This window comes from Pinus tabuliformis, chromosome 5_1 (assembly GCF_031772625.1).
Source record: "Pinus tabuliformis cultivar Carrire ecotype Pingquan chromosome 5_1, CPIR1, whole genome shotgun sequence".
Classification (NCBI taxonomy): domain Eukaryota; kingdom Viridiplantae; phylum Streptophyta; class Pinopsida; order Pinales; family Pinaceae; genus Pinus; species Pinus tabuliformis.
The window spans coordinates 51,844,639-51,988,817 of record NC_142305.1 but is presented as its reverse complement, the minus strand read 5'-3'; the positions used below and the strand labels follow the sequence as shown (position 1 = coordinate 51,988,817).

Here is a 144,179-nt window from a genome sequence, read left to right as displayed (position 1 = left end):
TTACAAAATGAGGGGCTTCGACCCACCCCAAATCCCCTAGACACTGTGTGGTAAATAGAACTTTGTGGAATTCACGCACTCCACTCCTCAAAATGCGGAGTCTTTGACCAAAACTGGACCAAGTTGGGTCGCGCCCAACATAAATTGTGAATTGAATTCAGTAGATCAGTAGAGTAGAATTGTGTCTCTTAATTTAGATTAAAATTTCTTGAGAAGTTGCAATTCTATCACCAAATTTCTACAGTGAACCCATGTACCAAGATATTATTAAAATATTCCAATATTCCATTAGCTTAAGGGTGATATGGACTACTCTTAGGGTGTTAAATCAAAATTTCCAAGGTCAAGACTTCAATTGTAAATTTTAAGAAGTGATTATCTTAATCACTCGTTAAGATCTTGTTGTCACTCACTGCCAAATGAATTTTCAGTTATCCAAAGTGAAAAATAGCAGTGAAGTTTGAATCCATCTTTCAAGCCACAGAAGCTCGCAAATCTAATTCAGTCCCTCTCCATTGGATAGTTATCGAAATAATCTTTCCAACGGTATATGGAAGTCAAAAAATGGACTTCTGGATTAGAAGATATGGCCTGTTGAATTTCAGGGGTTCTGTTGCCTTTGAAATGAAGGAGAAGAGCATATCGGAGGTCCGAGAGTGCATCACAAATCACAATCGGAGTTTTCTAAAATAAGAAGTAGTGGAGGTCAAAGAAAACTTACGATCAGCGATTTTCGATATCGAAAATCGGCGATCGAAGGCCCATGGAGCATAGTAAATCGGTGTTTCATGAAGCAGAGCTCCGATAACGGCATATCGACATATCAGCAATCAACGATCGCCGATATCGTATATCAGCGATCGGGGATTTCAAGGTCTAGGCACATCGGTGATCGGCAGGTTGGCACGCCGGCAGGGTTACAACTCCAAAAAGTTGGGATATCACGAGTTGCAATATATTAGTTGTAAAGCGCCAGGAGGGCCGAAAATAATTTTACAAAGGATTGCAGTTAAAAACCAAGGGTAGGCGGGCCCTTTCTCTCTTCTCTAGGGGGCCACATGGCAAAGCACTATTGGTCCCGATAAATCCACATGGCGTTGATGTCATCATGACATGGTAGTACGAAGGACATGTGGCACGTTGATCTGGCATTTTCAGGGACCTATGGGGGAATATCTGGGTGACACATGTCACCACTCAGGAAGTGACACATGGTAGTGATGACATCATCAATCGGCCATCGGCAATCGACGAAACAACACACCACTCCATAGTGAAACATATGATCGTGATCCATCGATTGAGGGGCTCCGAAAAGGGGGATAGCCCACGATCACAAAAAGAATCGAAGAACCAACGGCTAAGCGCAGAAGGTGGTCTGTGATTGACAATTGGCAAAACCTGAAGATCTCATCACTCCAAGTTACACTGCCGATATAAAGGTTGAGCCCTAAGTCACAACCCTCAGTCCTATGATACAAAAACAGTGAAAGGGGCTAAACCGTAGGGGGCCAAAGGAGATCAACGTTTGCAGTTTATAAATCATTTTCAGTTTTAAAGCCCCCGGATCTCTGAACACTGATACATTTATATTAATTGTTTCATAGGGCAGGATGGCTCCGATAGTGTTCCATGGGAAGTTAGGGAGACGGATGAGTTGGCAGCAGTATTCAAATCGATTGTAATAGGTGACCTTCATGGGTGACCGCTCCCCCTTCCTGTAAGAAAAGAAACAAAATTGTTAAGATCGAAAGTGACAGGGAACTGGACGAGAGAGCATGAGGCCTAATATTACAGAAACGCGGTTGGACCAGAGGCCAGCAAAGAGACTGGCGTGGAGATATTTCTGCAGGACCATCATTTCAATTCACTTATTAATTTTGTTTTTGTTGTTTTTTATTGATATTGTTATTCTATTTTATTTTCCAAGAAAGGTATCTTTATATTGAAATAATTGGAGGCGCAGAGCCAACACTTTGAGACAACTAGTCATGTAGACAGCTGGAAGCTCTAGCCTGAGATATTTTGTAATGTTCATGTTATCCCTTTCAGACCAGGAGGTAACTCCTCAAATAAAATTATGTTATTCATTTAGGTTGTTCATTATTATATACAAGAGGGAGTGATTGTTTAGTTCATCTCTCGATGACTCTCCATTTACTCTATTATTTATTTACACTAATTACAGTTCTTCACCCAATCCCTATGATTAGGTGTCAACATTCCCTCCCTTAATCTGAAGGGATGTTGGTGATTCCAAGCGTCATTCTAAATCTTTCAATATTTTCTCTTCCAAGCGCTTTGGTGAAGATGTCTGTAATTTGCTCATTAGTGGAACAATGGAGGAGATGGATTGTTTTGGCCTCAACATGATGTCGAATCAGATGATATTTAGTATTGATGTGCTTCGTTCAATCATGGAACTTTGGGTTCTTGGCCAACTTTATTGTTGAGGTATTGTCAATCATGAGTGGAGTCGATTGTACTTGTTTTACCTGCAAATCTTCAAGAATTTTCCTGAGCCACACAATTTCTTTTGTTGCCTCAGCTGCTGCCACATATTCTGCCTCTGTTGTGGAATCTGTTGAAACTAATTGTTTGTGTGATCTCCAGGAGATCGATCCTGATCCAAGACTCATAGCATAACCCGAAGTAGATACCCCAGTTTCTTTGTCTCCATCGAAGTCTGAATCAGAGTATCCAATCAAGATGAAGTCGCCCACTTGTGTATACTTGATTCCAAAGTCTTGAGTTCCCTTAAAGTACTTTAGAACTCTTTTTGCAGTAGACCAATGTCCCTCACAAGGCTTTTGCATAAACCTGGAGAGGATTCCAACAGCAAACGAAATGTCTGGTCTGGTAGTAGTTAGGTAGTTGAGACTTCCTACAAGTTGTCTATACTTTGTTGCATCCTCAAATTCTTTTCCCTCAATGGATGTGAGCTTTAAGTTTTGTTCCATTGGAGTCGTCAGAGGATTACATTCAGTCATGCCAAATCTGTTCAACAAATCTCCAATGTACTTCTTTTGAGAAAGGAATATGGACTTTGGATGTTGAGTTACTTCAATACCAAGATAGTAATGAACATAGCCCAAATCAGTCATTTCAAAACCTTTCCTCAATTCCTTCTTTATGGATGCAATGTAGCTTTCATTATTCCCTGTCATCAAAAGATCATCTACATATACCACAAGATATACAATTGTTTTTCCAACCTTCTTGATAAAAAAAGTTGCATCATCAAGATCATAATGTTTGAAATTGAGTTTCAGAGGGTACTCAGTTAGTTTTTCATACCAGGCTCGCGGTGCTTGTTTGAGGCCATACAAGGGTTTCACAAGTTTGCATACTTTATGTTCATGTCCTTTCACAGCAAATCCTTCAGGCTAGGACATAAAAACATTCTCTTTTAGATCTCCATTCAAGAAAGTAGTTTTTACATACATTTGATGGACTTTCCAACCGTTCTGGGCTGCTAGGACAAAGAGTGTCCGGATGGTAGTCCATTTTGTTGTGGGGGCAAAAGTCTCCTCATAATTGACCCCTTCCTTCTATGCAAAACCTTTTGTCACAAGCCCGGCTTTGTTCTTGTCAAGTGAGCCATCAGCTTTATACTTGTTCTTGTAGACCCACTTGCAGCCAATTGGTTTGGTTCCCAGTGGAGGATCAACCAGCTTCCATTCTTTATTAAGGCATCATACTACTTTTGCATTGCTTCTTTCCATTCATCATGAGAAGCAGCTTCTTTGAAGGAAGTTGGTTCAAAATCTGTAGACAAATTCAATTCACAATCATAAGAAACATCCATATCAACAGGTGAATCAGAGTCATCTACATCACCTCCATTTTTCCGGTTTGAATTTCTAGTTCCTGTCTTTCCAACCTCATCAGGATGAACACTTTCAAGTGTCTTTGTCAGCCACTTTGGGGGACCTTTCTTAGATGGTCCAGGCTGCTCTATTGGTTGAGTTGGGACTAAATCATGATTGAGTCTCCCAATTTTGTCAATCAGATCACTCAAAGTATCATCCGTTGTTGGAGTTTCATACGGGGGAGAGAGTGCTTCAGAAGAAGCTTCCACAAGTTGATCTAGTATAGGAATACCCCCTTTAAGATGTGGAATCTGATTATGAAATTCTTGAAATGATTTTGCATTTGCGAATCTATCCAAGCGATCAAGTTGCCGCTCAACAACATTGTCAGTTTTGGATGATTCAAGAAAGATTACATCTCTAGATACAACAAACTTTTTATTGACTTCATCATAGAGATGGCATGCTTTGGAGGTGTTTGAATACCCTAGGAAGATACACTTACGACTTCTTGCACCAAGTTTGTTCCTATGTACCTTTGGTATCAAGGCATAACATGTGGAACCAAAGACCCTTAGATGCTTTACCAAATGAATGTGCCAATACCACATTTCATAAGGAGTCTTGTTTCTAATATAATTAGATGGACATCTATTCTTTACATAAACAATACATAGAACTGCATCAGCCCAAAACATTAATTTTACATTTTTTTAAAACATCATGGAGCGTACCATATTTAAGATTGTCCTATTCATTCTTTCAGCTACTCTGGTCTGTTGGGGGTTATAAGGCACAGTTGTTTGATGTTTGATCCCATGTCGGTGAAGATAGTTTTCAAATTCATTTGAAGTGTATTCTTTTCCATTATCAGTGCAAATAGAGGCAATATGAGATTGTGCATCATTTTCAATCCATGTATGAAAGTTCTTGAATGTTTGAAAAGCATCAGATTTGTTCTTCAAAAAATAAACCCAACACATTCTGGTGTACTCATCAATAAATGTCATCATATATTTATTTCCATTTGCAGAAGAAACATGCATTGGACCACATAAATCTGAATGAATGAGTTCAAGTTTTCTATGTGCTCTTGAATGTGAATCATGAAAATATTGTTTGCTATTCTTTCCTAGAATGCAAGCATCACATTGTTTAAGTTTCCTAGGAATTGTAGGCAAACCAGTAACACCATTTCTCTTTAACAAGCGGAGGTTGTCATAGTTCAAGTGTCCAAATCTAGCATGCCATAATAAACTTGATGGAAATGTACCTTCTTCATAATGAGAATTGTATGAGAGATTTTGTGTACGAGCAGAGGTACCCTGCAACTTGAGAAGCCTTTCTTCTTCTATACCCGTCATGACAAGTGAGTGGTCTGATGCTTTTCTTACCTCAAGCTTGCCATCAAACATATGAATGGAGGTACCTTACTGGCGGATGTGGACCAAGGACAACAAGTTTCTCCTCAGTTGTGGGAGATATAGAACATGAAGTAGAAGAAAGTTTGGAAGACCAGGCAATTTAAGCCTGATTGTGCCAAGCCCTGATGGCTTGAGGTTTGATTTGTCTGCAAAGTATACTGCTCCATCAACATTGTCAGTAAATTCTTCAAAAAAATCTCTTCTAAAAGTCATGTGGCAAGTTGCTCTTGAATCAAGCAACCAATCATTTTTCCAAGAAGCAAGTGAAGCATTAAATAAGCCTTCATTTACTCCAATATTACAGTGTGACACAACATAGTGAGCGGATTTAGGTGCTTTACCTTTCTCTTTGTCATTAGTTTTACCTTTGGGTTGGTTTCTTTCCTGCTCAATTCTATCCCAAGGCAACTTGCATGTGGATGCATCATGTGATCCATCTCTTTTGCAGCGTATGCAGTGCAAATCTGACTTTTCTCCTTGAGAGTGTCTGCCCCCCCTACCTCTAAAATTTCTTCCTCTTCCTCTTCGACCACCTCTTCCTCTAGAAGAATCTTGAGCAAGATTCTTTTCTCTATGAGCAAGGTGTTAGAGCCTAGATTGACCTCGGGCTGAAGGAAGGAAATTCTAGGATAACCACTAACCAGGCTTAACTTGGTAGCTAGCCCTACCAAGTCGGGAGAGGGCTCTCTCCTTGTGAATCTCAGTCAAGATGACTGGATCAAATATGGATCTTAGGCTAGGTATAGTAGCTCTAGGGTTTTTGATTGATTTTGTTGGTTTTGTTTCTGGATCAAATGGAGCCACGCAATTTTGGGTCCGGGAAATCAAATCAGGATGCAGGGTGTTCTATGGGGCAGGGTAGGTAGGTGCTTTGGCACTTGAAATTGAGTGAGATGAGAGATCTAAGACTGGTGAAGAGCTAAGGAGGGCATGCAAAGATCATGTATCCTTCTCAAACAATAGAAAACATCAAAACTAAATGGTTTCCCAAGGCAGAGCACTGTAAACAATGAATTCTACCTATCTATCTTGATATCATTCAGCTAGAAGAAATGAATTAGATTGTGGCACACATAACACATGAGAAAAACTAATAACAGAAGAAGAAACTATGCAAAAACACTTTACCACAAGTATCCCATAAAAATAGCTGCAAATCCTGGTTTATTTCCTTGCCAAATTGCTGATAAAGGTGTACAATGTAGCTCAGAGCATCCAAGAGAGTCCAACCTCTGCTAATGACAGAAAAAATACATAATATAGACATCAAACCACCTATGCTAGCCATCAGGGGTCAAAACCAAGAGAAAAGGAGTTTTTACAACCATTTCCAAATAGGGACTAGGAATATAGGCAGTGGCACACCTTGCCTCTATAAGCATGGAAACTGATTCATTGACCCCCAAACCACCTCTAACTAATGAATCTACCCCCTAAGATCATTTCACTATTACATTTACATTCTAAATCATGAATCACATCATCAAAATCATCCATGAGGAGAGTGAAAGTGAATTTTCAGAGAAGACAGGCGAAATTTGGTTTTTCTGGCAAACTGGCCAAAAGTGCAGTGCCACTGGCCAGATGCGCAGTGCTGCTTTCCACCCACTTTTTGAGGCCTTCCCCTTAGCCAAATTTAGCCCAAGATAGCTCATTTGAAAGGTCTTCCTATCTAGTTTCTGGAACATCTTGAATTTTTTCATTTGGAGGTCATTTGCCCCCTCAAAACTTGAATCTCCCAAGGCAGCTTTTGTGTGTCCAAAAAGAGGCAGAGAGGTCAATTTTTGATAGTTTTTGGACCTTTTGGTGGGCCAGTTTTGCTCCAAATTTTCTGAAATTTTCAGGCATGGATGCTATCATCATGCTGAATCCAAAAATGTAAACTTTTTCCTCGTTGGATGTCCTAGGGAAAAGTGTAGCGCCACCGGGCCAATTTTCTATGTTTGAAAATTAAAATTTGAAAAATGCAAAATTTTCCCAAATTTGCCCAAATTTGGCACAAGGAACCATCATCAACTACTTTGATGGGCTAGGGAGGCTTCAGCCAAGATTTTCAACTTATCTTTTTTCTCTTTAAGGCCTTCCTCAACCTAGCTTTAAGCTTCCTAATCCTCATGTTGCAGATTTTGTTTCGAGTCATATAATGATATGACATGTGCCGGAGCATCTTCTTGTCCCTGTTGGCCTTCTTAAGCACCCCCTCAAGATGTATGTTGACCCTCTCAAGCCAAGTTTCCCGGTCATGTTCAATCTCTTGCTCAATGGGAGTCAAAGTGACATGAGCCTCTTTGTCACCTTGCCTCTTCAGTTTCAACATTTCAAGCTCCATTAGGCCCTGCTTATCCTCCAACTGTTTGTTCTCTTGCTCTAGATATGTGACAATAAATCTGGCCCTTGCCAAGCTATCCATCAACATCCGAATGTGGGCATCCTTCTCCTTCAAAATCATGTTTTGAGCTGAAGTTTCAGTTTGACTTTCAAGATCAATGACCTCTACTCCATGATGAGTCTGGTGCTGTGGCTCATCATCATGCTCTTCTAGCTGAAATTCTCTTTCTTGTTCATCATCTATATCATCCTCGTGCATCTTCTCTTTGCCTTTGCTTTTTGTGGCTGTGAACACTTGTGGTTATATATGGACAATAGTGAATAATATAGTGAAAATGGGGTGGAGGAATGGAGTGGTCAGAGTGTAGGGAAGAGTATGTGAGAGTATGATGTGTAAATAGGGTTTAGGGAGTGTGAATGGGAGTTTAGGAGAGTGGGTAGGGTTTAGTGATGTGAATAAGGTTTGTAGGGTTTGGGGAGAGTGTAAGTAGGAATGGGGAAAATGTATGAGGGGAATGGGATTTAGGAAACATGTAAATGGGAATAGGGTTTAGTTTCGGGAATAATGGCAAGTAGATAGGGTTTGCATAATACTTGTGAAATGAGGAAAACTAGGGTTTCACCCTAGAAGCTAGGGTTTGATACTAAGAATGCACAACACCAAAATTTGGTAAACAAAACCTTGATTCACAAGCTATGACAAGTATACTTACTTGAAAGAGAGAGAATTTGAAGATTTTGAGGTGAATTTGAGAGTTTGGGAAAGTTTTAGTTGATTTAGAACTTGGCTGGGCAGATGCACAGTGCCTCCCTAGATGCGCAGCGCCTGTGCAAATTTACAAAGGAAAACACTACCAGGTGCGCAACGCCAACTCAGATGCGCAACGCCTTTTTGTAGACCACTTTTGAAGGCCTTCCCGATGTCCAAATTTGACGTGTGATAGCTCGTTGGAAAGCTTGGCGAGTCTACTTTCCAGAAAATCTTGAATTTTTCAATTTGGAGTTCATTTGCCCTGTCAAAAGTCCAATCTCCCAAGACTGGTCAAAATGTGCAGAATGAGGCTGCCTAAATGCAGAGTGTTGTTGCAGTAAACTTTTTAAGGTCTTCCTCAACTCCAAATTGAGCTCATGATAGCTCATTGGAAAGCTCTTTGTGTATAATTATCAGTTGACTCATCAAGAAAGTCATTTGGTCATTCCATCTAGGATAAAAAAATGATTTTACCAAGGTCACTCCAGAGGTGCAACAACCCTCCTGAGGCAAATGATGTTTTCGACATTTCTCCCAAACCATGAAACCTGTGTAAAAACGGAAAGAGGTTTTTCTTCTTGGGTCAATTATGGACAAAAACCTCTCTCACTTTTGTCAAATTCATCTTCTATTTCTCAGAAACATCATTTGAATAAAACCTATCCCGATATGTGGAACAAGGGATTTGTAGAAATGAAGGGAAATGAAGGGGATAAGGGGCTTCTAAATTCTTGAGAAAATTTTGGGAAGTAAGGAGGGATGTTCGGAAGTAGGGGAAAGTGGAATTTCAAAGATTGAGTGAGGGGAAGGGGCCCAAAAGGGCAAAACATAGGCCTAGCCTAGAAAAATGTCAAATTGTAGCAATAAGCTAGGGTTTGTGGGAAAATGATGAATTTGAGGGATATCAGTGATGGGAAGTGCTTAAGAAGGTATATTAAGGATAGGGGAAGGTGTATGAGCATCAGGATACAAGTTTTGTTGATGATTTGACCATCCAAGAAAAATTACCTTAAAAACCCTAGGAGAGGGAAATGAGCCTTACCCAAGTACAACTAAACCACGAACAAGGTGTAAAATGACCCATTGGAACCTGAAATGATGATGAAAATTTTTTGAATGATGGTACACTCAGCCGAATGGTGACATTGACCAACACTTGGAAAACATTGAAAAGGAGTGAAAACAAATCCTAGACCTAATACCTAGTGACCAAATTTTACTTGAAGACTCACTGAAATCACAAAATTTGAATTTGACACCCTAAGACCACTTTGTAAGAGCATGTTTGATCGTTGTTGGAAGGCTTCAAAGACTAACACTAACACAAGGCACACAGCTTCTTCAGAAGACTCAGGAGTTGTCTTCTTCCCAAAAGCTTTCTCTCTTTCAACAAATTTTTTCACAAGGGAGTCAAAGGTAATATCTTTGAGGTTTCCATTTGCTTGTAATGACTCAAGATAATTTGAGTAAGTGGGATAAAGTGCCTTGAGAAAAGCTAATAGAGGAATATCCATTTCAACATTAGTGACTTTGATATCATGCATTATAGATTTTACTTCTGATGCAAGAGCAAGAGGATCATTATTTTGTAATTCAAGGGTGAATAGTTTAATCATGAGTTGAACAACTTCAAGTTCAGAGTGTGATTCATAGAGTTCCTTCAGTTTTTGTAAGGCTTCAAAATCATTTGAAAATGGTGAAATATGGCAACTCACCTCTTCATTTACTGATGTTGCAATCAATGCATAAGCCTTGCTGTTCTTATTTTCCCAAATGACAAATTCTTTGTCTGAGGTAGGTTGTTCTGGCTCTTTGTCTCCGTCTCCAACACACACTCCTTTCCACAACTCATTAAAAATGAGAGTGTGTTTTATTTTCCATGACCATTCAGGATAATTCTCCTTCCCATTAAGAACCACTCCCACAATAGATATTAATGAATGCATTGTAAAATCTGTGTACTGTGGGAAAAAAAAATACTTATGCTGCAAAATTTTACTCCTAAAAAAATTTGATTATGATATATGAAGATAGAGGTATTATGTGGGGAAGGTGTTATTGGAGATGCACACGCACTATGGAAGGTGGTATGTGGGGACGGTGTGCTTGATCTCGCTGGTGAAACTGCAGCTGCAATGGCAGCAGCCTCTATTGCCTTCACAATATCGAATGCAACGTATTCCTCTACCTTGTTACAACATGCAAAGCAGTTATTTGCATTCGCGGACCAATATCGTGGGCTATATGATGAGAGTATCAACGTAGCAAAGAAGTACTATGCATCGAGTGGATATTCGGACGAGTTGTTATGGGCAGCATCATGGCTATTTCAGGCAACAGGAGAAGATATTTACCTCAACTATGTGGTGAAATGATGAATATGCCTGCCATTCAGAACCTTATGAACAACCCCGATTTGATGCGAAACTTGATTATGAGTAATCCGCAGATGCCAGAAATTATTGACAGGAACCCAGACCTTGCGCACATACTCAATGATCCTGGCACTCTTAGACAGACTTTGGATGCAGCAAGGAATCCTGAACTCATGCGAGAGATGATGAGAAATACTGAAGGCTTTAACATGCTCCGTCGTATGTATGAAACAGTTCAAGAGCCATTTCTCAATGCGACAACAATGGGAGGTGATAGTGGGAATGACTTGGGCTCTGTTTGGACAGCGTTATACTGGAGTGGATTCACATATGCCAAGGGAAGGCGGAGGGCCAAGCCAAGTGGGTTGGTGCCAACATATAGCCAGTGGAGTGGTATGCGGGTGGAGGGGAGGTGGTTTCAGAGGGATTTGATAGAGATGTCAGTCTGCAAAGGATGCAGGAAAAATTTCTGAAAAAAAAATAATAATAATAATAAAAAATTAAAAAAAATAAATAAATAAATAAATAATAAATAATAAATAAATAAATAAATAAATAAATAAAAAAAAAATAAAAATAAAAATAAAAATAAAAATAAAAATAAAAATAAAAATAAAATAAAATAAAAATAAATAAATAAAAATAAAAAATAAAAAATAAAAAAAAAAAAAAAATAATAAAATAAAATATATAAAATAAAATAAAATAAATGATGATGATGGTTAACGTCCGCTGAGACCAAATAATGATCTATCGGACCTAAAAAGACAAATTATTTATTTTGATTTAAGATTTTATTCCTATGCTCAAAAAGCTTGGAGAGTAGCCTCCCGAGTTCACTATAATTTTGGCATTGTAAAAGGCTAGGAAGGTCAGTATTGTAACAAAGGTTGTGAAATTGAGATCTAATGTGGTTGTATGCAGGGCACTCTAAGAGGAAGTGGTTTTCATCCTCAATGCTCCTATTCTCACAAATATGGCAGATCCTTTCCATCCATGGCGTTTTAGGAACTGCCCAACGGCCAGTTTCACTATGGAGCTCATGAGAATTCGTTCTAATCTTTGCAATATTAATTTTCTTCTTTGAGCTAGTTAAAATAGAGAGATACTTTTGATCTTCAAGGGTGGGGTTGATGACCTTCTTATAATAACTTAATTTTCTTTTAGACGCTAAATCTTTCTCACACCACAATTTTTCTTTGAACTTAGAAGTAACAATATTTTTATTTTTATATAAAATAAAAATAAAATTAAAAATTAAAAATTAAAAATTAAAATTAAAATTAAAAAATTAAAAATTAAAAATAAAAAATTAAAATTAAAATAAAAATTAAAATAAAAAAAAATAAAAAAATAAAAAATAAAAAATAAAAATAAAATAAAATAAAATAAATAAATAAATAAAATAAAATAAAATAATAAATAAATAAATGGCAGAAGGGAGTTACAATGGCAGAAAGGGATGCCAAAAATGGAGTTGGCTCTGATACCATGTCAGACCAGGAGGTAACTCCTCAAATGAAATTATGTTATTCATTTAGGTTGTTCATTATTATATACAAGAGGGAGTGACTGTTCAGTTCATCTCCCGATGACTCTCCATTTACTCTATTATTTATTTACACTAATTACAGTTGTTCACCCAATCCCTATGATTAGGTGTCAACACTCCCTCTCCTTATAAAGGGGAGGAAGAAACACTTAGAACAGGTTCTGAATTCTAAAGAAAAACTACATGTTATTTCTGAAACTGTATGACTTCCAGATTTGCATCTTTCAAGATATAAATGAAATAGTGGCGATTCCAACCTTTGAGTACTACAATATGTTACCTCTCTGTTAAATTCCATTATGTTCACATTTCCTCTCCAATTTCATGTAATTGCAGCTGTAAGAAATAGTTCATATGTTCTTACAAATTCATTTGTATTGATTTGTTAATGCACATGCATGTATGTATCTTTGAGATTATATCTTTAGAAGTGCGCTCCATGAATCAAAACATCCAATCCTATTTCATCCATTATGTCTATCTTTAACTCAAACAAGTATAGCATTCTTGATGTTTCAAGCTCTATGTGATGAGTTAGTCTATTTCCTTCTCTTCTTTCATTACTCTGCAAAATATGATTAAACTGTAGGTCCTCGAATTACTCGGCCTCCACTAGTTTATAACTATATTCTTGTGAGTTGTATATGTGAAAGGATACCAAAAATACATGGCTTGTGTCCTTGGATGAAGGAACCAACCCATGTTTTTAATTGTATATTTGTATTTACATATGTGTATAAAATGTATATGATGTCTCTGATTTCCTGAAGATCGTATAAGACACATAAAATGTAGATGTTACCAAGCACTGGTCTTGTAAGCAATCTGAGGATGTCTCTGGAAGCGACAACATCTTTTGACGCCGTTGCCGGGAAACGTATTGAAGGATTTTTCCCCTGGGATACAACAAGTTAAGCACTCTTTGTTTAGGTGAGCAAAGACGTTCTAATTGCATCCTCATCACCTTGGCGACACAACAAATATTATTATCATTTATCATCCTGGCTTTTAGAAAGCGTCACACTCACTCAGATACCTCTCAGCTAAAAACCCCTTCTGTATCTGACCCAGAGAAATTAATTTTTAGGAGTGTCTGGAAGGAGAAAACTCCCACTACATATGTTACTGCCTCATCATTCTTTGAAGCTTCCTCATCCATCTCCCAACATATTATCAGCCATTGCTCATATCTAACTCCTAAGGTCCTTACATACCCTGTAGAAGATGATCCATAGCATCGTGCCCCCAAATCAGAGATCAAACAGGAAGAAATCTCAATTACAACTCCTATTGTTTCATTTCCTCCTCCTCCTGAGATTGAAAAAGGTAAATATGTCCTAAATAATAGCCATATCCACTATACACTCAGTCATACTGCTCTCATTCTATTTACTCCAACCATTGTGGTTTTGGCCCAAGTTCCTCTGGCAAATCTCAATCCCCCTCCATTAATCCAGATGGTTGTTCCAAGTTTCTTACTGATTAAATATGCCCCTCTTGATTTACCTCAACCCCTAACTGTTATGCCTCAGGACTACCAAAAGATTTTGCCTAGGTTCAATGGGGAAGACGAAAACACTGCACATAGACATATTGAAACTTTCTATGCGAGAATCTAAATGTAGAACAACTGGATGTGGTCCTGAGTCTCTTTGTGCAATCCCTCGATGGAGAAGCCAAAAAATGGTTTAAAGCCCTACCCAATGCATCCATCACCACCTGGGAAGAACTCGAAAAATCTTTCACACAAAAGTGGCGTGAACAGAGAGATCATGATTATGTATTCACAGAGTTCAATGCTATAAAGAAGAATCTAGAAGAGGATATTTCAGAATTCATAAAAAGGTTCAATAAGTAGTATAATAACCTATCGATTGAGATAAATCCCCCTCAAGCTGCTGCTCGGGTAGTATTTGTGGGAGCCCTTGAGTCCGAATTTGGTGTTACCATGAGGGAGAGGAAGTCTTGTACTTTGGATCAACTCCAAGTTGATGCTCTTGAGGTGGAAGCAAATTTCACCTCGACAGAGAAGTCAAGAGGAAAGAATAATCCTCATGAGAAGAAATGGGGGAAAGATGAAGCATCCTCCTTTGGTCAAGGTAAATAATTTCTAGATCTGAAGTGGGAAGAAATGGATAAGCTCATTAAGAGTTTATCGCACAAGGTGGTGAAGCTTGAGCTTGAGAACAAGAATCTATTTAAACAAAAGTCTCAAGGTAACAACCAAGGTTATAACCCATCGTATAGAAGGCCACCATTGGAGACACTTCAAAGGGAAAGAAAATATCAACTCAATCAGATCCCTCCTCCTCTATATTTAGAAGATGATCCCGATGAACAATCACCAGATACACATGAGATGCAGGGAAACTTGTATTCCTCCTTCTCTGAAGAGGAACAAGAAAACATGGCTCACCATGAGATGTTCCATGATAGAGAAGCAACAGTAAATGAGGAGGTCATAGGGGATTATTGTAAACAATTTACAGATTTCATGTAAGAAAAGCTACATCGAAATTATGATCTCAGATCTTCAAAAAAGAGGTCGAGGGAACCTGAACAGCAAGAGGAAACTGCTCCCCAAAATATTCCCCCAATGTTAAATAAAGGAAAAGGGAAGCTGAATCCTGACTCATCCAAAGTAAAAACCTCCTTAAATAAGGAATGCAATAGCTATGAGAAACATATAATTGAGAAGGCGCCCGTTCTGATAAAAAATATCGACGATAAATAAAGAGAGGTAGAGCTAGGAGGTTTAGAAAAGGGCCATTTTGCATTTAATCTTCAGAAGGAACTCGAGAAGGTAAAGATCCTTGTTCCCCTAACTGACCTTCTAAAGCAACCTACTTATAAATATCAAGTCTCCCAGTTCCCCTAACTGAACTTCTAAAACAACCCACTTATAAATCTCAAGTCTCCCAATTCATGCTTCCATCCACCTCAGTTTAGACCCATGATTGTTTAAAGCTTCAAGAAGAAAGACCAAAGGTTGTTTTTGGGCCTCATGTTGAAGAACTTGATTCTTCCACTACAGTCTTCTATGTGACTCTGGTAATTCATGACCTATTATTGCATAATTGTATGTTGGACTTTGGAGCCTCTCATAAACTCATGCCCTTAGCCGTGATGGAACAACTTGGCTTGCAGATCACCAGACCCTACAAGGACCTATACTCCTTTGACTCTAATAGAGTCAAATTCTTGGGAATCATAAAAGATCTGGTGGTAAACCTGGCTCAGATCCCTGTGAAGAGTGTAGTGATGGACATAGTAGTGGAAAATATTCCCCCTAGATTCGGCATGCTCCTATCTAGGTCTTAGGGTTCCAAGATGGGGGGCTCTATCAAATTAGATCTAACTTATGCCACTATTCCCACTTTTGGAAGTGAAGAAAGGATGTTGTACAGAGAGTCCACATTTGTAAAAAATTTGACCCCAACTGAAGGTTCTAGGAATTCTCATGTGTATGGAAAAGAAAGTGACCTCTCTTGCCTGTTTCTAGAAGAAGAGGAGACCATCTTAGAAGAAACACAAGTACATCTAACGATGCAGTTAGATGACCAACACACAGATAAAAACAAAGTATGGAAAGTATACTTTGATGGTGCAAATTCAAAAGAGGAAAATGGAGCAGGAGTATTGTCGGTAAGTCCTGAGGGCAACTTGATACCCCTCTCATTCAAGCTGGATTTTGAGGCAACCAACAATGTGGCAGAGTATGAAGCATTGCTCATTGGGATATAAACAACGAGGAATATGAATATTGAATGCTTAATTGTGCAAGGAGACTTCGAACTGATTGTAAAGCAGATCTGAAATCAGTGCCAAGCTAAACACCACAGATTGAGGACTTACCAGAATGAAGTATGGGATTTAATTGATAACTTCTTCCTGGCCTTTAATATCCAATTTCTTCCTAGAGAAGAAAACAGAATGGCTGATTCCCTTGCCGTAGTAGCAAGCAATTTCAGATCTCCTCAAAATTCGCTTCTCAAGTACGAGGTGGAGGTCAGACATAGATCCTCTATACCTTATAATGTCAAGCACTGGTAGGTATTCGAGGACGATGAGTAGATCAAACTATTTATAGAAGTAGTTAGGGAGTTCACTAGCTCAACTATTGATCAAGAAGAGAAAAAAGAGGTTGATCAAGAACCAACTTCGTGGGAAAACACGGTGACTGGACAGAAAATTCTACCACTGGAAGGGAATACTATTCCTCGTGAGCTAGTTCCACTGGAAATACTATATAACCATAATGATGTAGCCTCCAAAACAATGGCTCCAAATATGGATGAGTAAGTAGAAGATTGCAATATCGGCTCAAAAGATGAACCCCGGATGGTCAGGCTATCAAAAGGAATCCCCTCACAATACAAACAAAGGTATTTAAATCTCTTCAAAATCTATAAGGTTGTTTTTTCTTGGTCTTATGAGGATTTAAAAACATTTGATACTAGCATCATACAGCATAAGATACCTTTAAAGAGTGGAAAAAAACCATGCAAGCAGAAGCTCAGGCAGATTAATCCACTCTTACTCCCCTCTATTGAAAAATAATTGAGGAAAATTCTATAGGTTAAAATCATAGTGCCTTTAAGGTACTCAGAGTGGGTGGCCAACCTAGTCCCAGTTCGAAAAAATAATGGATAAATAAGGTTATGTGTAGATTTCTGTAACCTTAACCGGGCATATTTGAAAGACAATTACCCACTGCCCAAGATGGATTATATATTATAGAAGGTGGTTGGATCAGTTAGAATATCCATGATGGATGGATTCTCTGGCTACAACCAACTGGCAGTCCACCCTGATGATTAGAAGAAGACTGCTTTCACCACCCCTTGGGGAACTTTCATGTATGCTCGCATGTCTTTCAGTCTTGTGAATGCAGGGTCCACGTTTCAAAGAGTTATGAATATAGCTTTTGTAGGGGAGCAAGACAAGTTTGTAGTGGTATATTTGGATGATATCACAGTCTTCTCTAAGACTGATGAAGAGCACATCCTCCACTTGAAACTCACCTTTTAGAAATGCAGGAGGTATGGACTATCTCTGAATCCAAAGAAATCGCAATTTTCCCTGAGTGAGGGGAAGCTGCTAGGACACATAGTAGCGCAAGAGGGAGTGAAAATTGATCCTAAGTGAGTCAAAGCTATCAACCACATTCCTATACCTAGAAATAAGAAAGAGGTCCAAGTCTTTTAGGGGAGAATCAATTTCTTGAGAAGGTTCATACCCAAATATGCTCAAATAGTGAAGGGTATTATATATATGCTCAAAAAGGAAAATGAAATCAAATGGAGCCCTACCTCTCAATATTCTTTTACTAGAATTAAAGAAGCTTTTGCTGAAGCATTGGTACCAGTTAGCCCTTACTAGTTAGCCCTAACTACTCAATGCCTTTCTATATCTTTTCTTTTTCTTCTCTACATACTATTGTTGCAGTTTTGCTACAGAAGAATAAAGATGGTTATGAGCAGCCCATCGCCTTCTTCAGCCAAGTCCTGAGGGATGCTGAGTTGAAATATAACATCTTGGAGAAACAAGCATATGCACTAGTCAAAGCTTTGAAGGCATTTCGAGTGTATGTGCTACAGTCAGAAATCACAACATTTGTCCCAACAACAGTAGTCAAGGACATCCTTGTGCAAGGAGACAGTGAAGGAAAAAGGGGTAGGTGGATAGCAAAGATACAGGAATATGAGTTAGACATAAATCCCACTAAGCTCATAAAAGGCCAGGGGTTGGCTAAGATTTTATCAAAATCTAACTACCAAGCTTTGGGAATAAACCTGATAACAAAGGAAGACAGAACATAAGTTCAGCAGAGTGGGATTAAAACAGCAGAGCAAAAGATCTATGCTAAATATGAGGGATCACCCTGGTATAAGAATATCATCCATTATCTCTTATTCCTGAGGTGCCCACTAGGGCTGGACAAATCCAAATATAGGACGTTGAGACTGCAAGCTCAAAATTATATCATATCCAATGGTCAACTCTACTGGAAAGACCCGGTGGGAGTTGTGTTATTATGCTTGTTAGAAGGTGAAATTCATTAAGTGATTGAATAATTTCATGGGGGATTTTGTGGAGGTCATTACAGCTGGAAATCCACAGCTCACAAAATCCTGAAAGTTGGATTCTACTAGCCTACGCTATTTGGAAATGTGCACTTACAAGTTAGGTCATGTCAGAAGTGCCAAGTCTTTGCTGAGAGACAAAAAATTTCTCCTCTTCCCCTGATCCCAGTGCATGTGGACGAACCCTTCAAACAATGGGGACTAGACTTCATAAGAGAGATAAACCCACCTTCCAGTGGCCAACATAAGTGGATATTAACAGCCACAGATTATTTCACCAAGTGGGTAGAGGTCATCCCAACCAGAAATGCTACAGACTCAGTGGTAATTAAGTTTATGGAGGAGAACATATTATCGCGTTTTGGTTGCCCTATCAAAATCATCACTGACAATGCCCAAGTCTTCAAATTGGAAAAATTCAATAGCTTCTGTCAGAAATTCAATATCATCATAGGGCACTCCACTACCTATTATCCTCAAGGAAACGGTTTAGCTGAGTCCTCAAATAAAATTGTGGTGAGAGTGCTGAAGAAGACCATCACCGAAAATCAGAGGAATTGGGACACCCAATTGAAGTTTGCACTCTGGGCTAACCAAGTGACTCCTAAACGTTCCATTGGAAAATCGCCTTTTGAGCTAGTGTATGGTAAGGCTGCAGTCTTCCCAATCCAATTAGCAATTCCAGTGGCGAAGTTACTACAAGAATTTGAGGAGGAGCCAAGTGCTTTGACATGAAGGATAAACCAACTGGTTGAGCTTCATGAAAAAAAGGAAAAGGTGGGGGTTAAATTGGCAAATTACCAACAAAATATGAAATCCCTGTTTGACAAAAAGGCCAAGGGTCAATCTCTTTAGCTGGGAGATTTAGTTCTCTGATGGGACGTTCGATGGGAAGAAAAAGGTAAACACGGAGTTTGATTCCCTTTGGTTCATCCCTTTCAAAATTTCAAAAGAAAAAGGAAATAATACATACCTACTCGAAAATATGGAAGGGGATTTTTTGGAGCTTATAGTAAATGGTCAGTTCCTCAAACTCTATTTCCAGAGTTAAACGTACCCATCTTACACTCACTGTAAATATTGGTGTGTATATTGTAATTATCATATGAAATTTCTAGTTTTCAGTTTAAAATTTCTCTTTCACAAAATTTTCACTTGTTTAAAAAGACTCCATGCCCAAAAAGAGAAGTTCACAAACTGTAGGTTCTCGACGCATTGCAATCTAATGCCTCGTCCCTAGGTGGAGCCAATGTTGTCACTCACTGCCAAATGAATTTTCAATTATCCAAAGTGAAAAATAGCAGTAAAGTTTGAGGCCATCTTTCAAGCCACAAAATATTTCAAAGCTAAATTAGTCCCTCTCCATTGGATAGTGCTCGGAATAAGATTTCTAACGGCATATGGAAGTCCAAAAATGGACTTATGGATCAGAAGATATGGCTTGTTGAAGTTTAGGGGTTCTATTGGCTTTGAAATGAAGGAGAAGAGCATATCGGAGGTTCGAGAGTGCATCACAAATCACAATTAGAGTTTTCTAAAAGAAGAAGCAGGGGAAGAATTCAGAGCAAACTTAAGATCAGCAATTATCGATATCGGAAATCAGCAGTCAGAGGCCCATGGAGCATAGTATACCAGTGTTTCATGAAGCAGAGCTCCGATATCGACATATCGGCATATCAACGATCAACAATCGCCGATATTGCATATCGACAATCGAGGATTTCAAGGTCCAGGCACATTGGCGATCAACGGGTCGACGCGCCAACAAGGTTGCAACTCCAAAAAGTTGGGATATCACGAGTTGTGATATGTTAGTGGTAAAGTGCAGGGAGGGCCGAAAACAATTTTACAAAGGATTGTAGCGAAAAACCAAGGGTAGGCAGGCCCTTTCTCTCTCCTCCAAAGGGCCACGTGGAAGAGCACTATTGGTCCCGATAAAGCCATGTGGCATTGATGTGATCATGACATGGCAGTATGAAGGACACGTGGCATCCTGATCTGGCATTTTCAAGGACCTATGGGGGCATATCTGGGTGACATGTGTCACCACTCATGAAGTGACACGTGGCAATGATGATGCCATCAATTGGCCATCGATGAAACAACACACCACTCTGTAATGAAACCTCCGATTGCGATCCACCAATTGAGGGGCTCCGATAAGGGGGCTAGCCCACGGTCACAAAAAGAACCGAAGAACCAACGACTATGCGTAGAAGGTGGTCGACGATCGGCAAAACCTGAAGATCGCATCACTCCAAGTTACGTTACCGATAAGAAACCATCGATATAAAGGCTGAGCCCCAGGTCACAGCCCTCGGTCATATGATACGTAAACACTGAAAGGGGTTAAATGGTAGGGGGCCAAAGGAGATCAACGTTCGCAGTTTATAAAGCTTTTTCAGTTTTAAAGCCCTTCGATCTCTGAGCTCTGATACATTTATATAAATTGTTTCACAGGGCACGTATGGCTCCGATAGTGTTGCGCAGGAAGTTAGGGAGACGGATGATGATGGGGCCAGCCCATGTGGTCCCCCGCTGACTCAGATTACGTGGACTCACACTAACCTTACTTGAGTATTAAGTGATTGTATATGATTTAAATTCGGTGGTTGATTGATATTATTTCGTGGTACCTTACCCGGCTCCTCCTTATGACACCTGCCCTCCTCGTGATCGATGAACCCTAATCCCCTTATTGCGCTTTACCTCCGCCATTTCACGCCTGTTCGGTCATTTTGCTCTTTGGAACCTGCTCTGTGGTCTTTTTGGTCTCGACCCGCCTCTGGTTGCTCTGCCTATGGGAAGAACCTGTCGAACCCCTGCTAGTTTCTTATGGTGAAATAATGTTTTTCAACACTGTCAATACGTTGCCGTGGGCCTTTGTGTATTTGCTTCAGGGTTTGTTGGTAAGTTTCGGTCCTTCTCTGTACATTGAACTGGATTCTATGTCTGTGTGAGCATTTTGGTTCTGTGCTGGGTTATGTTATTCGTTATGGTCTTTCTGTTGACTCTGTTGGTGAATGCTGGTGTTGAAATGGCTATCGCTCCGCTCAGTGATCGAATTTACAGTTCGAATGCTCCTCAGTTCGGCTTTCCTCTGGTGCTCGGCTCTATGGGATGGGTATGGCCTCATTCCATGATTTATGACTTCATTCTCTGTTCATTCCGGAACTAACGTTCCGCAGCTCCTTGGTATTCAGGGTTAATGCATCGATTTTGCTGGCCTCGGTCTCGGCTCACCACAGGTATGACTCCTCTGTCATTACCTTACACGGGTTCGTTGATTTGGTTACAATTTCGTGCTACAGCTTTCTGTACAGGGTTGTTATTGTTTTACAAACCCTAACCATCCACCTTGCTCTGTGTTTGCAGGTGTGGCCGTTATCCGTGGGTGCGCAAGGACTACAATCTCGCCTCCTTCGGGTAGCTCTGTCTCTGCTTTATTGCCTCACTGTGAATATCAGTCTTGGTTGCGTTTACTTTTGTTTGCTGTGTGCATTCTGTATATTTGTCGATTCTGTGTATGCGTCGGGTTATCTCCAACCCGTGACCGTGGCTTGGGGTTCCTGTGAACTTTTGGACAGTTCAGGTCTTCGAACCCTCGTGGCACAGTTTTGTATGTGATAATTTACACAGGCATACAATGTAATAGCTTTTAAGGTATACAAACTTATGGTAATGAATTTGGTTGCTTACCCGGTTTAGACCGTGGCCTGTTACTTCTTGCTTGTTGATTTGCGCTCTCTCGTCTGGTGCTCACTCTCGGCCTTAGCCAATCGACGGCCTTTTGGAAATGTAAAGAACTCTGTTATTTGGTTGATCTGCAATGAATTGAAAACACAGTATGCATGTATATATTTTTTTTACAGAGGACTTAAATTATAGAACTAAATGTCTATTTGTGCACAGTATTGATGAAGGAATAATAATGTCTGTATTTCTGATATTCTTTCTTTTACATATGCTGCTCCTGAACTGAACCCCTCTGGGTTGTTTCGTTTGCCCTTTTGTACAATAGTTTGGGCAGTTGGTTAACTGCCTGGTAGTTATGCTCTTTCAGTTTGTACAGTTGCTCAGGCACACGTTTCCTTTACTGTTTGTTTGTGTACATACTTATTAACACTATTCTATCTTTAACACTTCTAACTAAAACCTGTTACAATAATTAAGACTAAATAAACATAAATTAAGACAACAGAGTTTGATGCTGTTTGATGCTGAAAAAAAAATTAAAACAAAAACAATAAATCTAACAGGCTTTGCTGTTCAGTTTAAAGAAATATTCATCAACCCCAATCTTCTTCAGAAACTTTCTCTGTCCCTTCTCGGTCTTCGCCCTGTCGACCAGATGCTCCTGCATCAGGCTGCCGGGGTAAAAGAGAGTTCTCATGGCTCCGTTCCATGAGTTCCTCCACCGAGTAGCCCGCCTTCCAAATCTGTATCTCGTCGAGCCAGGAGCTGTCCTCCATTGGACGGTCCTTCCACTTAACGAGATAACGCAGATACTCCTTTCTGCGTGTCTTCTTGGCCACCTGTGTGCTGATGATTCCTTTTATTTCATGGGTCTTGACCGACGGCAACTGTTTCTTCCAAAGACTGTCCTCGAACTGGGTGTCCCGTTGTGGCTGTACCATCCTTTCATCCTCGGTCTGGGCATGATATGGGAACAGGTCTGCCACGTTGAATATGGGTGATATACCTATATCAGGTGGCAGCTGTATTTCATACGCATTTGCTGAGAATTTGCGCAGAATTTTGCACGGGCCGATTTTTTTAAACTTCAGTTTGTTATACGTACCCTTAGGAAACCGTTCCCGGCGCAAATGTGCAAGGACTTCGTCCCCAATCTCAAAATTTACCTCTCGCCGCTTTGTGTCTGCATGTTGCTTATATTTCTGCGTGCTGTCCTGTAATCTTAACTTGACTTTTTCATGCAGCTCACTCATCGCTTCTGCAAAATCTTCTCCGTCTGCACTTCTCCTTTCTAGCTGTCCCAAATCTCGTAATTCATGTACTCCTCGCGGATGCATACCATACAAGATTTGAAATGGGCTAAGACCGGTGCTCCTATTAGGCGAATCGTTATAAGTGAATTCTGCCTGGGCAAGAGCTCGATCCCACAATCGCGAGTTTTCTCCCGTCAAGCTCCGTAACAAGTTGCCCAAACTCCTGTTCACCACCTCTGTCTGTCCGTCAGTCTGCGGATGATACGCAGAACTGAAATTTAATTGTGTGCCCAGCTTTTTCCACAGGGTGCGCCAAAAATGTCCTGTAAATTTCACATCCCTGTCTGAGACGATAGTTTTTGGTAAGCCATGTAATCGAACTACTTCCGTAAAGAAAAGATGTGCCACGTTCGTGGCGTCGCTTGTCTTCCGGCAAGGAATGAAATGAGCCATCTTTGAGAACCTATCCACCACCACCATCACTGAATCATACCCCCGCTGCGTTCTAGGCAATCCTAGGACAAAATCAATGCTGACTGAATCCCACGGCCTGCTTGGAACAGGTAGGGGTGTGTACAGCCCCGTGTTCTGGCTGTGTCCTTTCGCCAGTTGGCAGATTTTACACCTGGTTACATACCTCTGTACATCCCGGCTCATCCTTGGCCAGTAATAAAAATGCCCGAGCTGCTCCAATGTCTTATCGATGCCAAAATGTCCCGCCAGTCCGCCACTGTGTTTCTCTCTCACCAGATTTTCCCTCATCGAACAATCTGGAACACATAGCTGTCCTCCTCGAAACAATAATCCTTCTTGTAAATTGAAATCTAGCCATGGGCTTGTATTCCTCAATACGGGATTCTGGCATGCTTCAAAAGCTTCTTTGAAATCCGCGTCCATCTGGTATAAGTCTTTCAAATACTCAAATCCCATCACCTGTATGCCACTTTCTTGTAAGAGCAGGGCTCTTCTGCTTAAAGCGTCTGCCACTTTGTTGGCTTGCCCACTTATGTGTTTCAACACAAAAGTGAAACTTTGCAGGTACTCCACCCACTTGGCATGTTTATGGTTCAGTTTGTGCTGCTGTGTTATATACTGCAATGCAGAATTATCAGAGAACAAAACGAACTCATTTCCCAGTAAGTAGTGCCTCCAATGCTTTAGGGCTTGAACCACTGCATAAAATTCTTTGTCATATGACGAGTATTTCTGCCGACTTTCATTTAGCTTCTCACTAAAGAACGCCACTGGTCTGTCCTCTTGACTGAGTACAGCGCCAATAGCTGTCCCGCTTGCATCACACCGAACCTGAAAAGGTTTGCTGAAATCAGGCAGTCTCAAGATTGGCCTTTCTGTTATTTTACGCTTCAGGAGTTGGAAACTGTTTTCTGCCGCCTTAGTCCAGCAAAAAGGTTGGTTGGCCTTTTTGATGGTCTCTAGCATGGGCGCGCAGATTTCACTAAAATTCCTAATGAACTTCCGATAAAAACTTGCTAAACCGTGAAAGCTACGTACCTCGAATAAACTCTTGGGTGACGGCCAACTCATGATCGCTTCAATCTTCTCCGGGTCCATCTTCAACTCATTCTCTGCCACTACAAATCCCAGATAAATCAACTCCTTCTGCAAGAAAGTGCATTTTTTTAAATTTATCAGCAGTTTATTCTGCTGCAGCTTCTCGAACACCCTTCGAATATGCTGAAGGTGTTCTCTTTTTGTCCTGCTAAAAATTAAAATGTCATCCAGATAGACTATCACGAACTTTCCAATAAACTCCTTTAGCATCTCGTTCATTAATCTCATAAAAGTACTCGGAGCATTACTCAATCCAAATGGCATGACCAGCCATTCGTACAGTCCTTCGTTGGTCTTGAAGGCTGTCTTCCACTCATTTCCCTCTCTAATCCTGATCTGATGGTATCCACTTTTCAGATCTATTTTTGTAAAATATGTTGCCCCACTAAGACAGTCCATCATGTCATCCATTCTAGGCAAGGGAAACCTGTATCGAATGGTGATCTTGTTTATAGCCCACGAATCTGTGCACATTCGCCACTCTCCACCCTTCTTGGGCGCAAGGACTGTAGGTACCGCACAGGGGCTTAAACTCTCTCTGATCAGTCCCTTATCTAACAATTCCTGCACTTGTTTGCATACCTCTTCATTGTCCTTGGGACTCATTCTGTACGTTGCCTTGTTCGGTAAACTTGATCCTGGTATAAAATCAATATGGTGGCTGATGCTCCTCTTGGGAGGCAACTTATCAGGTAATTCATCAGCCGCAATATCTTGAAATTCTTCTAACAGATCTTGTACTTCTTTGGGCAATTCTGATTTCTCCAAGCTCAGTAATACTGGCTTCATCCTCCTCACCACTGCAAAATTTATCTCATTTTCTTCAACCTGCTTTATGAACGGTTTTCCTCCAAGTAATAGCACCTTTGTTCCGCTTGATTCTGCTGAATCTTCCTCCTTTATGGGTACAAGTGTATGCTTGACCCCATCCTTCGTAAACTTGTAACAATTTGTTTTTCCATCGTGTGTCACCTTCCTGTCATACTGCCATGGTCTTCCGAGCAGTATGTGGCACACGTCCATTGGCATAATATCGCAGACCACTGTATCGTGGTACTTGCCAATGCGAAACTCCACCTCGCATTGTTCATCAACCAACAGCTGGTGGCCTTTCTGCAGCCACGACACCTTGTAAGGTGTGGGGTGTTTCCGCCGCTTCAACCCCAATTTTTCCACCATCTCTGTGGCAACCAGGTTATCTGTACTCCCGCTGTCTATTATCACTTTACAGCACTTTCCATGCGATTTGCAGACTGTCCGGAACAGTGCCTTCCGCTGTGTTGTTTCAGCCACTTCCTTGGTTGGCTTTAATAACACTTTGTTCAAAATCAAAGCTTCCCCTGTCTCCGCCATGTCTTCCACCTCCCGGGGTTGTGCTTCAGCTTCTTCAGGCTGTGCCATCAGCGTTCCCCTCTGACCGGCCTGTTCAACTTCTGGACACTCAAAGGCTCTGTGCCCCCATTTGTGGCACCTGTAGCACTGGACATTAGTCCCTCTTCCGCGGCCATTCCCTCGTCCTCTCTGGTATGACCGACCTCCTCTGGTGCTATCTCCTTTTTCTGCTGTCCCTGAAGCTTTTGAACTGCTGCCTTCTTCGCTGTTCGCAGCACTCTTTCCTCTACCGTAGGATTGTCCCCGTCCTCTGCTATTTCCTCTCCCTCTTCTGCTGTTCTGTTTTCTGTTAATCTTTTCCTCAGCCTTTACAGCGCTCTGAAAGGCTTCTTCAATATTCCGGGGAGAAAGAATACTGATTTCATCTAATATCTCCATCCTCAATCCATTTACGTACCTTGCTGTCTTTTCTGGGTTATCATCAGTATAACCAGCACGTAAATTTACTCTGTAAAATTCTTCTGTGTACTCCCTAACTGTCATTCCTCTTTGCTTTAAACTCTGCACTCGCCGATATAATTCCACCTGGTAATCTTTTGGCAGAAATCTGCCTTTCAATTTCGCTATCATCCTGGACCATTGTCGTATTGGCGACTTGTTCATTCTCTTTCTGTCCGCTTGGACACCGTCCCACCATAGTAGCGCGTGTCCCTTCAGCTTAGTGGCAGCGAACTTAACCCTTTTATCCTCACTGACTTCTTCATTTTCAAAATATTTGTCAAGTTCGCTTATCCAGTCCAATAGGACTTCCGCGGACAGACTGCCATCATAATTTGAGATTTCTGTTTTTGGTTTGCTGCTGGCCATTAAAACCTGTCGCAGCAGCCTCAATTCCGGAGCTTCCTCATCAGACCCTTCTGCAGCAGCCATCACTTCCTCCTCACTGGTATCTCCCAGTTCTGGGTCTCTTCGTCTACCCGCTTCTACTGCTTCCAAGCGAGCTGTAAGAACTCTAATTTGTTCCCTCAATCCTTCATCTGCTCCTCTACGTGCACCTCTTCCACGTCCTCGTCTTGGCACTTGCCCTTCTGCCATCTTCCTCTAGATATATATAAAAAAAAACCTGGCTCTGATACCAATTGATGGGGCCAGCCCACGTGGTCCCCCGCTGACTCAGATTACGTGGACTCACACTAACCTTACTTGAGTATTAAGTGATTGTATATGATTTAAATTCGGTGGTTGATTGATATTATTTCGTGGTACCTTACCCGGCTCCTCCTTATGACACCTGCCCTCCTCGTGATCGATGAACCCTAATCCCCTTATTGCGCTTTACCTCCGCCATTTCGCGCCTGTTCGGTCATTTTGCTCTTTGGAACCTGCTCTGTGGTCTTTTTGGTCTCGACCCGCCTCTGGTTGCTCTGCCTGTGGGAAGAACCTGTTGAACCCCTGCTAGTTTCTTATGGTGAAACAATGTTTTTCAACACTGTCAATACGTTGCCGTGGGCCTTTGTGTATTTGCTTCAGGGTTTGTTGGTAAGTTTCGGTCCTTCTCTGTACATTGAACTGGATTCTATGTCTGTGTGAGCATTTTGGTTCTGTGCTGGGTTATGTTATTCGTTATGGTCTTTCTGTTGACTCTGTTGGTGAATGCTGGTGTTGAAATGGCTATCGCTCCGCTCAGTGGTCGAATTTACAGTTCGAATGCTCCTCAGTTCGGCTTTCCTCCGGTGCTCGGCTCTATGGGACAGGTATGGCCTCATTCCATGATTTATGACTTCATTCTCTGTTCATTCCGGAACTAACGTTCCGCAGCTCCTTGGTATTCAGGGTTAATGCATCGATTTTGCTGGCCTCGGTCTCGGCTCACCATAGGTATGACTCCTCTGTCATTACCTTACACGGGTTCGTTGATTTGGTTACAATTTCGTGCTACAGCTTTCTGTACAGGGTTGTTATTGTTTTACAAACCCTAACCATCCACCTTGCTCTGTGTTTGCAGGTGTGGCCGTTATCCGTGGGTGCGCAAGGACTACAATCTTGCCTCCTTCGGGTAGCTCTGTCTCTGCTTTATTGCCTCACTGTGAATATCAGTCTTGGTTGCGTTTACTTTTGTTTGCTGTGTGCATTCTGTATATTTGTCGATTCTGTGTATGCGTCGGGTTACCTCCAACCCGTGACCGTGGCTTGGGGTTCCTGTGAACTTTTGGACAGTTCAGGTCTTCGAACCCTCGTGGCACAGTTTTGTATGTGATAATTTACACAGGCATACAATGTAATAGCTTTTAAGGTATACAAACTTATGGTAATGAATTTGGTTGCTTACCCGGTTTAGACCGTGGCCTGTTACTTCTTGCTTGTTGATTTGCGCTCTCCCGTCTGGTGCTCACTCTCGGCCTTAGCCAATCGACGACCTTTTGGAAATGTAAAGAACTCTGTTATTTGGTTGATCTGCAATGAATTGAAAACACAATATGCATGTATATATTTTTTTTACAGAGGACTTAAATTATAGAACTAAATGTCTATTTGTGCACAGTATTGATGAAGGAATAATAATGTCTGTATTTCTGATATTCTTTCTTTTACATATGCTGCTCCTGAACTGAACCCCTCTGGGTTGTTTCGTTTGCCCTTTTGTACAATAGTTTGGGCAGTTGGTTAACTGCCTGGTAGTTATGCTCTTTCAGTTTGTACAGTTGCTCAGGCACACGTTTCCTTTACTGTTTGTTTGTGTACATACTTATTAACACTATTCTATCTTTAACACTTCTAACTAAAACCTGTTACAATAATTAAGACTAAATAAACATAAATTAAGACAACAGAGTTTGATGTTGTTTGATGCTGAAAAAAAAATTAAAACAAAAACAATAAATCTAACAGGCTTTGCTGTTCAGTTTAAAGAAATATTGATCAACCCCAATCTTCTTCAGAAACTTTCTCTGTCCCTTCTCGGTCTTCGCCCTGTCGACCAGATGCTCCTGCATCAGATGAGTTGGCAGCAGTATTTAGAATTGGTTGTGACCTTCATGGGTGACCGCTCCCGCTTCCTGTAAGAAAAGAAACAAAATTGTTAAGATCGAAAGCGACGGGGAACTAACCGAGAGAGAATGATGTCTAATATAATAAAAACTCGGTTGGACGAGAGGCTAGCAAAGAGAGTGGCGTGGATATGTTTCTACAGGACCATCATTTCTGTTCACTTATTAATTATGTTTTTGTTTTGTTTTTTATTGATATTGTTATTCTGTTTTGTTTTCCAAGAAAGGTATATTTCTGTTGAAATAATTGGAGGTGACAGAGCCAACACTCCAAGACAGCTAATCATGTAGACAACTGGAAGCTCTAGCCTGAGATATTTTGTAATGTTCATGTTCTCCCTCTCCTTATAAAAGGGAGGAAGAAACACTTAGAACAGGTTTTGAATTCTAAAGAAAAACTACATGTTATTTCTGAAACTGTATGACTTCTAGATTTGCATCTTTCAAGATATAAATGAAATAGTGGTGATTCCAACCTTCGAGTACTACAATATGTTACCTCTCTGTTAAATTCCATTATGTTCACATTTCCTCTCTGATTTCATGTAATTGTAGCTGCCAAAAATATTTCATATGTTCTTACAGATTCATTTGTATTGATTTGTTAATGCACATGTCTGTAATTATCTTTGAGATTATATCTTTAAAAGTGCGCTCCATGAATCACAAAATCCAATCCTATTTCATCCATTATGTCTATCTTTAACTCAGACAAGTATAGAATGCTTGGTGTTTCAAGATCTATGTGATGAGTTAGTCTATCTCCTTCTCTTCTTTCATTACTATGCAAAAGTCGATTAAACTGTAGGTCCTCAAATTACTCGGCCTCCACTAGTTTATACCTATATTCCTGTGAGTTGTATATGTGAAAGGATACCAGAAATACATGGCTTATGTCCTTGGATGAAAGAACCAACCCATGTTGTTTATTGTATATTTGTATTTACATATGCCTATAAAATGTATATGATGTCTCCAGTTTCTTGAAGATCATATAAGACACATAAAATCTAGATGTTACCAGGCACTGGTCTTGTAAGCAATCTGAGGTTGTCTCTGGAAGCAACAATAGATCCTAAGCAAGACAAACCTTGTGATGCTCTTATCAAACATAAACTTTCAACTGTATAAGAAGAATAATCCCTAGTGATGTTGTCTCTTCCCACCATTAGATAATAAGTAGTAATGATAATATATATCACACTCTCTTAAGTTGCCACATATTGTGTAGATTATCACCTTATTAGCCATAGGATGATCATGTTTTGTTTGACATGGAGGTGTTTATTTCAAGTATTGAAGTTCTCAAAATTTGATTTGGATCTCTTACAGCTAGTCGTGTGGGCTTCATCTTGTTGGCCAATATATGGTAGGTATTGTGTGTGTATTGCAGGGGGTGGTTATAGGTAATAGGGGTATAAAAATAGGTGTTTAGTAAAAATAGGGGATATATTTTAGAAATAGGGATTATTTTTACTAGAAAGATGTATTTGGAGGGGGATCAACAAAAGGAATTTGGGATATTTTTATCAATATCTAGGTGATATTGGAGGTATTATTTACTATACCACGAATGCACATGCTATGACATGGGTTGACTATGTGGAGACTCAATGTAGATAATTTATACCTTTACACATTACCAATAGTGGTTAATAGTATTATTGGGCTTCATGAACATCATTTGTAGCATTCCCATGTGCTTTCACATAAAAAAAATTGGCATTTAGGTAAATGCAAACATAATGCTTTATGCTTTTATTTTTTTGGTATTTACTTTCTTAGCCTACTCACTAGAACATATCTTCCATATTTATTATCATGCTTTAGCCTCTATTTTTATTTTTTGCGTTTACGTTCACAATCTAGTTGATGCTTTCATGACCATGTGATACTTAGATTTTGCTTTTGCCTTTTCCCTCCTCACATATTTGGCTTTTTATGCATTAATGCATAAGGTTAACTTCTATGTGTCAAGGATTTCCCACCAAGTCTTGGTTTCCCTATTCCAAATTCATAGATGACATGTGCCCATAATATAGGAGGCCAATGAAAATTAAGCATTTATTTTAGAACCTTTTTTTTTAGAGCTTCATTAGAAGTATTTTCGTGACATGTTTAGTATGCTTCTATATGCATTTGTCTATTAAGGAGTCATTTATCTCAAAGATTGGAATATATTGGTTTTAAGTTGTTACATTGGTCTCCAATACTATGTTAGGAGCACAATTATATATGCTTTGTAGTTTATTCACTGTAGAGGAACCTTTGAGTGTGTGATTTTAAATTCTTATTCATTTAAATTGGGTGTGTTTGATTTTTAATAAATTGATTATTTTTCAAAACAATATGTTAAATCTTAGCCTAATTGTCCTTGAATGAGGTTGTAGGGGGGAGTACGAGGGGACCATAGAATGTCAATTAGAGGGACATGTGGATGGGATACATGGCATGATTGTGCATGTGGAGGAGATAGTTAAGGCGGTTGAAGAGGTTTTGAGTCATCATGGCTCAATGCCTCCACTCAGATCTTGTTTCCAACTGTTCCAATGAAGGATGAGCCTTAAACATGGATATAGTGTCTTAAATGGAATTTAGCATGAATGCATCAATAAATTTTTTTAAAGGGATAATGGACATTCAAAAGAGAAGGTGGGACTAGTCAAATCCATAGAGTGAGGATTATATGATAAGAAGGGTTGCTTGGCTAGTTATTATATATGGTGGAGAGGGTGAAACTACGGATCTACTATGTTGGAATTTTTGTCATGTCTTGATAATCTCTAGTGTTTTCTAGAGTCCTTTGAATTTGGCTCTCATTTTTCTAATAAGCCAAGTCGAGGCTCAACTTGTGTGGGCCTGTGGGTGGTGAAATATTTTTTTGATTTAGGAGTCAAAGATGGAAAGAGATGAGGATCAGTATGGGCTTGGGGATTTAAGATTGGTTGAACATAGGGGAAGCACAAGGAAACACAATGCATCTATCAACTTGGGCTTGGGGATTTAAGATTGGTTTAACATAGGGATTTAAGATTGGTTGAACATAGGGGAAGCTCAAGGATAGGCAATGCGTTTATCAACTTGGGCTTGAGGCATTTAAAGAATAGGGCAGCAATGATAGAATACAATAATAAAATTCTATTAGTGGTTAAAAAAGAAGCGGAGGATATAGAAAAAAAGATAAGGGAAAAATGTGGCTGGACATTTAGTGACAAGTGGTTTAGGAATTAATGTCATAGTTCTAGACATAACATTTTCAAGAAATAGAGGAACACAATATCTCAAGCTAGTGTGCATGCACTGGCATATGAAAACCTTCATAACCATCTCTATTGAAATAAGTTACATTTAGCATAAGGAAATCCTTGACAAATTGGAGCAATTAGACCAAAAATATGAGCGTTTAGTCAATGCTATGTGGGGTTACGAGGTAGAAAGTGAGAACCCATAGAGAATGGATGAATTAATATGACTAAAGAAGAAGTGCAAAGCAAAACAAGAATGGTGATAGCCCAATATGAAAAAGTTATTGGAACTAATAAAAAAAGATATCCCACACAACCACCTTTATCAACATTACTTCAAACTTAGAATGTGATAATTAACATGCACCATTTTAAATTAAATTACATATATTTTATTAATATAATTGATAAATCTGTTAATTTATCTTAAACTTATAAACCTATTACCATTTTAAAAATTCCTATATAAAAATAAATAAATTTATTTTATTTTTATATAAATTTAAAAATATATTTTTAATCATCACAACCTTGTTTTATTTGAAAACATATTACAAGATAGACTATTTATCACACCCTCGGTCTCTGAAGCATCATGCTTGTTTTATTCGAAAACAAATTACAAAATAAACTATTTTATAACACCTTCCATATATTATTGATAGACAGTACAACTATTTAAAATAATAAATAAAAAACACTTCATTATTAGGAGAATATTATGGAAATAGTTAAAGTATATATTAAAATAATTTTAAATCCACGAGAATATTATGGAAATAGTTAAAGTATATATTAAAATAATTTTAAAGCCACGAGAATATTATGGAAATAGTTAAAGTATATATTAAAATAATTTTAAAGTCTATGGATAAATGTGTTAATACCTTTGGTTCACTTCTTATTTAAGAAAACCAAAAAAAGCAATATGATACAACTAAAAAGGAATTTGAAGTTTTTCATTTATTTGTTTATATTACGATATCAAATATTAATAATGATAATGAATGGATATGACAAAGTATTATACTTTGCAATTTTTTTTTCTCAAACTTGAGAGGTTGTAAGACATAAAATAATTTTGTTAGGTTTGTTCTTACAATATTCTAATCTTACTACTGACTTTTATAAACAGAAAGACTTTGGACGTGTTGTCCGCCAAATATAACCGAAAGTGTATAATATTCACATGTTTCTCTAAACTGTTGTGTATACTTTTTCATTTCTCTCACTTACAATGGAGTTATCTGCATCTTCCATTTGTATAGGCAAAGACAGTACACACTTTTAACTATCATTCTCATCGTACATGTTTTGGTAGGGAAAAAAGATCAAACACATTTTTGTTTGTAACTTCTATTTCAAATGTTTTAAAAGTATATAAATAAATTATATAGATGGGGTTGTTTTAATTGCAGTGATCAAAGATTATATAAATAAAGTTGTATATATATATATATATATATATATAACCACTAATATCATTGTTGAAATCAATATACTATTATATATTAATATTACAATAGCAAAATAACAAAAACATGATGAATTAATGCTTTAATTTTTATATATTTATAAAAGATAAAATCACATTTTACTTTATAATATTGATGATGATGATGATGGTGGTGGTTAATGTTCGCTGAGACTAAACAATGGTCTATCGGACCTAAAGAAACAAATTATTTATTTTGATTTAAGATTTTATTCTTATGCTCAAAAAATTTGGAGAGAAGCCTCCCGAGCTCACTATAATTTTGACATTGTAAAAGGCTAGGACGGTTAGTATTGTAACAAAGATTGTGAAACTGAGATCTAATGTGGTTGTACGCGGGGCACTCTAAGAGGAAGTGGTTTTCATCCTCGATGTTCCTATTCTCACATATATGGCAGATCCTTTCCATCCATGGTGTTTTAGGAACTGCCCAACGACCTGTTTCACTATGGAGCTCATGAGAATTCATTCTAATCTTTGCTATATTAATTTTTTTCTTTGAGCTAGTTAAAATAGAGAGATAATTTTGATCTTCTAGGGTGGGGTTGTGACCTTCTTATAATAACTTAATTTTCTTTTAACCGCTAAATCTTTCTGACACCACATTTTTTCTTTGTATTTAGAAGTAACAATATCTTTAATGTTATTTATGCTTTGCAATGCATCATTTTCATTGATCTCCCAATAGTTTAACCAGGCCCTTGTGTCTTTATGCCACCCTCGATTGAGCCTTAGGTGGTTTTGGCTGGAATTTAAAGCTAGCTTAGGAAGTCTATGATCGTCTATGTTATTGAGTTTGTGCTTGTACAACAGAAACCTAAGCATAGCTAGGCTCTCAATAGGGGAAAGACCTGCTTCTATAAGGAGAATAGGATAGGGTGTATTACTTTTAATTTTCAGGTTATAAGTTATAAAACGCTTCTGGATTTGCTCAATCTTTCTCCATGATTCTCTAGAGATGCTGCAACCCCAAACCTCACAGCCAAATAAGATAACATGAGTGACTAAAGTTTCAAAGAGGAACTTCTTTTTATCCCACATTACGAGGTTTGTTGTTTTACAATTATTTTCAAGACCAAAATAAGCTTTCCACCCTCCATTAATCCTTTTCTCAGTGCTATGGTTCCAGTTGAGCTTGTGATGAATATCAATTCCTAGGTACTTGTAAGAATACACTTCCTCCAAGTTATTATTGTCATACATAAAATTAGCGTAAGTGTCCTTCTTGGATTTGATAATCATAACTTTTGTTTTGTCAGTGTTAACAGTCATACCCATGGTAGAGAAGAAATCCTTAAGAAGCCTAAGTTGCTTATCAAGATCAGATGGGCACCTTGCCAAAAGAACAATATCGTCAGCATAGAGATGAAGGATGACGACTATCCCAGCTAAGATTGTGCCATCACATCCTGCTTCCTCTAAATAGCCTTCGAGCTTATCGATGTAAATGCCAAATAGGGTAGGGGAGAGGGGGCAACCTTGTTTAACTCCGATGTTACACTTAATATCTTTCGACCACCCCTCATTGCTCTTTAGCTTGGCAATTACATTCTCGTATAACCTTATAGCAGCAGCTCTCAACTCGAGAGGAACCTTTAGCTCTTCTAATCTATTCTAAAGGTTGTATCTAGGAACCGTATCGAAAGCCTTTCTAAAGTCCACAAAGCAACAAAATAAATTGGATTTATCATTACGACATTCCTCCGCAATGATCCTAAGCGTAACAAGGTGGTATGTTGTTGAGAGATGCCTTCTCAAACCTGCTTGGCCTTTAGCCCGCTTACCTTCACGTTTAATTGCTATTGATTACTATCCGGAGCATGTTTAATTGCTATTGATTACTATATCAGAAGATATGGCTTGTTGAAGTTTATGGGTTCTATTGCCTTTGAAATGAAGGAGAAGAGCATATCGGAGGTCCGGGAGTGCATCAGAAATCGCAATCGGAGTTTTCTAAAAGAAGAAGCAGGGGAAGAATTCAGAGCAAACTTAAGATCAGCAATTGTCGATATCGGAAATCAGCAAGCAGAGGCCCATGGAGCATAGTATACCAGTGTTTCATGAAGCAGAGCTCCGATATCGACATATCGGCATATCAACAATCAACAATCGCCGATATTGCATATCGACGATTGAGGATTTCAAGGTCTAGGCACATCGGCAATCAACGGGTCGGCGCGCCAACAAGGTTGCAACTCCAAAAATTTGGGATATCGCGAGTTGTGATATGTTAGTGGTAAAGTGCAGGGAGGGCCGAAAACAATTTTACAAAGGATTGTAGCGAAAAAACAAGGGCAGGCAGGCCCTTTCTCTCTCCTCCAGAGAGCCACGTGGAAGAGCACTATTGGTCCCGATAAAGCCATGTGGCACTGATGTGATCATGACATGGCAGTACGAAGGACACGTGGCACCCTAATCTGGCATTTTTAAGGACCTATGGGGGCATATCGGGTGACATGTGTCACCACTCATGAAGTGACACATGGCAATGATGACGCCATCAATTGGCCATCGATGAAACAACACACCACTCTGTAGTGAAACCTCCGATTGCGATCCACCAATTGAGGGGCTCCGATAAGGGGGCTAGCCCACGGTCACAAAAAGAACCGAAGAACCAACGACTAAGCGTAGAAGGTGTTCAACGATCGGCAAAACCTGAAGATCGCATCACTCCAAGTTACGTTGCCGATAAGAAACCATCGATATAAAGGTTGAGCCCCAAGTCACAGCGCTCGGTCCTATGATATGTAAACACTGAAAGGGGTTAAATGGTAGGGGGCCAAAGGAGATCAACGTTCGCAGTTTATAAAGCATTTTCAGTTTTAAATCCCTTCGATCTCTGAGCTCCGATACATTTATATAAATTGTTTCACAGGGCACGTATGGCTCTGATAGTGTTGCGCAAGAAGTTAGGGAGACGGATGAGTTGGCAGCAGTATTTAGAATTGGTCGTGACCTTCATGGGCGACCGCTCCTGCTTCCTGTAAGAAAAGAAACAAAATTGTTAAGATCGAAAGCGACGGGGAACTAACCGAGAGAGAATGATGTCTAATATAATAAAAACTCGGTTGGACCAGAGGCTAGCAAAGAGAGTGGCGTGGATATGTTTCTGCAGGACCATCATTTCTGTTCACTTATTAATTATGTTTTTGTTTTTTTTATTGATATTGTTATTCTGTTTTGTTTTCCAAGAAAGGTATATTTTTGTTGAAATAATTGGAGGTGACAGATCCAACACTCCAAGACAGCTAATCATGTAGACAACTGGAAGCTCTAGCCTGAGATATTTTGTAATGTTCATGTTCTCCCTCTCCTTATAAAAGGGAGGAAGAAACACTTAGAACAGGTTTTGAATTCTAAAGAAAAACTACATGTTATTTCTGAAACTGTATGACTTCTAGATTTGCATCTTTCAAGATATAAATGAAACAGTGGTGATTCCAACCTTCGAGTACTACAATATGTTACCTCTCTGTTAAATTCCATTATGTTCACATTTCCTCTCTGATTTCATGTAATTGTAGCTGCCAGAAATATTTCATATGTTCTTACAGATTCATTTGTATTGATTTGTTAATGCACATTTCTGTATGTATCTTTGAGATTATATCTTTAAAAGTGTGTTCCATGAATCACAACATCCAATCCTATTTCATCCATTATGTCTATTTTTAACTCAGACAAGTATAGAATGCTTGATGTTTCAAGATCTATGTGATGAGTTAGTCTATCTCCTTCTCTTCTTTCATTACTATGCAAAAGTTGATTAAACTGTAGGTCCTCAAATTACTCGGCCTCCACTAGTTTATACCTATATTCTTGTGAGTTGTATATGTGAAAGGATAGAAATACATGGCTTATGTCCTTGGATGAAAGAACCAACCCATGTTGTTTATTGTATATTTGTATTTACATATGCCTATAAAATGTATATGATGTCTCCAGTTTCCTGAAGATCATATAAGACACATAAAATCTAGATGTTACCAGGCACTGGTCTTGTAAGCAATATGAGGTTGTCTCTGGAAGCGACAACAGATCCTAAGCAAGACAAACCTTGTGATGCTCTTATCAAACATAAACTTTCAACTGTATAAGAAGAATAATCCCTAGTGATGTTGTCTCTTCCCACCATTAGATAATAAGTAGTAATGATAATATATATCACACTCTCTTAAGTTGCCACATATTGTGTAGATTATCACCTTATTAGCCATAGGATGATCATGTTTTGTTTGACATGGAGGTATTTATTTCAAGTATTGAAGTTCTCAAACGCTGATTTGGATCTCTTACAGCTAGTCGTGTGGGATTCATCTTGTTGGCCAATATATGGTAGGTATTGTGTGTGTATTGCAGGGGGTGGTTATAGGTAATAGGGGTATAAAAAGAGGTTTTTAGTAAAAATAGGGGATATATTTTAGAAATAGGGATTATTTTTACTAGAAAGATGTATTTGGAGGGGGATCAACAAAAGGAATTTGGGATATTTTTATCAATATCTAGTTGATATTGGAGGTATTATTTACTATACCACGAATGCACATGCTATGACATGGGTTGACTATGTGGAGACTCAATGTAGATAATTTATACCTTTACACATTACCAATAGTGGTTAATAGTATTATTGGGCTTCATGAACATCATTTGTAGCATTCCCATGCGCTTTCACATAAAAAAAATTGGCATTTAGGTAAATGCAAACATAATGCTTTATGCTTTTATTTTTTTGGTATTTACTTTCTTAGCCTACTCACTAGAACATATCTTCCATATTTATTATCATGCTTTAGCCTCTATTTTTATTTTTGGGGTTTATGTTCACAATCTAGTTGATGCTTTCATGACCATGTGATAATTAGATTTTGCTTTTTCCTTTTCCCTCCTCACATATTTTTCTTTTTATGCATTAATGCATAAGGTTAACTTCTATGTGTCAAGGATTTCCCACCAAGTCTTGGTTTCCCTATTCCAAATTCATAGATGACATGTGCCCATAATATAGGAGGCCAATGAAAATTAAGCATTTATTTTAGAACCTTTTTTTTAGAGTTTCATTAGAAGTATTTTCGTGACATGTTTAGTATGCTTCTATATGCATTTGTCTATTAAGGAGTCATTTTTCTCAAAGATTGGAATATATTGGTTTTAAGTTGTTACATTGGTCTCCAATACTGTGTTAGGAGCACAATTATATATGCTTTGTAGTTTATTCACTGTAGAGGAACCTTTGAGTGTGTGATTTTAAATTCTTATTCATTTAAATTGGATGTGTTTGATTTTTAATAAATTGATTCTTTTTCAAAACAATATGTTAAATCTTAGCCTAATTGTCCTTGAATGAGGTTGTAGGGGGGAGTACGAGGGGACCATAGAATGTCAATTAGAGGGACATGTGGATGGGATACATGGCATGATTGTGCATGTGGAGGAGATAGTTAAGGCGGTTGAAGAGGTTTTGAGTCATCATGGCTCAATGCCTCCACTCAGATCTTGTTTCCAACTGTTCCAATGAAGGATGAGCCTTAAACATGGATATAGTGTCTTAAATGGAATTTAGCATGAATGCATCAATAAAAAATTTTAAAGGGATAATGGACATTCAAAAAAGAAGGTGGGACTAGTCAAATCCATAGAGTGAGGATTATATGATAAGAAGGGTTGCTTGGCTAGTTATTCTATATGGTGGAGAGGGTGAAACTAGGGATCTACTATGTTGGAATTTTTGTCATGTCTTGATAATCTCTAGTGTTTTCTAGAGTCCTTTGAATTTGGCTCTCATTTTTCTAATAAGCCAAGTCCAGGCTCAACTTGTGTGGGCCTGTGGGTGGTGAAAATATTTTTTTGATTCAGGAGTCAAAGATGGAAAGAGATAAGGATCAGTATGAGCTTGGGGATTTAAGATTGGTTGAACATAGGGGAAGCACAAGGAAACACAATGCATCTATCAACTTGGGCTTGGGGATTTAAGATTGGTTTAACATAGGGATTTAAGATTGGTTGAACATAGGGGAAGCTCAAGGATAGGCAATGTGTTTATCAGCTTGGGCTTGAGGCATTTCAAGAATAGGGTAGCAATGATAGAATACAATAATAAAATTCTATTAGTGGTTAAAAAAGAAGCGGAGGATATAGAAAACAAGATAAGGGAAAAATGTGGCTGGACATTTAGTGACAAAGTGGTTTACGAATTAATGCCATAGTTCTAGACATAACGTTTTCAAGAAATAGAGGAACACAATATCTCAAGCTAGTGTTCATGCACTGGCATATGAAAACCTTCATAACCATCTCTATTGAAATAAGATACATTTAGCATAAGGAAATCCTTGACAAATTGGAGCAATTAGACCAAAAATATGAGCGTTTAGTCAATGCTATGTGGGGTTATGAGGTAGAAAGTGAGAACCCATAGAGAATGGATAAATTAATATGACTAAAGAAGAAGTGCAAAGCAAAACAAGAATGGTGATAGCCCAATATGAAAAAATTATTGGAACTAATAAAAAAAAATATTCCACACAACCACCTTTATCAACATTACTTCAAACTTAGAATGTGATAATTAACATGCACCATTTTAAATTAAATTATATATATTTTATTAATATAATTGATAAATCTCTTAATTTATCTTAAACTTATAAACATATTACCATTTTAAAAATTCCTATATAAAAATAAATAAATTTATTTTACTTTTATATAAATTTGAAAATATATTTTTAATCATCACAACCTTGTTTTATTTGAAAACATATTACAAGATAGACTATTTATCACACCCTCGATCTCTGCTTGTTTTATTCGAAAACAAATTACAAAATAAACTATTTTATAATGGCTGGAGCTAACGGGCATACTATAGGGCATTAAATGCCCCTCTACATGCGCCCTCGTTAACTATTTAACACGCGCGCGGGGGGTGATGGATAAATAAAAAATAAGCCACACGCATGTTAAATAGCTAACTGAGGCGCATGTAGCGGGGCATTTAATGCCCTATAATATACCCGTTAGCTCTTGCCGTTTTATAACACCTTCCATATATTATTGATAGACAGTACAACTATTTAAAATAATAAATAAAAAACACTTCATTATTACGAGAATATTATGGAAATAGTTAAACTGTATATTAAAATAATTTTAAATCCACGAGAATATTATGGAAATAGTTAAAGTATATATTAAAATAATTTTAAAGCCACGAGAATATTATGGAAATAGTTACAGTATATATTAAAATAATTTTAAAGCCACGAGAATATTATGGAAATAGTTAAAGTATATATTAAAATAATTTTAAAGTCTATGGATAAATGTGTAAATACCTTTGGTTCACTTCTTATTTAAGAAAACCAAAAAAAAGCAATATGATACAACTAAAAAGGAATTTGAAGTTTTTCATTTATTTGTTTATATTACGATATCAAATATTAATAATAATAATGAATGGATATGACAAAGTATTATACTTTGCAATTTTTTTTTCTCAAACTTGAGAGGTTGTAAGACATAAAATAATTTTGTTAGGTTTGTTCTTACAATATTCTAATCTTACTACTGACTTTTATAAACAGAATGACTTTGGACGTGTTGTCCACCAAATATAACCGAAAGTGTATAATATTCACATGTTTCTCTAAACTGTTGTGTATACTTTTTCATTTCTTTTGCAAGTATAATATTCAAATATTTCTCAAAGATATTATGTACACTTTTTCATTTCTCTAGACTCTCACTTACAATGGAGTTATCTGCATCTTCCATTTGTATAGGCAAAGATCAGTGCACACTTTTAACTATCATTCTCATCGTACATGTTTTGGTAGGGAAAAAAGATCTCACACATTTTTGTTTGTAACTTCTATTTCAAATGTTTTAAAAGTATATAAATAAATTATATAGATGGGGTTGTTTTAATTGTAGTGATCAAAGATTATATAAATAAAGTTGTTATATATATATAACAACTAATATCTTGAATCCAAATTCAAATCATTGTTGAAATCAATATACTATTATATATTAACATTACAATAGCAAAATAGCAAAAACATGATGAATTAATGTTTTAATTTTTATATATTTATAAAAGATAAAATCACATTTTACTTTATAATATTGATGATGATGATGATGGTGGTGGTTAACATCCGCTGAGACCAAACAATGGTCTATCGGACCTAAAGAAACAAATTATTTATTTTGATTTAAGATTTTATTCCTATGCTCAAAAAGCTTGGAGAGAAGCCTCCCGAGCTCACTATAATTTTGACATTGTAAAAGGCTAGGAAGGCCAGTATTGTAACAAAGATTGTGAAACTAAGATCTAATGTGGTTGTACGCGGGGCACTCTAAGAGGAAGTGGTTTTCATCCTCGATGTTCCTATTCTCACATATATGGCAGATCCTTTCCATCCATGGTGTTTTAGGAACTGCCCAACGACCCGTTTCACTATGGAGCTCATGAGAATTCGTTCTAATCTTTGCTATATTAATTTTTTTCTTTGAGCTAGTTAAAATAGAGAGATAATTTTGATCTTCTAAGGTGGGGTTGATGACCTTCTTATAATAACTTAATTTTCTTTTAGCCGCTAAATCTTTTTCACACCACATTTTTTCTTTGTACTTAGAAGTAACAATATCTTTAATGTTATTTATGTTTTGCAATGCATCATTTTCGTTGATCTCCCAATAGTTTAACCAGGCCCTTGTGTCTTTATGCCACCCTCGATTGAGCCTTAGGTGGTTTTGGCTGGAATTTAAAGCTAGCTTAGGAAGTCTATGATCGTCTATGTTATTGAGTTTGTGCTTGTACAACAGAAACCTAAGCATAGCTAGGCTCTCAATAGGGGAAAGACCTGCTTCTATAAGGAGAATAGGATAGGGTGTATTACTTTTAATTTTCAGGTTATAAGTTATAAAACGCTTCTGGATTTGCTCAATATTTCTCCATGATTCTCTGGAGATGCTGCAACCCCAAACCTCACATCCATATAAGATAACAAGAGTGACTAAAGTTTCAAAGAGGAGCTTCTTTTTATCCCACATTACGAGGTTTGTTGTTTTACAATTATTTTCAAGACCAAAATAAGCTTTCCACCCCCCATTAATCCTTTTCTCATTGCTATGGTTCCAGTTGAGCTTGTGATGAATATCAATTCCTAGGTACTTGTAAGAATACACTTCCTCCAAGTTATTATTGTCATACATAAAATTAGCGTAAGTGTCCTTCTTGGATTTGATAATCATAACTTTTGTTTTGTCAGTGTTAACAGTCATACCCATGGTAGAGAAGAAATCCTTAAGAAGCCTGAGTTGCTTATCAAGATCAGATGGGCACCTTGCCAAAAGAACAATATCGTCAGCATAGAGACGAAGGATGATGACTATCCCAGCTAAGATTGTGCCATCACATCCTGCTTCCTCTAAATAGCCTTCGAGCTTATCGATGTAAATGCCAAATAGGGTAGGGGAGAGGGGGCAACCTTGTTTAACTCCAATGTTACACTTAATATCTTTCGACCACCCCTCATTGCTCTTTAGCTTGGCAATTACATTCTCGTATAACCTTATAGTGGCAGCTCTCAACTCAAGAGGAACCTTTAGCTCTTCTAATCTATTCCAAAGGTTGTATCTAGGAACAGTATCGAAAGCCTTTCTAAAGTCCACAAAGCAACAAAATAAATTGGATTTATCATTACGACATTCCTCCGCAATGATCCTAAGCTTAACAAGGTGGTCTATTGTTGAGTGATGCCTTCTGAAACCTGCTTGGCCTTTAGCTCGCTTACCTTCACTTTCAAGCCATATGCTTAGCTTCTTTTCCAAAATACTACCATATAACTTGGCTAAGAGAGGGCTGATCATAATTGTCTGATAATTAGAGGGGTTATTTGTATCCCCACTTTTAAAAATAGGGATAATGAGGCTCTCAGTCCAAGGTTTAGGGAACCCTTGCTTGACTGCTTGATTGAAAAGCTTGTGGATGTGGGGGATGAGGACAGGACCTCCAATTTTTAAGATTTCCGCCTGGTAACCTTTAATATCCTTAGCTTTCCCATTAGCAAGGCGATTAACCCCAAACTTAATGTCTTCTAAAGAGAAAACTTCTTTTGTTGTGAGAAGGGTTTCCAAATTATCCATGACATTTGGAGATTCATAAAGCTTTTTAAGATAGGAATTCCAATCGTGAAGAGCAATTTTATTATTATCCTTAGTCTTCCTAGTCAGAATTTGCCTCCAAAATTTCTTAGGAGCTACCTTAGAGAGGTGTAAGAGATTCTCCTGTCTTTGACGAATGTACTGCCTCTTTTTCCTTTTAGTTAGGGCTTTGTGTATTTTTATCTTGTCCATTTTAAGAGATTCATCAACAACTTCCTTAATTGCTCTCCTCACACTTTCACAATCTTTGTCATACCATGGATTGGTTTTGCTATTTATTTTATTATTTGAAACTTCAATTAAGAACTTGTTAATAGAATATGAGAGGGTTGTAGTAAAATTATGATAGAGGTCTTCTATGTTGTCTATACTAGATAAAGGAAGCAAATTAGTTTTTAATTCATTTAGAAAGAGATCATTTTTATTTCTATCAAATATTAAGTTCTTTTGGCTGTAAGTATTATTTTCTGTGGGAACTCTATGCATGACAAAATTGAGAGTTATAAGTAAAGGCCTATGATCAGAGTCAGGTTCGTGGTCGTTTAAGATGTCAAAATTTATTATTTTGTTGTATAATGGGAGATCGGAAATAACGTAGTCTACCACGCTGCTACCAAGTCCATGGATGCAGGTCATCTTGATGGAATTGGCCCACTTCTTTAGACCGTTGCAAATTATGAGATCCTGAGCACTACAGAGCTTGACTAGCTCCGACCCAAACAAATTTTCCCCGAGGTCTTCAAAGCTTCTTTTGTACCTGCTAGCCATAGTAGGGTCTTCGTCTAACCAAAGAGGATTAGGGTTGGAATGATTGCTTAGAATAATAGCTTGGTTGTTTGAAGTTCGAGCATTAAAGTCACCTATTAAAAGGATATTACCATCATTCCTTAGGCTAGAAATATCATTCTCTAAACCATTGTAAGGGTTAGTTTTATCTAGATTCTTCTTCTTATAGAAGTTAGAATTGATGGGGGGAAATAACATATTGCTATGTAGGATTTTTTATTATTAATGTCTTTGATCTCTATCCAACTATATTAGTTGTGAGGGTAGTTTTTATAAATCCTAACATGGGGGGAGATGTTCTTCTTAATGTAACAAGCTATTCCCCCAATGCCTCTACGGGAGGATCGCTTGTTCCAGGTAGACCATAGCGTAAAGCCATCTATGTTAGGGACCTTAGATTCTTCGTGTTCCCAAGTTTCAACAATCAAAATAATATCAACATCATTTGAAATCCAACTTAGCTTGGGGCCTTTGTTCCATGGGAAGCCCCGACAATTCCAAGAAAGTATCCGGAGCATGTTTAATTGCTACTGATTACTATCTTTGTGGTTTCTATCTCGAATAAAGGCTTTTCTATTTCTGATTATTGCCCATTTTCCTTCCTTTCTAGCTTCTTTTACCCTTTGAACCTCCTTTCTTAATTCTGCTTGATCTTTTGGAATGAGATCTTCATTTATGAATATTCCCGTTCCTTTTAGACTTGAGGTTTTACTAAGTATGTCGTGCTTATAATCAGTGGAGCTCACCTTTATGAGGATTAGTCTTCCTTTATTCTCGGTTAATTTCCCCAACCTTGTTGCTTTTGTGAGACACACTGTCTCAATTTGTAATCTATTATGTAGTTTTGTTTGGGCTAAGGCTAAAGTATCCTCATCTACTTCCTCTTTTAAACCGAAGATTATAAGGTTCAAGGCCCTTTTGTTACTTTCATGGTCTAATTCTATTAATTTTATCATTTCATCTTTAATTGGTTTGATATCTAACTTATCTACCACATTATTTAGGGTGAGGCGGCTATTAACTTTTTCTTCTAGTTCTTTAATTATGTCTTTCATTTTAAGACTCTCTAAAGTATCAACATCTCCTTGCTGGGATGGTTGGTTAGTATCTTGGTTTTGTTTTTCTATAACCTGCAATCTAGTCTCCATTGCCTCCATTTTATTCTCTAGTAGTTCTATTTTATTTTCTATTTGTTTTTGGATCGTGTCTTCAAGAGATGCAAATTTATTTTCCAACATGGCTTCTAACTCTTTTTGTAGCTTGGCTTCTCTTTCTTCTCTACATTTCTCTAAAGACTCTATATACTCATAAAGGCCTTGTAGAGTAACTGTGCTAGGTCTGCCCTTGGTAATCTTTGGTAACTGTGGTGAAATATTCATACTTGAAATTATATGAGCAAATATGTATTAGAAAAAGAAAAAGATAAGGAATGTGTGCACCTGATATCAGCAAACCTGACTGCAGATCGCCCGTGCCCACCGCAGCCCGCAGACTGAAGAATATATGCGAAGAATATATAGAGTACGTTTTTAATTCTTTCACCGAGCCTCAGAACTCTTTCACTAAAGAATATATGAGAAGAATATATAAAGTATGTGTTTAACTCTTTCACCGAGCCTCAGAACTCTTTCACCGAAGTATATATAGAGTACGTGTTTAACTTTTTCACTAAGCCTCAGAACTCTTTCACTCAAGAATATATGCGAAGAATATATAGAGTACGTTTTTAACTCTTTCACCGAGCGTCATAACTCTTTCACCAAAGAATATATGCGAAGAATATATAAAGTACGTGTTTAACTCTTTCACCAAGCCTCAGAGCTCTTTCACCGAAGAATATATGCGAAGAAGATATAGAGTATGTTTTAACTTTTTCACCGAAGTATATATAAAGTACGTGGTTACTTTATATATATATATATATATATATATATATATATATATATATAACCAACTTTATAATATATATATATATATATATATATATATATATATAAAGTAACCAACTTTATATATATATATATATATATTATAAAGTTGGTTACTTTATATATATATATATTTCATCTTATACTAAACAACCTCTTTCAGGACATTATAATATATAATTACTAAGGAAAAATATATTTTAAACTTTGTTTACCCTATATAATTGCTCATATCAAATTGTTTGCATTATATCATTATTGTAATCAATGCACAATATCAATTTGCATTATATTATTGTTAAAAACAATACATTGAATTAGTTTGCATTTTATTATTGCTAAAATTAATGCACTATATCATTTTGTGTTGAATCGTTATTGAAATTAATGCAACTAACAACATGTGTAACTTGCTCTCCAAGCTTTTTGAGCATAGGACTAAAATCTTACATCAAAATAAATAATTTGTTTCTTTAGGTCCGATAGACCAAAGTTTGGTCTTAGCGGACGTTAACCATCATTATCATCATCATCATCAATTATTAAAATTAATGCAGTAGAGTATTTTTCATTATATTATTCTTGAAATTAATAAGCTTGAAAATTTTGCATAATATCATTACTCAAATCAATGCATTATAATTAAAAAATGTTATAATAACAAAGCATAGTAAATTAATAAATGAACAAGTTCATGGTTACTAGCAAGGTAATGTGATTTTTTATATTTTTTTTGAAATTTTAGTGATTTGAGTTGTTTTAAAATAAATTCAACCATTAAAGGTAAAGTTCTAAAGTCAGAGCTCTCATCAATTAAGTGGAATTATAATTTCCAACAAATTCCTATTAAATAAGAAAAAAATGTCAACTCTTAACAATACAATACCTTGTTTACACTGTGTTATTGTTGAAATTAATATATCAAATTATTTAAATTATTTTGCATTATATTTATAGTCAAAATAACTTTATTTTTATGTCATTAAGTTGTCTATTCATAAACATAAAACTCAAATTTCAAATTATCTACATTATAATATTCATAATACAACATTAAAAAAAAAAAAAGATAAAAAAGAGGAACATTGCTTTTTGCAGAGGTGCGCATGATTTATAAAATAATAAAATTTATTTTTATTTTTTTTATTTCTATAAAAAATTTATAAAATAATAAAATTGACACGCATAATTTTATTTTTATTTTTTTATTTGTATAAAAAAACCCAAATAGATGAGTATGAATACGACTTTTATGATGAAGATAAGGTTTCTAAGCTTAATGATAAATTTTTGAAGATCTAAGAGGCCTAAACTTTGACAGTGAAGTAAGCTAGGCTTTTTAATTTCCCTTTCCTTTAAGTAGATTAAGCTTCTGAATTTCCCTTATACTTTTAGATCTTAAATCATTGGCTTCCGCTATAAAAAAAATAAAAATTCCATTATACTTTTAAATTTTAAATCATATGCTTTCATTAGATATTAGAAATGTTAGGGTAAGTTCCATATTCTACTCTAATAAATTAATAGTTAGGTTATCACATCTTATGCCAAGTTGGTTGTAGAAGTTGATATTTTTAATAACATGTATAAGGACATATTGATTGAGATTGTAAGCAAGCTTGAAGAGTGGTTAAATTCGCAAGGGGGTGATGGTATCTATTTGGGAAATTTTGTTATAAGGCTTCTTTTGTATGCAGATAACCTTATTCTGATTGCCAAATCGACTCTTGGTTTACAAGAGCACTTACTATCCGTTGAGCATTTTTGTAGAAGTGTGAGGATGCAAGTCAATATCAACAAAACGAAAGTAGTGGTTTTCTCTAAAAAAAAAACATAACCAACATAAGTTCTACATTGAAGGCAACATTCTGGAAGAAGTTGCGGATTGCAAATACCTCGGAATTGACTCCAACAAAAATCTAAGATGGTATGGTTGTAGAAAGAAAATAACTTTGGGGGGTTGGAAAGCATTTTATGCTTTTCAAAATAGGTGTAGAGAGGCAGAGTTATGGGGCTGGAAAACCACTCAAACTCTTTTTGGGTTTCTAGTGATTCAGGTGATTCTCTATGGTTGTGAACTATGGGCTAGCAGTACATCTGACATGTAGTGGAACAAATTGAGAAAATTCATAACTGTTTGATTACAAACAAATTCAAGATTAAAAATGTAGCTCCTTATGCTATCTTGTTAAGTGAAACAGGGGTTGCTCCTATTGAAGTAATTGCTATGGTGCGAGTCATAAGGTATTTAAAAAAAATTGAACAAATGGAAGAGGGTAGATGGCCTAAGGTTATCTTTAATGACATATTATGCAACAACAAAAATGACTTGGATGCATCAAAATAACAAATCGTTTAGTAAATTGGGTATTTGCTTGAACACGTGTCCCATAAACAACAGAGAGATAAAAGTTTTTGTTATGGATAAGTTCCACAACCGTACTTGGGATAAGGAGCTAGGAAGAAAGAAAAAGTACTATATTGAAGTGTTTAATCTCACTCATAGTCATCAACCAAAAGCATACATAGAGGCCAATATCTCTTAGAGAGCCAAAATTCTTATTGCTCAGTTAAGGACTAATTTTCATCAACTCTGTTGTGAAACAGGGCACTGGAAAATGCCAAAAGAAGTGTGGGAGGAAAGAGTATGCATTTTTTGTTCTTTTGGAAAAGTGGAAACAGAAAAGCATTTCATTTTAGAATGTGAGGCCTTCAAATACAACAGGGAAAGTTATGCAGATATGTTGGCAGCTAGCTCTTGGGATAATCTATTTAACGAGGGGTTTGTCAAGAAGCTGGAAGCATTTATTGTGAGGCTTCACAGAAAAATGGTTAAATACATCAAGCAGATGAAGAAACAATCTGTCCCATAGGCTATCTTTAGCCTTGTGGACGTTAAAATAATTTTCTTTCTTTCTTTCTTTATATCTTGATTGAGATTGTAAGTAAAGATTGGAAACAAAAGTAGGTCATAGAAGTGGATATTTTTAATAACATGTATAAGGGCATTTTGAATGAGATTGTAATCAAAGTTCAGAAACAAAAATATGTTGTATTATGAGTGGATATTTTATTAGATTTATTGCATGTTTTAAGTATGGTCATTGACTTAATGTCCAAAGTAAAAATGGGATTAAACAAACTTTCTAATCTTTTGGAAAGAAAAACAATTGTAGACCTCCATAATGGAAGGATTTAAAGAAGCACCACCACTCAACAAAAGTGATAAATGTCTCTATGATAGAAGCACGCTATTTAGAACTAAATAATATGATAATCGTTGAAAAATCTAGATAAATAATATTAAAAAAAAAAAACATCACAACATGCAAATGATTACAATTTTTTTCTCTCTTAATTTATCTATATTTTTTTTCATGTGGTTCACGGACATCGGAGATCAATGATTGCTAAGTTTATGGAATATTTGTACTAGGCGAAACGAAAGGGATCGCTTCCTACCGACTCAACCATAGAGTCCAAATATTTGACCCAAAGGGATCACTTCCTACCGACTCAACCACAGAGTCAGAATATTTGTACCAGACAGAACCACCCAAAGAGATCACTTCCTACACTCAACCAGAGAGTCTAACGCCAAAGATGTCGAAAAAATTGAACCCATAACTTTTCAATAACAAAAACACTTTAACAATAAAAACTCAAACAACTCAACTAACCCTTAAAACTAATTTATCTATTTATTATAATATAGATATAAAACCTACATTATACTTATTTTAATATTACATTAAAAAATGCCCATTGGGCTTTAGATTGACAGTGAATAGGTGCACTGTTAAAGCACTCCTTATGATAAGTCACTGGTTCAAATCCTATAAATACTTACCTACCAAAAAAAATACATTAAAAAATACACTTTACTTTTTTACCTTTAATAATATCCTAAATACCATTTTTAAACTTAAAAAATAAAAATAAAAATAAAAAAAAAATTAGTCAATAAAAAATAAAAAATATCAATACACTATTTTAAAATATTATACGGACCATTCGGGGAAAATGCATATTTTTATATTGCACGTGTCTCCGTGTATCCTTTGTCCTTCCCAATACATCAAATTTACAAGTTTCTTTTTAAAAAGGTGGCGCTCCATTATTCCTCACGGTCCATATTTATATGTTTCGAAAGACAAAAACGAATAAAGTAAAAATCAAAATGTATAAAGAATATATTTGCTAAAGGACGATACCTAACGCTCAGAACCAATGGTTCCGGTTTATTTCTAAAAGAAAACATCAAGGGATTCCCATCTTTTCTCACTAATATTTGGATGGAGGGTGGTTTAGTTGTCAACTACCATAACAACACATTGTGAGGGACTTGACTAGATTTGAACTTATGACTTATGGTTTCTCCATTGAAATTATCCATTCGGCAAATGATTTAATTTATTGAGTTGACCCTTAGAATTATATTAATTTTTGTATCTAAGTTTTTTTAATGAAAAATTATGAACAAATTCCAAATGAATATTGGTTGAAACTCATGAAAAGTGAAATCATTTCATTTGACCAACTGCGATTTCTTTTTCATTTCAAATTTTAAAATGTTATAAATTTTCAACAAATCTTTATAATTATCATTTTCTAAAGGATCATAGTGATGACTATTGTTTTTCTAAAGGATCATAATGATGATGATTGTTATTCTCCATTGACAATGATTGTGTTTTATTGGAATTTAAAAAAATGGTAAGGAATTAATTTATTTGTTTTAACATTTTATTCATATGCTTTAAAAGATTGGAGATAAGTTTTCCTAAAAGTCTATAACATTGTTATGAAGATTGGTAATGTTCCAAACATTTTGAATTGATTTAATGTGTACATACATAACAATTTAAAAATAAAAATGTTTTTCATTGTCTAGCATAAAAAAATTGAAAAATTATTTTCACCCATTAAATTTTAGAACTTTTCCAATATGTTATTTCATTATATATTTATATGTAAAGGATAACTCTTTATGTGATTGTTGTTAAACAATAAACCTTTAATATGGACATATTTTAAAAAAAGAAGCTACGAGGAACTTGGTTGATGCTATTTCTACAAAGTTGACTTAAAAACAAACTCTCACCTTATTATGCTTGTGCTTATGCTCTTGAAGTCCGTCAGGAAATAGATCATTGGACTAGTTTAAACAAAGCTTGGAAAGAGAATTGAAAAAAACCACAAGTAAAAATCTCTCCCTTTAACCTTAGCATGGGGAATCTCCCTGGCTTGAAATTCTAAGCTTTTTAATGATAAGGACACCATCCTTGTGAAATGTGCTATTCAAAATTTGAGCATCCTTTTTGTATTTTCCCAATGGATGCATCTCCCAAGGATCTCCCTTTATAGGTGGGGTGGGAGAATTCTACGTCTCTCCCCCACTCACAACATCTCTTTCTCTTTTAATGCTAGACTAGGCAATGACACAAATAACTTCTTTGAACTCACAACTCTAAAACTGGTCTTAATGCTAGCTAAAAAATAAGGCATTTCTGTAATATTCCTAAATAGCCATGGCTAATTGGAATATTCAATTTTGCTCAATTTTGCCTTCTATAGTTATTTATAAATAAAAAGGTGAGGAAAGGGGGACACAGCGCACTTTTTGAATAAAGTCACTCCCTAGTAGCACAACGTTGTAACTTAAAAGGGGAGCCAAGGGGGCCAAAGGACCACGTAGAGAAGGGGGCCCACGTAGACACTTGGAGGGACTGCGCAGATGGAGAAGGAGCACGTGGCAAGAGAGAGGCTACGTTGGAGGAGGTGGGCCTTATGGTTTTGAGAGAGGCCAACTCTATAAAGGAGAGAGGAGCCTCCTCATTTTGATCATTCGATTATGTTGCATTTGAACTAGTCACTTCGACTTAGAGCACGCTGGTTGTTTAGTTTGTTTGCAGCGCTATTTAGTGCATTGAGTGTCTCCGTTCAGAGATCTCACCCTTAGCCTCGGGGGACTTCGAGTGCCTGCTCGGGCAAGGTAGTTTCATCAGTATTTTGTAGGAGGAGCGATTTCTGGAGTTGAGGAGGAGCTGAGTATTTTGATGACTGTGCAGTATTGAGAGGGGAGGACGCAGTTCTTTTGGTAGGAGCTCCGGATTGGGTTTTTGTGGAGGATTTGAGCTTGGAGATTGAGCAAGGGATCAACCCTTGCATATTGGAGGATTTTGGCAGAGTTTCAGGTAGATTTTTGGAGTATTCTCTTCAGGAGCAGCGCAGAGCCTTGAGGGATAGCGTAGATCCTCAAGGGGGTGATTTTCAGGGGTCAGCTATTTTAGAAAAGCTTTCTGGGCTTTTCTGGGTTTATTGAGCAGAGGCTGATTCCAGAGTTTTAGCATTTTCTGAGGAGGGGAACAACCCCAAATCCTCATTTGATTCCAGCAGTAACAACAGCACAACAGTTCTCCGGCAGTTTGGACGCAGTTCAGAGAGAGGCCATTTCCTTACCATTCTGAGTGTATTTCTTCACTTGCCTTGGGCAAGTCGAGGTGCTATCTTTCTGATCACCTCTTGTACTCTTTCCATTACTGAGTATAATAAAATGGCTTAGCATTTCTCTCTGCATTTCTCGAGTTTCTGCTTATATTCCATGTATAAATTATTGTATGTTGCATTAGTGTTATTTCTCTGGTTGGAGTTTGCTTGTGTTTGAGGGATATCTCTGATAAGGGATATTACAGTGGTATCAGAGCATAGATCTTGCTCAGCATGTGGAGCTAGTAGTCTATGACATCGAGGGAGAAGCCCTACATCTGTTACAGAGGTAGGAAATACAGAGATATTGAGCGTAGGTTGGTGAACACCTACACAGAGGGAGACTGTGTTTGGGTGCTAGACACAGAACAGGAGGAGCCTGTGGTGAACACAAAACAGGAGGAGCCTGTGGTGGAGGCAGAGCAGGAGGATCTGATGGCAGATGAGGACGGGAAGAGATTTGCGGACATGCTCCTCAAACCAGTGTAGGATCTGTCGAGGCAGATCGAGGTGATGGGGCAGAGATTCACAGCGGTGGAGGCTAGACAGCATGAGAACCCACGGGTTTTCCAGGTTGGCGAGGGATCGGGTACATCCCACCATTTGCTAGAGCAGGGTGCCACTCAGTGTGATACTACTCAGCAGATGGCCTCACATGGCCCTACACGTTCTACCATGCCCACTTTCCTAGGAGCAGACACGGGGGCCGGAGCCCAGTAGGAGGCAGAGCCCGGTCATATGGGCGATTATTTTGCAGAGTACCAAGCCTATGGGTAGGAGTTTAGGGATGCTCTCTCATTCAGAGACTTTGTTCAGCTCCAGCAGGATAGTAGACCCCGCAACATCATAGAGGGTACTGGCATTATCATGATGGAGACACCCACCACACAGCTAGTAGATTCCACTTGCCTACCTTTGATGGCTCATCAAACAGTTCGGCAAAGTCTTGGGTGGAGAAGCTGGACATCTATTTCCAGCTTAACCAGATGTCGGAGACAGAGGCCATCAAAGTGGCGACATTACATTTGGATGGTGAGGCCCAGGACTGGTGGTTCCATGGGTTGGTTACACTCGGACGCTCCACAGTGACGACATATGCCGAGTTCACCAGGAGACTGATAGAGAAGTTTGACCGGAGGGATCTGGAACAACACTTTGTTGAGCTGACGAGGCTCAAACAGACCAGGAACCCAGAGACCTACATTGCAGACTTCTTGAGAGTTTCAATGATGGTGCCAGATCTATCCGCAGCATGGAGGATCTACATGTTTGTTGAGGGGCTAGCAGAGCCACTTAGGGGTCTATTCAGATCCAGTAGACCAGCCACACTCCAGGATGCTATTAGCAGGACCCGGGACTTACAGGATGCCTTACCCAGGACTCAGACACCTTACCCCCAGAGACAGGATTTCTAGCCTAAGGGGAAGGATGTGAGGATTCTGCCTCCAAAGGGGAATCCAAGACGAGCACAGATTGATGATGATGCCGGGAGAGAACTGAAGAAGAAGCGGTTGTGCTTTACCTGTCAGGAGCTGTGGGCACCGGGACATAGATGTGCTGCTGGCAAAGCATATTTTATTGAGGTCTTCTCCAAGAGTAGCGGGGAAGAGGATGAGGAGGATGATGTGGAGGCAGGAGATAGTCATGCTGTGTAGGATCCTTTGCCACTTCCACCACCACCAGCAGGTGGTGCAACTTTTGCACCTACTAGAGGAGCACTTGTAGCATTGCGAGGAGTTCCCAAGTATTTGACGTTGTGCGTACGGGGGATAGTACGTGGCCAATGAGTATCAGTTTTGGTTTACAGTGGGGCAACCCACAACTTCATCGATGCACAGATGGTTGAGCGGAGAGGTATACAGACAAAGAGCTTCGATGGCTCTTCAGTTTTGGTCCCAGGAGATCAGACCATGGTGTGTGCTCGTTATGTTCCAGAGTTATCAGTGACGATGGGCACCTACACACTGACTGGCCACTTTTTCATGGTCGATATTCCGAACACCAACATGATACTAAGTGTTTAGTGGCTTATCACTCTAGGGAAGGTCACGACAGATTGGAAGGCCCTAGAGATGGAGTGGGATGATGAGAATATAGGGAGGCATGAAAAGATATGGGGACAACACACATATCCGCCTCAGACTGTTTCGGCTCATTGGATGGAGGTAGTCTTCCGGAAGGGAGACGTAGAGTGGGCAGTGGAGCTGTGTGCATCAAAGGCAGGGACTACAGGGCAGACGGTGCACCCAAAGATACTGTCCATCCTTGAACAATATGCCACAGTGTTTGGGGAGATTCCGTCGGGACAACCACTGGACCAAGGGTTTGAGCACACCATTGAGCTTGAGCAGGGCATACAAGCAGTGATTACTACCCCCTATAGGCATCCCAAGGCCTATCTGGATGAGATTGAGCGGGCCATTCAGGAGTTGCTGGCTCTTGGGCACATTCGGCCGAGCACGAGTCCTTTTGCTTCTTCCGTGGTGTTAGTGAAGAAGAAGGACGACACATTGAGGATGTGCATTGACTACAAGGCCCTGAACAAGAAGACCCAGAAGAACAGGTACCCCATACCCAGGATCGATGAGTTGATGGATGAATTGAGAGGAGCACGGTTGTTCTCAAAGATTGATTTGAGATCTGGGTACCATCAGATTCACGTGAGGGAGTAGGACATTCCCAAGACAACCTTCAAGTGTCACTATGGGCACTTTGAGTTTTTGGTGATGCCCTTCAGGCTAACCAACGCCCCAGCTACATTCTAGACTTGCATGAATCACATCTTCCGCAGTCACTTAAGGAAGTTTGTGTTGGTGTTCTTTGATGATATTCTCATTTACAGCAGGACTTGGGAGGAGCATCTCCAGCACACTGAGACAGTGTTGCACATCTTGGAGGAGCAGCAGTTCTATGCCAACCTCTCTAAGTGTGAGTTTGGGTTGACGGAGATGTTGTACTTGGGACACATCATAGGGGTGGACGGAGTGAGAGTCCACGAGGAGAAAATCAGGGTCATCAGAGATTGGCCAAAGCCGAGGAACGTGATAGAACTCCGAGGATTCATTGGCATTTGTACTTACTACCGGAAGTTCGTCAAGAGTTTCTCATAGCTTGCAGCACCCCTGACAGATCTGACGAGGAAGGGGGCATTCAGTTGGTCGGATACAATGCAGCGAGCCTTTGATAGGCTCAAGGAGGTTATGAGTAGCTGCCCAATGCTTGTATTGCCGGATTTTTTGCAGCCATTTGTTTTGGAGTGTGATGCGTCGGGAGAGGGGATCGACGCAGTGTTGATGTAGGGAGGTCACCCTATAGCCTTTGAGAGCCGGAAGCTCCTTTCACATGAGAGGTTGTATTCTATATACGACAAGGAGATGCTGGCCATTATGCTTGCAGTGGCCAAATTTCAGTAGTATTTAGTGGGTAACAGGTTCAGGGTGAGGGCTGATCACAATAGCCTCAGGTTCTTCTTGGAGCAGAAACAGCTACAGGAGAGGCAACAGAAGTGGATCAATAAGATCCAAGCGTATGACTTTGACATTGAGCATGTCAAGGGTAAGAACAATGTGGTAGCAGATGCCCTTTCATGTAGACCAGCCATGTTGTCTCTTATGAGCTTGGACACAGACTGGAGGGCTTGACTCTTAGTAGAGTACTTCAAGGGCAGATTTGCATGTGAGGTTCTGGATGGGCAGGTAGCAGATGACAGGTACAGGATAGACGATGAGATCATCTACTATAGGGACCAAATCTTTATGACTAAGGGATCTCAGCTCAAGAAGAAGATACTTTAGGCATCACATGATTCACCATTGGTCGGCCATTAGGGGTTTACCAAAACCTACAGGGGCATTAGAGAGAGGTTCTCATGGAAGGGTCTCAAGGAATACGTACTACAGTATATCCGGGAATGCGATGTTTGCCAGAGGAACAAGGGGGAGATGAGCCATCCCACAGGATTATTGCAGCCTCTTCCCATTCCGGAGGGGAAATGGGAGTGTATTTCGATGGACTTCATCACAGGGTTGCCCATGGTGCAGGGCAAAGATGGTATCTTTGTCGTCGTTGATCGACTGACAAAGTACAGAAACTTTTTTTCCATATCCGCACACTACACAACAATGTAGGTGGCTGAGTTGTTCTTCAGAGAGGTCTTCAGGCTACATGGTCTTCCTAAGACCATCATCAGTGACAGGGACAGCCGTTTCATGGGCGGGTTTTGGCAGGATCTTTTCCGGTTGGTGGGGACGGAGTTGACACCGAGTACTAGTTATCACCCATAGACGGACGGGCAGACAGAGATAGTTAACAAGTGGCTAGAGGGCTACTTGCGTAACTATGTCAGTGGGCAGCAACGAGCATGGCTGAAGTGGCTGCATTTGGGGGAGTACTGCTACAACACTACACATCACATGTCCATTGGTATGTCACCATTCTATGCTTTGTATGGATATCATCCTTTATCTTTTGCTGACGTGATGTTTGGTGCTAGCAAGGCTCCGTGAGCCAAGATTTGGATCCAAGAGAGTCAGGATATTCTTTGAGCTCTCAAGGATAATATGGCTACAATGCAGAACTAGCAGAAGCTATATGCTGACAGGGGTCGGGTGGAGAGACAGTTTGAAGTAGGGGACTTGGTCTACCTACGATTACATCCATACCGATAGTCGTCACTGAAGCAGAAGGGAGCTGAGTAGCTCAAGCCCCGCTTTTATGGGCCATACAGGGTGATACACAAGATTGGACAGGTTGCGTATAAGTTGGAGTTGCCCCAAGGCAGCAAGATTCATAACGTTTTTCATGTATCATGCCTAAAGAAGGCATTGGGGCAGCAGGTGACAGTGACAGATGAGCTACCACCCACAGATGATGAGGGGCATTTGGTGTTGCAGCCAGAGGCTATTATTGATACCAGGGAGAGGCAGCTGCAGAATAGGACGGTCCGAGAATTCTTGGTGAGGTGGAAGAATTTACCGGATGAGGATGCCACTTGGGAGAGTGAGAAAATTTTGCAGCATCCATCACTTTAGTTGCTTGAGGACAAGCAACATTTTCCCTGGGGAGATTGTAATATTCCTAATTAGCCATGGCTAATTGGAATATTCAATTTTGCTCAATTTTGCCTTCTATAGTTATTTATAAATAAAAAGGTGAGGAAAGGGGGACATAGCGCACTTTTTGAATAAAGTCACTCCCTAGTAGCACAACGTTGTAACTTAAAAGGGGAGCCAAGGGGGCCAAAGGACCACGTAGAGAAGGGGGCCCACGTAGACACTTGAAGGGACTGCGCAGATGGAGAAGGAGCAAGTGGCAAGAGAGAGGCTACGTTGGAGGAGGTGGGCCTTAGGGTTTTGAGAGAGGCCAACGCTATAAAGGAGAGAGGAGCCTCCTCATTTTGATCATTCGATTATGTTGCATTTGAGCTAGTCACTTCGACTTAGAGCACACTGGCTGTTTAGCCTGTCTGCAACACTGTTTAGTGCATTGAGTGTCTCTGTTCGGAGATCTCACCCTTAGCCCCGGGGGACTTCGAGTGCCTGCTCGGGCAAGGTAGTTTCATCAGTATTTTGCAGGAGGAGTGATTTCTAGAGTTGAGGAGGAGCTGAGTATTTTGATGACTGTGCAGTATTGAGAGGGGAGGACACAATTCTTTTGGTAGGAGCTCCGGATTGGGTTTTTGTGGAGGATTTGAGCTTGGAGATTGAGCAAGGGATCAACCCTTGCATATTGGAGGATTTTGGCAGAGTTTCGGGTAGAGTTTTGGAGTATTCTCTTCAGGAGCAGCGCAGAGCCTTGAGGGATAGCGTAGATCCTCAAGCGGGTGATTTTCGAGGGTCGGCGATTTTAGAAAAGATTTATGGGCTTTTCTGGGTTTATTGAGCAGAGGCTGATTCCAGAGTTGCAACATTTTTTGAGGAGGGGAACAACCCCAAATCCTCATTTGATTCCAGCAGTAGCAGTAGCACAACAGTTCTCCGACAATTTGGACGCAGTTCAGAGAGAGGCCATTTCCTTACCATTCTGAGTGTATTTCTTCACTTGCCTTGGGCAAGTCGAGGTGCTATCTTTCTGATAACCTCTTGTACTCTTTCCATTACTTAGTATAATAAAATGGCTTAGCATTTCTCTCTGCATTTCTCGAGTTTCTGCTTATATTCCATGTATACATTATTGTATGTTGCATTATTGTTATTTCTCTGGTTGGAGTTTGCTTGTGTTTGAGGGATATCTCTGATAAGGGATATTACAATTTCTCAAATTCAAATCTATGGAAACTCTATGCTTGTGATTCAACGGATAAAAAGTGTATAGTATTTAATTGCGCAACTTCACTCTGCAACTTCTTTTTCATGACATTTAACTACTGAAATCAACCTTCTCTCACCTCACTTTTTCACAGATTTATAGGGATAAGAACAATGAAACAAATAGATTATCTAATAATAGAGTGACATTGAAAAATTAGATTTGGAGATCAAAGATAGCACCATGTGCACTCCTTTGAATATGATCATATTCTTTGATTCTAATTTTTCTTTATTAATTTTTAAACTATGTGATTGATATGATGTCTTTATAAAAAGACAAAATAACTCTTTAGGAATAACTAGCTAAACACACCCATCGAAATAACTAGCTAAACACACCCATCGAAATAATTGAATTCTTTTAAAAACTAATTAAACACTTAAATTCTTTTAAAGACTAGTTAAACACTAGTTGAATTCTCTTAGTGTATTATTTTATTTTATTTCATAAATAAAACTACTTTTTTAAAATCAAAATCCCCAAAACTACAATGCCTCATTATCATTTACTTACGAACTACTCGAGACTCCCCAAGTCATGAACAAAACTGTAAATGATACAAATATAAACGATACGGTTTTAAATTCTTGAAATTGAGATGGTCCGGCAAGGTTTCTGTCGCGCGAATGCAAAATTGGGTTTCTGCAGTATAGCACGTTTCAAATTATAAAATAATTCGAAGCTTCCAATCCTTTTCTTAGACTTCAATTCTTCCATTTAAATTATAGAATGCTACATCTTTTATTTTTCAATTTACCACATGACATGACATGCATTGGATCTCACCGCCTTGTGCCATTCCTACCATTTGAAGACTAGTGGTTTTCTCAAACTTCATCTGTGTGTCCGAACGCACGTCTAACGGTTATAATAAAGTGGGAAACTTTCTTTCCCTCCTTGCATTGATTAACAACGAGTGAGCTGCGAGGTTCGAAAGCAGTGATTGCTTTCTTCTCTCTCTATTGTATTCCTTTGGAATATCTTCCTTGCCTTTTCCAGTCATCTGTCTTCCTTTTTATGAGAGCAGCACAGTAGCGAAGGAGGTATTTGGGTGGTTGTGGTATGGATGCAATTAGGCAATAGAAATGGCAGCGGCAGCTAATATAGGGATGATGGATGGTGCCTACTTTGTAGGCAGGAACGAGCTTCTAGCATGGATCAATTCTGCCCTGCAGCTCAATCTCTCCAAAATAGAGGAGGTACTCAATAGTCAATACATACCCAATTCATTGTTATTGCCAGTATTTGAATGTTGAGATGTTAAAACATGATAGTAGCAGGATGCCATCATTGAATGATCATTTGTAAGGGATTCTGTATGTATCATTTGAGGGCCCAACACATTTTCATGTCTTGATTTCTGAAATGAGGATGATGGTTATGTGTATATATACAGGCTGCATCAGGAGCTGTTCAATGCCAAATGATAGACATGGTTCACCCAGGAGTTGTCTCCATGCACAAGGTTTAAATTAAATAAAACTCACAATGGCTTTTGAGCACAATTGCCATGTAATTCTATTTGAATCCATGCTCAGGTTGTTGGTCTGAATCGCTGCTCGTCTTTTGATGATTCACTCTGCCTATAATGTTTGAAATCTATGGAGAATCTATGATACTATATTTACTAGCACATACCCTCATAAACGCGCGTCTGATATGCACCTAGAGGTTGCTCAGATGAGGATAAATATCTCGAGTTTACACAAGTGACCTTGGTATTTGAGATTTTTCAACCTGCAGGTGCATATTAGACTGGAGTTTAGAGGGTCTGTGCTGGTGTTCATAGTCAATGGACCTAATGCACCGTCTGGATTCGATGCACAATTAAACACATCACTTTACATACAAAGAGTTGATGGATCACTCCTACCCACCTCACCAGGGCTGAAAAGTGCATGCATTTCAAGTTTGATGAATAAACCTGCTCTTCGAGTAGTTAAGATATGGAGCACTTAATGATGAATAGTTTGAATAAAAAATTTCAAGCCTGATGATTCATTGAATGAAGTATTTGATGACCCTTTGGAATTTGCTACATTGCAGGTAAATTTCGATGCAAAAACAGAGCATGACATGATCTAGAATTATAAAATTCTGCAAGACGTGTTTACTAAATTGAAGATAGACTATTTCCAGACGCATGTTATGCAGACTTGTTTTGTATTATACATTAGAAGCACAAGAGATCTGATAAAACCTATTCCAGCTAAGAAAAATGTTTGTGATCAAGTTGAAAGTTGAAACAGAATAGACCAAATATATGTTTGAGGTGTGACATTCATTTAAGGGAAATGACATTTTGTTGAACAAACAACCTTCTTTATCTATACATTGAGATGGCATTTTGTTGAACAAACTATCTTCATTTTCTGTACTTTGAGTGTAATCCAAGATGTAAATGAATAACATAGAATGTTCAACAAGGAACCATAAATGTTGTTTCCAACTTTTAATATTTTGTGGCTGGGTCAATTCTTCAGCTTGACAATTTTAATAGTCATAAATTACGTTCCACCTTCAAGATTACACAGTTTGATCACAATTTGACATGAAACATTGTCTGACCGTGATAGAGGGTGGTGCATAAATGCACGATTACCATAATCGGTCGTGGCTATTGTCTTGTCCCACATTGTTCCTTTCAGCTATTGTTGGGAATGTTTCTACTGACTTGGATGTTTCCCATTTTTATTGCTTCTGCATGATGATTTGAATTAGGCTAGATTGGATTGGTCTTGCGGCCATGAGCATCAAATCCTGGTGACCAACTTAGATAGCAATATAACAACTAAGCAGAAAGAATTCCCTTATACCGTGGTCTATAAATTGCATCCAGATGTTGATCGGCTCCCATTGACTCCTACCCGCACCAATCTGACCAACTGAATCTCATACCAGACTCAGAACTATACTTGAATCCCATGGAATTTACATATTAATCTTCATAAATTGATGCCATACTTGATTGCATTTCTAGTAATTACTGTATCAGATCTGTAGAAATGCCATGAAGGATGGTTCATTGACCCAATATCCCCTGGTGACTTCTCTAATGTAGGACCTCTTCATGGTGTCTTGGTGTCCCTTATTGCTAGTCAAGGAAACCCCAATGTCCTCTATCTTGTGGCCTACTTGAGCATATCATAGATGATGGTATTCTCAATTTTCAATAATCTTCACCTATCTTTTGGGGCCCTTTTGCTTCTACCTGTAATTTGGTATACGTGGCTGGCTATTGGCTGTGTGAATCATTTGCAGATTATCCGCAAATAATGGCCCATGTGTCTGTAAGGTTTCTAAATCATAGCCTTCTTACTAGTTTTCCTCGAGTTTTAATGCCGACTCAAAGGAAGGATACACATGTGAAACAATGGAGAAGATCTTGAATATACACACAATTTATTGTCTTGCTGCGTCTTATTACTAACATTAACCTATATAGCAACTGGAAAAGGATATGGGATAAACAACACTGGTAATTTACCCAGAAAGCAATTTAGACATCAGATCCCTCCAAGCTTTAGGGTCTTATAGGCTTTTTCTAATGTATTAACTGTAATAAATTCAGTATCAAGAAGACAATATAGCCTATACTTTTTTGGTCTTGCCTTAAAGTGCAGGAAGATAGTATTTTGCCTTTATAAGTATATAATTTTGGTTTTATGAAGATTGACCGCCCTTAAGAGAAGAAACAAGTCATACCATGTTGATCATAACCAAGAGGAGTGAAATCAAGACTTTGTGAAGAAGGCAACCATTGGCTATGCGTGTTCTCCTTGATGAAGTGCAATGTAGACCTCAAAAAGAGTGGGGGAGAGGGGGTGCCCTTGGTTTACCCCAATGGTACTCCTTATGTACTCAAAAAGTGCATGTGTTATTGGAAGAAGCAACCAACAACTATCTTATAAGGCCTCATCACAACCATAATAAGGTGATCATGAGTACTGGGATCTTACGGCCTCTTGAAGCGTAGATGTTTGGGTACTGTGTCAAAGGCCTTCCAAAATCAACAAAACAACAATATACGTTCAAGGACTTTTACCCAGCCTCTTGAATACGGGTTTATGAAATGAGTATGGCATGGAGTTGTGATCCCCCAAAATTTTAGGAAATGAGGAAACATGGTACTAAAAATATATAAAAATTATAAATAATCTATTTGTTTTTAAATAACAACTTATCAGAAAAATTAGAATGATATCAAGAAATTAGAGTGATATACATAGATGAAAATTTAATAGAAACTTATATATATATTAACTCGCAATAAATGATTACATTATGTAAAATCCAAAATCAGCGTTAGATAATAGGCTGTATGTGCCAAAATAAAATATGAGCTACATTTGACTCTTAGATTCATTAACCTCATCATCATATGCATCGAGAAAATTTTAATAAGACCAACGTTTATTGGTAGATCATGGAATTGAAGAAGTGCTTTTAGCAGTATTTGGAGCAGAGAGAGAGAGTTTCAAGTCCAGAATTTTAGGATCCACATTTGGGTTTTTACTTTTAGAAGGCCGGTTACCCACCAAAAGTAGGTGACCCCATGGGAGAAATTTGTCTCACATCATCTCTTCCAGCTGGCCAGCCAACAGCCTCTAGTAGCCACTACTAGCCGATGACGATGTGCCATTCATATCTCTGCTACTTGCAACAGTCATATGTTTCCTCGCACATTTGGCAAGAGCACATGTTGGAAGATGGGCTTCCGATCAAAAGGTACATTATTCATTTTGCAATCGGGTGCTTATGCTTGTTTGTATTTGGGTATTTGTCATGGATTATTGTGTAACTTGGAAGGAAGAGGGGTTTTGATCGTGATCTTCTTCTATCACCTTAAATCTTAGTCCAGTGGGACCTCCCCTAATGGCCCAATGGGTATAGGAGGGGCACTACTTGGAAAACCCCGATTGAGATAGTGTAGTCCCATTCTCTCCCTATTCAATACTTACCATTTTCCATCTCACATTATAAACCCTGTATTCCACCTCACTTCTTTGGGATTTGGCACCATACATCCTCATACTTGGGTGGGGCCCGAAAATTTGCCCTGGGAGATTGATGCAACTTAAAAAATAAGAAAAATCATATGATGACGACAAGCAAAAACAAAAGAAGATCAAAATGCAAAAGATGGCCAAGACATACATATTAGCACATGGGCGAATACCTAGCATGAGCTCTACCTCACTCATTATGGCTATCACCTGGTTTCTGAGCACATATTGCTCTTCATTTTATGAGAAGGAACCCTTGCATGTCCTAACCGTTAATGGGCAATGAGCTGCCTCATCATTAAGGGGGTAATAACTACTATACATCATACAAGGCAATGCTCTAACCCTCTGAGCTACGAGCAGTAATACAAAGAAAAATCAAGAAAAAGTAAAAGGCACAGAAGAGGGGTGGAAAAACATAGGCCGAGTTGGTAACTCATGCATCCGCGATTACTCCCTCCCCACATCCGTACACTCATGATGAGGAGCCCATCATTGCTGGCCCCTTTGACCATGGCACTTGGCCATGCAGTCTTCTCCCCTCCATTCCATCATTTTCACATGACACCTATCGATTGAAGGGTGGACCAAGGACATGTCATTCCCCTTGGGGTGTAGAAACACAAGATAAGGTGGTCTATTAACCACTCGTTCCTAGGGAGGTAAGACCATTGCGAGTTCAAAGCCTTACTTTTGGGAGGGTAACCTTATTTGAAATGCCAAATTTCGCATTGCTTTCAAGCTTGGTCCACGTAGATGCAAAAATGATCAAATGTACCTGTTGATGTAGTTGCTAGAATTGGATATTGTGTGTAATTTTCAGGTGGTTCCACATCCATGGCTTGGGCAACTTAACTGGGGGCCAGGTCTTCTAGAGGAGCATATTGACATCCATAGGTGAGGTGTTGAGATCCATGGGACTCCAAGCAGTAGCAGAGCATCATTTGTACATGCAGTCACCTCTAACACCCATAGTGATTTGACACTTTGCCCTACATTGATGACTTTTATGGGATGATGCATCTGGACCCAACATGCCCCCAGTTGGCTTAACACTATTAGAGGCCCAAAGGAGGATGGTCTCACACTTTGAGACATGGGAGGGCTAGCACCACCTTGAAAACCCCCATTGTTGGAGTAGAGACAGGCACTTTGGCCACTTGCAGATCCATGAGATCACTTTTGTGCCCGAAGATGAAAATTGTGGTCCATAGAGGAGCATTGACAGAGACCTAACAACCAACCCTTAGGAGGTGATTTTAGAAGGCTTCTACTCACATCTAGGCACCAAGAAGCCTTAACGCTATCCCTAGAAAGTCTCATGTATGGATGATGCCATCATTTTCTCTCCTATGACTCACACGTGTGGGAAAGAGTTGATTTTTATCAATGGCTATTAGGTCAACATGTGACCTAACTTGTGATTGGCACTTTATTTTATTATTTTAGGGGAATTAGGCTAAATTAGGCATTCAAACCCATCATATAAGTAGAGGCAACCCATTGTAGCAAATCATCATCACAACTTATGTAATTCGGCCTCTTGAGCTAATTCAACTTTCTTTTCTTGTGGAGAATTCGGATCTATGAATGCATTTTGACATTTGGAGCTGATTTGTTTATCTTTGGAGCTATTCTTTGGATCAAATGGATGGAATCTCTTTGCATGTTATCTTGTAATTGTACCTATTGTTGAATATTTATTTTTCTATGTCTAATGTATGGAATATGTTGAATCTAGGGTTTTCTATTGTGCCCTAATTTGTTGAAAAATTATTGAATGCTATCTAGATATCACTATTGCATGCATTACTCATGAATAACATGTGAATGAATATCCTAGCGGTGAACTTTTACTATCTCTCTTGTGAAAATTCCATTATCCATTGCATAGATAATTGCCTGCTACGACATCAAGATTTCGGCCTCCTTAGAAACTTGTTGGTTGTCCTATCAAATCATAGACTCCATACTCCTAAGGAACAAGGGATTGGTCCATTTTTTTGGTGATTGAACTTGTCTTTTATCCATAAATGTTTCCTTCTTTAATTCAACCTCTTTAAGGCCAAGCTTATTAACTAGGGCTTGGTGTGACTCCATAGGCAATTCATATTTTTGGCATTGAAGAGCCTAAACATCAAGCAGAGTGTATTTGCCACAAAATATCTTCTTTTGGTGGGCATCCACTTCAATATTGTCAATAAATTTCTTTGCCCTAGTTGCTATCCCTAGGGTAAATCCTAGTCTCTTCTTGCTTCAACTTAGGGGCTTGTTTGAGGGTTTCATGTGTCCTGATCTTGTTGATATATATTGTTGAAAACCCTTTTTCTTTGCCTTGACCTTTGGCCATCCCAACACTCCACTTACCAATCAAGCCTTACATCTTGTGCCTCGTCTTATAGACATCTATAATGAAAGCAAATTGCCTCCAGTTGGAGCCTTAAGCCTAAATTGTGCCTTTCTTGTAGAAAGCCTCATTGTGTCACCTTGTACCCTAACCTTAGAATATCCATTAGGTGACCTCCTCACATACTAGGACTCCTCTCATTGGTGAAAATCCGTAAAGAGAAGGGGGTTTTGGCTGTGGTGACAGTGGGCCATCGTCACCCCATTGTTGTCACTTGGTCTAGTGTCATCCTTGTAGAGTGCCCCTCTCCGAGGCCTGCTAGATTTTGCAACAACATTTTTGGTTCCGTTGCTAGAGATGAAGCGAGTCTACCTCCCTGTAAATTTGAAGATTTGGCTTCCTCTCCAACAACAAGATAAGTCCTTTTCTAGCGACTCCATTGGAAGAACGAAGTTGTAGTTCTTCATTCAACTTGAAATTCGATGCTTGTAGGATGAAGCAAGCATCTCTCCAGGCGTTTGAATTCACCTTGGTGACTCTGCATTGATTATTATGAAAACCTTGAGGAAATGGATCCCTAGGATTTGCAAGAGTCATGCCCGACTCTGGATGTTAAAGGAGTCCCTGGATATCTGAATAACTTTGATTGGAAATATATGGGAGATATGCCAAAGTTTGATGGTGATTGATTTTCAATAGCCAATCATGTAGCAAAATTCATTATCTCTATTGGATATAAGCATAGGAATTGGCTTGATGACTCATTACCTCTGTGTCTGTATAGGGATCTTTGTCATTAATATCAACCTCTAAGCATTAACATAAGATAGAAAAAACATAGCATGTCAAGTCAAGATTTTGTTTGAGTGATGTGTACATTTTTGGGAGGGTCATGATAGACGAGTTCGACAACCAATGTCACTAACATCAAGGTACATAGAGGGATTGGTGCTCTTGATTAAATACGAGTTACATACCCTAATACATGACAAAATTCAATGGAAACATTGCAATCCCCCAATCCTGAAAAATTGATAAGTCTGCTGCATTTTGAATGAAATCTAGAATTCTACTTTTTCCATATGAAATCCAATGAAGTTGGAACCACTCTCAAACATCCTGAATCATTTCATGGTAATGTTAAAAATTTAAGTAAAAGGATGAAAATGAAGATCAAGGAGAATGTCGCTTTTACTTTAAAAATTTAACATTACCATGAATCGCATATCAATACTAGGGCCATAGACTTGATCATTAAGCTGCCCCACTCGAAACTTATTTGTTTCTTTGAAAAAAATTGCATTTGGAACATTACAGCAAAAAAAAAACTGCGAAAAAGGCTAAACGCTCCCAAAAACGCAGGGAGCGTTTCGCCCCCACTCGGAGCGCAAATTGGGAGCGGGAGCAAGGGGGGGGGGGGGCGCTCCCTCGCAACCCTAGAGGAGACTATTGTCCATCATGCTAATGCACCAAATCTGATCTACTCATATTACTGCTGCTAATGCTCTACTGTTATCTATGCACTGTTGTTGCAACTACTGCGACAACGAATCTGATCTCCCCAAGTCTTGAAGTGTTGGCTTCCATAGGGATTCTCCCTTTGAAGCTAGACTCCCTCTAAGTCTTAATCTCCCTATGGGAAAAGATCTCTGCTCCTTCCTGGCTACTCACATTGTCCTCTTGTACTGGACTGCGTAGTTTTGGGTTGGGAACCTTCTATTTGGAACTGCACCTACATACTGCAACTATACAATTCGTACTACCTGTGTCATCGCAACTAGTGTTGCTACTGTCCCTCAATCATGTAGATGCAACTAGCTCTGCTATTGTCAATTTGACTGCTATCTGTTAACACTGTGTTACTACAACTAGCTCTGCAACTGCCTATCGAGCATCTGACTGCAACTCGTTCTGCTAACATTGAATTCTACTACTGTGAAACTGTGGGCCCTTGTAGCAAAGGTGATGGCCCTGTTGCAAAAATTTGGAATTGATCGGACTGATCTCCTTATTGCAACTGCACTGGACCCTACTCAACTTGATATGCATAGGTATCAAGCTTCTTCTGCTTCTGGAGGTTCTATTGCTATCAACGCAAACTCCTCAAATCTAGCGATTAGTTCATCAATTTTTGCCGAAACTGTTGTCTGCTCCTGCTGCCCCTTCTTGTCCTTCTTCCTTAGAGGACACTGGGTGACATAATCACCACACCCGAAGCACTTGATCTTCGACATCTTCTTCTTCTTTCTTTCTCCTCCCATTGAGCCTTGTCCCTAATTGGAACCCTTCTTCGCCTTTCCCTTTGATGCAAGGGCTACGTTTTCCTCATCCTCCTCCTCTTGTTTTTCCCCTTGTTGCTACTGCTGGCAGTACCATTCACAAGGCTAAGTCTCATCTGGGTGAAGTCACTCCACAGACGATCCCATCCAGGTAGTGTATCTCGCCCAGAAATAACTTGGACAAAGGTATGCCACTCCTTGGTAAAACCTTTGAGAGTAGTTCTGACTAGCTTACTATCTGATGGTTTTTCTCCAACGGCCACAAGTTCATATCTGATATTCTGAATCTTGGTGAGTTAGGGTGTAACGCCTTCTCCCTTTTTCATTTTGGTGGTCCTGAGCTTCTCCTTGAGAATCATCTTTCGATTCTCTGATGGATTCTCATACAACTTGACTATGACATCCCACATTTCCTTTGCTGTGTTTAATGCAACAATATGCAGAATGATACAATCTTGAATGCCATCTAGGATCATCCTCTTAGCCTTGGCCATCTCTTTCTTGTATGTTTCTTGTTGTTGAGCATTTGTAGGTATGGAAATAATGTTCTTCGCATACTCCTTCAGACCATACTTATCTAACGAGAACGACATTTTGCCTTCCATACGCCAAAGTTGGAGGCTTCGTCTAGTCTGTCTTGATACCCATGTCCTGATGTGGCCATCTCTGCGAAACTCAAATAAGCTGGAGATTAAGCCTGGGAACCTTCTCTTTCCTGTTGGCTTCTCTTATGCTACTCGCATCCCTCTCTGGAATGTGCAAATTTTCTCTTACTTGCCTTTAAAATTCCTTCTCTGGCTCTCACACTACCTACTGCTCCACCATTGGGCAACTTGTTCAACCTTCCAGAAGTCCTTTGGAATCTAGTACATGATATGTTGCTCCTAAAGATCCTATTGGTTGGCTGACAAAACTACTACAACCTTCTCTTTCTGGAAATTATGGATTTCCTCCTGGATCTGGATTTGGAAACCCTATGAGAAATTTTGGAAATTTCTCTTCAATGTGCTTTTCTCTTCCTGCCCTGCGTAGATCTGCAACTGCAACACTTGCTACAAATCTTCTGCGCCCAGATCTGATAGATCTACTCTGCAAAATCACTGATCTACCTACCGGAACCCTCTTTTTGGCTAGTCTACTGCAAATTCCTGCAATCACTAATTCTTACAATTACACGGCGAATTCCTGTAGTCGTGAATTATTGTAATCACACACGAATTCCTGTAATCGCACGTGAATTCTTGTAATCACAAATTCTTGCTATTGCGAATTCCTTCAATCACACGCGAATTCCTATAATCGCGAATTCTTGCAATCGCGAATACTTGCAATTACACTGTGAATTCCTGTAATCGCAAATTGCTACAATAGAACTGCGGTGTTAAAGAGTGCAACTAGGGGCTAATTCCCATTCCTAGAATTCTGCTATGAATAAAATATATATACAAATAATATAAATAACCATAAATAATAATAATCATAAATAATGAATAACTAACTAATAATTAGTGTTGAAGAGTCATGTCTCCAAGGACATGACCATTCGTGAATGGGTACCTACCTAGGTATATATATTGTAATCAAATTATCTCATATATTCTTGTACATATTGTTGATGTTCTATCTACAGTTACTGTTATTGGGCTAAAAAGACATTGAAGTAATTGTTGTAAGCATAGAACATACCATAAAAATTAACATGGTATCAGAGCCAAGTTTCGATCTTGGGACCTGTGGTTACTTCTTGGAGCTATATGAGCACAGGTGAGTGGTTCACCTTCGCCTGTGGACCCAACATGTGAACACAGGGTGAGTGGTTCACCTTTCCTTGCGGAGTACATACCCTAGTATGTGAACATAGGGTGAGTGGTTGACCTTTCCTTGTGGAGTACATATCCTAGTATGTGAACATAGGGTGAGTGGTTCACCTTCCCCAATGGAGTACACTATATGAGAACAGGGTGAATGGTTCACCTTCCGTTGTGGATACTCTCGCATACATCCTACCCTTGTAGTCTGGGACTCTTGGGAAGTACCTCTCACCTGGCCAATGAGTTGGGAAAAGTGGTTAGGGTTAATTAGTGCTACCGACGGATGCGTTACATACTATTATATTCCCTATGACTAGGATGCATGATGTTCAACAACTTGATCACTAAGGATCAAGCTTGATTTGGGTTCTATCCCTAGACATAAGGACTTTCCTCTGTCATTTTTGGCCCACCCTCTGTCAATCCTCTCTTAGTGGACTATGATTTCAAATCTTCAGCATAGACGAGACAAGCTGCAGAGATGGCACATCATGGACACGATGGCATAACAATTGATGGATGTTGACAGGTGGAATTACTCCCTAGTTGAGAGGGAGTGTTAAAGAGTGCAACTAGGGCTAATTCCCCTTCCTAGAAGCCTGTTATGAATAAAATATATATACAAATAATATAAATAACTATAAATAATAATAATCATAAATAATGAATAATTAACTCATAATTAGTGTTGAAGAGTCATGTTTGCAAGGACATGACCATTAGTGAATACGTACCTACCTAGCTATATAATTGGGACCCTCAATTGTAATCAAATTACCTCATATATTCTTGTATTTATTGTTGATGTTCTATCTATAATTACTGTTATTGGGCTAAAAAGACATTGAAGTAATTTTTTTTTTTTTCTTCAATGTGGTTCACGGGCACTCAATGAGTGGCCGCTACGTCCACGTAGAGAAGCGGGGCAGTTCCACCCGAAGGGATCTGCTGGTCGGCCATATCAGGCCTAACCCCGAGGGCGTCGAGGAGATTTGACCCCGTGACCTCCCAACTCGGAAAGTGCTTAGCAACGGGAACTCGACCATTTGAGCTATCCCTTGGGGCTTTACATTGAAGTAATTGTTACAAGCATAGAACATACCATAAAAATTAACATGCGGTCCTCCTAGTGCACTCTTGCAAACTGGAACTTTGCCTTTGAGCTTTAGATCTGATCAAACACACTCTGATACCATGTGAAAAATTCACGATTGCAATAAACTTGAAACTTTTCACTGATGCAGTTTGTTTGTTTTTTGTTAATTAATTTTTAACGACAAATAACAAATAGCTCACTACTGCAATCTTCACAAATAAAATACTGTGGAAAATAAAACTGGAAACTGAGAAATTCATGCACGCAATTAACACAGTTATTTTGGACTAATGTCCCTGGAAAAACCCCGAAAGGAAGTCAGTGCAATAGATGAAGGTTAATTTTATTATTATGCAACAATAAAAATCTAAGTATAATAATTTGGATGCCCAACTGACGATGCTCCGGAAAATATACTGGAAAAATATCTAGAGATAAATTATCTCTTTCTGCAATCAACTCAACTTTTCTCCAACAACATGCACCTCCCAACAATTCACATGGTCCGATTGGAAATGCACATTGCCTGACTGAAGCAAATCGTACATCCCCAAATCTACCTCTAACTGAGACATTCTACCTCCCTCTGCCTCTGGAGGTAACTCGCTCTGCCTCGTGGATGTAGATCTGGCCTTCGACAATTAAATCGACCCTCTTGTGGCAATTCACACTTGGGTTTCTAGCTATTTGCACTGGCTGTAGCGGCCCTCTCTGCAGATAATTCAACCTCCTCTCTCCTATCAAACTGGCCTTGGAGAGATACTAGAAAATTCTTCGGATCTCTCTCTTGCTGCTTCCTCAATCATTGATGCTCCTCCACTGGTTCGAATTCTTCCCTCACTGAATCACTGTGAACTGGGAAATTCCCAATGTTTGGATAATTTGCTCCCTCACTTGTCTCTCCTCATCCCATCGATTTGCTCTTATAATTTGGAGCTTCAACGACCATGATCAAATCCTCATCAACAGTTAAGATCATCGTAGACTCGATCCATGTGAGTCTCTAGAGCTTTCTCGATCATCTTCATTTACTTCCCATTAATTAATCAGTTTTCCTGAGTTGGACTTAGGCATTTTTTAGTTATTGATCAATTAATTTAATTGAGGCGTTTTGCAAACTTATCTCGTGAAACCTTTTCTGTGTTTTGGAGATCTCATGTTCCTTAGTCTCGTAGACCCAAATCGACACTAGAACACCTGTTCGATGCTACAAAAACTAAAAGAGTTGTCATGATAGGTGATCGCTGGCAAGATGAACAATAGGAGAAAAAATTTCTCCTAGGGGTTACTGACATGTGTGGATAACACTCCTAAACCCTACTAATGTTGGCAATTAATCATAAAGTTGACATTTCCTTTATCTTTCCTTTTTATCCTTTTACTTAAATTTTTAACATTACAATTAATTTTTTATGATTTTTGAGAGTGGTTCCAAACTTCCAACCTTATTAGACATCATATGGAGAAAGTAGAATTTCATATCCTATTCAAAATTTAGCAAACTTAACAATTTTAACAATTCTCTTATGTGATTACTACTGAAAGACTTTGCTTAATTCATTATGGATCACAGAAGCCTGAATACATAAATTTTTGAGATTTTAAGATTGGTAGGATTTCAAAATTTTCGTTGTATTCTATCATGTATGAGGGTATGCTATTGACATTTAATCAAGATGTCCTTTATGTACCTTGATGGTGGTGGTATTGATTATTGAACTCCATTACTTTGGCTTGAGTAAAAATGTACCCTTCACTCAAACCAGAATCATTGGTTAGGCATGCTAAGCTTCTTTTACCATATTACAAGGTTTGGATTAGGTAGTTTCATCAAAATGAGGTGGTGCTGACTAATGTCCCTAAAGGATTAAGGTAGAGGCAAAGGCTATACAAGAAATAAAGGGTGTCAGTAATGATGAGGATCCCAATATAAGAGATGTTAGAACATTGCTTGTCATTTAAATATTGTTGCTCATTTATTCATAATGCTTTCTTTAAAAAAATCAATAATTTTTGGAATCATGGTTTAGAATCTTTAAAATATAATTTTTTCATAAAAATTTAAATATTTTTATTTTATGTATTTTTAGTAAACTAAGTCATTGAAATCGGATCGGTTTGATTCAACTGTAGTTTGAGTTAGAGTCCTAATTAATCCTCGACCAATTCTGGGCCTAAGTTTGAGTTGACCCTCGATCAATTATGAGTCTAAGTTCTAATTGACCCTTGACTGATTCTGAGTTTGAATCAGAGTTTTAAAACATTGGTTATAAGTAGTATCCCAAAGAATGTGAGTTAGGAAATTGGATTATAATGTGCTTTTGGGGAGTCTTTAAGTGAAGCCATAAAAGGAGTCAAACTCCATTATGATGTCGGGAAATGGAGGAGGGGAGGGAGAGATTGAGCAAGGAAAGGGTTAGAAAGGTTGAAGGCTAGGTTGACATGATTGACAAGGGGAAGGTGTTTAGAGATATAAAAGTCACTAATAGATGGAAATGAGTGAGATAATGCTCAATAAAAAGTCAACCACACTATGGATGTCTTTGCTCTGCCCCAAAAATGACAAGTTTTCTTGTTTGGCTCTGGGTATTGCTAAGGTTTAGAAACCTCACGAGCCCAAGCAAGTCAACAATGGTTGGGAGCCTATTATCACTAATCTTGAACCCATTATTGAAGATTTGGGTTTGCCCATAAAGGCAATGATGACCCTTCGCATGATACAGACATGATTCTTGTTTCTATGTGAATTAACAACTGCCATAGGCCAATGGACTTGTCCAAATGTTGATGTGATTGGTTTTAATGTTTATATTGGATATGTATCCTATTTTGGCATTTTTGTTTTTGTCATGTAAGCTATCTAGGCTTTGTTACCACTCAAACTAGTAGGGGGTCCTAGAGGGGCATTTGTTAGGTCAAGAGCAACAATGAAGCTAAAGCCCACTGTCACCACAGCTAAAGCTTCCTACTCTTTATGGACTTTCACCGATGGGAGGAGACGCGATATATAAAGAATCAATTATGAAGGATAGATCGACTAAGATGGATGTGAAGTGATCTCGGGGACCCTTTCCTAGGGGAGGCTCAAGAATAGGACTTGCTTGCTTCTTAAGCAAGGTACAAGGCTTTCTAGGAGAAGGGGATGAGGATTTAAGGGCTATGTTTGAGGAGTGTGAATTGTAAAGGAGCTTCCAAAACCCTAAAATCCTTGAGTTGACTTTGCAAAGGTATGGGACCACACGGGACCAAGTGGACCCAAGTTAGGTCAAGAGGAAGGAGTTTAGCAACCAATGATAGATTTGACCTAAACAAGGAGGAGAAGGGGATCAAAGAATTGATTTTCAGTTGAAGGTGCAAAATGATCCCTATGAGGAACTAGCCTAGGGAAACTTAGGGCAAAAACTAATCTCGAGGCTAGGGCTTGGGATATCTCACAACCCCACTGTCAGAATTTCCTCAAATTTGGAGGAGGCCTAGGAGAGACACCAGCACAGTTGAGGCCAAGAGATCGAAGTTTTTCTATGGGTGGTTTGTCGAGAAAATGATGCCCTAGGAACCCTAATGTGGCTAGACCTAGAATAAAGAAGGAGAGGTGAAGAAAAATGTTTCTTTAAGTGATCACCTTATGGTAGACCAGTGCCTAATCCTTTGGGGAGATTGGAGTCAAGAAGAATATGAAGATAAACTTCGTTTCTAGGTCAAGGAGGCTCTAAGATCAACTTTGCTTGTCATTAGGGCAAAGGAGAGTGACCTTAAAAGCTTTTATACTTCGTTTTGCAAGGTGAAGTGGCTTATCAAGATAAATTCAACCATAGAATTATCCCTAGGAGAATTCGTTCAACATACATGGCCCATACATAGAGATATGCTCTATAGTAGTGTTGCGGGGGAGTGCCCCCCCCTCGATCCCGCTCCCAATCCGTGCTCCGAGCGGGAGTGAATTGGGAGCACGCTCCCTAAAAAAAATTTACGCTCCCTACCTTTTTCCGATTCGACTTAGGGAGCATCGCTCCCGTCGCTCTGGGAGCAATTTTTACAACCCGGCGGCGGCGAGTGATGCTCGAAAAAAAGAAGAAAAGAAAATAGAGTAAAAAAAAAAAAAGAGCGACGGGTAGGAAAATAAAGGGAGGGAGGGAATATAAATAAACGCTCCCTCATATTCGCTCCCCGATCGCTCCCGGCGACGGCGAGTGATGCCCGAAAAAAGAAGAAGAAAAGAGCGACGGGCAGGAAAATAAAGGGAGGGAGGGAAGGAGCAAGGAGCAAGGAGAGAGCAAGAGAGAGCAAGGAGCAAGGAGCAAAGAGAGAGCAAGAGAAAGCAAGGAGCAAGGGGAGATTGGAGGCCAAAGAGGTAGGCTCTACACTCTATTCTAGCAATTTTTTTTTAATGTTCATTCCTAAATAAATAAATAATTTTTTTTCTCTATTTCCCATTCCCATTCCCATTCCATTTTTTTGCAGATTCAAAACTTCAAATTTCAAACATCATGGTTATATTTCTTGGCATTTTCTTCTTCTTGGTTCATTTTTTGGTTATTATGGTGTTGGAGAGTAGAAAAAGGAGGGTTGAAAATGAAGAAGGGGATGAAGAAGTGGGTCATAGTGGATTTGATGAAAACCTTGAAGAGGAGTACCTTGGTGAGGAGGAGCTGGAGGAGAGTGAATATGAGCTCGCTCAAAAAACTAAACAAGACCAAACCCCAGGCAAAGGGGGTGGAACCACTAAATTTCATTGCCCCCATTGCAACAATAATTACATAGGTTCATACACCCGTGCCAGAAAGCACCTCTGCGTGAAAAAGCCATGGGATGGAGATAAACAAATAGGAATCAAAACTTGTATAGGTGTGTCAGTAGCAGATAGAGCCAAATACATAAGGGAAGAGGAGGAAGCCCAATACAAATCTAAAAAATCAAAGGGTTTCTTTGAACCAAGCTCACAATCACATGCACAAAGAACTCCTTCAACATCCTTCCATGGCAATGGATATGGAGGCACAACGTCACCAAGTTTAAGGCGTAGAAGGATATCAGATTTCCTTGAGGAAGGGTGTAGGAATGATGTGGATTTAAAAGTTTACAGGTTTCTCTATGCATGTGGGATACCATTCAATGTTCTTCGCTCACCTTATTGGCATGAAATGGTTTTTGCCATAAATGATGCCCCTAAAGGATACAAGAGCCCTGGGTATGACAAGGCTAGAACTGTTGGACTTGATCATGAATAAGCAAAAATATCACATTCTTTGAGTAGAATGACAAGTTTTTGGACTGACCATGGGGTGCCCATTGTATCTGATGGATGGACAAATGTAAAAGGCAAGCCATTGATAAGTGTTCTTGATGTGTCTGTTAGTGGTGCCATCTTTCTTTCAACATATGATTACTCAGACAAGTTCAAGATCGACATCAACATTGTAGAACCATTACTTGAAACAATTGACCGTATTGGGCCATACAATGTCATCCAAGTCATCACTGATAATGCTCCTAATTGTAAGGCAGCGGGAGCAATTATTGAGGATAAATACCCCAACATATTTTGGTCTGGGTGTTTGGTTCACACAATGAACCTTTTGATGCATGATATTGTTAAGAACAAAAACCAACAATACAAATGGATTGGTGATTTGTACAAGAGAGGCAAAGAAATGATAAAATTTATTACAAATCATAGCAATACCCATGGCCTTTTCCATAGTCACTCAAGATTGGAGTTGTTGAAGATTGCGAGGACTAGATTTGGTAGCTATTACCTCACCTTCAGGCGCCTTTTGAAGGTAAGAGAGTCATTGGCTAGCATGGTATCAAGTCCACACTGGCAGGTATTAAAGGAAAGGGCTACAAATACAGCTGACAAGCAAGGTTTTGAACAGGTGGAGGAGACCGCTCTTGATGTTATGCTTTGGGCACGTGTGAGGCAAGTATTGGATTTCACCAAGCCCGTTTATCACATGATTCGGTTTGCAGATATAGATAAACCAGTGATTGGGGAGGTGTATGAGCAGATGGATACTGTGTTGGGGCAAATAAAAGATATTGTTCACAAAAATGATCCCAACTTGTATACATTGATTCACAATTGTGTGTATACACGGTGGGATAAACTTAATGTTCCACTACATGCCTTGGCGTATATCCTTACGCCAAAATACTACTCTGCATCTTGGTTGGGCCATCTTGCACCAGGGGGTGGGGTTAGGGTCAAACCCCATATAGATGAAGAGGTATCTACAGGATATTTGCAAGCATTAGACAAGTTGATACCTGACGGGGAGGAATGTGCTAGTCTGCGTCTTGAATTAGGCAGACCATGCAGTGGAAGATAGAGACAGATTTGATGCTCTCACATGGTGGGAAGCATATGGCAGCCAGGGACTTTTGCCAAAATTGGCAAAAAAAGTTCTCTCACAGGTTATAAATACTTCTTCTACAAAGAGGTGTTGGAGCACCTACAACTTCATACAAAATGTGAAAAGAAACAGACTCGATGAAAACTGGGAAGAAAGTTGTTTTATGTGCACTACAACTTGAGGTTGTTGAGTCATTACTGTGATCGGGCTTTTGAGGATACAACATATAAAATTTGGGACAACCACCCAGAGGATGATAATTTGGAGGATGGCACTGGAAGCGGAACTTATGAGAGAGGAAGATGAAGCAACAACCCTCCACCATCCAGTAGCAGTGCTCGAGTTCTGAGTCTTGTTCCTTTGCTGTCGCCGCCTCCATCTACACCCTCACGTGGAGGGCATGTGCCTTCTGGTTCTAATCATCGGTCTGTGTGGGAGGAGACTCCTAGAAGACTACCACGACCTGCTCATACATCAGACATTTCTCGTGGCAAGGGCCACATGAAGTAGTAGATAATAGATTTACTTGTCTTTTCTAGTTTCTAGTAGTTTTCATAACTGTTGACTCTTTCATATTTATTATGATATATTTTGTAAACAATATATAACAATTTAAGTTTGAAGTTTGAAGTTTGAAGTTCGCAATTATAACTCATTGGTAATGAATTATGAATATGATGCTTCGTGAAAGTTGTTTCATTTCATTTCATTTTATAACATTTCATTTCATGTTAGATATTATTTGTTGTAAATTTGTAATGGTTAAACTTAGATTACAAGTACAACTTTGGTGATCAATGACGATAAATGTTATATATTGAATTTTCAATTTTGAAAGCTTGAAGTTGAAACTTTAAGATTGATGAATCATGATTCATGAGACTCAATATGTTGTATGTTACTAATTTGTGGACGTGGTTGATGAAGATTATAACTTCTAGATGATTGTTGTTATATGGTTCAATGATCAATCTATGTTTTTTTATATCTAATTCATCATTCTACATGTTTTTGTTGACATATATGTATCAAAATATAAAAAATATATATATTATATAAAAAATGCTCTGGGATTCGCTCGCAAACCGGGAGCTATTGAAAATGTCGCTCCCGCACCCGTTTTCGCTCCCGCTCCCGCTCCCAAGTAACATTGCTATATAGAAACATAATTCCACAATTTTGTAGTAAATGCATGCAACAACTAGCCCTAGTATAACGAAAATCTCATTATCAATGTATGTGACAAAGTAAAAGAATAAATAGCGTTAAATTTGTATTTACATGTAAGAGAATATATCCAACCACCAATAAACTTGCTCATCAAGAAGCTCCAAGATAAGAAAAGACAATCCATACATCAAAATTCATCCATGCTCCAAAAGTTCGTCCACCAAGAAGGAATAGCGAAAATCTCAAGAGGGACACAAGTCCAAACCAAGTGATGATGAGAAATGAACTCTCATCATTTGTATTCATATTCTCCTAAAGAGTTTGATTTACTTATTTGAGCCTACATTAGCCCCTAAAATGAAAATAATTTGTAAATAACTAACTTTTGGTGACAAGCCCACCAAACTAGCTCATAAACAAACTAACAAGCCTCTCAAGAGGTCGAATGATCAATAATACATGTCGCTAGGCCTTCTAAGAAGTTTGATGAAGTCCATAAATGCCATAATGATGAATAGGACTTCCAAAAGTAATGGACAAGGGGTTGGCCCCTTGTTCTCCACATAATAAACATGTGGTGCTCGCAACGAGTGTGAGGGCACACAAGTGACCTCATGGGTCTCCAAGTAAGTCGAAGACCATTTGTAAGGGCTCAAATGATGATGTAAGTGACCCCACATCAGCATACAAGTCTTGGGTCATTTGTCGAGTGCATGGTACCACTGTGGGGCTCGTTGGGCAGAGGTGAACCAAGTGCATCTTCCTCATCCAATAGGTGAATCTCGAGCAATATATGAACATATTTGGGGATCCATGGAGTGTTGTCTACTGCTGTGGATGCCCTTGGATCTCACCACTCACCTTACATGTGCCAATGTAGCCCTCTGGAGGGTTAGGACCCCGTATAGGGAGACCAAACCCAAAATGGAGACTACCTGCAATCCTGCATAAGATCTAATGTGTCCCCTAGCCTTCCAATACAACAAGTCATCAAGGAAATTGAGTAAAAGAGCTTACAAACCATGGACAATAGGCGGGGATTTCATAATGGCATGCCCTTCCATAGTGGGCTTTGGCATGTTCTAATGTCTCCAAACTCCAAATGGGGTTAACCAAGTATCCTTAGGTGGTTTCTACTTCTAAAGGGGATAGTATGTCGAAGATACATCCTTTAAAGGGCGGTGGCATGTGATAAAGAGATGAATGGAGTAGGGAATGAAAGGGGCATCCCTGGGTCACACGCTAGGGTACAAGGGTAGCTAATACAAGGGAAGCCCACACTTGGGTATATAATGTATATGAGGGAGAAATCGTGGTACATGAGGTGCCATGGCTTTGATTTTTCCATCCTTCTTTATATGCCTTTTTATTTTTATGGTTTTCTTTAATTGACTGCTCGGGGCTCAAAGGGTAAGAGCATGATGTGTGAGATATAACAGTGGATACCCCCTTTAAGGTAGGGTGGTTCATTGCCCACCAGGGGTTGAGACAATCATGGGTTCCTAAATGATAAAGGAAGCCCATCTAGGGCCCGTTGGAACCAAGGTGATAGCCATGTTGATGGGGTAGAGCTCATGTATTGGATTTTGCCCATGTGCTAAACGTGTTTGTCTTGACCATCTTTTGCATTTTGTGGTACGTTCCTCTTGAATGTGGCCAATTATGCTTTTACTTTTCTTTTTAGTTGCATCAACCTCTGGGGCATCATTCAAGGCCTAACCCAAGGTGTGGGTAAGGGGAGAGGGAAGGCTATCCCTATGTGGACCCAGTGGAGGAATGTGGACCCAGGTGGGAGAAATGATGAATGGGGTCATAATGAGTGGAAGGGGAGTGATATATGTGGACGAGGGAGTGGGACCATGCAACCAAAATCAGGGTTTCCCATGTAGTACCATCCCTGAAGCCCAAAGGTTAGTAAAAGAGATCCCACGGGACTAGGATCCAAGGTTAAAACCCAAAAGAGGTTTAGGGGACAAGAGTACAAACCTAACCCTCTCTTTCTGCCGAACCCCCCCATTAATCCATGCCCAGAAGTGTCCATGATAAGCAAACTACAATACTCAATTACCAAATGACAAGGCATACCTTTAGGTTCGGGAGGCCAACCTTCAAACATACGATCATAACAGATGGGTGAGGGAGAAATGGCACAACGAGCCAGTTGGTGGATGCAAGGGGTTGTCGGCTGAGGACCATCTTGGAGAAATTTTTTCTCCCAGGGATATCACCCACAAAATGGTGGGTAACAGGCTTCAGGGACTCTTGGCTTATGTTAGCTACTTTTTTCAGCCACCCTTTTTCTATAAAATGTCTTTTACACATTTTTATATATCATTAGTCAAAGGAAACATTATATTCGAAATATATTCAACCACATTGGCACTTTCTTTGTGTGGGAAACAAGTGAATTTGCTAGTATATGGAAAACAAGAGATCTCACTCAAGATGTAGAGGTTGTTTGGTCTACCCAACTCCGTCTGATGCCTTCTATATGCCATAAAGGAACCAAAATTGTCATCTGAGCACCTATTGTGTATCTAATATCCAAGTTCCAACTTTGAAGCTATAATTCGTATTTAGTGAGTCCTAATACACACTTAAGTCTCCCAAGAGAATCACATCCCTAAAGGTGGAGTATCTAGAGATCTTATGATAGAGGCAATGGTAGAGATCTTTGTCAATGTGAATGACAAAGTCTTAAGAAGTTTGAGAAAAGTAGAAAACAACCACAAGTATATCTTGAGAAGAAGATCCTCTTTTAATCCATAGACGTAAGTATTTAGAATTATTATTGGTGATGAGTAGTGTAATTGAAGAATAGAAGCAAAGTTATCTCATCAAACTCATAGATTTCTCAAGAGCATTGTGTCTTCTCTCTAAAGGGTGTGAAAATTCCTAAACCAGAATCCCTACTGCAGCAACTGATGACATTTCTTCTATTTTTTAAATTCCTTTGAACAAATTACTTGCAGTTTCCTACGGTAAATATCGAAATACATACACTGCAACCTTCACTTAATTAAATTATATGCAGAAACAAGAAATTGAGCAAGAAAGAAAATACATCACAATAACACTGTTATTTTTGGACAAATGTCCCTGGAAAAACCCAATGCCCGTGCAACAAATCTGAGGGTTTTATTATTATGTAGTAGTAAATCTGAGTACAATTCCTTGGATGCTCAACTAGCAATCCGATACAGAGAGAAACTGGGCAAAACAAATAGTGAGATGCTCCCACCCTGTCACTAGAAGAATCTGAGTCTGATCGCGTTGGACTGGAGCCTCTGCGTGGCCTCTGCGTAAAACTGCGTAAGCCTCACGAAGTCTCTGCGTCACCCTTGTTGGGAATCACGGTGCTCCTCCTTCGAACCCTCTGCTGGCTGGAAATTCCAAATTTTTGTCTTCCGGTCTCACACCCTGGCTCCTGGCTTCTGAAACTCGATTTCCTCAGCAGCAATTGGATCTCCCTCTAAGGCCTGCGTTGCCACTATGTCAGCTCTACGTGGGCCAACGTCTTCCTTTCTCTGGACGTTGTTCTGCCCTCTCTGCGTTGTACTCTCTGGCCCAGGAAAACTTCCTTCCTTCGGATACTATCTCTGCCCCTCACTGCAAAAGGTCACTTTGATCACTCCTCTAGCAACTGCTGCGCTGCTCTCTCTGAGAAATTCGATCTTCTTGATCTCTCTCTGTGTATTTTTCAAATGACCCTCAAGCCCCCTTAAATAATCTTCTCGTTGACATTCAAAGGCCCAAATTAGAACTTAATCAATGGCTAAGATCATTTCTGCTTGATCCTCGTCTTCTTCTAGAAGTTACACCAACAGTTAGATTAATACCCATTAATTATTTTAATTTCCTAAGTTTAGACTTAGGGACCCATTAAAAATAATTAATTATTTTAATAAAACTATTTCTGGGCGGAATTTCCTACAACGCTTTCTGGGTTCTTTGGAATACGTGTGCCCAAGCCTCCTTGCAAAATTTGAGACTTAGATCACATCCGATGCTACCAAAAATCAACACTCCCTCTTAGTGAGGAATGTGCTCTAGCAATGCCCCCCACTGAAGCATTGGCCTGACTTCATAACATCGTCCTTTGCGCTGCTGATGTCTGACATGTTGTGCACCAACTACTGTGCTCCTGCTGCAACTGTACTGTTGCTGACACCGACACTGTCAACACTGCATCCGTACTACAACTCCCTTTGAATTTCAGCATCTGTGCTGTTGTTGGCATTAGGACTGCCAATTGCCCCTCCACTGCAAACTGTTGCTGCTACTGTATCAACAACGAAAAAACATCCCAAATTACTGAACTGGTGTTTAGTATGATGCATCTCGATGCTGAGGACCTGGCTGCTACTAGTCCCATGTTGTCCCTTTGAAGCCACTGCACTGTTGCTGCTACCGCACTGTGCCTCCCTGCACTACGCTGCTCAGACTTGGCGTTCTAGCCACTGCATCTGTCGCTCCAACACTCCTCTGCACCAACTGTCACTGGTCCATCCCACTATTTTTGACCTGGGCTGTCGTAGCAAGGAAATGATCTGAGAGGTGGGCTCCTCAAGGATCCTTCCCATCTGTAGTTCTTTCGAACTGCAACTCTAAATCAGCTCACCTCCCTCTTGGAGGTATCTCGACTGTCATGGAAAACTCCTCCTCCTTGATCTTTGCGGGTGTAGCTTTCGGATCGTGCTTCTCATCTTTTTCCTTCTTCCTGAGAGGACAATGTGTTGCGTCGTGACCCATTTCACCACACCTGAAGCATTTGATCTTCGAGATGTCCTTCTGCCTCCGCTGCCCCTGCTGCCCCTTGGATGCAAGGGCTGCATTCTCTTCCTCCTCCTCGGGCTTCGAGCCACTGCTGCTACCTCTGTCAAGCTTACACTTGACTAGATCTCTATTCAACTCTTCCAGCTTGAGAGTTGCCCACATACTATCCCAGTCTGACAAAGCTGCCCTGCCCAGGATGCTTTGGACACAGACTTTCCACTCTTCTGAGACTGAGTTTAGGGCCAGTCTCACCATCTCGAAACCTTGAGATGTAGACCCCACAACTGCTAACTCGTCTCGGGTCTCTTGAAGCTTTGTGAGGAACGAATCAATGTGCTCCCCCTTCCGCATCTGTGCAGATCTCAATTTTTGCTCTCAGTACATCTTCCTTTGCTCAGAAGATCCTTGATACATCGTAGACAATGCATCCCACATCTTGTTAGCAGCCCCTCTGCTAGCGATGTGACAGACCACATGATCCTTCACTCCATCGAGGATCATTCTCTTTGCCTTTGCCATTTCTCCCTTGTACTTCTTGAGCGGATCTTGATCCGTGGGCTCAACCACCATGCTGTCGACGTAGGTCTTGAGAAAATGCTCATCTAGAAGGCACGACATCCTTGCCTTCCAGATCACATAGTTGGATGCCCCATCCAACCTGTCTTGATCTCTCAACCCACTGGCTGCCATCTCTGCCACGAAAATGTCGAATTGCTCCTCTCTGTTTCTTATTGTTATTGCTTAGCCAATAAGAAAACGGACTTCTTGGTAGGAAGTTTACTAAGGAAAAATTCCCTCATTGTGCTTCTCCTCTCTCTTTTGACGATTTTCCACCTAGCAAACTGCCTGCAGAAAAACTGCTTCCCACCAGCTCTTTCTCAACGCTGAGGCTCTGCGCTGCTCCCTTTGGCACGACAAAATTTCAATTTGGAAGTCTTTCCTCTCTGTCGATTCTCTCAGAGAGAGATTTTCCTCGAAAATCCAACCGTCCTGGCTTGGAGTGCGTAATCCCTTTGGGGATTCGAATTGTTGCCTCCTGCAACTATTCGACCTCCTTCTCTGCTCAACGTTGGGATCTCTGGCACTGCTCTTCTTGTCTCACCTGCAACTCTGATACCATGTGAAAATTCCTAAACCGGAATCCCTACTGCAACAACTGTTGACATTTCTCCTATTTGTTAAATTCCTTTGAAGAAATTACTTGCAGCTTCCTACGACAAATATTGAAATACATACATTGCGGCCTTCACTTAATTAAATTATATGCGGAAACAAGAAACTAAGCAAGAAAGAAAATACAACACAATAACAACGTTATTTTTGGACAAATGTCCCCGGAAAAACCCAATGCAGGAAAATTGGTGCAGCGGATCTGAGGGTTTTATTATTATGCAGTAGTAAATCTGAGTACAATTCCTTGGATGCTCAACTAGCGATTTGATACAGAGAGAAACTGGACAAAACAAATAGTGAGATGCTCCCACCCCGTCACTGGAAGACTCTGAGTCTGATCATGTTGGACTGGAGCCTCTGCGTCCCCTCTGCGTGGCCTCTGTGTAGAACTGTGTAAGCCTCATGTAGTCTCTGCGTCACCCCTGCTAGGAATCACGCTGCTCCTCCTTCGGACCCTCTGTTGGCTGGAAATTTCGAATTTGTGCCTCTCGGTCTCACACCCCGACTCCCGACTTCTGAAACTCGATTTCCTCAGCACAAATTCAATCTCCCTCTAAGGCCTGTGCTGCCACTGTGTGGGCCAGCTTTTGCCTTTCTCTGGACGTCGTTATGCCCTGTCTGCCTTGTACTCTCCGGCCTAGGAAAACTTCTTTCTTCCGGATACTATCTTTGCCCCTCACTACAAAAGATCACTTCGATCACTCCTCTAGCAACTGCCACACTGCCCTCTCTGCGAAATTCGATCTTCTTGATCTCTCTCTGTGTATTTTCCAAATGACCCTCAAGCCCCCTTAAATAATCTTCTCGTTGACATTCAACGGCCCAGATTAGAAGCTAATCAATTGCTAAGATCATTTCTGCTTGATCCTCGTCTTCTTCTAGAAGTTACACTCACAGTTAGATTAATACCCATTAATTATTTTAATTTCCTAAGTTTAGACTTAGGGACCCATTAAAAATAATTAATTATTTTAATAAAACTGTCTTTGGGTGGAACTTCCCAAAATGCTTCTGGGTTCTTTGGAATACATGTGCCCAAGCCTCCCTGCAAAATTTGAGACTTAGAGCACATCTGATGCTACCAAAAATCAACATGATACCCAAAAATAACCCAAGATAGGGAGAGTGTTCTCATAAAGCTCTCTTGTTTTTTTGTTAAGAATATAAAATCATTATTAATTATCACCTCATGAAGGTTACCAAAGGAGGACAATTTACCCACAAAAATTGGTAACCCCTTGGAAGAAAAAATTTCTCCTACATTTGACAGTCATCTAGCCAACAACCCCTAATATTCACTGTTCAATGGTGATGTGCCTCCGCCATCTGCATCAGCCACATACTTCTCACCATTTGACACTTCCAATTGGATGAAGGTGGGCTGCTATTCAAAAGGTACTTTGATCATTTTGTGATCAAGTGCTTATGCTTGTTTGTTTTGGGCATTTAGTATGGATAAAGGGGTGATCTGGAAGATTGAGCGATATTGAATGCAAACCTATTCTATTGCCTTACCAGGTGGTTAATCTTTAGCCCTAGTACAGTGGGACTTTTCTTGAGGCCTTAGGATTATAGGAGGGGCACTACTTGGAAAATTTGGATTGAAATAGCATGTTCATTATCCCCTACCCTATACTTGACACTTTCCATGCCACATTACAAGCCCCATATACCACCTCCATTCTTCAAGTTTGACTTGTCATTGGTTCATTGGGATTTGGCACCACCATGATGGAGCATGTGCACTAGGCATAGGGTATTGCCCACTTCATGAGGGGTTGACAGCTGATCCAGGGCCCAGAGGAGGATGGTCTCACACGTTGAGACATGGGAGGGCTAGCACCATCTTGAAAGACCCCAACGTTGGGGTAGAGATAGGAATTTTGGCTACTTGGAGACCCATGAGACCACTTTTGTGCCCCAAAGTCAAAACTAGGGTCCACAGAGGGAGATTGACAAAGACCTAAGGGCCAACCCTTAGGAGATGATTTTAGAGGGCTTCTACACATCATAAGGCACCCCTAGCCCTAAACGCATTCCCAAGAAGGGCCTATGCAAGGATGATGTCAACATTCCCTCTCATATAACTCACGTGTGTTGTAGATTTCTTATGTTTTATCATTGGCCGTGTGGTCAACTTATGACCTAACTTGTTGTAGCATATTATTTTATGATTTTTAGGGGTATTAGGCTAAAATATATCCTGTGACTCATATAAATAGAGGAGAGATCATTTGTAACAATCATCATCGCATCACTTGGAATTTCGGCCTCCTTGAGCAATTTGGCTTCTCTTCTTGGGTGAATTTGGGATCTACGAATGCATTTTGACATTTGGAGCTAAATCGTTGTCTTTGGAGCCATTCTTTGGATTAATGGATGTAATCTCTTGCATGTTATCTCATAAGTGTACGTACTGTTGATTATTTATCTTTTTACATGTCTAATGTAAGGAATAATGTTGAATCTAGGTCCTGCTATTATGCCCTAAATTGTTGGAAATTTATTGAATTCTATATTGATGATCTATTGCATGCATTAATCATACATAACATGTGAATGAATGTCCTAGTGGTGAACTTTAACCAGCTCTCCCATGGAAATTCCATTATCCTTTGCATAGGTAAATACTCGATTTTTTGCTACTAAGGCATCAAGAATTTGACCTCCTTAGAAAATTTTTGGATGACCCATCAAACTATAGACTCCATACTCCCAAGGAATAAGGGATTGGTCCATTTGGTTTGTGTTCAAACTTGACTTTTATCCATAAATTCTTCTTCTTTATATTTGGCCCCTTCAAGGCCAAGCTTGCTAACTAGGTCTTGGTGCGAACCCCTAAGCAAGGAGTATTTTTGGCATTGAAGAGCCTAAACATCAATAGGAGGGTATTTTCCACAATCTCTCCTTTCAGTGGGCATCCACTTCAATCTTGTCCATAAATTTCTTTGCCCTAGTTGTTTTCCCTAAGGTTAAACTCGAGTCTAGTCTTGCTTTAACTTACGGGCTTGTTTGAGGGTTTCATGAGCCTTTGTCTTGTTGAAAATATCTATTGAAAACCCTTTCTCTTAGCCTCGACCTTTGGCCATCCAAACACTCAACTAATCAATCCAACCCTAGGTCATAGGTTGCCCTCCCTAGGTCTCTATAGAGTAAGTGAATCGCCACCAATTGGAGCCTTGAGCCATTGTTGTGTCTTTCTTGTAGAGTGCCTATTTGAGTCACCGTGTACCCAAACATTTGAATATCTATCTTAGGTGACCTTCTCACATACCAGGACTCCTCCCATTGGTGAAAATCTATAAAGAGGAGGGGGTTTTGGCTGTGGTGACAGTGGGCCATCACCCCATTATTGTCACCTAGTCTAGTAATAGCCTTGTAGGGTACCCCTCTCCAAGGCCTGCTAGATTTTGCGACAACAGGGATAAAGATGAATTGTTCTTTGATATCTTGTGAGTACTTTTATTCTTGAATATCTTTCATGGTTATTTTATGCAATGTATTTTTACTAGGGTTTCTATATTCCTTGTCTAAATGCATATCTTTATATGAAATGTTTGGTGAAGTGTTTCATGCTTTAATTAGAACTTTGAACATCCCTTGAGAACCTCATAGAGAGCTTTTCTCTTGATTTTATCCCCTCATAAAGTGATAGCTAGAGTTTTAAAAGTTGAAACTTAGGGTTTCCCTCTTACTCCTTTCAAGGATTTGATATTTCCATAGTAATTTTCTCGTAGACTCCATTACCCAAGTAGTTAGTAGGCACTGGCCTCCACATATATGGTAAAAAATCAAAAACTTCAAAATCCTCCTTTTTCTCCTCCTAAAATTTCAGCCATGAAATTTCCGACCTTGAAATTTTTGGTCCTAAAAATTTGGCCCTTTAATTTCCAGTTCCTGAAAATTTTGGCCCTTCAAGGCAAGTCACTAGGGTTAGGGTTTGCAACCAAATTCAACTAGCACATGAGCATTGAGCTAGTTGGAGGATGTTCTACCTTGCTAATCCTTAGAACATCAAAATCTAGCAATTTGTATGGTTGGGAGTCCCACCCCAGGGATGACATCATTAACCCTAGGCAATTCTAGGATTGGAAAAACACTAATTCAGCATTGAAGCTTCATCTTAGGGTCAATTCAAGGTTTGTGGATCCCATTGTTGATTATATCATTATAGCAAACCTTTTCTCTCTCCTTGTATGCCTAGTTATGCTACTTTTGAGTCATACATAAAAAACCTAGGTTATAAGTCCCTTTATAGGCTGCTTCTAAGGTGCACTATTCCTTGTCTTGTCAAATTGAGCCTTATCCTTAGCTTTAGTATCTTAGAGGGGCCTATTCAATTGTCGCCTTTGAACTAGTGCCTTAGAATATTTATTAGGTGATCAACGCTAGGAAGCCTCCCTTGCGGTGAAACTCCACTAAAGAGCAAGAGGTGGAGTTTTGTGGTGACAATGGGCCTCCAGCTCGTTGTTGTCCCTTGGTTTAGTTCCTTTCTTGTGATCCCTCTTGCAAGACCTGCTAGATTTTGAGGCAATACAGTCCTTATATTTAATTTCACTCCTCACAAGAATAATAATTATGGTTTTAGAAGTGGATGCCCTAGAGCATCTCCCCTTAGTCCTTCATCATCCTTCCTTGGGATTTTGTGTCATACAGACTCCACTAGCCTTTGTAGGATAAGGTGCTTGTCCAAAAGTGTGTTGATCACCTTAAAATCCAACCAAAATCCTTCTCTTTTTTCTCTCTCCTAGATGGCTAGGGCAGCTGCTAGGTTTTAGGAGCTGATTTATGTGTAAAATTATTGTTTTTGTTGATTTGAGGTAGCATCGGATGTGATCTAGGCACGAAAATTGGTGGAGAGACTAAGGCACATGAGATCTCCAATACCCAGAAAGGGTTTGGGCGGATTCTAAACAGTTTGGGAGATATTAAAATAATTAATATTTTTAATGAAGTCCCTAAGTCTAAACTTAGGGAAAATAAAATATTAATGTGAATTAATATAAAATTGTGTTAGAATGGTCCAAAAGTCATGGAGCAAGCCAGATCTAATCTTAGCCGTTGATTGGGGACTTAATCTCGGCCGTTGATTTGTCAATAAGAAAAGTATAAGAGGAGGCTTGTGGGTCACTTGGAGGACACACTGAGGGAGACCAGTCAGTTCAATTTTTGAAGCGGGGTTAGTTGAGAAATTGAACCAATGGTCTGGTGAGCAGTCAGGAGGCAGCAAGTACGAAACAAAGAGATGGGATCAGCCACTAGAGATCAGCGTTGAGGCAGGAGAGGCAGACGCAGGGCATTTCAGGCAGACGCAGAGGCAGCAGGAGACTGCACAGTCATTAACTGGGCCTGCATGGGTGACGCAGAGAGGCCCAGGGTTGATGCAGTCAAGCAAGGGCTGACGCAGAGGGTCTGAGAGCCACGCAGAGGTCAGTGGGGTTGACGCTGGGATTAGGAGAAGTGCTGGAGAATTTTTTCTCTCTGTGGGTAAGCTAGTTTGGCACCCTGTTGTACTGAAGAATTGTTGAATAATAAAAACCTCCCTTGTTGCACCGGTTTTCCAACATTGGGTTTTTCCGGGGACTCTTGTCCAAAATAACTGTGTTAGTGTGTTGATTCTTGTGCATATGTTTGTTTTTGTATTACGGTGTGATATCTGCAACAGTATTTATTTTAATGTTTATTGAAGTAATTTCATAAATAAATTATTGTGGAATAAGTAGGAAAAATAAATCAATTGTTGCAGTGATAGAATTTTCACATGGTATCAGAGGGAGTAATCAGAGACAGGAAGGGAAAATCAGTTATGGGTCGAGACCACGATGTAGAGGCATCCACGTCAGGGGACTCACACAGATTTTCAGAAGATTGCATAAGAGAAAGAGATTTCGATTTCTCTATGTTAGCTTTCAGGCTGGAAGAAGAAGTGGTGTGTATGACTAGTGCTGCGTCATCAGAAGTATGGTATATAGACAGTGGAGCCTCGTGGCATATGACGGGAATTGGGGAGTGTTTCTCGGAATATCAAGAAGAGAAGATGAACTTTCAGATCACCATGGGGAACAAGGAAAAGTGTACTCCAGTAGGGAAGGGTACCATAGTCTTTCAGACAAAATCGGGAGAACGGTTCCGTGCTACAAATGTGCTGCATGTACTAGGATTGGGATGAACTTACTTTATGTGTCACAACTACAAGGCAAGGGCTATGACGTCTACTTCATAAAGGAGAAGGTATACATCAAACACCCGAGCTGGAAAAAGAAAGTGCAGATCGGAATCAAAAGTAATTGGTTGTATAGATTACAACTAGAATCACCAATGGCACTAATAGGCAGTCATGGAGACAAGGACTTGAACGAACTATGGCACAAAAGAATGGGTCACTTGCACCATGGAGCTTTGAGAATTCTCAGGAGCACTGTAACAGGAGTTCCGGATCTGAGTACGGAACGAGATGATGTATACAAGGGATGTGCTCTAGGAAAGTATGCCAAGGCAGCATTTCTTAGGAGAAAACACAGGGCCAAGAGTGTACTAGGATTGATACACTCAGATATTTGTGGACCTATGTTCGTCAAAGCTCTCAGTGGTGCCGAGTATTTCCTTATCTTCACTGATGACCACTCAAGGAAATTTGGATTTATTTTCTGAAAACCAAGGATGAGGTTTTCTGTCGATTCAAGGAGTTCAAGGCTCTGGTGGACAATCTGACTTGGAAGAAAATAAAAGTTTTGCGCTTAGATAATGGTGGAGAATATGTCGATAAGGACTTCACTAATTTTTGCGCTAAGGAGGGCGTCATAAGAGAGTGGACAACTCCCTACAATCCGGAGCAGAATGGGGTAGCAGAAAGAAAGAACAGGACTATTGTAGAAGCATTTAGGGCCATGATGTATGATTAGGATATGCCAAAATTCCTGTGGGCGGAAGCATGCAACACAACAGTCTATGTTCAGAACAGGACTCCTCATCGGGCATTGGGCAAGATTACTCCAGAGAAAGTCTTCATAGGGAAGACACCTGAAGTCTGTCATTTCAGGATATCTAGGTGTTTAGCATATTGCCACATACCTGAAGAAAAGAGGAAGAAGCTGGATCAGACCGCGGAAAATGGATATCTAGTGGGATATAGTGTTATAGATCTGATCCAAAAATATAAGATAATGCAAATATATCCATAAATAATAAGATAGAAATAGATAGAAATGTTTCTTTATTGATATCAAAACCCTTAAGGTAGGGCAACACCATACATTCACTCCTTAAGGAAGGAGAGCACTCCACAAGCCATATGCCTGTTCATACAATAATTCCTTGACCTCTCTCAATGGGGAGTCTCTAGCCTCTATATAGGCCTCATACATACAATACCATGGGTCATTACCATGGTTCCCTCAATACCATCTTGTTATAGATCTGATCCAAAAATATAAGATAATGCAAATATACCCAGAAATAATAAGATAGAAATAGATAGAAATGTTTCTTTATTGATATCAAAACCCTTAAAGTAGGGCAACACCATACATTCACTTCTTAAGGAAGGAGAGCACTCCACAAGCCATATGCCTGGTCATACAATAATTCCTTGACCTCTCTCAATGGGGAGTCTCTAGCCTCTATATAGGCCTCATACATACAATACCATGGGTCATTATCATGGTTCCCTCAATACCATCTATCTAATACCATGGGCTTATTACATTATTGATAACTACTTGTGGTCCTTTACATGATATGGGTTAACCACCTTATTTATTACTATGGCCCATCCTATTATTATATTATTCCCTTGGGTGCCTTACCCCATATTATCCCCCCTAGGTATACTACATTCCACCCCCCTTAACATGTTTCATCCCCGAAACATGGGAAGAACACAAATAATAAGATCTACTCAAAAGAGTAGTCCACTGGTACCATGCACGTGCATCTAGCCATCCAAGAGAAAGGTGAACTCTCGATCTAGCTGGTGCCTCGCTCGCTTGAGATGGAAGTTGATCCTCGTAGCTCTTCTGTGTTGATGTATAGTAGGTGGATCGTCGCCCCTCTCTATATGCCATGCGGGGGCTGTTGTCCTTGTAGCTAATTTGTTGCCATCTTGTTGGTTGTTTTCTTGCTGGGTGATGTGGGTGGTGATATGCTGAAGTTTTAACAAACAATGTATCTTTATTTAATTTACCACCTAATGCAGCCTGATTGTTATCTGGTACATGTTGTGGTGCCTGCTGTGGTTTCTTATCTTCCAATATTACTTCAATCACTGAGTCCTCATCTGATGTATCAGTGCCTGTAACTTTTTCTGCTTCAGCCTTTGTTTGTGTTTGATTGTTGACCATCAACGGCTCATCATCTGATGTGTAAGTGTCATTAGAGCTTTGTGCTTCTGCCTCCATAGTCTCTGCTTGGGTTTTAATGGGAATATCCTGCAATTTAATTTTCTTCTTTTTATACCAGAGCTTTAGGAATTTCTTCTGCACATTAATATTGATAGTACCCACAGATTCCATCCAAGGATATCCTAAAACAACATCCATGTTATCCATATTTGAAGTATAAAAATCACAATGCAATACATACTTATCTATCGAAAGCTTCAAATCTTTATAAACTTGCACATCCTCATCATTAACCTGTGTGTTTTCAATGTGTTTTGCTGGCACTTGCAATTTTTTTGCCAAATTGACATTTATGAGATTTTGCTTGCAACTAGGATTTATAGACACAATGATCTTCTCCTTCTGAATCAATCCATGAACCTGCAATAAGGAGATATTAGCAAAAAATAACCCTTTAGGTTTCTTGGTTTCCTTCTTTCCTGTACCAATAAAATCTTTGCTAGGTTTTGTGGTTTTCTCCTTTCTAGTATGAGACCATTCGTCCAAAAGTAGTTCTTCTATTACATCAGCGCTACATAACTTCAGAAACTCACTATCAAGTGATTCCCACCATATAATGGTGTCATTTCTCAAATAAGACCCTATTTTGTCCTTCCAACACTCTGGGGAGTCTGTAGCCTCTATATAGGTCTCAATGGGGAGTCTCTAGCCTCTATATAGGCCTCATACATACAATACCATGGGTCATTACCATGGTTCCCTCAATACCATCTATCTAATACCATGGGCTTATTACATTATTGCTAACTACTTGTGGTCCCTTACATGATACGGGTTAACCACCTTATTTATTACTATGGCCCATCCCATTATTACATTATTCCCTTGGGTACCTCCCTTTGTACCCCATATTATCCCCCCTAGGTATACTACATATAGCGAGAACGCTAAGGCATACAAAATCTATCTTCTAGGGAGCAGGAAGGTAGTAGTACGACGAGATGTAAAATTCATGGAGGACAGGGCTTTCAGAAGATCTCGCGAGATGCCTTCCGAGGAGCAGTCGAAAGAGGAGCCGTTGGTTAAGCCTCTTCAACCAACAGAAGCAAATAATTCTTCCTCAGAACAGGAAGATTCTCAGGATGAGGGGGAGGAGAGAACAAAAGCACCTGCTGGCAGAGGAAGAATTAGCAGGGAACTTCGTCAGATTCTGCGAGATGCAGAGGACTTCATTAGTGCGCCAAGAAATAATAAGAGGGAGCAAAAACAACCAGATAGATATCAGGTATTAGTAGCTTAGGATGGAGAGCCTGCTAGTTTCAAAAAGGCAGCTCAACATCAGGTTTGGCTAGATGCGATGGTAGAGGAATACAACTCCATAATGGTAAACGATGTCTGGGAGGTGGTGCCAAGGCCTCAAGACAGATCAATGGTAGGTTCAAGATGGATCTACAAGATCAAATACGCTACAGACGGCAGTGTTGAGAAATACAAGGCCAGGTTTGTGGCTAAGGGGTATGCTCAAAAAGAAGGGATTAACTATGAGGAGACCTTCGCCCCAGTAGCTAGGTATACATCTATTAGGACCGTGATATCTCTTGCAGCACAGATGGGATGGGAGATCCATCAGATGGATGTCAAAACGACATTTCTGAATGGGGTAATAGAAGAGGAGGTATACATTGAACAACCAGAGGGCTTTGAAACTCATGAGAAAAAGTCTCATGTATGCAGATTGAAGAAAGCCTTGTATGGGCTGAAACAGGCAACGAGAGCATGGTATGGCCGAATAGATGGCTACTTGCAGAAGATGGGATTTGTCAAGAGTGACGCAGATCCGAATCTCTACTATCTGGTTGTAGAGAACGAGCCGCTAATCTTAGTATTGTATGTGGATGATCTCTTTCTGACAGGATCATCCAGACTCATTGGGGACTGCAAGAAGAATCTAGCCATAGAATTCAATATGAAGGATTTGGGACGAATGCACTACTTCCTAGGGTTGGAAGTTTGGCAGCAGAAGGGAGAAATCTTCCTAGGGCAAGGGATGTATGCTACAGAAATCTTGAAAAGATTCGGGATGGAGCACTGTAGACCTATGGCTACGTCAATGATCATCAACTGGAAGAAGATTGATGCATTAGAAGACAAGGATGTCGATTCCACCCTATACAGGAAACTCATAGGGTCCCTGATGTATCTGGTCAATACCAGGCCAGACATTTTCTACGTTGTAAACACCCTCATTCAGTTCATGGTGGAACCAAAGAGGGCACACTGGGCATCAACCAAACACATTCTCAGGTATTTACAGGGAACAATCGATTATGGGCTCTTGTACACTAAAGGTAAGGATATCAGTTTGAGTGGATTTACTGATGCAGATTGGGCAGGAAGTTCAGTGGAGTGGAAAAGTACCTCTGGGTACTGTTTCAACATTGGATTAGGAATGACCTCCTGGTGCAGTAGGGAACAAAAGTCCGTGGCTCTGAGCTCACCTGAGGCAGAATATATGGCAGCAAGCACAACTTCTTGTGAGGTCATATGGCTTAAAAAACTGCTGGTGAACCTATTCAGAGAGAATATGGAGGCACCCAGGATCATGTGCGATAATCAGAGTTCCATCAAGCTCTCTGAGAATCCAGTGTTTCATGATAGGTCGAAACATATTGATATCCAGTGTCACTTTGTCAGACACTGTGTCCAACGAGGAGCTGTATAGTTGAGCTACACCTATAGGAGAACAGGTGGCAGATATCCTCACCAAGGCCCTTGGGAAGGACAAATTTTGACTACTTCAAGGAAAAGATGGGGATGGTGAAGAATCCGTTTTAGAAGCAGAAATGGGAGTGATAGCAGCACAGATCCAGAGGGAGTTGCAGTGCGGATGCAGTGTTGGGAGAAAGGACCAGCAGCAGCACAAATGCAGAGGGAGTTGTCGTACAGATGCAGCAGCGGCAGTGGCAGAGTCATGGACAGAAGTACAAGATGCAACAGTGCAGAGGATGATGGGCAGTAGGCCTAGCATCAACACAGGGACCGATGCCGAATGATCAGGGTGATGCTCAGTGAGGAGTATTGCTAGAGCACAATCCTTGCTAAGAGGGAGTGTTGATTTGAGGTAGCATCGGATGTGCTGTGCTCTAGCCACGGAAATTGGTGGAGAGGCTAAGGCACATGAGATCTCCAATACCCAAAAAGGGTTTGGGAAGATTCTAAACAGTTTGGGAGATATTAAAATAATTAATATTTTTAATGAAGTCCCTAAGTCTAAACTTAGGGAAAATAAAATATTAATGTGAATTAATATAAAACTGTGTTAGAATGGTCCAAAAGTCATGGATCAAGCCAGATCTAATCTTAGCCGTTGATTAGGGACTTAATCTCGACCGTTGATTTGTCAACGAGAAAAGTATAAGAGGAGGCTTGAGGGTCACTTGGAGAACACACTGAGGGAGACCAGTCAGTTCAATTTCTGGAGCGGGGTTAGCTGAGAAATTGAACCAGTGGTCTGGTGAGCAGTCAGGAGGCAGCAAGTACGAAACAGAGAGACGGGATTAGCCACTAGAGATCAGCATTGAGGCAGGAGAGGTAGACGCAGGGCATTTCAGGCAGACGCAGAGGCGGCAGGAGATTGCGCAGTCATTAACTGGGCTTGTGTAGGTGACGCAAAGACGGTTAGAGCTGACGCAATCAAGCAGGGGCTGACGCAGTCAAATAGGGGCTGACGCAGAGGGTCTGAGAGCCACACAGAGGTCAGCCAGGGCAACATTGGGATTGGGAGAAGTGTTGGAGATTTTTTTCTCTTTATGGGTAAGCCAGTTTGGCACCCTGTTGTACTGAAGAATTGTTGAATAATAAAAGCCTCCCTTGTTGCACCGGTTTTCCCACATTGGGTTTTTCCGGGGACTGTTGTCCAAATAATTGTGTCAATGTGTTGATTCTTGTGCATATGTTTGTTTCTGTATTACGGTGCGATATCTGCAGTAGTATTTATTTTAATGTTTATTGAAGTAATTTCATAAATAGCTTATTGTGGAATAAGTAGGAAAAATAAATCAGTTGCTGCAGTGATAGAATTTTCACAGTTTTGTTATTCAAGGGTGGCCTTAAATTGTAGGTTAGTCTCTATAAATCCTATAGAAAAAAAATCTAGCGTAGTGGAGTGACTTACATGACCTAGAAGGGATGGTGTCACCCTCTTTTGCTGCATTTTATGCATATCTAACAGCCCCAAAGCTGTTTACCCTAGTTCATCCCTAGTCTCTATTTGAAACCCTTGCTCCTTTCTTGTTGAAGATTGTTTGGAGGGATTTTCTCAGGTTGCTATATGCCATTGCACGGCATACTATTGAAGATCATTCAAACCCTAACTGATAGCAGCGCTCTTACTGGTCTAGTTTGAGAGTGCTTGAACCCTATCATTGAATCAATGAATACCTTGGTTATCTTTGGCCTTGCCAAGCTCTGTATCCATCTTTAGACCTTAAAAAACAAGTCACCTTGAGCTCTAGTATTAAAATACCTTATAGGTGATTTACGGAAGCTTCCCTTGTGGTTGAAATCCCACTAAAAAGCAGGAGGAAGGTTGTTGAGGTGATAGTGGCAACCTTTCCTCATTGTTGCTATAAGGTTTGGCCCCTCACCTAGTGGGACCTAGCACTGGCCCTGCTAGATTTTGCAGCAACAGGGACCACCTTAGGTGAGAGAATCTCCAATCACTGCTGGAAGATTCTAGATCACAAACCATTTGTTTCATTCTTTGCTGCCACTGTCTGGACTTGGCATTCTTGAGTTCTTTAACTTGTAATTGTCCAAGGTCTTGTTGATGAGATTTTATGTTACTCTTAAATGCCTACAAGTCTATTCATGGACCAACACAAAGTATGAACAGATATTTCCAAGGATTCCTGATGGATCTGAGGAATTCCTCGTTCATTTCTAAGGTTGGTTTTCTCTTTCATTTAACAGACCCTCAGCATCAGTGAGACTCACAAGCATTGATCTATCGGGGCTGATAAAGTGGCTAATCAAAGACTAAAAATATTTATATACTGGATTCCTTTTTGAGCTATGTGAGAAATCTAAAAAGATACTCATTAAACTAATTAGAAATTCATAAGACAAAACACAAGAACTAAAATCATTGTAAATGAGTGCCTTGTGCAATAGTCAAACAATAACTCATACACCATGATAAGGAATAAAATGCCTACTTTATATTTTGAGCATTATATGCTGTTGTATTTTTCATTAATATTGTAATAGGAAATTAATATGGTGTGGGAGTTACATAGCATTGTAGTTTCCTAGTATCAAGGGATCTGGATAAGGAATAAAATGCCTACTTTATATTTTGAGCATTGTATGCTATTGTATTTTTCATTAATATTGTAATAGGAAACTAATATGGTGTGAGTTACATAGCATTGTAGTTTCCTAGTATCAGGGGATAGTTGAGATCTTCATGGGCTAGTTTCTTACCATATACGGCTAGTTGAGATATTCATGGGCATGGTTGAGATCTTTCCTCAACCTATTCTTCGCTTTAGTTCATATATTCTATTTTGTTGGATTTGGAGAGCCTTTCTCTCCTTAGTTTGTTGAAGTGGTTTCATTTTGTAAAATCTATATAAGCTGTTTCTTTTTTCCATAAAAATTAGTCAGAGATTAGTATTTCCACAGTTCTTTAATGTAGAGAACTCTGTTTGAGTGGGTTTACCCTCATCACACCATAATGTTCTCAATGGATCATGACAGGGAGCTGTTCACAATAAACATTTAAATTTGGAAAAAGCCATTACTCATGACCATGACCATGCATCATTTAAAATTTTAGGTAGGAAATTAGAAGATAGAGATTTCATTCCATAAAGAAAAACAGGACGTATGTAACATCGACACAAACTCATATCAATTTGTGAGATTGCTAAATTTCATTATATCAAGGAGAAAATGTCTCATTGAAGATAAATTCATTTATGACACCCTCTTCAAAATGGAGGAGCCAACTTTTCATCTCAAAGTATAAAAAAATAACAAATAATAAAAGGGTCTCCTATTTAGATGGAGCCAACCTTTAGTTCTAAAATTGAAATTACAACTGTAGTGGGGGATTCCTCTAAGCACTTGGGGAACTTGACCAAATGGTTCATAAACTGAGCATTCGGGAAAGTTACTGACCAAATGGTTCATAAACTGAGCATTCGGGAAAGTTACTAACCAAATGGTTTATAAACTGATACATCGGAAAAGAGCACACAGATTCTTATAATGATAATGTGAAAGGACAAAGTATATAGAATAATGAATTGATATGTATGTACTATGTAATAATACAATTAAACGATGCCATCTCTTCATATAGTGCTGAAGAGATGGATCATGACATTTGGGGTTTAATTAAGAAAAAATAAATATTTAGGGTTCTTGCCTGCAAAGGACCATGAAGCCCCAATTTTTTTTTCCTTGACAAACCTCCATGCCAGAGTCCAGACAACCTGGTGATTTAGCTCAATTAGTATGAATCTGTGAAATCATGAGTTACTAATGTTAAAGATATCTCTAGTCATTATCCTTCCATTGCAGATACTGGGCAGTGGGCATCTATTGAATTTCTTTGCCTCTGGAAGCTCTGCTTTCCTCCTACTTCCCCCCTACTTTGCCAACATAAAAGGGTTTGTTCTTCTGTTATAAGAAAAGGGTGCCTTTCTAATTCTATAGATGGACAATCTGAAATCAAACCATGACAAATGTCTTTTTGATCGTGTTTAGATGACAGCTGATCCTTGAATATTGGGGAAAGACTCTCTTTCTTCAATATGCAAACATTTGATTACAATTTAGGCAAATATTATTCTTTTCTGATTTTAAGCTCTGGTCTTGGAGTTTCGTTATTCACTTGAGGGTATCATTGTTCTGATTGAATCATTGAAGTTACTGTGTTTTGAGGGTGCTGCTAAGTATTTATTCCACATTCAGAGTCTGACAGTTGTGAATGCTATGTTTCCCAGCACATTGAGGTTAACAAGCTTGTTAAAGGGCGGCCATTGGACAATCTAGAATTCCTCCAGTGGTTAAAAAGATACTGTGATTCTGTAAATGATGGAATCGATGACAGGTAAGAAACCTGCCTTTCCATATATTTTGCTATGTAGAAAAGGAAAATTACAAAGTGCTTTATAAACATGGAATATGTTGTTTACGCTTTGAAGAGAAAAGAAAACGATCATGACTTGAGTTCATAACCCGTTATCTAATGCTTTCAGAAGTGTTATTTTATCAAACCTGTATTTTTGGCTGAAAAAGACTGGTATGGCTGTTAGAAATTACAATCCCGTGGAGAGAAGATCTAAAGGAAAAGAAACACAGAGAAAATCAGCGGCTCCAATGCAATCTTCAAGTCCAAATAAAGGTGCTCCTGGAAGTTTAAAGTCTCTACAAAATAGAAATTCCTGTGCTATTCCACTTACGGATGATTATGGGGCTAGTCCAAGTGGTTTATGGCTTACTTGAGTATTCGTTACCAACCAATATCAGTTGCAGTGTTAGCATTTTTTCTCTCCTGCTTCTAAAGTCTTGATGCCTCTACTGAATTCAGTCAATTTGTAATTTTTCTCCTTTGTTTGCAGGAACATCTGATCCTGCAGGGATTAAACATGGGAAGCATATTGGAGTGCCAAATGGCGGAATTTATGCTGCTCACATTCAAGCAATGAATGAAGAGGTATCGCCATTAGGAAGTTTTGCTTTCTATATCACCATTAAAAAGGAATTCATATGCTTCTTGTTGAACTTAAATTAGTGTTAGGAAGAAATGGAGTTTCTCTGCAGATCAGTGAAGTCCATACCTATCAGGAGCTGCACCGATTTGCTTATGGTGTATGTACCCTACTCACTCTGCATCCGAACCTCTGACCTCCAAGGAGGAAACCTATGTTCTTAACTGTTAGGTTGTAACATCTAAAATAATTGGCAATAATATTAGAAGGGTTTCTTGCATGGTGATTTGCCATTTGGTGGTTGAGAAGGGGTGTCTGTGTTACTATGATATTAACCCTGTCTCAAATCTCAGTGAACATAAAACTCTGAATAGCTGACCAAATTCAACAGATATGCAACGATGATAACAACTTATACTTTTGAAAAAAATTTCAAAGCTAACCAGTTTAGCAAAGTTAATCATATTAGCTATAAGGAGTGCACATAAGAAATTTCCTGGTTCCCAACTTCTATTATATTACATAAGCGACATGCACCCTTGCTGATTTGAAGATTTTGGGTCCATGATTAATTATTTTCATGCAATTTTTATTTTATCGCTTTCAAACTCTGACTAAGATTAATTCTGTAGTTTCACTATTTATGATTATTTGGTGAAGTGATGTGAATTGATTTCAAATATTGGTAGCACCTCAATACACTTACCTTGGGTATCCAACTGCTCCTCAGGATATTAGACTGTAGCGATTAGTAAAATAAAAGATACTTGTCTGATGTGTTCCCATGTCTCTCTAGCTGATTAGCTTTCAGTGTATTCTGTTGGCTGCTTGTAGGTCACAGAATTGAAGCTTTCTGTAGACACTCTGGAAAAAGAAAGAGACTTCTACTTTGCAAAACTTCGGCATATTGAAATCCTTTGCCAGAACCCAGAGTTGGAACACCTTGCAGTATGTATCTTATATATACACATGATAACTTTCCCATGGTTTTGGTTGTATGTTATTATCCTTTACTGCAAAATAACTTAATTTTTGGCCTGTCTTTAATAATGATGCTCAATGTAAATTTTCTTTCCTTGATTTCAAGTCATGCCAATTTCTTTATTAGTGTTTTGCACCAAAAGAATATAATGCACGCTGATGGATATCCCTATTATGTCTCAATTGTACGCTATAATCATTTTTTTCTGTATCGTAAATATTTTGAAATGTGAAAGAAGTGGTATTTAGGATAAATATTAAAATCTATTCAGAAAACCTCTCTCTCTCTCTCTCTCTCTCTATATATATATATATATATATTTAATTTTCAAGGGAAATCATCCTCTCTCTCAGCCCAAGGGCGAGAGTGAGGGTCAATAAAACAATATTCATAGGCACATAGCCATTACAACAATATTTCTCATCATCATGTCACTTGCAGGGAATTGAACCTGGGTGGGGGAGATAACAACCATTCTGCCCAACCACCCAAGATAACCCCAATTGACACACATATATATATATAACCACCCAAGATAGATAGCCCCAATTGACATATATATATATATATGTTTTTTAATTGCACTGATACCCAAGATAACCCCAATTGACATATATATATATATATATATATGTATGTATGTTTGTTAATTGCACTGATGCAAAGTTGATGCAGAAGATCCTCTACAAACACCATCTGCAGCAGAATTCTTCAACATCACACACAGTGGAGACTTAGGCTTGCCTGCAACGTCTTTACAAATGTCAGGGCAGCGAGTTCTTTACTTTTTTCTTAAGGTGCAAAATCAGTACATTGTCAGGAGTCAGGCTCCCCCCATCTCTGCATAGGAGCCCTCTTGTGGTGGTCTTCCCACAGTATTCCATTATGTTTGTTAATTGTACTGATGCAAAGTTGATGCAGAAGATCCTCTATACACACCATCTGCAGCAGAATTCTTCAAAATCACACGCAGTGGAGACTTAGGCTTGCCTGCAACGTCTTTACAAATGTCAGGGCAGCATGTTCCTTCCATTTTTCCTAAGGTGCAAAATCAGTACATAGTCAGGACTCAGGCTCCCTCTTGTGGTGGTCTTCCCACAGTATTCCATTGTCCCTCTCCTTAACAATAATGTGACTACACTATCATTGTAAGATATGTGGGTTGGCCCACGATTCCTCTCCACATTATTCTAAACATCCCTAGTGGGGTCAGACTTCTCCAACTTTGCTCGGCCTGCAAAATTTTTTCATCTTTCAACGTATTTGGTGGAATATTCACAAGAATGGTCTGTTGTTCACTACCTTCAAACTGTGAAATTTTTAATTTTATTGCAGTTACTGGTTATTATTCTCCTATTTGTTTAGATTATTTGTCTTCTGCAAAATACTTGCAGCAAATATTGAATAAAATACTACTGCAAATTCACATAAAAATAATTAACCACAGGAACTGAGAAAATTATGCACGCACACAAATAATGGACACCAATATTTTCGGACAAATTTCCCTAGAAAAACTCCAGTGTGGGGAAAACCAGTTCTGCAGGTAAGTTATTTTATTAATCTTTAGCAAATCTGTGATGGAGAAAATTACCAAATTGTTTGCGTAAATTAGCAAACCTTCAGAAAATTATTCTGATCACTTCTGCAAGTCACCCTGGCCTCTTGGAAGCAATTTGTACCTTTAGAACAAATTTGGCCTCATGAAGCTCGATCTGGCTCACATGTGCGGTCTGGCAGATAAACTCAGCCTTCTTGGCAACTCGCACTAGCTAGGAAAATCAACTCGACCTCCACTGGAAAATTTGACTTCAACTGGAAAATCGATCTCCTATGAAAATTGATCTCTCCTACAACTTTTCTTAGCTTCGAAATTTCTCCCTCTGAGCAATTTGCACTGCTTGCTAGGCTAATTCACACCCCTGTCTGGAGCAATTCGCACCATTGGAAAATCGGCCTCTCTCTGCAGAAAAATCGATCTCCAACTTTCCTTGGAAATCACTGTGAAGAATCTCTCCCGTAGTCTTGTCTCCAACCACTGCTGATCTTTCTCTGCTGATGCCTTTGCACCACCTCTGTGTCGTTGCTATCACTGCAATTATGTGTCCTTGATGTGTCGCTGGGTGTTATGTAAAAAATTAGTTAGTATTTAATTTTAGGTTAATTAGACGAAAGGGCATGATCATAAGATCATGCCCTTTCCCCAAAGGGTGTCCATGGCGATATATAAACCAAGAATCCCCACTGTAAACAATCATCTTCAGTCAATTAATCATTAATACACACATATATATATATATATATATATTTTATTTTATTTATTTTTTTGCGTATCAAGAAGTTTTCACTTCATTGGTATCAGAGCGGTGGAATCCTCTCGCCTGTGCTGGTTTCACGCATCCATCCACTGCTGTCACGTATCACTATTCTGTCCACTGCTATCACTGTACTTACCTTCTGCTGCCATACTCACTACTGACACCTTGTCCGGTGCTTTCCACTGTTCCTTGACCCGTTGTCCACCGATTGAATTTCACCAAATAGTGACCGTTGCACTGCTTCCGCTGACCACACGCTACATCTGATCCAACGTTCCCTTCAATCTGTTCCACACGTAAAAGAGAACCATCGGCTACCCACGCTCGAATCTTCCATTTCTGCACTCCACCTCCCTGTCTACGCACTTCCCGCCATACGAATCCTCTGCAGATACGCTAAAACCCTCCGTCCAGCCGCACACCGCGTCCACCTCCCTGTTCTCGCACTTCCCTTATCGGCTCCACCCAAATCCGTAGCCATCGTTAAAACTGCGGTGATATTCGCTATTTTTTTTTTTGAACAGTCAAAGGTTTCCATCAGTCAACGTGACTGTTCGGGATAGTAATATATATATATATATATATATATATATATATATATAATATTTATATATAATATTTATATCATTAATTTATATATAACATTAATTTATATATATAAGCTATATATATTACATAACTTAATCTAATTATAAGTATATATATATATATATATATATATATATATAACGTCAATTTAATTAATTAATTAAAAAATTAATTAAAAAAAATTTAAATTTTAAGCTGGCAGATAAATACACGCCCCCACAAACTCGCTCAATGTCGACAATGACAATGGCGGATTTCCAAAAAAAATTGGTTGACGTGGAGCATAAGATAAATAACAACAACGATGAGGTCAATAAAAGATTAGATGATTTCCAGATCAAGCTTAAGGGGCAGGCTGACAATATCAAAAGTCTTCAGGATACGACAAATCGAATAGAAATAAAGATGGAAAATCACTGTGTCCAATCAGAAGTGGATCACAAAGAGACCTTAACATTGCTGAAACTTCTGTGTAAAAAGATGAATTATACACCCGCACAACTACTACAAGAAGATGAAGAAAATCAAGAGCACAACTCATTAGATTCAACGAAATCAATAGACTCTCATGAAAAAGCTGAATCCCCAAAAAAATCAGCGACACCCCACCAAGAAATGAGTAACGCGACTCTTACAAACAAGCAACTCTGGGATACCTTTACCAATCAACACCCTTTCTTCGCTCAACCATTAGCGACATACCAGCGAAGGGCAAAAGTCGAGATGCCTAAATTCGATGGAAACGAAAAAAACAATGTTGCATGGTTAAATAAAGCAGAAGAATACTTTGAGATATATGACATCAATGATGATGACGAAAAGCTCAGGCACGCATCCATTAAAATGGAAGGGGAAGCATATAATTGGTATATGTGGTGGAAAAAGACAACACATGTCATTAGTTGGAGAAAATTTAAGGATGTGTTCTTTAAAAGATTCCAAGGTATAAAGGAAGAAGAGTTCTTTTCAAAACTCATCAAATTACGACAAAAAAGAAGTGTGGACGAATACACTCAAGAATGGGAGACCTTAGTAACACGAGTACCTGGGTTATCAGAATCTCGTCTAATTCAATCATACGTCTCAGGACTCAAAACCCATTTACAAGTAGAACTTGAGATGCATGACATTACATCAATAGAAGTAGCAAGATGAAAAGCAAAAACAGTCGAAAAGAAATTCGAACAAATATTTTGGTCAAAATCGGAAAAAACATATTCAAGATGAAGAATACCTAGTATGTGGACTCAAATAATACAAGATATGTTCCACCACATCGTTGTGAAGATGAAAAATCTAATGTGGAAATGCAAAGGATAAAAGAGGGTAAATGCAAACGCTGTGGTGAGAAGTGGGACCCCAAACATAGATGTGCTAAAGGAAAAGAACCAAAGAACCTATATAATTGTGAAGCAACCAATGATTCAAATAGTGAAGATTCTGACATAGAAGAAACAGAAGATGCCCCAGAATTCTCACCAGAATTAGATGACGGAAGTATTCCGCAAGTGTCACTATCAGCTATGACAGGTATATCACAACCTCAAACATTAAAGTTAAAAGGACACATAAAGAAGAACAATGTAGTGGTTCTCATCGACTCTGGTAGCACACAATTTTTTAGATGCAACCGTGGCAATGAGACTCAATATTTTTTCATTTCCCTTACCAAACATGAAAGTGATGGCAGCTAACGGTAAGAAGATTGAAAAGGTGGGGAGATGCCATAAGGTCAAATTGCAGATTCAAGACTTTAATTTAGAGTCTCCGTTCTTCACGATACCGTTAGGAGGAGTAGATGTAGTCTTAGGTATCCAATGGCTACGAACTTTAGGTACTTATGCCGCCAACCATCAAGTACAATTTATAAAATTCAAATGGGGAGGTTAGAAGTACAAATTACATGGATTCCAAGCACTAGAGAATCAAATTGTATCATCATCTCAGATGATGAAGATGATTCGAAAAGGAGCACCCGCTTATGTAGTACAATGTCACCAATTAGAAATGTTATCTGCAAATATGACCAGTGAAGAGTCACCAGAGATACAAGATCTAATTCAGAAGCATGAAAAAGTATTTCAAGACCTACCTATGAAAATGCCACCTAATAGGGAAATTGAGCATACAATAGAAGTCAAGGCAGGGTCAGATCCCGTCAACATCAAGCCATACCGATATCCACATCACCAAAAAACAGAAATTGAGAGATTAATCCAAGACCTTTTAAAGTGTGGGACCTTGATCATCTTGGAATATCTGATCAAGTGGAAGGACTTACCCGAAGAAGACACTTCTTGGGAGAATGAATCATTTTGTCAACAACATCCGTCGTTATGTATGCTCTGAGGACAAAGCATTCTTTCGAGAGGAAGGCAATGCTATGTAAAAAATTAGTTAGTATTTAATTTTAGGTTAATTAGACGAAAGGGCACGATCATAAGATCATGCCCTTTCCCCAAAGGGTGCCCATGGCAATATATAAGCCAGGAACCCCCACTGTAAACAATCATCTTCAGTCAATTAATCATTTAATCATTAATACATATATATATATATATATATATATATATATATATATGTATCAAGAAGTTTTCACTTCACTGGGTCCTTCATTTTTGAAGGAATAGTAGTTGCGAAGGGCGTTTTGGACAAAACTGTCGGAAACAGAGCACTGGAAAATCAAAGCGGCAGTGTTTTGGAATTTGCACAGCGGAATATAAGGGCGTGTGTTGAAGATCTAGTAGTCGATTTTGATACAGGCAATGGAGAATTAAGGTAATGGCCCTAGGCATTGGCAAACCATGGATCAAGCAAGCACGACTATAAAAGAAGACAAAAAGCAGCGAGAAACAAGTTTTGGACAGTGCTGCAAGGTTTAGATCGTGCCAAGAATATAGACAATGCCTGTATGTGTTGGGATTGTGTTGCAGTGTTTAGTGTTAAATGATATTTGAGATCTAAGCATGTAATGTTTTGCTTATGTTTTATCTGTTGGTTTTGATATCCACGCGCAAGCTTGTAATTGCCGCAAGTTGTAATGGCGATGATATAATGTAATTGAACTTTGTTGCTTAATAATATATGGAGGATGGGAATTTTGATATTCAGTTGTGTATTTTATGGGCCCTTTTAAAATTTTCTGCATATGTCTATTTTCTGTTAAGTACATGAGTCGAATGGTTGAGAATGAATGTGGTAATAGTTGCGCAAGTTTCCTAATTAATCAGATCTAGATTGCCTACATCCTTTTATGGTTCTGGTTCGCCTCGGGTGAGATGCTCCTTTGTTCCAAAGGAGTGAAAATGTCGGCAAAGTGCTAGACTATGCGGGCCTTTTTGTTGGCACCCTCGGTCGAACCTTGGGTCAAAACTCAAATTAAAATTTTCTGCCAACAAATCGTTCCGTTGCTGGGACCTCGAGTTCCTTAAGGGATTTAGATCATGCACCCAAGGTATATTCATCAGGATATCCAAAAATGGTGGCATGAAAGGGTCGATTACTTTATTTTGCAGTGGAGAGAACTGAGACAAAAGAATTTGAATTGGGTCAAAGAAGAAACGTTGTACTTTGGAGTCTGAACCTGTTTGTGACTAGTACGAGATCTTTTGGTGTGAATTATCAGAGAAGTTAGAAATTGGTTGACTCGTTTCCACCATAAATCGAGGGTTGCGGTATAGCCGAGGTTGTGCAGAAATTGGACCACAACCGATCTGCCTGCCCTTCATCGGTTGGATACAGAGTTAACAAGAGCTGTTGACTTTTGGGTTAACGCAACTCTTGAAGGTTATATCATTGAATTTGTGATTGAGAAGCACCAGTCGTTCTCTCGTGCATAAGCCATATTCAAATTTAGAATACGAGGATGATTGTTAAAGGAGATCCCACTCTGGATTAAAGTCTTGCTGGTTGAAGACAGTCTGTTGGCGTTCCCACAAGACCAAATGGCAGCTTAAGTTTCTAGTACTGGGGGAATGGATTAGCGGAGAGGAATGTCGTGTCATTGCGGGAGGATGAAGGAGTTCTTATAAAGAATCAAGATGAGTTGCGAAGGCGAGGGATTTCAAAGCATTGCGGTGGGAAAGAATAGTTGAAGAGTGGCGTGAAAGAAAGTTGCGGGAAGTTAGGATTAGAAGAAGGGAGTTGCAGCGCATAGGCGACGTTGTAAGGAGTTCGGCAGTGAGGAATAGAGAAATGGAAACTCCGGAGTTGTGGAATGGAAGCAAGGGAGAAGGTTCTTTTTTTTGGCGAAATAGGAGCGGCTAGTGGAAGCAAAAGTGGAAGTGGAATGGAAGGATCAAAAGCAGTTACTTTGATACACGAGGAGATGAAAGGATTTCAGATGCTTGAGCCAGATGCCTGACTGACTAGAACACCAGATGAAGATACTCTGGTAGACGATGATTTTCATTTCGTGATGAGGCGAATTTTCTTTGAGGATGAATCAATACTCGAATGTAGAACTCCACAGCCTAGCAGCACGACTCCTCTCCCTGACCTTCCCCTGGTGCTATATCAAAGTATGGATTTTCACTTTTCAAAGGTATGCAAGTTTATTAAAGTTCAGTTATTGCTTAAGGGTAAAAGTAGTTCTAGTGGTGTTAGTCAGTCAAGTATAGCTAGTTGTTCTCAACCGGGTTCCCAAGGATTCATACTTGTTTCTTCAACACAAGCAACTATGGTTGGAGTTGCAGTCGGTTCACTTACCAGATACCCAGAGTTCGCAGGAAAGGGGGTTGAGGATGTTGAGCAACATTGGTATTTGTGTGAAGCTGTTTGGAGAGTTCATCAGACTCCGGATGCTACTAAGCTCATTGAATTCCAAACTACATTGCGGGATCGAGCATTGAGGTGGTTTATAAAATGGATCGATGCTAACCCCAATGCTGGTATCGATCAGGTTAAACAAGAGTTTATTCAAGAGTTTAAGTTACCACAGTCGAATCAACAAGGATTGACGGAATGGTTGGATATTTGCTAATGAGAAGGGGAATCTGCTTAGCAATGCATGCAACGATTCAAAGATGCTATTAGTAAATTATCTTATCCTATTGATCCCCATCACCAGAGAGATTGTTTTATCAACGCTCTGTTACCAATGACGTGTATTCCACTATCTCAGTAGAAGGTCAAAACGATTCAAGATGCTTTGGAGCAAGCAATGCAAATAGAGGCTATGGCTGGTTATCCACAAGATTGCAGAGTCGGTGGGCCTTCAATAGATCTTGTTATTATGGGCCTCCAAAATCAGATTGATACATTGAAAGACAGGATAAAAGATCTGGCACCTTTACGTCTTGCGAGACCTCATGTTTGGTGTACCCACTTTCAGGTTGAGGGACATCATGTTACAGAGTACTTGTGATTGAGAGGGCCAGGATTGTGTAGTGCCCCTATGGGACCTTCGCCACTGCAGTCTCCTGGAGTTTCTCAAATATCCTCTGCTCTTCCCTATCAGGGTCATATGCAATTCCAATCATTTCCCAGCCCTCAAGGTATGTCTGCAAGCGATTATTGCGAGATCTGTCGAAGTTTTGGTCATTTACCCCAGTTGTGTCCTATTCTACAAAAGTATTCCAATGTTCTGAATAACTTGTTTTGTGAGTTTTGTGGATCACCTAATCACCACACGGATCAATGTTGGTCCTTGGATGCTCTAGCGGACCGCCTTGACTGTTTTGCTTTTTCGTGTTAATGAGACTCCTTGAGGGCGAGGAGGAGGAGCTCCGAGGGGAGGAAGGACATGCGGAAGAGGCCCGATTAGGTGCTATAATTGTGATTAGGTAGGCCATGTTGCGAGGGAATGTCCTTTGCCGCAGAGACCATGGTGTTCATATTGTCGAGTAAATACGCATGCAACTGAAGATTGCCTTGAACTTATTGCTTGATGGGAGGAGCGAAACCAGGCTAAAGGAGTTAATTTAGTTTGTGCAGAGCCCCGAGATCTTAGTCCTTCAACACAACCCAATATCAATGTTGTCACGAGAGGAGGAAAGAAGACAGGAACTGATATTGGAACTCCTGATCAACCAATTGTTATAAGATTTGCATCTCCAAAGAAATCGTATGATCCAAATCAACAAAAGGAGTATTATAGGGATGCAGTCGACTTTTCTGTCAGTTAATGTCTTCACAAGGATCTCGCAGTGAACTGTAGGAGCAAGTAAAGGCTCGTGAGGAGAAGTTATTCTTACACATTATAACTTGGTTTAAGTTATTATTACACATTATGAATGATGAGCAACTCACTGATCAGTTGCGGAAAAGGTTGAAGACTATTGTTAAGGATGATGTGTTCTCTGAGGAACTGATTTCTGCAAACTTAACTGAGATATTCTAGACGGGTAAGGAGGAATAAGAAGCAGATTGGAAGGGAGTTTCAGGTAGATGCTCAAATTGCAGGGTTTCAAATCAAGGAATCCATGCTGGATTTGGGATCAGATGTTAATATCTTGCTGAGGAAAACTTGGGAAGCTCTCAGAAAACCCAAGTTGGTCTATTCCCTTATTCAGTTGCGGATGGAAAACCAATACTGCATTCTTCTTGTTGGTAGATTAGAAGATGTCGAGGTTGATATAGCCAGTGTTAAAACTTATGTAGATTTCAAATTTATTGATATTATTGGGGATAAAGATCCATACCTGACTTCATTCGGCATTGAGTAGACTTTCGAGAATTATGTAGTCATTGATTTGAAGCGAGAGACTATGACTTTTGAAGTGGATGGTATGTGTGTTCTACAACCTCTTAATCCTTATCAGGGTCCGAGATTTACCAAACTTGTGGATGATGTTGAATCACCTAATTTGGTGGACCAATTGTATCAATTGACCGCTGGGAAGCGAGAAGATTATATTAACCCCACAACAGCTGGTTCTATCAGTTGGCGGAGTATTCAAAGTACTGAAGTCGACTTTGAGTTTGTGATGGAAGATTGGCAGCAAGGCGCTCATGAAATCTACTCTTGACATTGTTCTTTTGTTCGATGTGTACAATGGATTGGTATTGAGGTACGCGAGTATCCTATATTTAATGGTACTAATTCTGTTGTAAACTTTATTAAAGAAATTGATTCTTGCATAGAAGAATGTCAGAAGATCCCTGTAATGAGTGTTGCTTTGCAAGCGGCTCTCGCAAGATGGTGGGAAGCCCACCGAGATCAGCTGCAAGAATGGAACATTGTTAGATTGTTTTGTTATGTCGTTTTTCTCCACCAAATGAGCTTTTAAGAAACATTCCTATTTATAACGGTCGTACTTCTCCACAAGACCATGTTGCACATTGTTCTTCTGTATGGAGGGCTAATGGCCTGATAGTTGAAATGTGGCCGCATCTATTTATTCATTCTTTGGGAAATATTTTGCAAGCTTGGTATTTGCAAGAGGAGCTAAAAAGCCAGATCGCAGATTGGGATGTATTAACAACTCAATTTTGTAGAGACTTTTCTTTTTCTTATGCTGATGAAAGGATGGTGTAAGTTCTTAGAGCTATTAGAGGAGTCTTGTTTTCAGGCGAGGATGTGTTAGTAGAATGCAACAGGTATGGAGACTTTGCACACCAGTATGACTCGGGGTTTCATGAAGTTATGTTAGATTTTAAGCTTCTGTGGAAGTTTTTTGTAGTTTCATGATCCGGATTATCCACAGTTTTCAGTTCATTCTGCCAACGTTTCAAACCCCAAAGGGGGTCCATCATCAGGACAAATCAGAAAGAATATGATTGAAAACTATTGAGAGAAGAGAGCCTTGCGACCAGATATAAATAAACCAAGAACCCTAATTTTTATAAAGGCCGACACATGATTCCTAATTTTCATTAATAATTAATTTATTTTTATTTATAATAATTACAAATTTTTTTAACTTTTATTAATTATTCCTTATTAGTCTAATTAATTAATTCCTTTATTATCTAATAAAATTATTCTAACCATCCTTTAATTAATCAATTATTGATTAATTAATTAATTAATTGATTGATTAATCCATTAATAATTAATTAATTTATTTAATTGACTATTAATCAATTAATTCATCAAATTAATTAATTAATTAATTTTAATTTTAATTTTATTTGTTTTTAATAAATAATTTTAGAATTTAATCAATTAATAAGACCCTATTAAATTTAATTAAGATTGTTAAAGAAATTAATTAATAAAACCAAAGCTTTAATTCTAATTTTTTATTATTATTATATTTAAATTTTTTATTTATTTGATTAATTTTTTTTAATTAATAGATTAAATTAAATTAATATATTATTTAAATTGTTTAATTGATATTGATTTTTTTAATTAATTTAAAATCAATAAAAACCAAGATATCTCCTAATGTTTTAATTTAATTTAATTCCAAATAATCTATTGATTAATATTTATTCAAATAGAATCTTAATTACATCTTGTTATATTAATTAATTTTTTAATCAAAGTTATTTTTAGTTATATTTTTTAATCAAAGTTATTTTTAGTTATATTTTTATATCATAATTTATTTTAATTATTTTATTAAGAATTAAATTATTAATTTTATTTTATTTAATATAATTAATTGTATTAAATTAAATTAAATTAATTAGATTAATTTGTTTTAATTGTTTTTTTTAATTAATTAATTAATTTGTTTTAATTGATTTAATTAATTAATTAAACTTCGAAATGAAAGACCCCTTATTTCCGACTTTCAGCTTCCAAGGGTCGGGGGTTTATTTGCTTGATGAGAGGAAGCCAATATCCACTGATTTCACTCCCATTGTCCCTGTTGAGGTTCTGAGGGAATTTCATAATTTCAATGGCCTCTCTGATTTTTCTTTTATGATAGTTGTCCTCCCTTGCAATTACCTTGGCATCTTCTAAACACACATGATGTTTGGTCTTGGACGAGTGCTCTGCAAGGGCCGATGTGCGAGATCTTTCATTCTTAATGTCAGCGGCATGCTCCTTAAGTCTTATTTTCAGAGACCGACCTGTTTCCCCAATATAACTCTTGCCACATGAGCAATCGATCTTGTACACTCCCTTGAGTTGTTGACGATCAATGTTATCCTTAACTGACCTCATCATTTGCCTCACTGTTCCACATGTTGTAAATTGAGTGTCTATGTTATTCTTCTTTAAGATTTTTGCAATCTTATCAGTAATCCCTTAGATGGTAAACTTTCCCTTGATATTCCTTCTTGTCTTGAGGGGAATGCTCAGAGAGGGCTCTATCCTGAGCCCTTCTTATAGCTTTCTTGATGCTCCACTCCTTGTATCCAAGGTTTTTGAAGACAGAGGTTAAGTGTTCAATCTCATCTTTTATGTGATCAGGGTCAGAAATCCTGAAAGCTCTCATAGCCAGGGTGTTTAAGATGCCAGATTTTTGGGAGGGATGATGGTAAGAGTCAGCATGAAGATAGCTATCAGTATGAGTTTTCTTCCTGTAGACCTGATGTCCCAAAGTACCATCTTCTTTTCTATTGATCAGAACGTCTAGAAAGGGGATCTTACCATTCTCCTCAAGCTCCATTGTAAATTTTATTTCGGAAGATATAGAGTTAAGTTGATTGAAGAACTTCTCAAGTTCTGCCTTACCATGAGTCCAATTTAGGTTGGTGTCATCAACAAATCTTTTCCACCATGTTGGCTTCAAGTGGAATGAACCAAGGGCTTTTCTTTCAAAGTACTCCATGTATAGGTTGGCGACAATAGGTGAGAGCGGGGAACCCATGGCGACTCCAGAAATTTGTTCATAATAGTGATCTTGGAAACTGAAAAAAGTGGACCGCAAACAGATTTCTGCAAGCTTCGCTTTTTCAGGATCGGTGGCCATCTTTATAACATGAACAACTTCATCAAGAGGAATCTTTGTAAACAAAGATACGACATCAAAGCTTACAAGAATATCATCTTTATGCACCCTTTTATTCTTAATAAGCTTTACAAAATCACTTGAGTCTTTTATAAAAGAGTCAGTGTTTGTGGTAAAGTTAACAAATACCTAGATGATGATTTAGAAGAATTAAGGCACTTATCTTCCAAAGAGTTTGAAGGGGAGAGGAAAATTGAAGAGGATCCTGAATGCAATGCTCCACATCTATAGCTGCTTAAGTTGAAAAGATAGGCCGAAGCTTGCTTCTATTGGAGATTACTGGGATGATTAGACTACGCGGGAAATTTTTGATCAGCTTAAAGAATACGAGGATTTATTTCTCTGTTTCGTCTCAGAATTGAAGGGAATTAAAGGTGATCTGGGAGAAATGAAAATAGCATTGAAGCCAGATGCAAAACGCGTTAAGCATCGACCTTACAGGTTGAATCTGCGAGTCAAGGAGAAAGTCAAGAGAGAAATTGACAAAATGTTGTTTGCTGGCCTTATATTCTCTGTGGATGAAGCTGAATGGATAAGTCCCATTGTCATCCAAGATAAGAAGGATTCAAATTAAATCAGGGTGTGTGTTCATTATCATAGTCTCAATAATGCATGTGTACATGAACCATTTCCAACCCCTTTCAACAATGAAGTCTTGGACAATGTTGGAGGAAATGAAACTTACTCTTTTACTGATGGCTTCTCGGGATATCATCAAGAATGCATTGCAGAAGAAGATAAGAAGAAGACCACATTCACCACTGGATGGGGGTTGTATGCATATAATCATAATGTTATGCCTTTTTGATTGAAGAATGCTCCAACTGTCTTCTCCCGTATTGTTATTGCTGCGTTTCGTGAATATATACACAAGTTATGGAAGTTTACATGGATGATTGGATTGTTTATAGTTTGCTTAAGAATCACCCTAGCTTGTTGAGGGTTATGTTTGACAGGTGCAGGCAACTCCAAATATCATTGAACCTAAAGAAATGCATTTTTGTTGTGCCTTTTGGAACATTATTGGGGCATATTGTTTGCAAGGAGGGAGTCTGTGTGGATCCTGCTAAAGTTGCGATGATATTGAATATGCTGCCACCCACCTCGGTTCGACAATTGTGTTCAACTTTGGGCCATACTGGGTATTATCGCAAATTCATAAGAAATTATGCTTCAATTACAGCTCCGCTTGAGAGGCTCCTTAAGAAATTTGAGCGCTTTACGTGGTCCACTGAATGTGATGTTGCATTTGATACATTGAAGGAGAAGCTTGCAAGTGCACCTATTTTAATTTATCTTGATTGGAACAAGCAATTCCATGTCCATGTTGATGCATTCGGGATCGCTTTGGGCACTATCTTGATGCAACCAGGTGAAGGAAAATTGGACCATCCTATCTATTTCGCAAGCAGAAAACTTTCCAATGCGGAGAAGAATTATACTACCACAAAACAGGAAGCTTTGGCGATGGTGTATTCTCTCCAGAATTTCCGACATTACTTGTTGGGAGGCTTGTTCAAGTTTTTCACAGACCACTCAGCGCTGAAGTATTTAGTTAATAAGCTTGTGCTTGAAGGAAGAATTTGTTGGTGGTTGCTGTTATTCCAAGAGTTCACGTTTGAAGTAATTGTCAAGCCGGGAAGGTCAAATGTGGGGCCGAATCATTTGTCTAGGTTGGAGTTAGGAGAGTTAGGGGGACCGATCGATGATGAGTTTCCAGATGCTCATTTTTTCCACATTGAAGTTGTCCTTGACTATTTAGAAGAGATTGCTACCTTTCTTGCTATAGGTTAGTGCCCTTCCGATTACACTACGGTGCAAAAAAAGCATTTAGTTGTTAGAGCAACAGACTATCAAATTATCGCAAGACAGTTATATAAGATGGGGCTTGATCAAGTCTTACGCTATTGTATCTTTGTTCATGAACACGAAGGGATATTGTGGGAATGTCATGCTGGAGTTGCAGGGGGACATGTTGGAGGTAAAGCTACTGTTTGAAAGCTCTTACAAGTTAGTCTTTGGTGGCCGACTTTGTTCAAGGATGCGAAACAATATGCAAAAACTTGCGATGTCTGTCAACGGGTTGGTCAACTGTTGCATCGAGATGAAATGCCCTTGCATCCGATGCAGATGCTTGTTGCGTTTGAAAAATGGGTTGTTGATTTTATTGGACCAATCCACCCTCCTGCTCGTCACACACATGCTCGATATATCATTACTGCAACAGATTACTTGACTCGTTGGGCGGAAGCTACTCCGGTCAAAGACTACACTGCTGATACGACTGCTCGATTTATCTTTGAGAATATTATTACCAGGTTTGGTTGTGCTTGCAGCCTGATGAGTGATCAAGGTTCCCATTTTATTAATGAAACAATTCACACTCTGTTACAAAATTTCATGATACAACATCATAAAAGCACTCCTTATCATCTACAAGCCAATGGGACTGTAGAAGCGTTTGATATATCATTACCGCAACAGATTACTTAACTCGTTGGGCGAAAGCTGCTCCGGTCAAAGACTACAATGCTGATACGACTGCTCGATTTATCTTTGAGAATATTATTACTAGGTTTGGTTGTCCTCGTGGCCTGACGAGTGATCAAGGTTGCCATTTTATTAATGAAACAATTCACACTCTGTTGCAAAATTTCATGATACAACATCATAAAAGCACTCCTTATCATCTGCAAGCCAATGGGACTGTAGAAGCGTTTAATAAAATATTGGAGAGGGGACTTACTAAGATCTGTTCCACAAATCGAGATGATTGGGATGAATGGGTTCCTGCTACTTTGTGGGCCTACAGAACTACTGTCAAACGATTGCATATGTATACCCTGTTTGAATTAGTTTATGGTAGAGAAGTTGTTGTTCCCATTGAGTTTATTGTTCCTAATCTTTTCATTGCTCATGCAACTCGGATGTCAGAGGATGAATATATTCTTGATAGAGTGAATGAGTTTTTGAAACTAGATGAATCCCAATTTCTTGCGTATTTTCATCAGACAGTTGAAAAGGAGCGCCTAAAGGCTTGGCATGATCGTCACATCAAGAAGAAGTCCTTTTCTGTGGGTGACCAACTACTACTTTATGAAACAAGTATCACGAATATCCTGGTAAGCTCCAAATGCATTGGCTTGGTCCTTTTTATGTTGCAGAAATTAAAGAATCTGGTGCTGTTCGGCTTGCTCAATTAGATGGTACTCTTTTTTCTAAATGGGTGAATGGCGCTCGCCTGAAGCCCTACTTTTCTGCTTCAACTTCAAAATAAAATGTCCTCTCCTTGTGAGAGTAGGTAGGAGTTAGGATAGTTGTGTCAATAAAGTCTTTCCTTAGTTTGATAGGTTGTATTTTCTATCTTTTCTACAAGCATAGTCTCTTTTTAGTTGTCCTCTGCTGCAACCAATTGTGGTCGGGGATATTTTGCCGTATCTTGTCTTGTCAGAGTCTTTAATATATGTCTTGTCTGTCAGTATTCCCAATCATGCCAGAGTTAGTTATCAAATCCGTATCACAATTTACGATAAGATTTTATTCTACCGTTAGATTTCCTGTGACGTCACTGCATTCGTCGGTATGTGTCCGGATCACCTGTCAATAACTTGAATTTAAGTCGCACCTAACGGCTAAGTCCCCCTATCATTGATGTTATATTTCTTCCCACCTGTTGTCTTCACTTTCATCTTCTCCCTTCGCGCATTTTCAGTTTTCGCTCTGCCTCCACTATCACACATCCCTAAACCTTCTTTTCCTTCTCGTCATCCTGTTCAATCTGTGTACACTCGTCATCCTGCAAACATGGTTCGCCAAGTTAAGTCTTTTGTCAGTCTATACCCTATTGATTCCCATATTCACTGCGAGGATGATCTCTTGGGGAAGTATGACAAAGCCCACCTTTTCGATAACGACCTCTCTGATCCCACCTTGTTCTTTGCGCCCCTGACCGATGTTTTTATGGAGCCCAATACCCACCCCAATTTTCGCTCCACCATGAAAGTCAGAGTTGTTTTCTGTCCACTAAAGCAGTCCACCTTTCTTCTTCTTCGTGATTTACATGTATTTGGCACCATCAGTGAGATTATGCGTTGCACAAAGTTTCTCATCAGTCGCCTTCATGGGGGTTCCCTCTGGTTGGATCGCGAATACCCCATTCATGCAATAGATATCCACAAAGTCACTGGAATGTCTGCATATGGTGCTGATGTTCATTCAACCTTTCATAAAATAGCTAAGCATGGCAAAAAGATAGATGAAAACAATTTGTACAAGAAGTATGGTACTGCCTGAAAAGGTTGGGAGTTGTTTTAGATATGATCAAGAATATGCCAATTCGGGTTGCTACTACAGTTATCGCCACTAAACTCATGCGCCACTATACCAGAGGAGAATGCACGTTGGATGTTATTTCTGTTGCAGAAGCTTGTGTCCGTGGTGATCAGCTGAACTGGTCTAGCTACCTCCTCCATGAATTATTTGAAGCTACCAATTATGTCTATGCTCGGTCTACTTATTTTGTTTTTGGATTCTTGCTTATTCCCCTTGCTATGTCTAAATGGTGTACCCAAAGGGCCGTTTACTTTGAGTACTCTGTCTATTGTTGCAGATCAACAAATTCAGGAACTTGTTGAGTCACAACCCAGTGATCTTAGTGAGCAGACAGTTACCGATTTTTCAGCTAAGGTTTCCACACTTTTGGAATCATGGAACTCTGTTTCCGCATTCACAAGCTTTAAGGAGTCACCTCTTTAGACCGTTCCAGAGTTGGGTCCTTTGTTTGAAGGTACTGCAACTGAAGCTAGTGGAAGCCAACCTACACAGGATCCAGAAGCAACAACAGCAGTACATTGACTCGAGGGCGAGTCAATAGGATGTGGTCGAGGCATGTTGGGTCCTTCGTTTTTGAAGGAATAGCAGTTGCGAAGGACATTTTGGACAAAACTACTGGAAACAGAGCACTGGAAAATCAAAGCGACAGTGAAATGTTTTCGAACTTGTGCAGCAGAATATAAGGGCGTGTGTCGAAGAGCTAGGAGTCGATTCTGATACAATCAACGGAGAATTAAGGTAATGGCCCCTGGTATTGGAAAACCATGGATCAAGCGAGCGAGGTATTGAAGACTAGATCAAGCGAGCATGACTATAAAAGAAAACAAAAGGCAACAAGAAACAAGTTTTGGACAGTGCCGCAAGGTTCAGATCGTGCCAGGAATATAGGCAATATCCTGTATGTGTTGGGGTTCTGTTACAATGTTTAGTGTTAAGTGATATTTGAGATTTGAGGCTGTAATGTTTTGCTTATGTATTATTTGTCAGTTTTCATATCCATGTGCAAGCTTGTAATTGCCGCAAGTTGTAATGGCGATGATATAATGGAATTGAACTCTGCTGCTTAATAATATATGGAGGATGGGAAATTCAGTTGTGTGTTTTATGGGCCTTGTTGTCGCACAGATTGTCACGACAACGCTCAGACTGGGGGCTGTCACCCTAATCCCCGATCTCTCTGTTTAACCCTGTCTCCTGCGGCTAAGGAGGGTAGACCCTATGGGACAATGGATGACCAACTGTGGACCAGTTGGGTTGGGAGACACGAGGGAAAACAAGCACCTATTTGATTTTATTAAGTTAATAGACCAGTGCCTTATGGAGTTAATGATTAAACGATTGTTTATCGAAAGCTGCAGAAATATGAACTTTATAATTCCATGATTAACAATCATTTATAAGCAAAATATAAGATATTCAACAAATGCACAATGCCTTAAACGATAATCTAGAAATTAAATTTCTAAAGAATAAATGCTTTAAACAACCACGAAACTTAAATGCTGACTAGATTTCAAATACTTAATCTCCAGATATAAACATTTTAAGCACATTTAACTTCACCACAACAGAGAAGAGACTTTAGAAAAAGAATTTCCAAGTTTTAATTAGCCTTTTTTCAAAATTTTTGATTTTTTTTTTTTTTTATATATATATATATATATATATATCAAAATAAACAAAAACATCTAAATTTAAACTACATGAAAAATGGAATTTAAATATATACAAATGAGATGGAATTTTAAAACTAAATATTATAAAATAAAGTCTAAAACTAAGATCTAAATTCTAATTTATATACACAATATAGAATCTAATTTCTAAATAAAACTCAGAAACTTTTTTGATGATTTTTATTATTTTTAAATTTTTTTTTTTTTTTTTTTTTTTATAATGAATTTTTTTTTATTTTTTTATTTTTAAGGCTCTTCAAAATCAAAATTAAAAAAAAAGTGAAATGAAATTTAAAAAAAGAAAAGAAAATCAATTTTTTTTTTCTAAGTCAAAATTTGAACAAAACTAAAACTAAAATAAAATTAAAAAATGTATACTAAAAGAAACTCTTTATGCTTTTTATAATTTTTATGATTTTAAAATTTTAAATTCAAAATGAAACAAAACTAAAAAAAATAAAAGTAAAATCTAATCCTAAATTATATTAATCACAAATCAAAACCAAAATAAACAAAAGATTAAATCTTGTCAGACCAAGAGTAACTCCAGACTTGGCAGAAAAACTGATTCATTTATTTCATTAGGTAGCTCTTGTTATATATATGAATGTGACTGATCAGTTCATCTTCTTGATGACTGTTCACATTCCAAATTCACCCAATCGCAGATGATTAGGGGTCAACATTCCCCCCCTTAATCTGAAGGGATGTTGGTGAGTCCAAGCATCGTTCTGAATCTTTCAAACTTTTCTCTTCCAAGCACTTTGGTGAAGATGTCTGCAATTTGCTCATTTGTGGAACAATGACGGAGATTGATTGTTTTGGCCTCAACATGATGTCGGATCAGATGATATTTAGTATTGATGTGCTTTGTACGATCATGGAACTTTGGGTTCTTTGCCAACTTTATTGCAGAGGTGTTGTCAATCATGAGTGGAGTTGATTGTACTTGTTTTACCTGCAAATCTTCAAGAATTTTCCTGAGCCACACAATTTCTTTCGTTGCTTCAGCTGCTGCCACATATTCTGCTTCTGTTGTGGAATCTGCTGGAACTGATTGTTTGCGTGATCTCCAAGAGACAGCTCCTGATCCAAGACTCATAGCATATCCTGAAGTAGATACTCCAGTTTCTTTGTCTCCATCAAAGTTTGAATCAGAGTATCCAATCAAGCTGAAGTCGTCCACCTGTGTATACTTGATTCCAAGGTCTTGAGTTCCCTTCAAGTACCTTAGAACTCTTTTTGCAGCAGACCAATGTCCCTCACAAGGCTTTTGCATGAACCTGGAGAGAATTCCAACAATAAATGAAATGTCTGGTCTGGTAGTAGTGAGGTAGATGAGACTTCCTACAAGCTGTCTATACCTTGTTGCATCCTCAAATTCCTTTCCTTCAATAGATGTGAGCTTTAAGTTTTGTTCCATTGGAGTAGAAAGAGGATTGCACTCTGTCATGCCAAATCTGTTTAACAAATCTCCAATGTATTTCTTTTGAGAAAGAAATATGGATTTTGGATGTTGGGTTACTTCAATGCCAAGATAATAATGAACATAGCCCAAATCAGTCATTTCAAAACTTTTTCCTAATTTTTTCTTTATGGATGCAATATAGCTTTCATTGTTCCCTGTCATTAAAAGATCATCTACATATACCACAAGATATACAACTGTTTTGCCAACTTTCTTGACAAATAAAGTTGCATCATCAAGATCAAAATGATTGAAGTTGAGTTTCAGAAGATACTCAGTTAGTTTTTCATACCAGGCTCGTGGTGCTTGTTTGAGGCCATACAAGGACTTCACAAGTTTGCATACTTTATGTTCATGTCCTTTCACAACAAATCCTTCAGGCTGGGACATAAAAACATTCTCTTTTAGATCTCCATTCAAGAATGCAGTTTTTACATCCATTTGATGGACTTTCCAACCGTTCTGAGCAGCTAGTGCAAAGAGTGTCCGGATGGTGGCCCATTTTGCTGTGGGAGCAAAAGTTTCCTCATAATCGACCCCTTCCTTCTGTGCAAAGCCTTTTGCCACAAGCCTAGCTTTGTGCTTGTCAAGTGAGCCATCAACTTTGTATTTGTTCTTGTAGACCCACTTGCAGCCAATTGGTTTGGTTCCAAATGGAGGATCAACCAGCTTCCAAGTGCCATTCTTTATGAGGGCATCATACTCCTTTTTCATCGCTTCTTTCCATTCATCATGAGAAGCAGCTTCTTTGAAGGAAGTTGGTTCAAAATCTGTAGACAAGTTCAATTCACAATCATAAGTAACAGCCATATCAACAGGTGAATTAGAGTCATCTACATCACCTCCATTTTGTCGGTTTGAATTTCTGGTTCCTGTTTTTCCAATTTCATCAGGATGAACACTTTCAAGTGTCTTTGTCAGCCATTTTGGGGGACCTTTCTGAGATGGTCCAGGCTGCTCTGTTGATTGAGTTGGGACTGAATCAAGATTAAGTCTCCCAATTCTATCAATTACATCACTTAAAGCATCATCCGTTGTTGGAGTTTTATGCAGGGGAGATTGTTCTTCAGAAGAAGATTCCACATGTTGATCTAGTATAGGAATCCCCCCTTCAAGATGTGGAATCTGATTATCAAATTCTTGAAATGATTTTGTTTTTGCGAATCTATCCAAGCGATCAAGTTGCCGCTCAACAACATTGTCAGATTTGGATGATTCCAGAAAAATGACATCTCTAGATACAACAAACTTTTTATTTACTTCATCATAGAGGCGGTATGCTTTAGAGGTGTTTGAATACCCCAGGAAGATACACTTACAACTTCTAGCACCAAGTTTGTTTCTATGTACCTTTGGTATCAAAGCATAACAGGTGGAACCAAAGATCCTGAGATGTTTTACCGAAGGAACATGTCCATACCACAATTCATAAGGAGTCTTGTTTCTTATAGCATTAGATGGACATCTATTCTTTAAATATGCAGCACATAGAACATCATCAGCCCAAAACATTATCTTTACATTTTTGAAAAAGAGCATGGATCGTACCATATTCAAGATTGTTCTATTCATTCTTTCAGCTACACCATTCTGTTGGGGATTATAAGGCACAGTTGTTTGATGTTTAATCCCATGTTGGCGAAGATAGTGTTCAAATTCATTTGATGTATATTCTTTTCCATTATCAGTGCGAATAGACCCAATATGAGATTGTGCATCATTTTCAATCCATTTATGAAAATTCTTGAATGTTTGAAAAGCATCAGATTTGTTCTTCAATAAATAAACCCAACACATTCTGGTGTAATCATCAATAAATGTCATGATATATTTATTTCCATTTGCAGAAGGAACAGGCATTGGACCACATAAATTTGAATGAATGAGTTCAAGCTTCCTATGTGCTCTTGAATGTGAATCATGAAAAGACTGTTTGCTATGCTTTCCTAGAATGCAAGCATCACATTGCTTATGTTTCCTAGGAATTGTAGGCAAACCAGCAACACCATTTTTCTTCAATAAGCGGAGACTGTCATAGTTTAAATGTCCAAATCTAGCATGCCATAATAAACTTGATGGAAGTGTACCTTCTTTATGATGAGAAATATATGAGAAATGTTGTGCATGAGCAGAGGTTCCTTGCAGTTTGAGAAGCCTTTCTTCTTCTATTCCCCTCATGACAAGTGAGTGGTCAGATGCTTTTCTTACCTCAAGCTTGCCATCAAACATATGAATGGAGTGACCTTGCTGGCGGATGTGGACCAAGGACAACAAGTTTCTCTTGAGCTGTGGGAGATATAGAACATGATCCAGAAGAAAGTCTGGAAGACCAGGCAGTTTAAGCCTGATTGTGCCAAGCCCTGATGGCTTGATTTTTGACTGATCTGCAAAGTATACTGCTCCATCAACATTGTCAGTGAAATCTTCAAAAAAATCTTTTCTATGAGTCATATGACAGGTTGTTCCTGAATCAAGCAACCAATCATTTTTCGAAGAAGCAAGTGAAGCATTAAACAAATCTTCATTTACTCCAATGTTACATTGTGCCTCAATATAGTGAGCGGATTCAGGTGCTTTACCTTTGTCTGTATCATCAGTTTTACCTTTCTACTGGTTTCTTTTCTGCTCAATTTTGTCCCATGGTAGCTTGCATGTAGAAGCATCATGTGATCCATTTCGTTTGCAGCGAATGCAATGTAAGTCTGCCTTTTCTCCTTGAGAATGTCTGCCCCCCCTGCCTCTGAAGTATCTTCCTCTTCCTCTTCGTCCACCTCTTCCTCTTGTAGAATCTTGAGCATGATGCTTTTCTTTATGAGCAAGGCAAACAGTCTCTTCAGAAGATTCAAGGACTGTCTTCTTTCCAAAGGCTTTCTCTCTTTCAGCAAACTTTTTCACAAGAGAATCAAAGGTTATATCTTTAAGATTTCCATTTGCTTGTAGAGACTCAAGATAATTGGAGTAAGTAGGATAGAGTGCCTTGAGAAAAGCAATAAGAGGGATATCCAGCTCAACCTTAGTGGATTTAATATCATGCATTATAGACTTTACTTCAGATGCAAGAGCAAGAGGATCATTATTTTTCAGTTCAAGAGTGAAGAGTTTAATCATGAGCTGAACAACTTCAAGTGCAGAAGGTGAGTCATAGAGTTCTTTCAGCGTTTGTAAAGCTTCAAAGGCAGTTGAATATGATGAAATATGGCGACTTACTTCTTCATTTACAGATGCTGCGATTAATGCATAGGCTTCACTGTTCTTGTTTTCCCAAATGACGAGCTCTTTGTCTGATGTAGGCTGCACTGGGTCATTTTCTCCTTCTCCGACACACACTCCCTTCCACAACTCATTGAAGATGAGGGTGTGTTTTATCATCCGGGACCATTCAGGATAGTTCTCCTTGCCAGTGAGAACTATTCCTACCATAGAGATGATTGAATGCATTATGTAAAAAAATACTTCTGCTGATATACAGTGAAATTGTACTCAAAAGGGCAAAAAAAATTTCAAACACTTTTATGTACTGTTTCTTCAAATCCCTCCAAGGATCCTCATATAATATATCCACCATATTCCATATCTACAAACTATTCAAACAGCGTCCAAAAATTTTCTCAAGCAAGATGGTGAATATATATATATATATGCTGGTCAATCATCAGGCGTCCAAAACTCAAACGCTGGTCAACATCATTCAAGCCACAGTTCAATGGGACAGCGCATTCAAAACATATATAAACCACGCATTAATTCAACACCGCTATAATATAAGCCACAACAAATTAATTCAGCACCGCTATCTCAAATAAAAAGAACACCGCATACAGCTATTCAGGTCTTTGTCAGCACCATTATCTCAAAAAAAAGGAGCACTGCACGATAGCCTCGTTCTGAAACACCGCTATCTCAAAAAAAAAGAACAACGCATACAGCATTCAGGTCTTTGTCAGCACCATTATCATTGAGAAAATTCATGTTAAAAATTATCTCCCGCCAGCTTTAAGCGTATTGCTTAACCAATCCAATCCTTCACAACAGGCCTTCACCCTTTATTGCTGAAGTAATATTCATGTTAAAAATTATCTCCCGCCAGAAACTATATAACAATGATTACATAAAGGACTATGAAGGAAAGTTGTAAGCAGAAATATACACTTTAACCCTCCAATCCTAGGGCTAGCAAGTCCACATATCGAGGCATCCTTCTAACCGTAAGGACCTCAAACCCGAAGGACCTCAAATAGAGAAGCAGGGGTGGCGTTGTTCAGAGAATAATCAGGTCGGAAATTCCCATAACATGGATGGTCACCAAGAACCTGAGTTGCTATTCAGGAGAAGCTCAATCCTCGTAACCCTGCGAACGAAATTAGGCAGGGAGAGCTTCAGAAAAACTCACTGTTCGTTAATTTGGAATTCCGATGTAATTCCTTACCAGGAGCAGGGACTGTGTGTTCACCTTCTTTGCCATCTCTCGGCTGAGCAAAAACGTACAGATGCATGGAAAACCTACTGGGTTCCATGTTGAAGAACATTGGTCGCAGAGCTACAACCTCTAGAACGCTAGGGTTTCGAATGATTCCAGTCGGCGTGAGGGAAGAGGGAAGGTCGTTACCATCGTAACTTCCACCCTAATTGACCACCCAGATTCACCTTAACACAATGTCTCAACAAATGTCTCAACACAGAATATGACCCCTTCAGCACAGCATGCAGTGACACGCTTCAACGGATGTATTCAGGAATGAATGAGATTTGCAGAGTTTCGACAGAGATTTTAGCATAGAAGCGAAATGAGCTCGGACAGGCCATCATCAGGACAGAAGGGAATATGGCAGTGGCAAATCATTTCAGGACAGAGGCAGAGGAGCGCTCAGTGGACAAAATGACAGAGGCGTTTGAGGACAGAGCTCAGGCCAGCGTACAGCCCACAGTAGCAAAACTGAAGGGAGTTACAACTATTTTTAAACCTGGCTCTGATACCATGTCAGACCAGGAGTAACTCCAGACTTGGCAGAAAAACTGATTCATTTATTTCATTAGGTAGCTATTGTTATATACATGAATGTGACTGATCAGTTCATCTTCTTGATGACTGTTCACATTCCAAATTCACCCAATCGCAGAGGATTAGGTGTCAACAAATCTAAATTAAATGAAACTGAAACTTAAAATAAACAAAGCTAAGTAAATTCTAAACTAAAAAAAAGTAAAATAAAATCTAATTTACTTTAAAATTTAAAACTAAAAATAATCTAATTCTAAACCAAATCTAAAATTTTTCTTTTTTAATGAAGTTCTAAATTAAAAAAAGTTAACAAGACATATATATACACACGTTACCCTAAAAGTAAACAAAACGTAAACAAAATTCTAAATTGAACAAAATAAAAAAAAAGAACGAAATCTAATTTAAATGAAATCTAATCAAAAACACTTACCAACGACTTACCATACGCATCACCCTACCTCATTATAACAAAAATTGAATCTGCTTTGTTTGCTGTTGGTGCTGGTTGACGGCAGAGCAGAAATAAGTGAGGAACTGGGTGATTGTTTGCAGGTGCGTGCGAGCAGCAGAGGACGGATAGGCTGGATGATGCAGAAAACTATACGTAGGGAGGAGGAGCAGCGTTATGAACGGTTTGAGTAGTGTTCAAAGGTTGTAAAGAAGTAATACGCAGAAGGATGGAGCAGGACAGCACTGCGTGAGGGGTAAGGTGGACGCGCTTTTGTTCGATGGGAACCTCGACCAGGTAGCACACAACTTAGGGAGATTGCAGAGGGAAGGAGAATGCACGCTTGGAGAGAAAAAGAAAAAAGGAACAACGGATTTGGCAGAGGGAAAGAATGCTAAGAGACCTGCGTGGAATGAGTAGTGGCCAGCGGATGGGGAAATGGTGAGAAAGCAACTGCATGAAGGCTGAGAATGATGCTGCGTGGAGAGGGTTGAGGGTGACGTGAGGGTTTAGACACTTGGAGCTGAGGAAGCTTGCTGCAGATAGCTGAGAGGAAAAACGCAGAGGGAAAAAATGCTGCCAGTGTGCTGCAAGTGGGAGAAAACTGCTTGGAGGTGAAGCAACAATCCCACAACCTGTTCTTAAAAAAAATTTCGAAATTTTTTTATGAAATGAAAACCCTAGGCAACAGTGAAAAATGAAAATGCAGTAGCAAACCCGTAGTCTAGAAACTTAATTAAAAATTTAAACCCTTCTTGCTTCAGATTGCCTAATGGAAAACCCTGAAGAATTTTCAAAATCTGTACCTACAACCTGCAAAAACCAAACACCAGAAATAAAATATACAAAAAAAACCCTAACAGAAAACCAACTAAATAATTACAGTAATTACATATTAAATGCTCTAAATAGCCAGATCTCTCGGTATGGCACAAAAATATTTTCAGAATTTTAAATTTAATGTGAGGTACTTCAGAAAACCCTCCATACATTCATAGAAAATCTCAGATGATAAGCCCAGGGTTAAAACTAGCTGGGCTCTTTCCGAAAACGTAATCCGGGAGTTGGCTGGTTCAACCGAGAACTTCCCCTAACGCCCGGTAAACTAAAAACTAAGATTTCCCGCACAGCTTAAAATCAACCATTAACATAGAGGGAAAAAACGATAGTGAAATCCAGATCAAATGGAGATACCTGCCATTATATTTCAGAATCTAAACTATCATTCAAACCCCAAAGATCAGACAAGATACCTGTGCTTGAATCAATCTTCACCAAGCTATTATCGATGACTGAAAATAAAATTATGCAGAAAAATAAAAGATCTTATAGCATTTCCAGAAGAGTAACACCAGCAAGATTTTTAACCCCAAAGTCTTTCTTTATTGCACAAAAACTGACTACAAGAGAGCTTGCTTTAGCACCAGACTCTTAGATCAAATCTGATCTCAAATGACCCCTAGCACTCTATTTAAAGAAAAAATTCCCAACGGCTAGTTCGAGTGATCCATGTCAAACTAATCTCGACCGTCGATGAGGATCAAGATTTTAATTAATCTCATCCGTCGAATTTTTAAATGCATTTTAATATATTAAACAATTAAAATTCTGCATTTATTTACTCAAAAATTTGACTTGTTATTATTTTATTATTTTATTTTATTTTTCAAATTTTTGTTTATTTTTTAATTTATTTTTTAAATTTTAATTTATTTTATTTTTTTAATTTATTATTTTTTCTATTTTTTAGTTTTTTTTTTTTTATTATTATTTATATTTTATATTTTTAAATGGATCCTCGAAATTAGCCTTTGGAAAAATTACCTAGGACCTAGGACTTAGGACTTATGACTTATGAGGGGATTAAAACATTTTCTAACCCTCAAGACATTTTACATCATGACTTTTACAATTTTACATCTCAAGGGGGAAAACCCATTTGACATAGACCCTCATGGACCACCCAGTTCTGCGACCAAATATAATCTAACAGATCAACACACTAGGATTCCCCTAAGATTCTAATGACAAAATTCATTCTGGCTTTGGGGTTAGGCTGAAGGAAAATTCTGCCGATCATGGATTTGTGAGACAAAAAACCTTCCAGAATGTAGATTATCACTAGAAAATTAGGTCCACCTAGGGAATTTACATACATGACTCAGATCTGCTAAGATTATTTACAATTTACACATGCAGACTGGGTTTACAAAACAATATGATCGGGCTGATGATGACAGGCACGGACACGTCGATTGAGTGCTATCCTTTTTGCAAAAAAAGGGGGTGCACTGCTATGGGAAGTTGACACGTAGTGGTCAACATCTGGCTCCACTTGGGGACACGTTGTTGCACTGTAGGAATGTGAGAATCCAGAATCTGCATCCACGCAACACACAACAGAAATAAGTAGTGTCCATTCAAGAATCATCATATAACATTAAGCACATGAAAGATATAAGCTCTTCATTTATTAACTAGTCTAAAAAAGTAAATCTAATCCTAAAACAGAAATGACAATGCTGAAAAACAAGGAGTAGGGTTAGAAATACAATACAAAGGATGCCCCATGGCATCAAATGTGTTCAGTATAGTGTATACTGAGCATTTGCCTACTTTCAGGCAAATCTGTCGGCTGCTTGTCGGATGTGCCATGTCCAATTCTGCATATGGTAGGACTTTTTCCTATCCGAAAATCAAGCTGCTCGCGGCCATTTGATGCATCAAATCTTTTTCTCATTTTCTTTCTTTTGCGTTTTTTCGTTATGGCAGGCTGTATAACTGATGACGTGGAACCTTCTGCTTCAAAGCTCTCAGATGATGTATGTAAGATATGCGTGACATGTCTTTCTTCATTCTGCATCTGCCCTGCCAAGGATGATGGATCAATCTCATAGGTGCCATTAGTTATAACTTGATCTTCTATGACTGGTGGATTAACTATGTGAGCATCAACCTTATTATTAATTTCCCTTTTATCCAGGTCACCATCAATTATCCACTTTTCAATGGAACAAAGGACTTCATAATAAGATAGAGCTTGCTGTAAAAGACAAGGAGGCTCTTGATCTATTGACATTCCCTGGTTTCTTTCATCCTTTGACCATTGTTGAAATTTCTGATCCTGTATTTAATGGCATCTATCTTACTAGAGTGTTCAACCTTTATAGCACTGATTTCCTTGGCATGGTCTTCTTCCATGGTCAATAACTTTTTCTGAAGACATATCTGATTAGCTTCCATATCTTTTATTACTTTATCGTCTTTTTCCCTTATGGTCATCAAGCAATGTTGCATAGAGTTTATCTCTTCCTTATGATTTGCTTGCATGGTAGCTAACTGATTATTATGATCGAATGTCATGATAGTCATTTCTTCATCCATAGTTAACAACTTGTTTTGCATAGAATTAATTTCCCTATCATGATTAGCTTTCATGGTTGTCATATTTTCCTCTAAGCTTGATAACTTGCTTTGCATAAAACTAATTTCTGTGTCATGATTAGTCGTCATAGCCTCAATTTCTTTAGCATGTTGATTTTGCATGATCTCCATCTCCCTATTATGTTTTTCCAGGTGGGTGCATAAAGTTCTCACATCATTGGCATAATTAGTTTGATTTATCTCCATATTTTTTACCAGCAGCATTAGTTCTTGTATAATTTGCTTTTGATCTTCCTTTTCATTGTCATTTGTCCCTGCTTTTCCACTATCATGGATTTGATCTGCAATGGTACAGGTGGATGGAACATTATGATATGAAGAATTGTCTTGGAATCTTTCACCGACAGCTGAACCTTTCATAAGATTACTTTCATTCTGTCGCACAATTTTAGGGGCACAAGGCGAGCTATCCGGATTACCATATCTATCTTTAAAGGCATTGACAATGTCTTGTAAAGAAGTGAAAGAATCCTTAGGACAATTGTTAAACCAATTCAAAGCATCACCCTCTAAAGAAAGGACAAAAAGACGCATTTTGACATCTTCATGATTATACTGAGGGGATCTACAATATATGATCATTATACGAGTAAACAAGCCTAGATGTCTTTTAACAACGACTGAATCACCACTTAAGAACAAAGGTAATTTAGAAAATGGCCACTTCCGGAATATCATGGAGATCATTAGTGAAATGACATGGTTTAAACGAATAATCCATGATGAATAATGAGGGACCAAATGGATGATAGAAAGAGATCTCTGCTCAAGAAAATCAAGAGATGAAAGAAGTTGAGTCGCCACTTGAACAACGAATTTGATTCTAGGATCCAAAAAAGCAACTAACAAGCAGATATGAGGAGGCTTCTTGTCTGGGAAAAATAAATGAAATGTAGTCGCCACCCAAACAAGAAACGAACTGAAGAGAAGTTGTTGATATGAAAAGATCCAAATGTTGCCAAAAAATGTTGAATCTGCTAGCTCAAATGAGATATGAGAAAGATGAAAGAATGATGAGAAATGAGAAGATGAATGTCGTTGAAAAGCCAGGGACAGAAAAACTCTATCCCCGACAACGACGCCAAAAAATGTTGGCGTTGCCGGGCTAGATGAAAAGATAAGAAATGAAAAGGATGATTGTCGTTGAAATGCCGAGAATAAAATGTCCCTGGCAACAACGCCAAAAAATGTTGTCGCACAATTGTCACGACAACGCTCAGACTGGGGGCTGTCACCCTAATCCCCGATCTCTCCGTTTAAGCCTGTCTCCCGCGGCTAAGAGGGGTAGACCCTATGGGACAATGGATGACCAACTGTGGACCAGTTGGGTTGGGAGACACGAGGGAAAACAAGCACCTATTTGATTTTATTAAGTTAATAGACCAGTGCCTTATGGAGTTAATGATTAAACGATTGTTTATCAAAGCTGCAGAAATATGAACTTTATAATTCCATGATTAACAATCATTTATAAGCAAAATATAAGATATTCAACAAATGCACAATGCCTTAAACAATAATCTAGCAGTTAAATTTCTAAAGAATAAATGCTTTAAACAACCACGAAACTTAAATGCTGACCAGATTTCAAATACTTAATCTCCAGATATAAACATTTTAAGCACATTTAACCTTACCACAACAGAGAAGAGACTTTAGAAAAAGAATTTCCAAGTTTTAATTAGCCTTTTTTCAAAATTTTTGATTTTTTTTTTTAATATTTTTTTAATATATATATATATATATATATATATATATCAAAATAAACAAAAACATCTAAATTTAAACTACATGAAAAATGGAATTTAAATATATACAAATGAAATGGAATTTTAAAACTAAATATTATAAAATAAAGTCTAAAACTAAGATCTAAATTCTAATTTATATACACAATATAGAATCTAATTTCTAAATAAAACTCAGAAACTTTTTTGATGATTTTATTATTTTATTATTTTTATTTTTTTTTATAATGAATTTTTTATTTTTATTTTTAAGGCTCTTCAAAATCAAAATTAAAAAAAAAAAGTGAAATGAAATTTAAAAAAAGAAAAGAAAAGAAAATTTTATTTTATTTTAATTTTTTTTTTTTTAAAATATATATATATATATAAGTTAAAATTTGAACAAAACTAAAACTAAAATAAAATTAAAAAATCTAAACTAAAAGAAACTCTTTATGCTTTTTATAATTTTATAATTTTTATGATTTTTATGATTTTATAATTTTTATATTTTTTATGATTTTAAAATTTTAAATTCAAAATGAAACAAAACTAAAAAAAATAAAAATAAAATCGAATCCTAAATTATATCAATCACAAATCAAAACCAAAATAAACAAAAGATTAAATCTAAATTAAATGAAACTGCAACTTAAAACAAACAAAACTAATTAAATTCTAAACTAAAAAAAAGTAAAATCAAATCTAATTAACTTTAAAATTTAAAACTAAAAATAATCTAATTCTAAACCAAATCTAAAATTTTTCTTTTTTAATGAAGTTCTAAATTAAAAAAGTTAACCAGACATATATATACACATGTTACCCTAAAATTAAACAAAACTTAAACAAAATTCTAAATTGAACAAAATAAAAAAAAAAGAACGAAATCTAATTTAAATGAAATCTTATCAAAAACACTTACCAACGACTTACCATACGCATCACCCTACCTCATTATAACAAAAATCGAATCTACTTTGTTTGCTGTTGGTGCTGGTTGACGGCAGAGTAGAAATAAGTGAGGAACTGGGTGTTTGTTTGTAGGTGCGTGCGAGCAGTAGAGGATGGATAGGCTGGATGATGCATAAAACTGTATGTAGGGAGGAGGGGCAACATTATGAACGGTTTGAGCAGTGTTCAAAGGTTGCAAAGAAGTAATACGCAAAAGGATGGAGCAGGACAGCACTGCTTGAGGGGTAAGGTGGACGCGCTTTTGTTCGATGGGAACCTCGACTAGGTAGCACACAGCTTAGGGAGATTGCAGCAGGAAGGAGAATGCACGCTTGCAGAGAAAAAGAAAAAAGGAACAGCGGATTTGGCAGAGGGAAAGAACGCTAAGAGACCTGCGTGGAATGAGTAGTGGCCAGCGGATGGGGAAATGGTGAGAAAGCAACTGCATGAAGGCTGAGAATGATGCTGCGTGGAGAGGGTTGAGGGTGACGTGAGGGTTTAGACACCTGGAGCTGAGGAAGCTTGCTGCAGATAGCTGAGAGGAAAAACGCAGAGGGAAAAAATGCTGCCAGTGTGCTGCAAGTGGGAGAAAACTTCTTGGAGGTGAAGTAGCAATCCCACAACCTGTTCTTAAAAAAAATTTCGAATTTTTTTTATGAAATGAAAACCCCAGGCAGCAGTGAAAAATGAAAACGCAGCAGCAAACCCGTAGTCCAGAAACTTAATTAAAAATTCAAACCCTTCCTGCTTCAGATTGCCTAATGGAAAACCCTGAAGAATTTTCAAAATCTGTACCTACAACCTGCAAAAACCAAACACCAGAAATAAAATATACAAAAAAAAACCCTAACAGAAAACTAGCTAAATAATTACAGTAATTACATATTAAATGCTCTAAATACCCAGATCTGTCGGTATGGCAAAAAAATATTTTCAGAATTTTAAATTTAATGTGAGGTACTTCAGAAAACCCTCCATGCATTCATAAAAAAGCTCAGATGATAAGCCCAGGGTTAAAACTAGCTGGGCTCTTTCCGAAAACGCAATCCGGGAGTTGGCTGGTTCAACCGAGAACTTCCCCTAACACCCGATAAACTAAAAACTAAGATTTCCTGCACAGCTTAAAATCAACCATTAACATAGAGGGAAAAAACGATAGTGAAATCTAGATTAAATGGAGATACCTGCCATTATATTTCAGAATCTAAACTATCATTCAAACCCCAAAGATCAGACAAGATACCTGTGCCTGAATCAATCTTCACCAAGCTATTATCGATCACTGAAAATAAAATTATGCAGAAAAATAAAAGATCTTATAGCGTTTCTAGAAGAGTAACACCAGCAAGATTTTTAACCCCAAATTTTTCTTTATTGCACAAAAACTGACTACAAGACAACTTTCTTTAGCACCAGACTCTCAGATCAAATCTGATCCCAAATGACCCCTAACATCCTATTTAAAGAAAAAATTCCCAACGGCTAGTTCGAGTGATCCATGTCAAACTAAACTCAATTGTCGATGAGGATCAAGATTTCTTTTAATCTCATCCGTCGAATTTTTAAATGCATTTTAATATATTAAACAATTAAAATTCTGCATTTATTTACTCAAAAATTTGACTTGTTATTATTTTATTATTTTATTTTATTTTTCAAATTTTATTTTTTAATTTATTTTTTAATTTATTTTTTAAATTTTATTTTATTTTAAATTTTATTATTTTTTTAAATTTTATTTTTTTATTTTTTAGTTATTTTTTTTTTAAATTTTTTATTATTTATATTTTATTTATTTTTATTGTTTTTTATTTTTTATTTTTAAATGGATCCTCGAACTTGGCCTTTGGAAAAATTACCTAGGACCTAGGACTTAGGACTTATGACTTATGAAGGGATTAAAACATTTTCTAACCCTCAAGACATTTTACATCATGACTTTAACAATTTTACATCTCAAGGGGGAAAACCCATTTGACATAGACCCTCATGGACCACCCAGTTCTGCGACCAAATATAATCTAACAGATCAACACACTAGGATTCCCCTAAGATTCTAATGACAAAATTCATTCTGGCTTTGGGGTTAGGCTGAAGGAAAACTCTGCCGATCATGGATCGGTGAGACAAAAAACCTTCCGGAACGTAGATTATCACTAGAAAATTAGGTCTACCTAGGGAATTTACATACATGACTCAGATCTGCTAAGATTATTTACAATTTACACATGCAGACTGGGTTTACAAAACAATATGATCGGGCTGATGATGACAGGCACGGACACGTCGATTGAGTGCTATCCCTTTGCGAAAAAAGGGGGTGTACTGCCATGGGAAGTTGACACGTAGTGGTCAACAGGCCCTTTTAAATTTTTCTGCATATGTCTATTTTCTGTTAAGTGCATGAGTCAAATGGTAGAGAATGAATGTGGTAATAGTTGCGCAAGTTGCCTAATTAATCAGATCTAGATCCCCTACATCATTTTATGGTTCCGTCTCGCCTCGGGTGAGATGCTCCTTTGTTCCAAAAGAGTGAAAATGTCGGCGAAGTGCTAGACTACGCGGGCCTTTTTGTTGGCACTCTCGATCGAACCTTGGGCCAAACTCAAATTAAACTTTTCCGCCAACATGTGTTCTCCAAATGCCCTTCGATTTCCTCTTATAATCTCTCGTTGACGAATCAACGACCATGATCTAATCTCAATCGATGGCTAAGATCATCTTGAATCTTTCAAGTGAATCAATTTACCTCAATTAACATTGAGTAATTAATCTAGTTCCCTAAGTTAAACTTAGGAAACTAATTAACTGCTTAATTGAATCTAGTCAAAGACGTTTTCTTGTGAAACCTTTTCTGGGGATTGGAGAAAATGTGTTCCATAGCCTCATAGACACAATATGAGACTAGAACACCTGTCCGAGCTACACAAACTAACACAAACAACTGCTTCTTTTTGGGACTTTCTACATTCTCAGCCACAACAAACCTGCATTTAAGCATTAGTACTATTATCACATGAACTTGCACTTTAGGAGATAAAGCTCGAAAAGCTCAAATGTGATCTAAGTGAAACAAAGAGGGGGCCACTTTCACCTAACCAACACTTCTACACTTAAGGCTGGATCTTGTCCGGCTCAAGGGGGGGCTTCCCTAGGTTAAAATTGTTGGGGTTTATGACAATGAGTTCCAAGGCGATATGAAGATAAGATAATTTTATTAATGTCCAACAAATGACCACAATGTGGGAGTGCCAACGCAATTCCTAGAAAATGCCAAAAATAATTTAAAGAAAGAAACCTACCTAAGTATACCATCAAAACATATGCATAAAACTATGACAATGGAATAGTGATACAAAACACTAAGTGAGTTTGTCTAAGATTAGGTGAGTTTGTCTAAGATTGGAAAGGTGTACAACCCAACCCAAGAATCTTGGAAGAGTAAATCTTGCAAAATGGTTTTGAAAGAAGTCGAGGTATGAAATTTGAGGGGAGCACTGGAGACCAGTGCCTTGTCCTACTGCTATTTTGGGGCACATGGGATCAACTAAGGACTCCTTTGGGAGAAGAAAAATGGATCTTGGGATATATCTAGGGTTGTCCACTAGTAACCCTAGAAGATCCATCTGATATCTTACAAAATCCAAGAAGTTCAAGGGAAATGTCTCCACTAGAAACCTTCCTAGGGTTTTCAACAAGGGATTTTATCCAAAAGAAACCAAGTGAATGCACCATATCCATTAGACAAATACAATTACATTTGATAATCATCCATACACAAATCCAACAATATTAGAGAGACCACTTACTAATTAAATAAAGATCATTCATATACCCTAGCCATGAAAATCCAAGAAAATGTCAAAATCTTCCACAAGACCATTCCCATAAAGGTTGCTCTAGTCATCCTTCCATAACCTTTTTCATAATGAGAAAAATAGTAGAAATTTTAGAACTAGCTAAGGAATTTCTCTCCCAATCCATCCATGAGAAAATGAGAGGAAGTGCATCTCTATTTATGGGGAGATGCTCAACTTTTTTTCAGAATATCAACACACCTAGCCATGCGGCGCCTGAACCGTCTGATTTTTGATGGAATTGGCCGATTAGGACCAGTTAGGTACCAAACTGTTCCTGACTAGCCTCTGAATCGAATTTGATGGACCGTTTCACACACTATTTATTGCCTTTGTGTGTGGATAACATGAGTTTGGATTTAAAGATGCAAGGGTAAATATGAGCACTAGGGATCCTGTAAATTGGTGCCCTCAAGTTACAATATTTTTCTATACAACTACTTTCTCGAGTATTGCAGACACATCTTCATTCATAGCTTCAAGAGGAACCATTTGACATCAAGAAGCACAAAACACCTGGTTTTGATCCACGACTATGTCACATAGATATTTTGGCTAAAAAGAGCGATTTCCTTCATAAGGAATAATGGGATGTCAATATTTTAGATATTGCTTTCTAGGAGCCTAATAAAAATGGCCTCTCAAAGTTGACCTTGGATGAATGGTCGGAATCATATTCAGAACTTGAAAGTGAGTGGTTCCTGGGAGAATTGATGGCAGATGAAGATGCTAATGAGGATCTCACCTCTCCTGATGATCATGATCCAAATAAATAGGTGGTCTTGACTTTTCTTTCCTTATCGTTGTACTTCTGTTTTTGTAAAGACTCTAAAGACCAGACAGTAATAATGTACTTAAATACTCTTGTTTTGGCCCTAGGTCTTGATTCTTATATTAGTGGAGAATGGAGATAATTTTGTTTTGGTTCATAAATGTTATGATACTATTTTGATTCTTCTATTTGAAATTTTAAAGTGCTATTTAAAATTTGACGTTTACCTTTTGTAATGCAACCTTATTAGTTTTTTAACAATATTAATAGTTCAGTGAAGAAACTGCAATGACAAGCTTGACGAAGAAAGTAATACTGAATTTCCATTCAAGGCACAACATTCTCTAGTATCCATATTTAGAATATGCATCATTTTTCCCCTAACTTGCTAGTTTTACCATGATCAAAGATATATGATACTACCCCTTTCTTGTTATGAGTTTCTGAGGTTCCTCTGGTTTAGAACTGCCTGACGAAGCATGTCAGAATGGTGTTCCATGGGACATGATGTGATTTATACATTAGGTTTTCAATTTACTTTCTTTTGACGGTGTGGATGGTCTAATGAGGTTTCTAAATCCTGATAGTAATTTGTACAGGTAGTCACGGCAATTCAGAAAATATTGTATGCTGAAGATGATAGTGATTCTGTACTTTCTGAAGCTCAGGCCATAATCAACAGATCGGTCTTGCCAAAGAATGTACCCAAGGGCATTGACGAAACCAGAAGGTCAAAGGGAAAAAGGGAGATGTATAAACGTAAATCAGCAACTAGGGCTGAGATGGTTAATGGAGTATCAAGATCAAATGATTCTGCAGGGCAGCATTGGGACTTATGAAGATCAAATAATAAGAGCACAATCATGAACAATGGTCAAGTGAATTTTCTTCTGTACTTGAGTCTTCGGGCCATATATTTTTTCTCATTATGCGCAGTAAAATAATATAGGTGCAAACCTATACCATTATGTTCTCTTTCCAATGAATGTGAGAGTTAGCTTGGCCTGCAGATGGAAGAATTAGCGTGGACATCCTGTGAAGGATGGTTGACGATGGCTTAATTGCAATTAAGAGCATAAACTACAGATTGAAAGGAAATTTGGTATTGGCCTGCTACTCTCCGAGGAAATGTGTTTTCAAGTCTTCGGTGTGTTGAGTTGCCTTCTTTTTTTGGCAGGATCCAGCAATTATAATTTCTTTTATTTTGAGTTGGTCAAACAGTAGTTTGATAAAAGTTTTTATGTGGAGGGTATAGTCGTTGACTTCAGTGAAGTGTTTCATTGCTCAGATACTCATATGATGTAATGTTCTTGGTGCTACATGAATATGTATGTGATTTTGGTGCAACTCTGATCTCTAATGGGATTCTAGACGTAGACATGGATCCATACATGTTACAATGCTGCTTATGTCTGAGACGATCAATTCTTGAATTAAGTAGAAAGATCTGTTGAGCATTTATTTCTCTTCAAAGAATAAAGCTTATCAATACTTGACAGGGTGCCACATGAACACGTGAAATAGAACAATACGTAAATTATTTGCATGCAAATCATCTTGATAGAAGTTCACTGCAAATGACAAACGGATGGTCACAAGTTGGCAAGTCCATGTTTCTGGGTTTAGGCCTCTAGTATTTGCAAGAATTAGTAGAAATATTGGGAGCATAAGCTTTTCTTCATTAACGAGATTGGTTATTTGTGAAGATTATATACCTAATTGAAAATTTTAAACCAATAATAACAAGTGTTTACAGACAGTCAAGTATCAAAAGTGCATTTATTTCTTGTTAAGATAATGCATTTATTTCGTGATAGCTTTCATATATCTAGACTTCAATGTGGAATCTATTGCCCGACATTCCATAAAACCATTTCTCATGCAATCCTTTAAATCCCACCGAAGAAAATACAAAACAGAGATGCCCTCCTACCCTATTTTCCATTCTAGTAATCCATCTATGATAGTATAAAGGATTAGTGTTTCTAACTATAATCCTAAGATCTCCAATCTCTTTGGTGTCTCCTACCATCTTTGATCTACTAAGATGATGCAACAGATGTTTATAGCCCACTCTACTCTAGATTGTGTCTTCCCTCTGATTACTTTGGCTTGCATGAGGAAGAGTTTCCTCAATGATAGAATTGCCTTTGCTGTCTTGATGGTTAATGTCTGCTCTTAATTGAATGACATATGAAATCTTTATATTCAACTCGTGAAAACGAGACCATCGGGGCCTGTAAATGCTGTTACAACTGTTCTTTATAAGCTATATATTCTTGGACCCATTCCTCCAATTCCTAATCTGTCCTCGTGGATGCGTGATAAATTTCATCTGGCTCATGGTAGGCAATGGTTCAATTTCTGTGGAAAGCCCGAATTTGGTTAAATCTCTAGAAGAACTCTCTACTTGTCCATGGTCATAATTTTTTTGTTCCAGGTTGAATGGCAGAGGTACAAACCACAGTTTCTTTGAATTTTTCAATTAAAGAGCACGCCCACGCTACAGAAGTCCCAAGTGTGTGTGAGTCTTCAAAACGGGGTGTACCATATTTGAAATGACACACTTCTGGGGTTAATACAGCTGTTCCTGGGAATGCCAAGGGATTTATCCCAGAAATGTAAAGGCATTAGCAATGGTTGTGATTGGCTATCTATGGACAGTTCTTTCAAACGTTTTTTCGTATGCTCTATCAGAAGCTCCTTATTATACCATAGATCTTTGTAGTTGTGGGTATTTTTTAACCTTTCTCTGTTGGTTAAAGTTTAACCTCTTTCTCCATTTTTTTTTGTTTGAACTTCATTTGGCCATGTGAATTTGGTTTCTTTTTCACATCCGGTAGTGGATAACTAAATTGGTGGAGTTACTGAGTTTGTTCACGAATATCTTATGGGAGAACTGCTTTAAGTTAATGGTCGCCAAAGTGGACTCAACAAATATGGGAAAACCTCATGATGTGACTTGTGGGACACTTAGCATCTAAAAGAGAGTACATAATTTGAGGTATTCAAACTACACATTAATAACTAATACGTGACAAAATATCTCTAAGAAAATTTCACCTATAAACTGAGTTAATAAAAAATATGTGAAATATTAAATTATGCTGACATGGTGAACAGAGAGAAATACTAAGTTCGTCTGACATGGTGAACTGTTTTAAGTTAACGATTCCAACCTACTCTTGCAAAAGTGGACTGGACTCAACAAATATGGGAAAACCTCATAATGTGACTTGTGGTACACTTAGCATCTCAAAGAGAATAAATAATTTGAGGTAATTAAACTACACATTACAAATATGGGAAAACCTCATAATGTGACTTGTGGTACACTTAGCATCTCAAAGAGAATAAATAATTTGAGGTAATTAAACTACACATTAATAACTAATATGTGACAAAATATCTCTAAGAAAATTTCACCTCTAAACTGAGTTAATAAAAAATATGTGAAATCAAAATATCCATCCACATATATTTATATTAAAAGATCTCTTACAAAACTAAGAGAAATATTAAGCTATGCTAGCATGGTGAACAAAGAGAAATACTAAGTCTGTGTGGCATGGTGAATACAAAGAATGGAGAGTTATTTAATTTGACTTTGGATCAAATCTTTTGATAATGAAAACTTCTTATAAAGTGAAAAAGAAATTTGATCTTCTTGGAGCTTGGTATATCTATAGTTAAGATGGACATAGATTGATATATTTGAAGTACTTATTAAATTTTACCTGAAAAAATTTACTCGACACAACGTTTCAATTATGATATCAATTTATATAATTTTTTTTATTTGGATAAAATTTACCTCACACAAAAACATTTTAAAGTATGATATCAATTTACATAATTTATATATCTGAAATACTTATTAATTTTCACTTGAATAGAATCTATAACATTTTAACTATAATATCAATTTGTATAATTTATATATTTGAGATACTTATTAATTTTTACTTGGATAAATTTTACCTCACACAAAAACATTTTAACGACATATCTTTAAGTCATTTATAGTTCATAAATACTTATTATAACATTCTAAACCATCATATTAATTTATTTAATTTATATATTTGAAATGTTTTTTTTTTTACTTTGATAAAATTTACGTCACACAAACACGTTTCAAATATGATGCCAATTTAAGTAATTTTTGTAGGCAACGCTTTATTTTTGTAAGCATTCCAATTTCATGCAACATTTCAGGTATAATGAGAGTTGATTGTGTTTATTCATTTTCACATTTTGAAAAATAATCTTATATGATTTTTTACATTACACATAAATTCTAATTTAACATTTTTGGGGGAAAGAGGTCTTTGTCATTTTATAGATAGGTTATTTATGCACACCATGCACAACATTGAGAAAAATCGTTCCCAACATAGCTAAAACATCTGACTCCTCAGATCCATTTACTTGCCTTTCTTGTTACCTTGCTTATGAATGTATTGCCACTGTCCATTTACACCAATGGACCAAACCACTCCAACCGATTGTCATATTCTTACCTTCAACTGCCCTTACTCATGCACCAAGCTGCATCCAAGTCTTACCTTACCTGTTGGGTACCACACAACTCTCCCCGAGCTCCATTAATTTCCTCCTTCCCCAACCAATTCCCAATATTCTCAAAAAATAAAGGCAAGACCAAGAAGGAAACAAGAAGAAAACAAGAAGAAAACCATGGAAAACCAACAATAATACGATGCCACAAATAAAGTGGCATGGCCATGAACAAGACGCAAACAAAACCACAATCAAGCACAACAAATCACCAAAATACCAAAAGCACAAGATTGACAACAGACGCTGTGACTCAATCCCCATGGTTCCTAGTGCTTCCAAGGGAAATCTCAACCCTACCCTTCTCCAAGATTTCATGGTAGTCTCTTTTCCATGCAATCCCCTGCATCATATTTCCATAAACACATAATTAGCAGTGTGTAAATAAACATAACAATACACCAGTTACCTTACCTTTTTGTGTCAAGCACATTGCCTTGTAAATGAACACATCC

The 144,179-nt window shown here is 38.5% G+C and overlaps 1 pseudogene across 1 annotated transcript; it reads left to right on the top strand.

The window, feature by feature from the left end:
- Positions 1 to 60,434: 60,434 nt before the first annotated feature.
- Positions 60,435 to 140,013, top strand: LOC149163414 (microtubule-associated protein RP/EB family member 1A-like; annotated as a pseudogene). The gene is made up of 8 exons (XR_016260610.1): positions 60,435 to 60,855; positions 61,053 to 61,121; positions 61,703 to 61,801; positions 101,020 to 101,126; positions 101,332 to 101,420; positions 101,638 to 101,732; positions 102,562 to 102,675; positions 139,746 to 140,013. The product of XR_016260610.1 is annotated as a microtubule-associated protein RP/EB family member 1A-like (transcript).
- The last annotated feature ends 4,166 nt before the right edge of the window (positions 140,014 to 144,179 follow it).